This window comes from Artibeus jamaicensis, unplaced genomic scaffold, assembly GCF_021234435.1.
Source record: "Artibeus jamaicensis isolate MK-2021 breed Jamaican fruit bat unplaced genomic scaffold, CSHL_Jam_final contig_415, whole genome shotgun sequence".
Lineage (NCBI taxonomy): Eukaryota > Metazoa > Chordata > Mammalia > Chiroptera > Phyllostomidae > Artibeus > Artibeus jamaicensis.
Genome location: NW_026521823.1, coordinates 26,109,693 through 26,253,871, shown reverse-complemented (window position 1 = coordinate 26,253,871; position 144,179 = coordinate 26,109,693). Strand labels below are relative to the sequence as shown.

Genomic DNA, 144,179 nt, shown 5'->3' with positions numbered 1-144,179 from the left:
TTTCATCCTGTTAACATGCAGCCATGACAAGTGGAAGAGGAAGCTGCTTTTGGTTGGTAAGATTCCATTTATTGGTAACATTTCAAAGCAAAGGACAGACATAATTACAAAGGGAGATGCTCATCCAGTAAAACACACAGAGGCTTTAAGAGTCTTAATGATAAAAGGTTTTCACCTCTTAGCCCCTTCCCGTGAAAGCTTCAGTTAACATTGCCATGTAGAACTTTTCTATCTTGTTTCATATCTGGCTTTTTTCCTGAGTGGAACAAGTGGAGACAGGGAAAGAGAATGGAATCATCGAGACACCATGGAAGGTTAGACACTCTTTCTTTTCTTCAAAATGTGGTACCCAGACCACCTACAGTATAAACGTCATTTGCCATGCTTTTTGGAAATGTGGTCATCAGGCAGCACTCCGACTTACTAAAATAGGCCCTAAAATATGTCTGAAAATAGCCCGAGATAATTCTTAGGCACAACAAACTGCTGCTAGTGTCTGTGCTACAAGTTTATTTGGAGACAGAACTCCACATTAAGGTATAATGCAGAAAAATGGAGTATTGCAGCCTGTAAATTAGAGTACAATAGTAAGACTTACTTTGGTCAATGAAATGTGAGAAGTGGAATGTATCATTTCAATTGGACTTGTGCAAAGCCTGAAAATAATTTATCACATTTTCCTTTCTCTCTTTCTCTCTTCTTTGCCAAGGTGATATTTGAAGCAAGTGATAAAATAAAACTACTATCAGCTAGGATCTCAGAATAACTATAATGAGCTAAACTTGTGGTCTAAAGGATAAACTCATAGCGTGAGAAAGAAATAAACTTTCATCTCAAGCCATAAGATTTTTAAATATTTTAAATTTAATCTTTGCTGTATTTTTCCATTACCATTTAATCCCCTTATACCCACCTCCCCCAGCAATCACCACACCGTTGTCCATGTCTGTGAGTCCTTTTTCCTTTTTGCTCCATCCCTCTACCTCCTAACCAACCCCCCACTAGCTGTTATCTGCTCTCTACCTATGAGTCCATCTCTGTTTTGCCAAGTTATAAGACTTCAACATTGTTTATTACTACAGCATACTATGAGACAAACAATGTCCAGTTACTTATTTTTATTAATTCTGTTGCACTAGCAGTAGAATTGAGATGTTTTATCAACTGCCAAAGAACTTGCCTTTTCTTCTAACCCACGTTCATTTATCTTCAGGGGGGCTGTTCATGCCTTTCATGCCTTTGCTAACCTTCGAGTATTTTTCTGCCATTCCGTTTTTTTTCCTAGTTTTGTTAGTTGTTTTCATTTTCATCTTCCCTGGCTCCTACCTTAAATTTGTTCTCAAATTATCCCACATGTGAATGATAAATGCTTCTGTAATGTGGATGTGGTTAATAATTTTTTGCTGGTTTTTTTTTAGTCACATAGTATAGTTCAAATTGGGTTTACAATGGGGCACATGTTCAGTTTGTTATTGAGTCACAATCTGTATTGGAGACTTTTGAAAAATACATCTCTTGGATCTTAAGTAATTAATATTAATTTCTCCTTTTAAACATAAAGCTTTAGGACAGATTGATGTATAACAAAACTTTACCCTGAATTTGAATATTTACCATTACACGTCTATTTTAGCTGTTCCCTTCTGTGTATGGTTTTTTGATCCCAGTGCTTGATCTTCTCACATGGAAGCATGTAGTTTGTTTTAAATATTCTAATATTTCTAATATTCTCTTTCCTGAGAATGAGCATAATACAACCTTTAGAACATACTGAGTTTAGTTTCTTGTAATATAGATAAAATATGTATATACTCAGTTTTAAAGAACCACGGCTTTCCATTTTTGTTGCCCACCATTTATGGCATAATCAGTAATAGTCTGGAAGAAAAATCCAGTAGGAAACAGCTCTGACATAAAGATGTGGATGACATGAGTTTGGGTTCTTTAGGAAGAAGTTCAGTAGTAAAAGCATGGAGGTGGAGTCGTAGTGAAGTGGAGAACTTCCTTTACATTTGTCAGAGATCAATAGTTCATAAATATGGTGCACTGTGTGTGAATTCTGCTTATAACCACCCTCACTCTAGGGATAAAGGAAAATAGCAATCACACATAAATAGAAACTTTCCTAGAGAATATTAATGTAATTATAATGAATACTTCTCAAAAAATAATCTGAACTATAGTATGAATAGTAAGTATGTTCTGGTTTAGCACATAGAAGAGATTATTCAATAATATACTTTGTATGATATCAGTCGACATGGAAATGACTAAGCTTTGGCAAGTAGATGAAAATGTTGGAAAAAATGCATATTTATATCATGTATGGTCTTTGGTGGTCCAATTTAATTACAATAACTACAGAGCTAAGTAGAAAAAAATGAAAATAGAGATCAAACAACAATTATTAATGAAATTGGTCACTGCCATTTTATCTAGCCAAACCCATCCTAAGGAGAAAATCTCAGATTGTCATTGTATTCTGGTAGAGGGTAGGGGACCAGTTGTGGTTCGAGAACTTCCTCTTTTGCCTTCTAAGTTCATGGTATGTGACAAATAAGTCTCTTTTTTAAGAAAAGCGTTCTGTCAAAGTGCCTGGTTATGAGTACTCAATTCAGAAGATCAATAAGTTAAAAGTAGAGAGGCAAGTAAATATATTGAAAAAAATTGTTTAAATTCTTCTAGGTAAGGAAGATACCCTAAATCAGGGAAATGTAATAGGTGATTATCTATTCTTTTGTTTTTCTCCTTGCTCATTGTGGTTCCAATGTTCTACTCATGAACTTGCAGTAATCTAAGGAAGGCAGAAATTCCTTTGTGTTTCTGATCACATTCACAATTCCCTACATTTGTCTGCAATGTACACCCCTTTTAAGTGTTCATTAACGTTAATTGAGAAGTTAAAAGAGAGCTACTCAGTTAACACTATCCTTCTGCAGTCACAATCTCTCACTATATTTCTGTTGGAAGAATAAATAAGTGGTTATTTTCAACCATCTACAGAGAAAACAATTGATAAGAATTGCATGAGGGTTCACACATCCAGCTAAAAGGCACAATGAGTAAGAAGTTTTCTTGCATTTATATTCATGAAACTTAGTCTGTGTTTTTTTCTCTGTAATGTCTTTGTGTGGTTTTCTTATCAGTCCTTATAAGGAGTTACACAATATTCCCTCTACATCTATCCTCTGAAAGAAATTATAAAAAATTGGCGTGATTTCTTCCTTAAATGTTAACCCATCTCGCTGTTTTCTGTTTTGGAAGATTATTAATTATTGAAACATTTTTTTCAATAACTATAGGTCTATTTATATTTTCTAATTTTTATTGTGTAAATTTTGGCACATTATGTCTTTGACAAAATGGGTCTATTTTATTTAGGTTATATAAAATGTGTGGTCATAAAGTCGCTCCTAGTATTTTTATTATCCTTCTAATGTTCTTAGGGCCTGAAGTGATGCCCCTTTATTGCTTTCTGGTATTAGTTAGTTGTGTACTTTTAGTTAGGTTGTCACAGTAGCTTATCTAAATACTATATTGATCCTTTCACATCACCAACTTTTGATTTCATTGATTTTCTAGTAGTTTTCTATTTTCAATTTTATTGATTTCTGCTCTAGTTATTATTTTATTTTGCTTACTTTGGATTTATTTTTTAATCATAGATTATTGATTTAATTTTTTCTAAGCATTACATTCAGTGCTATAAAATTTGTTTTCCGTATTGCCTTTACTGCTTCCCACAAATTCTGGTGTTGTGTTTTTATTTTCATTTAGTTTAAATTTAAAAAAGTCTCTTGAGATTCATTCACTGGCCAATGTGATATTAAGAATCACTGTGGCTTTTGGGTGGGGAGCAGGGATCTTAATGATTAGTGATGTCCAGCACCATTTGTAGATACCTGTTGGCCATTTGCTTGTCTTCTTTGCAGAAATTACTATACAAGTCCTTAGCTCATGTTTAAAATGAGGATTTTAGCATTTGCTTTTGTTTGTTTTTGTTTTGGCTATGGATTAGTTTTTCGAGATAATTTTTTTAAATATTTTTCAAATTGACCTTTGGTCACATTGTTTGCAGATATTTCCTCTCATTCAGCAGGTTTCCCTTTCATTCTGGTGATGGTTTCATTTCCTGTGCAGAAGCTTTATTTGGTTTCCTGTAGTGCTGCCTGTTTATCTGTGTTTTTGTCGTATTTGATAGCACAGCCGTGAAATCATTGCCTAGACCAATGTCATAAAGGTTTTCCTGTTTTATTTTTCTTAGTAGTTTTATGGTTTCAGGTCTACATTTTAAGTTTTTAATGCATTTTGAACTGATTTTTGTGTGTGGTGTGAGGATCCAATTACACCATTTTGCGAGTGGACATCCAATTTTCCTAACAGCATTCGTTGAAGGGACTATCCTGTGTTCTTGGCATCTTGGTCAAAATTCAGATGACTGCATGCGCATGCCTTTATTTTGGGTACCAAACTGTCTCATTGTTCTCCATGGTCGTTCTTAGACTCCGTTATGATCACCCAGCTTACTGATGCTTTGTAATGCATTTTGCAATTATGGGACATGAATCTTCCACCATTGACTCTGTATTGCTGTGGGCAGTGTGAACATTTTTAACAATACTGGGTCTTTCATTCCATGAACATGTATATATTTCCATTTCATCTCTTTGTGTTTCTTGTTTAATTTTGTTCATCAAAATGCACAGTTCTCAGCATTCAAGGTTTTCACCTCTTCAGCTATGTTTATGCCTCATCTGTTGATTTTGCTGATTATGCCTCATCTGCAGTTAAGTTGTCCTGTGGTGAAAAGCAAAATCAGCCCAACAGTGAAAGTCACTTATACTCTTCATTTTCCTTGAGAACACTCAGAAAAAATACATTGAAATCTTTAAAATGTTTTAAAGCAGTGAGTTTTTAATTCATTGTTGAAATACATCACTTTTTTGGACTTCATTACTGCATGAAGTAGTTAATTTGCTTTTATAGACTACATTGTAAATATAACATATATCGGTACACACAGAGATTGTAATTGAATCTAAATGAAAGGTAAAAGAGAATGGCTTTTGACAAAACAAACAAACAAACAAAAAAGCCATTTCAGTCCACAGCTCACACATCACTTATTGTTAAAAAGCACCATCTCTGGCTGCAATAGCAACAAGGCTTTAATTGCAGAGTGCTCATTCTCCTTCTTTCTCCTACCCTGTTTTCTTAACATTTGTCCATCAAATTGAAGTATGATCATAATTGAATTCTACTTGGTTTCTCTGTAAGCTTTCCACTGAAATATGAGAAGTAAAGCATATTATTTGAAGGAATAATCAATGATGTATACTTCTTTTACTCCTATTGCCACTTTAGGTCTCAGTCCTTAACAATTAATGCTCATTATAATTTAAATTTTTCCCTTATAATAAAATAATGCTAAGTAACAAAAAAGAGGGCATGGCATGAGTAGAGAGGAAGGGTGTCTATAAAGTGACATCTATCAGTGTTAAGTATCACAGCTTGGTTCACTGTCCAAATTAGTAGATGAGAGGGTTTAGAATTTTCTAAAAATGTTATAAGGAGGTGTTTGAGATATGAAACTCTGATGCAAGTGTTACTAATTCAGAGTTTATGCATTAAAACAGTAATCCTCTTTACTTCCAAAATTAACCTGGAAATTACTACTCTACATGATGAGAGAATACAGATTTAAGGTGTGTTTGTTTGCTTGTTTTTAGGGGAATGTCAGCATCTTCATGTGTGGAAAGCGATTGCAATGTTCATCAGCAGTTTAGCAAAGAGTGGGTGTGTTGTAGACAGAGGGGTGATACTGCCCGTCACCTGCTGCTAATGGACTTTTTTGTTCTCATGGGTAAGGAAGCCCTTTAAGAATTATGACAAATAATAGAAGAAGAGTGAATACAGAGTAGCTGGGTTTTTTTTGGTATCATGATGATAGTGATTGTATTAACTATAATTCAACCCAAAACACATAGAACTGAAAACTTTTCAACAGTGTACAAGGATTCCAATTTTTCAACATTGTCACCCATACTTGTTATTTTTTGTGTTTTGGGTAATAGCCATTCTAACAAGTGTGAGGTGACATTCCACTCTGGTTTGGATTAGCATTTCCCTGGTGTAGAAGTTGAGTGCCTTTTCCTATACATTTTGGTCATTTGCATGTCTTTTTTTGAGAAACGTCTGTTCAAGTCCTTTACCATTTTTTAAAATTGTTTTATTCCTTTATTTTACTATTGAGTTGTAGAAATTTCTTATGTAGGAAATTAAATAACTACCAGATAGATGGTTTGCATATATTTCCTTGCATTCTGTAGATTATGTTTTCAATATAAAATTATAATTATACAGGACAAGTAAGTCCAAAAGATCCACATCACAACATTGTGTCTGCAGTTAAGATTGATTGTTGTGAACTCAATTTGTTAAGAAGGTAGATCTCGTGTTGTGTCCTTACCACCAAAAACCAAAATGAAAAATGAAACAAACCAAAAAAAAGAATGAAATGAAAACTTTTTAAGGGATGAATATGATTGTAACTTCTATTATGGTGATGGTATCATGGGTGTTTACATATGCTTAAACTCGTCAGATTAGGTACGTGAAGCATTTGCAGTTCTTTGCCTATCAGTTCAGTTACACCTCAGTAAAACCGTAAAACTTTTGGAGGCTATGGATATGACTTTTACCTGAATTGTGGTGACACTATCATGCATGTATGCTTATGTCCAAACTCATCAAATTAGATACACTAAATATTTGCAATTTTTTGTACATCAGTTCTGTTGCTATATGATCACTTACAGCTAAAGAGCTCTGTGACATCTGGGCTTTGGAATTACAACTGAAGTGTGAGAAGCGGCTTATTACCTAATGAGAAAAACACATCTTAAAATATGCACTTTGCCTTCTCTTTTTTGAGTGGGCAGGACACATTACCCAAGCTTAAATAAATATGTTTTGTTGACTGGAAGCTCATTAGCCTAATAGAGTTTCAGAAGACTGGAAACCACGTGTTCATGTAGAATGTAATTCTAATTGGAGTCCTACAGACAAAAAGGGATAAGGAGAGACTGTTTCTTTTCTATTGGGCCATGGAAAGAGAACAAGAGGGGAAGTGAAGGAAGAATCAATTTGAATAAGCTATAAATTACACAATATATTTTATCCTTAAACAAAGGCTATATTTATAAAATATGGACAAATTAAATTAAATTCCATAAAAATTAACCACATGTATTCATTCATATAGTATTCAAAAATTACAAAAATAATTGCATAAACTTAATTCTTAATAGAGTCAGATAACTGCTATCAAATATTAAAAATAAGGTTATATTCAGATCAAAAAGAGAAATATGACTTTTGTAAATTAAACATACAATATTAATATGTCATTTATAATATTTGTATAATGTTTCTACATTTATTACCATTAGATAATACATTATTTTAAACACTGATTAATACATTACATTAAAATATGACAAAGTTGGAGATTTCAAGTGTGCCCTTTCTTATATTCTTCCATTTTGTGTTTTCCTTAATGATGACAAAATATTGGGATGATACTTTTCTATATATTTAAATGGAGAGTTCTTGGACCATCCAGTTTTGTTTTCTTTTAAAAAACAAAAAAAAACTATAAAGACCAAACAGCCTTCTTATATTCAGATGCGCTGGGGAGCATGTCTTTTGGTGAGACATTGAGAATGATACAAGGGAATGATAGACACTATCACCATATTTCACATGACAAAACTGAATGAATTGAAGTTGTCTGTTAATACATATAAAAAATTAGCACATTGTGATATCTAACCCCAGATGTATTAAGACTTAACATTTTGCCTGAATGTAGGAAAGAGCTTAATATAACTTTAATGTATCTAAATAGTAATTTTTTAAAAAATAAATATTTAAATTAAGAAAATAAAGAATTAGATGAATACAATTAAAATTTCAATGAATAAAATATAATTTACATATAATGTCATAGCTTGGAGGTAAACAAAAGAGTTTAAAAATTTTTTTCTTTCATTTTGGGGGGTTCTTTTACACCTAAATGTATTTGAGTGCAGGCACTGAATTTCTCTACAAATGTGTGTAATTTTTTTCCACTAAAATTTGCAATGTTAGCATTATTATTACCTTCATAAAATGTGTATTTATAGTTGTAGTTTTTTTTAAAGAGTTGCCATTTTTTTAGTAATGGAGATAAGGGAGTAACGCTGGCCTCTGATGAAGAATCCCACTGGACTCCAGTAGGTTCTGGAAAGGGAGAACACTAAAACTTTGTCCTAGAGACCTGCTCCTATTTCCTTCCTCTCAAAGCAAAATGCTGTCAATTTTCTCCAAAAATGTTGCGTGAACATCAAATGTAAATGGGGAGTCCTTCATACACCATGAGATAGTTTAGACCATCGTCAGATTTTCATTTTCTATAGACTTAATGATAATTATATTAAAAACAGTAGGATATCACCTGAGCTCTTGCACCTGTCATGGAAATCACCTGTGAATGTCTCCAGATAGTATGCTACATCCATACCCAGAGCTATTACTCAGCAATTCTATGATGTGCAACAATGTATAATTACTTGAAATGTATTGGAAACTCCACTTATGAATATGGAATTTAATGTTAATTGTTACAGTGGGGTGAATCTGATGCTGACTGACAGATTAGCAAAAACTAATCCCTGGGAAATGTTAATAATTAGGTTACCATTTGTTCTCATGTCTTCAAACCCACCAGCACTGCTATTCTGTATACAGCTTGCAGTCTCAGCCCAAATTCTTCCACAATAACAGAAAATAGAGTGCTTATTGCCAGGTAGATAGTAATCTTTTGAACATGGTTACTATCAGTTCTCATGAATGTTTTAAAATCCCATTAATCAACCTACAAAAAGCTACATTCATTTTTCCAGAAATCCATGCCAATGTCAGCATTCCACCATTATTTCTATAATTGTCAAGAATTATAAAAAATCTGTGATTCTGCTATACCTACAAGATCTCAAGGTGTTTGCCATAGTTTTATAGATGCTGGCAGAACACAAGACAGGGCTCAGAGACACAGAACTTCATTACTCACGGCAACTCAAGCAAGCATGAGCATCAGAGTATGTCTCCAGCCCTCTCTGGCACTAAGGCCCCTGGGAGTAATGTAGATGGGTCCAAATGGATTCCTGCAAATGCAGTAATAGTTTGTATTATGTGAAAAGCATCCGTAATTTACAAAACTCAAATCTTTTATAAAGGGCATTATACATGCCTGCTTCAAAGGGAGACACTTCCTATCTTCTTAATAGGAATGTTAAAAACAAACAGGGTCTGAAACAAAGGCAACCCATTTCTCTGTTTACAAAATATCAGGAAACATAAAGGACCCATAAAGTATTGTCTCTGAATATTGGGTTATCAGCTTTACCTACTTTTTGTCTGTCTGTCTGTCTTTCTGCCTACTCTTCTCTCCTTGCCTCCCTTGCTCCCTCTCTACTTCTTCCTTCTTTTATTCATTTATTCTTCCCTTGTGTTTTTCCTTCTTTTAATTCATTATTTTTTCTCTTTTTCACCCTTGTTCCTACCCTGTCTTTTCTCTCTGAACTTGGCTTTAATAGAATTCACAAAGAAAAGACTAAAATCGTATTAAAACATATGTTCAGATGCAATGGATAAATGGTCCTGATTTCTACACTGTGTAATTACTCTTATTTTTCTTTCAGACTTTATTTTTGTCATATGAGTATTTCTTTGTGAGTATATGTGGGAGAAGTGGAGCTCTTAAAGTGTCATATGTTAGAATCTGTATCACACTTGCCTTTTACAAATTTCTATAAGTGGTCATATTCTCATGCTATTCCTGTGAGAATTATATTCAGTAGGCCTAGCAGGGTACCCAGGTCTTGTATTTTTAAAAGAGGGCCCACATAGATTATAAATAAAGCAATTTTGAGAAAAACTAGGCATAGCATATTTTTAAAATTAAAAAAGGACATATCTTCATTAAATCAATTTTTATAATTACAAAGCAACCTCAAATGGTCAAACATTTTTTCTTTGTGTACTAATTAGGTAAACACATTTTCACTTTATTCATAACTAATGTTTTTTAAGTTTATCAACAAATATAAATTAGTTGTAATTTTTACTTTGTGTACTGATTAGGTAATCACATTTTCACTTTATTCATAACTAATGTTTTTTTTAAGTTTATCAACAAATATAAATTTGTTGTAATTTTTATTGTAACATATGGATTAGTTAAAATAGAAATTTTATACTAATCAATTTGTTGCCACACAAAACCAGATCTGTAACACTTAACATGAGAAAACAAGTATAACAAAAAATATGCTAAATAAAATAAATGTAAAATTTATTTCATGACATTTTGAATTGTTTTGAGAGAAAAAAAATTAAACCCTAAACTCCTAAATGCATGACTGTTACATTATAAATGACAGCAAATGATTGATACAGTTATTTACATATTTATTTATGTAACAAATAAGTCTGAGATCCTATAACATGAAGACATTATATAAATAATCTCCTCTTCATGGAACATAAACTATACTGGTAAAACATTCTAAAATTATTTAAATGTGTGAAAAATTAAAATTGTAAAGAAGATATAAATAGTAATAAAATTGAATGAGAGATTATAGGGAGACAAGTTAGATTACACTGAAGGTTAAGGGGAACTATCAAAATATGACTGAAGTATGAATTATTCTGCACAAACCTATGAGTAGTAAACAGGTAAATTACACACACCTGTGCATGTATCTACCAAGGAAATGAGATGCTACTGTGTTATGATCATAGGAAAACACTACTTATCTTATGCCCACTGTGGATCTCCTATGATGAACCAAAACTTACCTTAGGATATTGGTTATTTTTTTCATGCCTAAAGTACTTCCAAGGTAATTTGATCTGCAAAATGTAGTCACTTATGTTACGGTGATATCAAGGCAGATGATTTCAGTTTCCATACATGTTACATAGGTCACAAGGTGGAGTAAAATGGTGTTGAAATTAATTATCCCCTTCAAGTGTAAGATATGAAATACAAAGAGTGCATTATTTTTGTGAAAATATTATTTCAGTTGCTACTAGTGAAGAAAGATAAAATGCATTGAACTGTATCAGATTTATGTGTAACTTTGTAAGCTAATCAGACTTCAGGCGAAATTCTGTTGTTAAGAATCAAATGACTCATCTCTGACATTTCTATGACACACACAGAAGATTAAACTGAGCTGATATTAACATTTGGGGGGAGCCTCATTACACCCATAAGAGAAAATTTTCTAAAAGCACATCCCCCATATTTTTCATTTTTCTCGTGTTTCCCCATCAGCTCTTTTTCCCCATTTGATATTGCTTATGTTGAACATAACACATGCTGAGGTATAAAAACTGACTACAACAGCATTATTATCAAGATTTGCTGTAATCCAGATGAAGAGACAGAGAAAAGTGTATTAGGCCAATCAATACTATAGGGAGACTAAACTTATGTTTTAAACAGAATGAAAGCAATTACTTCTTTTTATTGGAACAACCACTTATTTGGGGTAAAATTAAATGTAACTGATTTCTCTCTTCTCAAAATGTTCAAAGTAGGTAGGTAGGTGGTGATATAAGGAAGAATGTAAGATGAAATAATGTTATTATTTTTTGCCCCCAAAGGGAGGAATTACCTAACTTAATGAATACAGCAATCTCGCTCAGGTCTATATTTCACAGGTTTCATTGTAAGTAATTGATGACAACCCATGAGAAAGAATTCAGTGTTTTAATAATTCCCATTTCTTTAATTGAACAGGAGTAAATCACAGAAGTCTGCCCCTTGCACTATGTATCAAGAATGTAGTAAACACACATACACACACAAACTAGTCTTATGGACTATCTTCAGTCTGACTGATTAAAATGCCAAAGATATTTGTTTAATTTCTACTTTCTTTTCAGCAAAAGTAAGGCCATTTATACCACATCATATCTTTAGATGCAGTGAAGCTATTCCACTCTAAAAGACTTTTGTGTCTTAAATATTTCCTTTTTGACTTAAAGCTGAAAAAGATTTTATTACACAAAGCAGAATCATTCATAAATATTGGTATATTTTGATATTATGTCAAACACAAGTTGACGTTTCTTTAATTTTATTTACTATTATTTTTATAGAGAGGGGAAGGGAAGGAGATAGGGAGAGAAACATGGATGTGTAGTTGTGTCTTGCACACCCCCTAGTGGGGACATGGCCCACAACCCAGGCATGTGTCCTGACTGGGAATCGAACCAGCAACCCTTTGGTTCACAGGCCCACTCTCAATCCACTGAGCTACACCAGCCAGGGTGACAAGTTGAGTTTTTATAAGCATGAAATTGGGTAGAAGACATAACTCAGGAAACAGCATGATCCTTGATAAGGCATTTTAGATGACAAACTTCTTTCAGTAAATTGGTAGGGTGCTGAAGAAAGCTGAGCATAAAGGAATGCATAGACAAGCTTGGACACCACACAGTAGACTAGATATTGGTCACATTAGAAGACCTTTAAAGGTTATGCATGCAGAGTTACTTTGAAATCTTAATTTAAAATACTACCAATGTAATAATTGTAACGACTACTTTAAAGTCTTAATTTATAAATATTAGCAAAGCACAAACCTATATGTACATACACACAAATATATACACCTATGTACATTTGGCCTAAATGACAGAATTCTTATCATATGGAATTTACTTTGGTTTAGAAAAATGCATCAATGTGCCATAGGAGTAAAGTAACAGAGGGCATAACGACCAAAAGCACTGAAATTGTTTTCAAGTTGTGAAGGTCAAGGTGTGTGTTATTTCCACTGGGAAATGTCAGCTGCTGTGAACAGGGTAGAGGAAGCTAGTTCATGAAAGACTGAAGCACAATACAGGGAGCATGGAATGTGAAAATGGGAGCTAATGTGGACCTTTAGGTGACTTTATAGGTACACATGTAATCATAATCTATTTCTAAGCTGTTTGAAATGTTGTGATATAAACTTTTGTCACTCCAAAATTTTATTTATGTCGCACATGTGGCTTCACTCATGATTCCATTTCGTGGTGGTTTTAAAAATTAGGTCAAGTGATCCAGTCCTTTGACAGATTATGTTACAGTATAGGGGCAATGTAGAAAGAATTGCATGATATACAGTAAACTGAACTAATTCAATGAAAGGATTTGCAGTAAATATTTATCATGAAAACATGACCCTAGAAATTCACAGAAATCTGGGGAAGGCATCAAAATTCCCTAAAAATTCTAATTTTTCCCCAAAGTTTTTACCAAACTTTAAAAAATTGCATCATATTTTGGATGACAAAATTCAGTAAGAGGTTTTGTTTTATGTTATTAGATTAAGTTGGCTTTAATTTGAAGCACAAGTTGATCTTTCTACATATTTCGGTTTAAATTATTAGTTTGTCCTTTAGCACTTGATTTACTTTTTAATCTCCCTCTTTTTTAAAATCACCTTGAGCCATTAAGTGCACGTAACTGTTAAAGAATCACTATCTTATTTTATCAGTGACTGATTTTCAGTTCCAGATCTGATTACTCTCTCATATTTCTCCTACTTTAACTGTGACTTTGATTACACATATCTGGAGGGTCCAAATTGAAATATGATTATCATGATCTAGTAATATGGTTTCCAAAGCAGGTGTTGGAAGGAAAACTCACTCTTCCCTCTGCCAACTTAGGTTTAGTGATTTTGGACTCTTGAATAAATGGATAAAAGACAAATTCACAGGAAAAGAGCCAAAGCTTATTCATGTATGTGGGAGACCATAAAAGAAAATCTTCCCATACATCTAAAGTGTTTATGTATGATTGTAATAAGAAGGAGAGGTGGGACCTCAAAAAAAAGTAGATGTTAGGAAACTAATGAGAAACAAGTGGGCAGACAAGTGGGAGATAAGAAGAATTTCAATAATCTTTTGTTTATGTAAGATATCATCCAGGTGAGTGTAAGTGGTTCCTTTTTTTTCTGCCTATAAACCTTCAGGAAAGAATAATTATGGTGGCTTTAGTTTTGGAAGGCTTTGCTTGTCTGCAACAGAAGTTTGGATGATGGTGTTTTTTTTCTTTTTCTTTGTTCTCCCCTTTTAGCAGTGTCTGTTTGTTCTAATGTTTTTAGCTTATTTTTTCTTTAAATTTCACATCAGTGAATCCAAATTGGTCCCATCACAAGTGATATAGTTGCAAAGTTCTTCAGAAAATAAGATGCTCTCTACCAGAATCTGGTAAAAAACATTTAATTAATTTGATTACTTCTTATTAATGACATAATCAGATTTATATTATTAGAACATAACAATAAGAATAATTTGTTTTCTGCATCATGGAGTCTGAATATTGGCTTTATCACTCCATGTTGTATGAACTTGGGGATTCTTTCTATTTTTCTGGAATTATCAAGGAAAAAGAAATTGAAATATGCTAAGGAGCAAAATAATAAGGATTAAAATTAAAATAGACTATGGAATAAATATTTTTAATTTTTAAAGACTAATAAAAAGTTTAATTTTATATAAACCAGTTTATGCAAAATATTTGAAAAGGTACATAACATTTTTGCATGTGTATTTTTATCAGAGAAATATAATACAGCTTTCATATATTTATTATGACTTTGTCATGAAGAAAAGTTTTCACAGGGGAGTTATACTTTCTAAATAGTTTTATGGAGAGCTACAGGGACCTGCTCCTCAATGAAACAAACATAATTATTAAAAAGTATTTTGAAAATGCAACCATAGAAAAATTCTGAAAATTTATCAAAAACATACAGAAAGTTAAAGAAAAACCTATATTTTAAAAACATCTACTAAAACTCAGTAAGGAGACAGGCATTTAAACCACAGCACGCTCCAGCTCTTACCTCCCCTGAGCAAGCATGATGAAAACTCCATTCTGGGTGGGTGCAGCCAGGATCACAGGGCTCCTTCTCTGCCCGGTTTACGGTTTAAAGCAATAGTATCTTTATGGAAGTGTCAAGCTGCTAGCATTTCTCATCGCACACTGCTGTACGTGTTGCAGAAAGTAAATTATAGCGAGTGTAGCCAAGAGCGTATCGGATTCCTTCTACCCAGTCCCCACTTGAGGAGCTAAGGGTCTTCTCCAATTTTGGCAGGCTAAAAGATCAGGCTCCTGCTTGCCATCACACCAGCTTGCTCATTCATGGGGCAAAGGTTCCCATTCAGGGAAGTAAGCCAAGAAGACAAGAGACTACCGACCTTTTCCACCAACTCACTGTTATCCTAGAAACATCACTCCAAAAGAAATAGGCCTCTGTCTCCACTCCCACAGCCAGAACAGTGAGTGGCTCACACATTTTGCACAGGAGGAAAAGCAGGCCTTAGGAATAAAGAGCTCTGTAAGAGTCATTACTATTCCAATGGCACAGAGCATGGGACCCGGGAGGACAGCTTCTTGCTTCACACTGTGTGGACAACTTCTGGCCATCAGGTGTTACCCAGAGTCTCCAGCAGACTTTTGAGGTCATCGCTAAGGCTTCTACAGTAACCACAGTGAAGGGGATTTGAAGGCAGGTGTGGCACAAACCAGAGTGCCGGTTGCCTTCCACTGGGGCCAGATTCCAGACTTTCGTTGGAGGGGCCTTATTAATAGTAGGCTTACTTTCAAGTAAAAACATAAATGGGCTTCGGTAAAATTTGTCAGTGAGGTGCACACACATTGCCTTACCTTGAGGTTAGTTGCTATGTTTTAACTATTAGTTAATTTATCTAGCCATTGCTATCCTCATATCCTAATTATAACTTAACTGCTGTAAAACCAGTAAAAAAGGAAGCCTTTTACTCCCTATTATGTGTTTATTCTTCTCAACTATTACCTATATTCTAAGTGTTTTTGGAGGAAGAGTATTTACATGCACAAAATAAGGTGTAATCGCTTCTAAAACCTAAAAGTTGAAATATGCCTGGAGAAAGTCAAGCTTTGGCTTTAAAACCAGGCTAATAGTTTATGCTTTTCTGCTTTTACATATCTCCCACTCATAATAAATTCTGTATATGATGGGGTAAATTTTATTCTATACTTGAATAAGCATGCATGCTAAATATGTGTTCTTTAAATATTTTATTGATAATGTTAAAATATTTTAAATCCAATCTAAAACATATTATAAAATAGACAATTTTAAAAATATTTTATTAATTTATCTTTAGAGGAGAAGGGAAGGAGAGAGGGAAACAAGCATCAATGTAGGGTTGCCTTTCATGTGTCCCCCACAGGGAACTGGCCTGCAACCCAGGCATGCGTCCTGACTGGGAATTGAACCATGATCCTTTGGTTCACAGGCCTGCACTCAACCCACCGAGCTACACAAGCCAGGGCTAAAAATAGATATTTGAAAGTACCTTGACACATGTAATATTTGGTCAAATAGCAGAGTCTAACCTGACTTGGATAGTCTTCAAAATCCAATTCATGACTAATTTAAGTTGTAAAAACTCTATGATTCTCACATTTCCACATGTCCTACAGAGCCCTTCTATTTTTTCAATGTATGTATGTCAGAGTTTTATTATCATATAATAGTTGGGACTGAATGGCCATAAATATGAACACATTCTGATGTCTGGGCCTTTTTCTGTTTCATGGATTATAAAACATCAAATATATTATGGGATATCTCCTAATGAATCAAATTCCGGTGCCCAACACTAAAAATGAAGAGACCACTCTACCTTTTCTCAGTCATCTTCAATTTAAGCAAAAAGCAGACCCACTATAGAAGTTCCCAAAACTGAGCTGAGAGGTGGGATTTGCTCTCTTGTTAAGTAGGCCAGTCTATGATATTCCTAAATTTAATTTACACTTGAAGTTTAGGCTGTAAATACATGAAAGTATTGTCCTAACTGCTTGTAATGAGAACCTCAGAATTTAAAAATAGGAAAGAATGTTTGAATTCAAATACTTAATGGAGAAGAATATTGAATAGAATGATTTAAACCTGCATTTTGGAGGTAGATGCCAATTGAGAAAGGAGAAGATAGAGCTTTGAAATCCCATTATGGATATAAAATGATAGGGAGAGATATAAAATGGGAGCGAGTCAAGACTGGCTCGAATAGAAACAGAGGATAGACATATCATCTGTAATAGAATTGTGAAGTGTCAAACAATTTCAAAAACAATCAAATTCAATCCCTTAAAACAGTGCAATACTTATATAACCTTGTCTATTTGAAACAGTTTATGAAAATACATATATTTGTTTCTCAATACTCAGAACAAGTCTATTGTTTAGGTACTATTATAATATATGTTATAAAAAATGAAATCATTAAAGAGTACTTTAGGGATTCACAAAGCTTTTAAAAGCTGTATCATATTTACTGAAAAAATGATGTTATAGCACTTTAGGAATAAAACAAGTTTTCTTCCCTACCAACAAAATAATGTTTTTTTATTTCAAAGAAAATTCTTCATATTAAATTTTTATTGAATAAAAAAGAAAATGTTAAAATATGGAGCTTTGTAATTCAGTAAATTAATGATTAAAATAATAAATTAATCTAGGCCAAAGGATAATCTACTTTAAATTTTAATGTGCTATTTCTTATAGCTCAAAGATTTATATATAGATGTTTAATATATGTACACAACTTATATATATATATATATATGTATGTATGTGTATATATATATATATATGTAAAATTTGTGGTCCTTTATTACACTGAGATTATGGTTCGCATCAAAAGTTCTGCTTAGCCCTGGCTATTGTGGCTCAGTGGGTTGAGTACTGGCATGGGAACCAAAGGGTTGCCAGTTCAATTCCCAGTCAGGGCACATGCCTGGTTTGTGGGCCAGGTCCCCAGTAGGGGGCACATGAGAAACAATGACATGTTGATGTTTCTGTCCCTCTCTTTCTCCCTCCCTTTTATTTATTTATCTTTAAATAAGAAAGCCCTGCTTAAAATTTTACCACTTTCACTTTTTGTTCAGTAGTGTATTCAAAAACAGAGTTCCTTACTTTTAATAAACAAATTTACAAGCACTGTATTTTTATTTAAAAAATGAATCTGCTTGCAAAAGAAGTGCTCCATGAGAAATTAAATAATGTTCCAGGAGGTTACAAGATTTTATTTCCTTTATGCACAAATGATTCACATAACCTTACAGGTACGAATGTTTCCTGGAGAAGGTGTTCTATAACGTGGCTCCGGGGCATGCTAGGAGTACTAAGTGCAACTCACCTAATTGGAAGTGCAAGAGGATATTCAAGTTAGAATGTGGTTTCTCCTACTGGTGATTGTTCTTTTTAATATTGTATTAAAGCAGTCGAACATCAGTATAAATAAATAAATGGACATCTCAGGTGCATGTTCCAATAGTTTACTGGAGACATATATTATTAAAAACATTGGGAGATTAATGTTCTGAGAAGTGTAAGAATGTATGTGATGCTGGATAACTCTGATTCCATTACTTTTTTAGAAGTGGATGGTAGATATTTCACTCCCCATAATTTCATGAAATATATACTTTATTTCATGTAGGTGTTACTGCAGATTCTTCATTCTCAAAGTTAGAGAAAAAAGTTAAAAATATCTTTTGAACTATTTGAAAATATGACAATATAAGATAATTTTTACTATTTTTGTTTTCAATGTTTGATTATTTAAACCATTAAACTCTTCCCCAGTTCTTATTGATCAGTCATATATTAGTATCAATTTGAATCTTATTTTCTGTTAGCGATAATTCTGCTCCTAAGTAAACACTGGTAAATTATTTAAAACATAGTGCATTTCATTCTTACCACCAATATCTAATTATTACAAAAATTATTTGAAAATGAAAAATATATAAGAAACAATTTGTTTTTGAGCCCTACAAGAAGAAATTAAGACTTGAATGTGGGTAGTGAACGGAGGAGGAGGGGCTCGGGGAGTCCCCCTCAGGAAGGTGCATTCTTCGTTTGGCACTTTTTTCTTCATAGTGTTTCATTCAACCTTTGGGCAGGTCATAGCCACAGTGGTTATTTTGCATTCAAAACACAAATAAAAATATAAGCCTGGTTTAGATGGGTTTCACTGGTAAGTCTACCAAACTGTTCAAAAAGGCGATGCCAATTTTCTTCAATCTCTTTCAGAGAACAGAAGCAGAGGGAACACTTCCTAACCTATCCTCTGAGCCCCGTTGTGCCCTGATACCAAAACCAGACAGATATTCTCAGAAAACTGCAGACTGATATCTCTCATGTAAAAATACATGCAAAAATTATCCAAGATATACTAGTATAACAAATCCCACAATGTATAAAAATAACTGCTCACCATGAAAGTGACATTTATCCCATGTATGCAAGGCTGGATCAATATTTGAAAATAAATAAATGTGAAGCATCCCATGAAAAAATGGTATGATCATATCAACAAATGCAGAACAGAACATTTTTCAATTGTGATGAAACTCCCAGTAAACTAGCAATGGAGAGCAAATCCCTCCATTTGATAATGAATATATACAAAATCTAACATCATATTTACTGATGACTAACTTGAAGCTTTCTGACTAAGATTAGACACATTTCTAATGTTATCTTGAATAAAATTTTGGTTTTTGAATATTCTGAAATTGAACTGTAATATAGAAACATGTACATATGTACACATACATATATGTATATATATACACACACACATATATATCAGTCTAACCTCTTGAAAAAGTCTACAAAAACCTACAATAATAAGAAAACATGTTTAGAAAACAGAGGAATAAAATTAGATGTATAATGTAAAATAAATCTCACTGATATAATTCAGTTACTCATGGCCAGTAGATCTTAGTGTGATAATTTATGTTCGTCCTTTTAATCTCACTTGCCAATAATGAGTTTTATGGTAGTGAATATGGTAAGTCGCTATTCTATTTAACTAACTTTCATTATAGTCAGACCTCATCATTTATTTTTATCTATTTATAATAGAAGGAAATATTCATTTTATCAGCAGTGCTGAGCCAACATTTCCAAATACAATTTGCATGCAGCGGTGTCCTATTTCTCTTTCTTCACCTGTCTCTACAGCTGTGGGGTCTGATGTAGCAATACTGAACCTGAACGGGGAGGCTTCACCCTCCTCTGTTGTGTTCAAAAGCCCACCCTCATCAAATGAATCCTTGCAATGTAGCTTCTGTGCCACATTTTTCTTGTGTGTGGCATTGACAGGCCAATGCATATCCCAAAGGCAAAGGGTCGCCTTCTCCCCGAGCCACCCTCCTCCATCGCATCCCCGTGAGCATCTCTTAGGCTGCAGAATGGAGGGAAAGCCCAATGCCAGCAATGCGATGATGGAGTGCCGCACAGCGCTTCTGTCAAGTGACATCCTTCAGATGCCTGGTGGTTACTGGGATATGCATGCTCTTGATGGCATGGTGATGTCACAGTGTTCTGGAGCTTCCTTCTTTGCCTTCCTTTGATGCTGTTCTGTGACAGATCACAAAGAGACAGGCAATTACAATAAAAATATCACTGCTACATAATTACAGGTACTGGCATGATGGATGTGTTCTTAACACCCATATCCTGGCACTTCTTGGGTGAGCTCACGTGACTCCCACTTTTCCTGTTTACCCGGGCTTCTGAAATCTCATTCTCCATTACTATGTATCCCACTCTGGCTTGGAAACTTTTACATCTTGTTGATCACTGAAAAGCTTCATCAGGGGGTTCCTGAAAGTTAACAAGTTGTGGCCCTTTTCACTCTAGGACACCCTCTCTGGCTCAGGAGTCACTCAGGGCCAGCGTTCTCATTCCAACCTTGTGATGTTTTCATGAGAGAGCCTTCCACATTTCCTAATACAGTTCTTTGTCACAACCTGTGTTTGTCAGAGATTCTGTGTCACAATGCAGTATTGCGCTGTCTTGCTGACAACCTCCATATTACTTTTAAATTGTTAGAGGCAGCAAGCCAAATGGCTAGTTAGGACCAGCTTTTCCAGTTTGGGGGTCATCGTGGGGATGCTCACAAGTGTCCAGACGTTCGTGTTGCTCCCATGTCTGAATACTTTAATGCTGGTGATTTAGAAAGGTATGAATCTTCTACAGTTGTCAGAGGGTTGTGATTGACAAATAAATACTGGAGGGAGAGCAGGCCTTCAAAAAATCATTATTAATTCTCTAGTTATTTTCACTGAGGATTAGTTTCTCAGCCCCATGGCATGACTGCCATGTATCTTCATCAATGTAATAGTAGAGTTTCCTTGGAAAAGTAAGGTGGTGTAGATGCTGTTGTAGGTGTTGGGCTCAGGTACTCTGCAGAGCCTTTGTTTTGGACTGAGACCAATACATGACAGCATCTCGTTATTGCAGGTACAGAGCTCAAGTACATTCATGGTGGTGTTCTGTTCAGTTGTTGGAGGACCTGTCTCAGATGCCTATGTTTGCTGAGCTCTGACAACTTCCAGGTCCAGAGGTGGAACTGTGACTTCAGTCAAGGTTGGCTGCTGAGCCTGAGCAGTCTCTGGATCAGGAAGTGTCCCCTCAGGGTGCTTCAGAGGAGCTGTAGTCTGTCTGCTACAAGGCTGTAGTGTGTTCAGCCTCCAGCGCAGGCCGAGCTGGGGTCTCCTGCTGAGATGGACATGACTCTAACTTCTCAGGGAACTGCGGAGGTACACATTGCTGCGTTGGAGGTTTGACCACTTCAGTGGGTTTTGCAGGATTAGCTGAAATGTCCTTCACAGTTGCAGATGCCTTAATCTCCCTAAGGTCCTCCGGTGTTATTAAAACCCCAGGGATCCACATTCATATTAGGCAGCCCTGGATGCTGAGTTTTACCTGGACCTAGAGATGAGACTGTCACGTCATGATGTACTGAAGGGCGAGCTACAACATCCATAGAGAAATTTGGAGGCTGAGTGGGACCTTTCTGCTGGACTGGAGGAGGGTCTACACCGGCGAGAGTCTATTGCACTGAGCTGATCTCTTCTGCTGGACTGAAGATTCAACATTTTCAGGGAGGATTGGGTGCTGATCTAAAGTCCTTGGTAAACTGAAAAAGATTTGAACAACTCAGGGGACACAGTAGACTGAGCTGAGTCCTCCCCCTGGGTTGAAGATGGTTCTCTAGTTTCAAAGGGTTCTGGTTGATGAGCTGGGGACTCCTGAGGGGTTGTCGAAGGTTCTGTTTCTTCAGGGGCTTCTGTAGGTAGAGTGGGGTCTTCCTGGTGTAACGACAAAAGTTCAAAGGCTTCAGAGATTTATGAAGACTCAAGTGAAGGGTTTGCTGATCTGAAAACCAGGTCTCGGTGAGCCCCAGGGGATAGGGTAAGCAGGACAGCATCTGGGGCCAACTCCAGAGGTTGAGTTGCCTGGACCAGCAGCCACACAGCTGTCATCTGAAAGGAGCTGTGGAGCTCAGATGTACAGCCCAACGTGACAGAAGTTATCGGCACAATGAGCCACCCAGGCAAGTGGAACACTGGTCCTGTATGCTGAGTGGGAGCCAAACACTTCATAGCCAAGTCACAATTGGCAGCCATGTCATGCATGTACTCCTTAGGAACAAAGCATCCCCCTGTCTCAGGTTCCAGTCTTTATTTAAGCAAATTTTGTTAGTCTTGAGTTGAGAGTGACTACATAAGGGTGAGCCTTTCTCCCAGAATCACTAGAGAACAAGAGTTCCTTCTCCCCTACAGAGAGGACAGCTCCTTGCTGCTGGGACACCCATCCCTCCTCACAGTGAGGCAGGATTTGAGCTGCTCACCTGGGTGGCCCTGGACTCCACAGACCGGGGATGGTGGGATGGGAGGTCTTAAGGAAGGTGAGGGTTTGGGTGCTTGGAGCTTCGACCCCACACTTTTTAGGAGGACCCTGCCATGGACCCTGCAGCTGAGATACCATCCAGAATTTCAGCAGCTCCCTGTGGGACCCCAGCCAACAAACTCATGCCTTCGCACTTTCTACCAGTCTTGATGTGACTGCTTCTGTTGGTCCTTGGTTATAAGGCTTCTCTCCAGCTAGTCTTCAGTTGCTTATTCGGGGTGATTTTTCTAAAATTCCGTTGTAATTTCAGTTTGATGCTTGGAGGAGGTGAATGTAGCTTCCACCTAATTTCTTTCAGTGCTTTAAAAATATAACTATAATCTTCTGTCTTGCATAGTTTATGCTATAATCCCTGTCTTTTCTCTGCATGTGTTCCATTATTTTACTCAGAACTATCTTAGAAATGTTCTGATTATCTTTATTTTTCACTAGTGTTGACATGATGATTTGAAAATGATTTTTCCCATGTGTGTTATGTCATAAATGTGTATTTTGTTTTTGCATTTTGTTTGGTCTTATTTGGAATTCTCTAAAATTTTAAAATTTGTGGTTAATACCTTTCTGTATTATCAGAAATTAATTGACTACCCAGCATCTCCTCAAATGCATTCTATGTATTTTTCTTTACTTATAGTTTGAGACTTTAATTACATATATACTAGAGATTTGATTTTGTCCTGCAATCATTAGATGCTCTGTTTTTATTAGGCTTGCTTTTGTGGGGAGAAGTTTCATTTAGGTATTTTTTATTGATTTTTATTCACAGATTCTCTTCTTGGACATGTGGTCTTCACCTGATGAATTCACCGAAAGAATTGTATGTGTATCTATAATTAAATTTGATTATGTATGTATAAAATATACACACACAGGGTATATACGCACACAGATATTCTATGCTGAAATCCCCACCTGCTCATGCATATTGTCCCTGTTGTTTTTTAAACGTGATTACTTGGCAGCCCTTTTTCCGTTCAGTGTTTCACCCCATTCGGTCTCCTCTTGAGAGCATCGGCCCTGCGCCGAGTTTCAAGCTTCCTAATTGGCCTGACACCTCTGCTCTCTGATCACTCTTTAAAAAATTTGCTTGTAGAATGTATCTTATTTCTTCTCATTGTTCTGTTAGGACAGCATTTTCCTGCTTTCATCATCCTAGGTGAAAGCAAAATTCACTTTGGCTGTTTACAAATAGCAAATATTTTCCTGCCCTTATTAAACTATTTGTAACTGTGGTTATTGCACATAGGAAATTTGATTTTATTTTGTCATAGGATGAAATTAAGCATGATCATTGGATTGGTTTAAAAGCATGACTCTTGGTGGTTATGACATTCATTTTATCTGTCCTTGATTTGCTTCTATGATGTCTTATGAATAAGGTATATTTTAAGAAAAGCTAGAGTTAATTGTGATTATCATTCTCCCACAGAGTAGGTGTACTGTTTAACAGCTCAGACAAAAATATTTGTCTTTTGTAGAAACATTTTAGTTGTATAGTAGAAAATTTGACTCAAAAGAGACTTACTGCATAAAAATCTTCAAAAAAATTTTATAAAGATTTTATTTATTTATCTTTAGAGAGGAAGGGAAGGAGAGAAGGAGAGAAATATCAATGTGTGGTTGCCTCTCGTGAGTCCCCTGCTGCGAACTGGCCTGCAACCCAGGCATGTGCCCTGACTGGAAATCGAACCGCGATCGTGTGGTTTGCAGGCCTGCGCTCAATCCACTGAGCTACACCAGCCAGGGCAAAAAAAATCTTCAAAAATTTCTCAAAGTATACAACTGTCCCCTGTCACAAAATTATCTAACATAGCATTTAATACTCCACATTTTCCATTTCTAAAATCATGAAAACTGCTTGAAAAATTTCACTACATCTTGCTTTTCTAGTTTGTAAAATTTATAACATCAGAAACCCATTTAGATTAATGAGCAGTCACTTCCATGTGGATAAATATTTTTTAGGAGAACTTAGTGGTAAATAGTGGTTCATATTTAATCCTACTCACCCCAAATTAGCATGAAATTTACTGCAGTAGAGAATTGGTAATTAAGAAGATAATAAATCAAGAAAAACGGGATACCATGAAATAACAAAGATATAAGTCATGTCTTTGGTGGCTTAAAATTACTTATCACAGCATAATAATATTGGAGTTTTCATTCACTTGAAGTAAAAGGGTGAAAAATAAGCCAGAAATGTTAGTTACAAAACATGCCTATTAGAGACTTAGTTTTAGAATAGATTTTTAATCCCAGGAAATAATAAAGTAAAAAATATTTAAGAGTGTAATTTTTAATCCCAACTTTTCTAAACAGATATTTTATTTAATATTAATTAAAAACATAAAACAGATAAAATGATACATTTTATTGGTTGTGTTATTAAGGTCCTAATATTTATAAGTAAACACCTGTGAAACATACGATGCCGAGTAAAACCAATGATTGTCATTAAATCAGTATTATATGTTTCATAAGTAGTTGGCTAGGTTATTTAGTCATTTTTTACTGTAAATTAATCTGACTAGATGTTCTTATATTATGAAAATTAATGAACAATTTTAAAATGGACATATTTAATTTGGTTGTGAACCTACATAAAATAACGAATCATATCGCCTCCCTAAAGTGTGTTTCAGAAAGAATATTTACTGAAAAAGTACACGGTTTTCAGTTGTCTTTCACGAACTCTAAATAAAGACTGTTTTCCTGCTGAACAAAGCATTACCTTTTGTCCATTGCAAAAGGAAGCCCCTAGAGATAAAAGTAGGACAAATCTGTTAAACTGTATGGTTGTTGAATCAAACTGGAAAACTTTGGAAATGACAGACCATGGTGAAGGTAAGTCTGCTTCAAGCCATAGACTGTAAAAATGGTGAGAGAGCCACACAGACCCCTCAGTAAAAAAACAATATGCAAGTCCAGGGGCTTGAGTAGAGGACTCATGGAAGGGACAACGGGGTGTGACAACCGTGGGGGGTGGCATGATCGGGGAGAGGAATGGGGAGACGTGGGGCAACTGTAACTGAATAACAGTAATTAAAAAAAAACAGTAAGCAGGCAAACAACAAAACACAATAAAAACTTCGTAGTCTTGTGTATAACTTTCTAACTTCAAAAAAATTTTTAAAAACTATGTGACAGATTCTTTACACATTCTGTCAAGTAACTCAGAGATGAAAATATCTAGAAAATCAATCCTGACTTCCTCCTAGATTTGTAAGATCTTGGGTTGATGGGGTAGCTACTGAAATTACATTCATTTTGGAATTTGTTTCTTATAGACTCTCAACAGTCAGTTGTTTCGTGTTAATCACCTGCAAAAATGGGTCTGCATCATTCTGCTCTTGATCTACTGGTCATGCACTCATGTTTTCATGGACAGAGAACAGATACCAGCTCCTTTACACACCTGCCATGGAAAATGTAACCTGGAGTTTGGAAGGATTCATGGCAGTAAACAATACAAAGAGCAGGGCAGAGATCTAACCGAAATATTTCCAGTGAAAATGGAAAGAAACCCAGGGTTCGGCAATATTTATTTTTCCTCCTTCCCAAGTGGAAAACGAATGGAGAATTAAAATGTCCAAATCATACAAAATAAGAGAGAAAAGCGAGAACACAATGTAGAGCCTTGTTGTATCTGGTTGAGGCAGAACGGAACAGTGATTCATTCCATTGCCTTTGTAAGGCTCTGACAGGAAAGTTATATAGTGTTTCAGAGATGGTGCAATATATTTTATCCCTTTACACCAGAGATTTTCAACCAGTGTGAAGCAAGAATTTTTAAAACATGTAACATTTGACTGTTTAGTCCAAGGGTACTGACCTCTTTTCCTTTAGGTTGTCAAATTAAAAAAATGCCATCAGCCAGAACATTATCTCAGTTGTTGAGATTTTGTTTCCCAGAAGTCCTCGGTTTGGCTCAAATAAACTGATACAATTTTAAAAAATGAAAACAGCTAACAGAACCATATGTGTCTGATGTGAGGGAATCAAAATCATCCCTATTTTTTGTAATATTGGCAAAAAACATATATATTTTGGTGTGCAACAGGATTTTAGTGATTAGTTTATGCGTGAATGAAATGCAAAGGGGGGGGGAATCTCTGTTGTAGACCATTCTGATTTAAAGGCACAATGGGGCAACCCAGACTCTTGGCTACTGCTGCTGGGTTTGATCTTTATTTGATTGAACTGATCACAGAGTAACGAGTCTTTAGCTCAGTGTGTGTAAAAGAAGTAGGAAAACAAATAAACTTCTGCGGAAAATATGAAGTGTGTTGAAAGTTACAGAACTCTGTATCCTTCTCTCATGTTTGAAATAATAACTTGTGAAAAGGAAGATGTGTGTTTCATCGCAAATTAACTCTTTTATGTTAACAGCCTACAAAATCAGCTACCTTATATTATAAAGTATTAGCTGTTTTTGGTATTTTTTTTGGTTCAAAACACAATCATTATTACCCTATCTGTATATGTACTTTTTCCCCTTTTTCCTTATCCATTTGAAGGTACACGACATAATGCATTGAGTGATACACTTTTGAAATGAAGACTTTCTCTGATTTTAAAGAAAATGTTCTCCCAATATTTTAAGACATCCCTAGGATGTGCTGCATCTCAAATCCAAAACATAGATTACCGGCTACCACGTTGTGCATTCTAAATACCCCTGGTGTGTTTTTCCTATTTTTCAAGTGCCGCGCTCTCACGTAAGCCTGTGTCACGCTTTCCATTGTCATTGTCATCCCTGCCTACCATCATCAACAGGAGGAGTCTTCATGTTTGCCAGGAAGGAATCTTTTCTGGCTCTTTGCCTAATATTCTTTAAGGAAATATCAAAGCAAGTCCTCATCTCACAGTGTCTTAGAGAGCTCTAGTAAAACATATTAAAATGAAGTGAATTATGATTCAAAAGAAAAATATATCAAGATTCCCTTGAAAGGCTGATGTGATCAGTACAATTATTTTGTCCTTAAAAAATAAAATGGCACGGTTATATTCCAAATATTGTAACTAATGTTATAATCAAGGGAAATTTACGTAACCATTGTTTGACTTCATGCTTCTTAAGATTTCTGATTTACAGTCAGAATAATTTATGAGAATTGATTCATGGCACTGCTAGAATTCTGTGAATCCCTCAGTTATTTATGGCAAATGCAAAGTGTTGTTAGAGAGAAATGCTGTGGCCTCCAGCCTCTTCACTCTGTGCTCCCTCCTCCTTGGAACCCCCCCAGGGCACAGCTCACTAGTTTGAGTAACGAAAACATGGACTCAGATTCTGACTCCTTCATGTAATTACCATGGGCCCCTTCTCTCAGCTCTGATTTGCTCCCCTGTATAAGTATCCCAAAGCTATACATTATGTACCTTGCTGGGATGTTTTGAGTATTGAGTAAGATACTGTGTGAGATAGTAACAACCACATAATAATCACTGGATAAATATGAATTTTATTCTTCTGAATGCTTTACCACACACCTTGATTGCCGGGTTTCCTTGCCTCTCAAAGAACCTAAAATGTTTTCTGTTGTATGTTTCTGAATTATTGAGAACTCTGTCTTCTCACTCTGAGGGGTGTTTGATGACCTGTCCCAATCATTCTCTCTCCTCCTATAATTATCAGTACAGCCTTCAGACCATCCTTCGATCCCTTCCTATACAGCAAATACACACAAAAGATTGTAATAATGCGACATTACCATTGTGCCTCCACAAACTTTTTAATATTTTCTCATATTTGCCTCAAATATAGCTTTCTAAAGAAAGCCATATATGTTTTTTTGATTTGACATATAAGGGAGATCATATGGTATTTTGTCTTTGACCCAATTTCACTTAGCATAATGTCCTTGAGGTCCATCCACATTGTTGCAAATGGCAAGATTTTATTCTTTTTAAATCACTGAATAATTATAATTACATTTATATCACATTTTTACTAATTGATCCATCAATGGACATGACTTTTCTCCCCCATACCTTGTCCATTGTAAATAATGCCACAGTGAATACAGAGGTGCATGTATCTTTTCAAGTTAGTGTCTTTGTTTCCTCTGGATAAATAGCTACAAGTGGCATTGAGGTCATATGGAAGTCTTATTTAAAAAATTTTTGGAGGAACCTCCATGTTTTCAATAGTGGTTACACAGTTTATATTCCCCACGACAGTGCACAAAGGTTTCCTTTTGTCCACAACTTTTTGATACGACCTATACGAACCGCTGTGAGGTGCTATGTCATTGTGGTTTTGTTTTACATTTTCCTGATAATTAGTGTTATTGAGCATCTCTCCATGTAACTGCTAATCATTGGTATTTTTTTTCTTTGGAAAAATGTCTTTTCAGACCTGTTGCCATTTTGTATTGGATTCTCTTTGGGGGGTTCCTGTTGACTTTTATAAGTTTTCTTTTATATTTTGGGTTCTGACCTTTTATCGGATACATGATTTACAAGTATTTTCTCCCAATCTGAAGGTTGCCTTTCCACTTTGTTGATGGTTTTCTTTTCTGTACAGATTTTAAATATAATGCCCCATTTATTAATTTTTGCTTTTGCTCCTTTTGCTTTTAATGTGAGATTAAAAAAAATCATCACCACGTCCTATGTCAAGAAGTTTATTGCTTGTGCTTTATGGGAGTTTTATGCTTTCAGCTCTAAAGTCTTTAATACACTTAGAGTTAATTTTTTGTGTATGGTGTGAGAGAGTGGTTGAGTTTCGTATTATTTTTTACATGTGGCTGCCCAGTTTTCCCAACACCATTTATTAATGAGATGTGTCCTTTCTCCATTATTTTGTTGGTTCTTTTGCCTTAAATTAACTGAACATACATGTGTGGGTTTATTTCTGGGTTCTCTATTCTGCCACCTTCCTTTGCATCTGTTTTATGCCACTACCATACTGTTTTAGTGACTATAGCTTGGTAATATAATTCAAAATCATGGAGTATTATGTCTCTTGCTTTGCTCCTCTTTCTCAAGTTTCTTTAGCTATTTTTTATAGTTCCACATGAACTTTAGCATTATTTGTTTTATTTCTTTGAAAAATGTCATTGGGAATTTGATAGGAATTGCTTTGAACCTATTTAAAGCAATCAATAGATTGCTTTTGGTAGTGTGGACATTTTAACAATATTGATTCTTCTGATCCATAAGTATGGAATAACTTGCTATTTGGTATGTTGTCTTCAATTTCCCCCATCAATGTCTTCAGAGAACAGGACTTTCATCTTCTTGATTCAATATATTTCCAGGTATTTCATTCTTTTTGATGCATTTGTATATGGGATTGTTTTCTTAATTTCTGTTCCTGATAATTCACTATTAGCATATAGAATCATGTAAGACTTAAGTGTATCCTGAAGATTTACTGAATTGTTAGCTCTAACAGTTTTTAATGGACTCGAAATGGTTATTTCTGATTTAATTTATTTTTTATTTTTATTCTGTCTAGGATCCCTTGACATTTTTATGGAGGTAGGCTGTGAGCATCTCTGAGAGACAGACAACACTTTATGGAAGGTCTAAGTCATTGATACTGGATCAAACTATATGTGCTAGTTGTTGTTTTCTTTAGTGTAAGTTCTTGCCGAGGAAGTTTTTCAGTATATCACACACACACATTATGAAGCAAGCCCCTCGATTATACTAGACAGGTACATATAGGTAAGTGCCATATTAATGACCCAATTACCAAGAGATATAAATGTCCTATATTCATCAGCAAATATGGGGCCTCAAAACAAATATAAAATAGCTGCATGGGAAAGCATGGTGATATACTAAATTTTATAAGAAATGGGCCAAAAGATTCAAACAAACTATTGAAACATCGGCATTTACTCAGAAGTTGATTTGAATGAAGCGATGGTTGCTCAATTCTAGACTCAGTTGCTATCATTTTGTGGATACCGCATCAGTATTTGCTCTTGGGATTATCAGGGAGATGTTATATGGCAGTGTGAACACTTGTGAAGCAAAGTTTTAGAATAATCCTTAAAGAAAATTTTATGTGAAAATAAATCATCATCTCACTGAGCAGTTTATCACTACCAATAATATTTTAATGGAGAATGTTGTATTCCTACAGTGTAGAGAAAATTATCATTATTCATTATAAAGAAAATAGTCTTCTGATTAACATTAATTTATAAATGGAGTAAAAAGTATCTATAAACTTCTCCAGTGTTTTTTTCCATTTTTTGTTTTTATTTTTATCTTAAAGATAAAAACATATTTTTCTCCAGAAATGCATGTTCCTTTCATACATTATTAAGGTACACTTGTACTCTCTATTAGAATAACGTATTATGTTGTTATAAAACTTATTAAACATTTATACCCTCACATGATTTCAGGAAGAAAAGCATATATTAGTTCATTTTTCATAAATAGCCTGCCTTTTTAAATGTGATTTATGAGAATTTGCAATTCAGGAGAAATCATAAAATGAAAAATACATATTTCAGTAACATACTATGCCTGCTCTGTGAAGGAAGGCCAGTGAATCAATCCAGAAACACAGCAAAATCCCGACTTCAGTGACGCTTGCAAAGTGAAAGGTGAAGGTGATCAGTGAAGTAGGCCACAGGGAGGACTACTACCTAACTGCCTAGACGCACCAATAGCTTGCAATATCTAGTTACCGCCTTCACCTTTTTTCTATCTCTATTTCTTAACAGTATTCTATCCCTGTCCACCTTTGCCTTAAAATGATACACCGCTGTTTAGTCCTATGCCTAAAACCAGACCAGAAGCTGGGATGATAGGGGAGAATAGAAAACTTCCGTGAGAGCTACATGTTTCACTTACCTGCCTTTAAACACCTGAGTCTTTTAAACTAAACAGAACCCTTTATTTTACAACTACAAATAAGCTTTAAAAACATTATAGTTAAAGAGGTAACACTCTGAATTCCAATTATGCACATTTGTAAATAGAGCATTTCAAGTCTTTTCTACCAAGAGGAGTTTGATAGGAGGCTAGGTGACAATGGCTGAGACACACTTAATTTGCATTTCTTCCTGGAGCCATGGGAAAGACCATGAAGAACGTGGTTCAGTTATTTACTTCCCCCTTAGTGAAAATCTTAGATTTTCTGAGTTGCCAAAACAATCTTCGTCATACTAAAGCTCATTGTTAGCTTATAACATTGGTCCAATTAAGTTAAGTGCTCCACAGTGACCAGTATTTCTGTCAATGTATGGGTCTCCAGGGTGTAGTTGGGAGCATATAATAATTCAGGAATGATTGCCTCAAAGGTTTTATTGGACTCACTCAGTTAACTCAGTTAAAATACAGAGAAAAAGAAAGCCTTATTGCTCACTTGCTCACTGTGATTGTTTTCTGCTTAGACACGTGTTATACTGTTAATGGAGAGAGACATAGATAAAGCTGGCCTGATAATCTCTCTAGTTATTAAAGTTGCATAATGCCTTTTTTCAGGGAAAAACATGCCACCCTCAGAACAGTTCTGTGAAATACTTAAATTAACTGTAGCTGGTTTCTTTATGTAAGAAACAATCTGTGTATATAATTGGGGGGGTAGGAGAGCATATTTAAACTAATTATGTAGACAGAAAAATGTGGGAAGGGTGATTTTTTAAATGTATTTATATAATCTTTTACTTGCATGGTTTAGAAACTGTCTAGAAGGATTTAAGAGCATACAGTAGACTTTGTTAACTTTTTTAATGTATCTTTGTTAAACTTGGAAAATGAAAAAAGAATAAAAATACATCCTCATGAATTAAACATCCAAATTGTAACACAAAGAGTAAATCCTATGATCCATTCAGTTTCAATATGTGTTTTAATGAAGCATTTAATTCATTTGCATTAAAAGTAATTTTTGATAGATATGTATTTATTACCATTTTATTACTTATATTTTTTAGTTATTTTAGTTCTTCTTCTTCTTAAAGAAGACCCTTTAACATTTCTTATAATATTGTTTGATGGTGATGAACTTCTCTAACTTTTTGTTGTCTGGGAAGCTCTTTATCTGTCCTTTACTTTTAAATGATAGCTTTGCTAAGTGGAGTAACCTTGGTTGTAGGTCCTTGCTTTTGATTATTTTGAATATTTTTTGACAGTTTCTTCTAGACTGCAAAGTTTCTGTTGTGAAATCAGCTGACAGTCTTATGGGAGCTCCCTTGCAGGTAACTAGTTTTCTTTTACTGCTTTTAAGAGTTTCTCTCTATCTTTCACTTTTGGCATTTTAATTGTGATGTGTCATGGTGTCGGCCTCTTTGGGTTAATTTTGTTTGGCATTCTATGTGCTTTCTAGATTTCTATGTCTATATCCTTCATCAGGTTAAGAAAGTTTTTCATCATGATTTTTTCAGAAAGCTTTTTAAATTTCTTGCTCTTTCTCTTCACCTTCTGCTACCCCTATAATGTGAATTTTAGTACACTTAAAGTTGTTCTAGAGGCTCTGTGTACTATCCCCATCTGTTGGATTCTTTTTTTCTTTTTGCTTTTTCTGATGGGAATCATATATATGACACTTACATATGTTGTCTACAGGAGACACGTTTCAGATAAAAAGGCACAAACACACCAAAAGTAAAGTGATGGAAAAATATATTTCATGAAAATAGAAACAAACATAGAAGCTAGGGTAGCAATATTTATACCAGACAAAATATAATTTGAAACAAAGGCTATATAACAAAAGATACAGAAGGACACCACGATTCCACTTCTGGATATTTACCTGAAAATACCCAAAACACTAAGTTGAAAGACATACAAGGTTTGTCCAGAAGGTATCTGGCCATGTATTATAAAATATAGAGACATTTATTGAGGAAGATACAAGGTACAACAAACATTGTACAAAGGAAAATGACACCTCAGTCCCCTTCAAAGTAGGCACCTTGGGACCTCACATAGTTCTGATTGCCATCAGCTGCCCCATTGTACTTCCTTAATCTCGTCAATTGTCTCAAATCTCTTCCCTTTCAAAGGTGATTTTAGTTTTGAGAAAGCCAGAAATCATAGGGTGCCACATCTCGACTGTTAGAGGGCTGAGTCACCTGGGTGATTTGATGTTTTGCAAAAAAATCCTATGTAAGATTTGAGGCCTGAGTAGGTATGTTGTCATGATGAAGCTGCCAATCACTAGTTGGCTAAAGCCTTCTGAGTCATCTGAGTAGTTTCCATAGAGGAATGTTCAAGCTTAATACAAAATTTGATGCAGATTGGTTGCTCTACTCAGTCAGTCATTTTAATGCAACAGCTACACAGTACACATACTCGCTGAACAGCATCTAACAACCCCACTGACTAGTACAGTGAGACCATCATTGTTTTTGCACACACACTCCAGTCCGCTCTCCTTGGCTGTCAGGTTACATCGATGTTGCACAAACTATTCTCTTTACATTAAGAATAGCTGGCCTTTTTTTCTGGACTGCCTTTGTATGTCCATATGTTCATTGTAGAATTATTTACAATAGGGAAGATAAGGAAGCAACCAAAGTGTCCATCAGTTATCACTATTATATTGTAATAAATAGGTATGGTGTCTGATGGGTACTAGGTTTATTGGGATCATCACTTAGTAAGTTATATACAATGTCTAACCACTGGTTTGTATACACAAAACTAATAGAATATTATATGTCAACTATATTTGACACTTAAAAATATTTTAAAAAATAGAGAGAGGAATTGTTCAATGGAGAGGAGTTGCTGTGCCCCCAATATTCCTCTTTATTTCTCTGTTTCATATCCTCCTACGTGTTGTTTCCTGTGTCTAAACTGAAAGGTTTTCTTAGGCTCCACAGAGGAAGAAATGCCAATCAGCCACCAAGTTAGGCAGTATAGAGCTTTACTGGGGTTTGCACGCTGGGTCGAGGTTCCCTGGTCTGCAGAGTGGGGCCAGGGAAGTTGTGCCCAAGCAGGAAATGTGGCCAGGTTTTATTCTGGTTGGCTGTCTTCGTGGGAGCTGGGAATTGGTCCCCTTTGAACAAAGCGGCAATAAATCATCAGTGGTTCTCCTCCAGCTCAGGTTGCTACGTGGATAAAGCCCTCCCTTTAGGCTCCCAGGTTTGACGTCAGCCACCTTTTCCAGGTTTGACGTCAGCCACCTTTTCCAGGTTGTAGTTCAGCTGCCCTTTTACCCTACCCAGCCCATCCTAACATAAACCATCCTTTCTTAGTTCTATAATCAATAACCCAGACCAATTCTTATTATTTTTTGCCCCATCTACAGCAATAGGACCTTTCATTTATCCACCAGCCTATCCCAAGCTGGCTGCACTCCACACTGTCAACAAAACTCTTTTCTTTAAAACAGTAAACTCAGGAACAAGCATGTGAAATCTGATATCAAAATCTCTCAAGTTGGTAAAGAACACACGGAAAATAACAAACTTTACCTCTCATTTGCTTTATTAGGTACAATTCTCTAGAGAAATCAAATTGGTAGGATGCATGTATACGCACACACAGATACCTGTCTTTCTAGACATCTATATTTATGTATCCATCTATACAACTGATGCTTGAACAACATGTGTTTGAACTGAACACATCCACTTATACATGAATTTATTTAAATAAAGGTTGCTAACTATATTTTTGCTTACTTATGATTTTTTTAATAAAACATCTTCTATTTAGCCTACTTTATCATGACTATAGTAATATACTACATGCATATAACAAAAAATATGTACTAATGAGACTACTTATGTTACCAGTAAGTCTTTTGATCAATAATAAGCTATTATTATTAGGTTTTGGGGGAGTGAAAAGTTATACACAAATTTTTAACTGTGCTAAGAGATTGGAACCCCTAACCCTGTGTTGTTCAAGAATCTGCTGTATGTTGTATGTGTGTGTAGTGAATAGGAGAGACATTAAGAAAGAGAAGTAAGAGGAGTTTATCATTGTAAGGAATTGGCTCACCTCAGTATGTGATTAAGGCTGACATCCAAGGTGTATCACCAGTCTGAATCTGAATGTCTGTGAAACTGGAGACCCAATGATAAAAACTGCATTCTAAAAGCCCTCAGGCTAAACACAGGGAAATCCCATGTTTTGTTTAAAAGAACAATGTTTTTTTTTTTCTGTTCATGTTTTCAGTTGATTAGAGGAGTCCCATCCACTTTAGGAGGGCAATCTTCTGATTCAAATGTTAATCTTACTCAGAAACACCCTCCCAAACACCTAAAATACTGTTTGGCCAAATGCCTGGGTACCTTGTGGTCCAATCAAATTGACACTTGGAGTTAACCATCTCACCTTCTCTCAACCTACTGATGAGCCACATGAACATGTTCTTACTTATTGCCTTCCCAGCATCTTTTAAATCTACTGCTGTAACTGGTACCAGCTTTTCCCTTTTAATTCAATGCCTTCCTTTTTTCTCTTTGACTACTATTATCCTGAAAACCCATTTCACAGTCACAGCATAAGAACAATTCCACGAACCGACCTAAGTAAAATTAATTGGCTGTTCACCTGTCTTCTAATGAAACCCAGTTTGTTTCTTTATTTTAGCTCCACAAAATAGCCTGACTATCTGGCAAGGCTACTTCTCTGTCTTCCTCATTTAAGTGTAAGCTCAGTATTACAGCACAGTGGATCTCAAGCAAAAATATAAATCTTTTTTTCAATTAGAGGACATTTGTTAACACCTGCAGATGATTTGGTTATCATAACTGAAGAGGGGGATAGTAATGCAATCTGATGTGTAGAGCCCAGGGTGTTATTCAACAAACTATAGCACACAAGACAGCTCTCTACAACAAAGAATTATCTCGCCAAGGTCTCCTCAGCACGGTGGATATTTTGGGCAGGATGAGTATTTGATGTAAGGAACTCTTCTATACAGTGTAGGATGACTATCTGAGTCTCTTGCCAGTAACAGCTCCTCCACCAGTCATGAAAACCAAAACTTTTCCACACGTTGCAGATGTCCTCTGAGCTGCAGAATTTGTCTACAAATATTGAGAAATTAAAGAAAAAACAGAATTTGAAAAAGACATACAGAGACAGAATAAAATGGGATTACCAGGAGCTGGTGGTGTGGAAAGTGGAGAGCTGAGGGTCACAGCGCAGAGACTTGCAGGTGCAGTCCTAGGGCTCTGATGCACAGCATTGCAACTACAGATAACAGTATTGCACTGTATACTTGAAACATCTGGGACTGTTGATCTTAAATGTTTTCAGCACAAAAAAAATGGTAACTATGTGACATGATGGAGGTATTAGCTAATGCCATGGTGGTAATCATACTGCAATATATGAGATTCAAATCAACATGCTGTACACCTTACAGTTGCACAATGTGATGTGTCAATTATATCTTAATAATGTTGGAAAAATACCACACTGCACACATTAGCATCTGAGTAGGCAGAATGGTGAACAGCTTAAGAAAATGAAATCTGGACGCACAGAGTCTCCGGCTTGAGGCCTGTCTATATTTAGTGCAAGGAATACGGAGACACATTTAACCTCCCCAAATTCTGTGTTTTCATTTGTGATCTGATGGTCTCACAATAAGTACCAGATGACTCACACTGTGGTCAGACCAATTAAATTAGTCAATGTGTAGTGTCTGGTAAATGGTAAGTGCTCAAAAAGTGTAGCTGTTGTGACTGGTGAATATAATGCTACCATAAAGATAGGTGAGTTTACCTTGCAAATGCCCTAAATTATATCATTTCAAAACATTTATAAAACTTAAAGTTTGCACTGAATCTCACAGAAGTACTGCCTGCATTCTATTTAAGTGTTTCATGTGTAATTTTTGTCTCCTTGAATACAAGGATAACCTTTTTGCTTTCTTCCACAACGTAGACAATATAAATACTGGTTAGATTGAAAGTAATGAGGAAAATTGGTGCCACATATAGAATTGAATGTAGCTGCTAAGCTTCCCAATAATTCTTATTTGCCTGCTTCACCCCATTACTGTTATGAGTGATTTTCTTTTTATCAATATTAAACGAATACCGAGGAAGCACATAAAACACCAACTTATATGGCTGTGGCATCCTGTGCTACAATTCCATGATGTAATGCAGTGACAGATGAAATTTGGGACCAAGATGTCTGTAGGAGGTCCACAAGTTGTGGGAAATGATTCTGATTGTACAGAACACAATCACAGGATTATGGAAAGCAACCGTCACTTACACTATGGTTATAAGGGGAGTTAGAATGTACCAGATGTGCAGCTTCTCTGCAGCTGTCGTTATTTGAATCTTTCATACAACATCCACTTTTCTCTCCCAACTGTGTGGGATTTATAAGTGCTGAGAGTTGATCAGAATCATTTTTGTATGGAGAATGCTCGTATAATAGCTTTTGGATTTAAACCATGCACAAGAAAACATAATCCAGAAGTAATTCCGCGCATATGGTTTAAATTAGCACAGATGCCTATGTTGAATTTAGTGGGATATAACTCTAAAGTGCTGATTAGCTCAGGTTATGGGTATTACCAACCAAAGCTAGACGCATATGAATTGCTAAACGGCCACCTTTAGGGTATCATATGTTTTAGATGCAGTCTCCATCTTGAAGGTAGTTTCTACTCTGGTTCTGGTGGAAAGCCTGGGATGGAAAGATCGACCGGATGCCTTGGAAAAGTAGTTGTGGGAGCTTATGCCCTAGCGATGCATCTGGGGTCCTTAGTCATCAACCTGGGCCCCCAGGACTCAGCTGAAGCACTGCCCTCCCACTTTGTCAAGCCCCCTCCACCGCTGGCCTGGAAAGGGCTTGAGTTTACTGCAAAAGGTAGCTGGTATTGTCCTTCATGTTTTTATGTACTTAGTGTTAGACTCTCAGCTTCTTTTATTAATTATCCATTACAGGTAGATTCTGAAAAAAGGATTCTAATTGCTGGAGTGGCTCAATTTATGAGCCTGAACTGATTGTTTCTTATTTGTGTTTCAGTAGACTCAGGACTAAAGTCATATTGTGACCTCAGAGTCATAGAGCAACTTCAGTAATGCAGTCAGGTATCTGTACTGAAAAGTGGCAAATTCGTTGTACCCAGGTGTCTCTTCCTTGTTGGCTGATGTGGCACGTGAGGGTGAGGGTGTTGGTAGGTGGGTACAGAGAAGGATATCTCAGGGATGGTAATGGTTCAACAAACAATCTTTGTTTTCAGATGCATAAGAGTTAGCTTGTAATTTGAAACACCATAGACAATGTAGATTATATATATTTCAATCCAATTATTTTTCTAAGTTTCTCAAGTGAATTGACTATTAAATGTCACTATCCCACTGCACACTAATCCAACAGAAAAGCCAGTATTTTTTAAAATCCTGAGCATTGTTCCATTACAAAGTAATTATCTGAAACCCTTAAACTGTGTTTTGGTCTACAGAATGTGAAAACACAGCCTCTGTCACCTCTCCCCTCACACGGGCTTTCTGATTCATATGGTAAGCTTCACGGGTCACTCTGTAACTTTGAGGTCCCTGTCTTTCCCGTGCAAGATACCAGCAGAGTTCGTTGACCTAAGTTCCCCTTCCAAGTCCCAGAGGAGCTCATGGCTTCAGCTATGGGACTATAGTCATACTGTTATGATTCATTATATCCAGGAGAGTCGGGGTCATTCAGTATAATTACAAATGGTGTACAAATGGCAGCGCTTTCCCAGTGAAAAGAGTGCTCTGGGCACCCAGTGAAAAGAACTGCTGAGACAAGCCAGAAATACCAAGGAAATATGCACTTTTTGTTAAAGAGCATTAGTATATATCATCCCTATGTCAGAACTTTGAAATCCATTTGATTGATAAATGTAAAGATAGTTTATGGTCGAAGAGATGATACAGTATGGAGTCTGAAGCACTGTTGAGAAGCTTGGACCTTGACTGTGTTCATGGTGGTAGTAACTGATATCAGCAGTAGGTGGTAACAAGGAATAAAAACAGAAGTGGTCAATTATTTTGTGTGTAGGCTTCCAATAAGAGTCATTTCAAGAACAGTGAATCTGTGGCTCATATTTATAAATATGAACATGAGTGAAAATAGATATTTTAACAATATCCTGTTACATGTATATTCAAATAAAGTATTTCACCCTGCAAGATGATGAAATTTCTAAGTTATTCTTATTACATTCCAGGCAGATCTTTTATTTTTATATACCCAACTAATCAGGGAAATACAAAACAAAAAAGTGTAATTTGCTACAACTATTTTTTAATGACTCGAATGCTTTATTCATCAGGTTCTTTGATAATTTTAAAATAATTCCATAATTATTCTCAATACAACTTATTAATAGTCTTGTGGCTTAGTTTTCCTTTTTATTTTACTTTCTTTGAATGAAAAATTAGACATATAAATCCACCAACTACAATTTAAAAAAGCAACAGGTCCTTAAGTTCACATTTCAGTAAATGACAGGTTAGGTTTCCTTACCCAGTTTTTTTCACATTTATTTTAGAACCTCTCTTTAGGAATAACAAATTATTTGTTAATAGTGACAAATGAAGATGTGTAAGTAACATCTTGGTTAATTTAACATTTATTTTTAAAACTCTATCCTAGTCCCCTTGCACTAGAAATCTGTTTACCAAGAATCAAGCTAAGGAATCAAGTTAAAAAAAATAATTAAGAAATGTTGCCTGTTACTTTCAAACTTAGCCTATAAACGGTACTCAAAGTCTACTATAGACACATGGATTGATCTATTTGATTTTATCGGTATGCCTTATTTTATGGAAATGGTATGCTCTTGAAGAAATTGTATGTCATCATTAAAAACTGAAAGTCATTGTAAAATATTGTGATTTTGAAAAGCACCAAAGCAATTAAGTTCTAAGAATTATTGAGTGAATATGAACAATTCCTTTGAGAAGATGGATTTTAATGTACTATTGCTCAATTGTAGTGGGAGTCCTAAGTAGCTCCACTACCATTCAGTATGAAATTTCTGGTATTTTACAGGAATCACAGTGATTTCTTTTACATCATAATAGTAATAATTATCCCTGGCTGGTGTAGCTCAGTGGATTGAGTGCGGGCCTGCAAACCAGAGGATTGCGGTTCGATTCCCAGTCAGGGCACATGACTGGGTTGCAGGCCAGTTCCCAGCGGGGGATGCACGAGAGACAACCATACATTGATATTTCTTTCCTTCTTTCCTTCTCTTCCCCTCTGAAGATAAAAAAATAATAATCATCATAATGAACAATTCAGTTATTCAACAAATATTTTTGAATACCCATGGTTTGGGAACTCAGTTATGAAGACAGAGTGGCAACTAAGACATGAAAATACTTGCCTTCAAAAGACATAACAAATAAGATTTTCCATTTTTCATAGACTCGTTGAATAGGATAGTTGATAATGACTGTGAATTCCCCTTTTCAATCAAATGCAGTATTAGTTTCAAATGCTTTTACACTACTTAATCAAATGTGCATCTTTATACCATCTGTTAGTAATATAGGCAAGGAAGTGACAAATAATTTGGTTAATGTATTAAGATTCCGGAAATAAAAAATTTGAAATGTGAAACTCTGATATTAGGCTCAGGCTACAAACTTATTCAAGCCACATTTACTGCAACATTAAACATTATTACAACCCCTTAAAATTGTTTACAACCTCTTAGCACAAACTTGAATTGTGAAGAAGGTATACGCACACACATACTTGTTCAGTCCTTCTTTCAAAGAGCTGCGTGCACTGTGAATAGCAAGGAAAATATTATGATAATTTAGAACTGTAAACAAAACTGAAATATACTTTTACTTATTTATTTATTCTTAGGGAGAGGAGAAGGGAGGAAGAAAGGGAGAAAAGTGTAGATGTCTGTCTGAGAGAAACATCTATCAGTTGCCTCTCACATGGGTACAGACCGGGACCACAACCCAGGCATGTGTCCTGAATCAAACTGCTGACCTTTCCCTTTGTGAGATGCTGCCCAATCAACTGAGCTACAATGGTCAGGGCTCAATACACATAATTTAAAGCAATGTGATTATTCCCATTAAAAATGATTTTGCAAGTATCTCATAGATTTTTAAAATAAGGATTAGCTAAATTCTTTTAAAAATACATTAGTTACATAGAAATTACTTTTATTTGGTACGTGTGGAATTCCAGTAGTCCTTTAGATATAGAAAAGTCTAAATTAATTGTATTTTGGGGATTAAAAGTTAATTATTTGTCAGGTAAATGTTCTATTCTGCAAGAAAATTATATTACCTATATACATATTTTATTGAAATAAAGCTTACTTAGATTTCTTAAATATAAAATATTTTAAATAATGATAAAATATATTTGTAAATATTCTGACTTTATCTTTACAAAATGTTTGATATATTTGTTTAAATAAATGTTTTGATTAACAGAATGTTGTACATAAAATCCTAATATCCTCTTCCAAAAAACAAGTTACAGATATTTGACACAACATTTTAATTCAACATGTGAAGAAATTGACATCTATAAAGACCATGAGAATATATGGGTAGAAGCCAGATGTTTAAACTTCCTTTTGAATGCATTGTCTGTTATACATATTGATGCTTCATGAATCACTCATTTGAATTATAATAAAATGCTGTAAAGGATCAACCTGAAAAATACTCATTCTATTATAATTGATTGATTATTTTAGTGGCACCTAAACATTTATCAGTAGCTCTAAGTCATTGCTATAGATATAAATATATGTGTGTGTTTGTAATTCTATAAATAAATGATTGTCATTTCACTTTGCAATGTCAGTAGAGCAATAGTTTACTATATCAAAATAATTATAACATTTTTACCTCAAGTTTTATAGTTCACCATATTTTACAGTTCATAGTATTTGAAATAGAATGCATGTTTCTTCTTATACTTTTATCTTATTTTTTCATTGTTTTCGGACCTCCTGTAGTAGCATCATGCAATTTGTTTTAAAATGGTGAAAGGGTGACTTACCCTAATCACCCAGTTTGTCAGATTCATCTTCATATCAGTCGGTAGTCCCCACCCTCTTATGCAAATCACAGAACTAGAATAGTAAGTCTTCTGTCAATTGGGTAGTATATATTCCTGTTACATAATGCTTTCCTTATAAAGAGTAGATAACCTTATAAAGAGAAAGAAATAACCTTTCTCAAGGGATTATTATGAGGATAACACAACATTACACTTTAAAAAGTAAAATATTACTTGTACTGAGGAGGTAACATTTGATGTCTCTCTGTCATAGAACATAATGAAGAAAGTCCAGAAAAACATGAGGGAATATGTAAGCTTCTGTTGGGTCAAAAGTTGGCTAGTGATGAATTCTTCACACACATCTCATTTAAGTCACAACACATAAAGTTTTCGGTAGCAGGAGTGGATTCAAGTTCCGGTGGACATAGTCTTCAGCCCTCAAGAGCAGAGAGGTAGAATGCACATTCTCGGAGTGCTCAGAACATACTACAGCTGAACTCAGTTAAAGGGGAAGAGACAGAACACAGAGGTGCAGCAGCTGTGGCCAAACAGCCACCATTACCTCGCAGGAAAGAGAAGCACAGAAGCTCGCCTACTCCCCTCACTCTCCCGGGGCTGGCGGCAGGTCCCAGCGGAAGAGTAGCAGTGAGGGTTGGGGTACAGAACGTGGGATCTGCAGGCCTGAGGACAGGAGAAGCAGAAGCATACTCCAGGAGCAGCTGGTTCACAGGGCTGCTGATGACAGTAACCCAGGGCAGAGATACAGAGCTGTGGCTGCTGAGGTCTGGCAGTTGCCATCACAGGGATAAAAACAAAGCCACAAATGCATGAACTGGCCTCTACTAGCCCACCTGGTCCCACCCATTGCAATAGACCCCATGGAGGCACTTGGGACACCACAGAGAACACAACATTATGGGCAGCATCAGGTTGCCAGAGGCGTTGCTGGGATCTCAAGGGTCCGGGTGTAGCATCCACCAATGCGAGCAACAAATGGTCGGAAATTTTCAGGAGTTTAAGATGGAACTTTATTGGCCAAAGCTTTACCTGCGCAGGGGCGAACTCTCGGGGTGTCCGGAGACAGGGTGCCAAAATGGCTGCAAATGAGAGGCACGCCTGGCGCTTACAGCCTAGGGTTTTTATTGGGGTGAGCAAGCAAGCAAATACAGAAGCAGACGTAGCTGTTAGCAATTGGCTATCTCGAGAGAACACACGTGGCTATGTTCTCTGCTTGCAACAATGGATACTTTTCTGCAAAGACAAGGTCATGCACAAGGCTGTACTTTCTGTACTTTCTATCTTCCTTGCTGAGACAGCCTGGAGCCTGCCTCGGGTTCCTCTTGGCTACTTTTATCTAATTCCGGGTCTAACATGGGGCCGGATAGCCCAACATGTTCTGCCCGAGGGGGTGGTTTCCCGAGACCAAGCCAACCTTATCACATAGGGGACACTCACTTCCCTGGGAAATGCAGGGCATTTTCAATGGCTGGGGCAACTCCAACCCAGAGAGACATCCCCAAAGACCAACCAGTACATGCAAGAGAATATATTGTCCTACATCGCCACCTATTGGAAAACAAAAGAAAGACATCTTACCCACTTGCTAAATAGAGAAGCGCTAAAACCTCCTTTAAAAAGCAGATTTCATTCCCATAATGCCTAAATAGAGAAATAACCCACCAAATATCATGAATAAAGTAACACAGTACCTGAGATAATGAAAAATCTCTAAAAATAAATGTAAAGACATGTAAATATGTGATTTAAGTGACAGAATTGAAGATTGCAGTTCTAAAAAATAAAACTCGATGAGATTCAAAAAACATAGAAAGTTTAATAAATTCAGAAATAAAATCAATGATCAAGAAATAGTACTCAGCCAAAGAGAATGAAACTAAAAAAAAAGAACCGACAAATTCTAGAGCAAAAAAAATCTTTATAAAAGTGATGAAGAACGAACTAGTGAACTTAGAAAATGGAAGAAGGAACTAGTGATATTAAAGACAAAAATCTTGAAATTACAAAGGTGGAAAAGAAATTTGAGAGTAAACAAAAGTGAAAAAACTCAGCAAGAACTCTCTGACTCCATCAGAAATAGTAATATAGGAATAAGGGGTATACCGGAAGAAGAGAGAGATAAGGAAATGGCCTATGTAAATGAATGAATAATCAACTAGAACTCTCCAAACCTGTGGAAAGCCTTGTATCTTTGAATCTGAGAAGCAAACAGAACTGATTACCTCAGTTCAAAAAGGACTTCTCTGTGGCACATTTTATTAAAACTGTCAAAAATCAACTACAAAGTAAGAATTCTCAGGGCAACCAGTGTAAAGAAGATATTAAACTATAAAGGAAACTTTATTTGATAATCATCAGATATTTCAGCAGAAACCCTACAAGCTAGAAGACAATGGAATTGAAAAATGAAATTACTGAGAGAAATCACCAACCAACAGTAATATATCCAGCAAAGTTATTCGTTAACTTTGAAAGAGAAATAAAAACGTTTCCAGCTATTCATAAGCTGAGAGAATTCACCATAAGACCTGCATGACAGGAAATATTGAGGGATGTTATAACAGGAAGACACAGGTTATAAAACCATGGGTAAGATGATGAACATACACACCGGAACAGGAAATTACAACTCTTGTTCAGATCAGGATTCACACACTTAAACATAACAAAAGGCTGAAGGAGGTAAAGCATTACAAAAGTGAGAGCAGGAATCCGTAGCTACTGTAATTTGGAAATTAACTCACCACATAAAAAGGGATAACCCATCACAATAAAAACATAAAAGCCTGTGTGGTAAAGGCCCGACTTTGCACAGGGGAGTGGAGATAAAATGCATTCAGAAGAAAAAGGGTTACTGTACATCTGAAACTTTCATTTGCATAAATCTATGCAACCTATTTTTTGGTAACCACAAAAAAATATCCAAAACTGAGACATATAACTTTAAAAAGGGGGAAAGAGAAGGAAAAATTGTAGACTACTATTAACTACATACAGAAATGCAAGGGGAAAGAACAGAGACACAGAGCTACCAGTAAAAAATAAAAAATAAGTAAATAAATAAATAAATAAATAAATAAATGAAAGATAAAGTGGCTATTGGAAATTCTCATACATTAATAATCGCCCTGAATGTAAATGCACTGAATTCACCAATAAGAAGGCACAGAATGGTAGAATGAATCAAAAAACAAAACAAAATCATATGCTGCCTTTAGGAGACATATCTCAGCTACAAGAATAAAGAGAGTCTCGAAAGTAAAGGAGTGGTAAATGAGACTCTAAGCAAACAGCATACAGAGTAGAGTTGGGAGCCATACTTATGTAAGAAACAAATAATGATATTTTATAATGATAAAGGGGTCAATACATCATCCATAGAGGATCAGATAAAGAAGATGTGCTACATATTTATAACGGAACGCTACTCAGCCATCAGGAAAGGTGAAACGCTGCCCTTGACAACAACAAGATGGAGCTTGAGAATATCATGCTGAGATGACTCAGGCAGAAACAGTCAAGAACCACATATCTTTAGTCATATGTGGGATATAACACCGAAAACAGCAAACAAGCAAGACAAATGGACAAATAAACACTCGCAGACACAGACAACAGTATGGAGGCTTACAGAGGGAAAGGGGTTGGCGGGAGGGAGAAGAGGGAAGATGTGACTTTGGACGGTGAGCACGCAGTATATTCTACAAATGATGTGTTACAGAATTGTACACTTGGTAAGTGTAGGTAATGTTATTAACAGATGACACCACAATAAAATTAATAAAACTTAAAAATAACACAGAGATTAAAAAAATATTTTGCCCATGGTATATTTTGCATCTTGTGATCTTCAGCATCCTGTACATCATCAAAGTACTATTTCCCATGATGACCACTGTTAAAGCAGTTGCATGTCGACTTTGTAAATTTGTGTGTTGACAGGCACCCCAGTATAAAAAATACATAAAATAGTACTTAAGTTTGACAAAACATTGCTGAGTTTTTAAAAAGGAAAGTTGCTTTCTTTAAAGATAATTTTTGTACTTTAAATAGGGAGTCATTTATTACTCCTAAATTTGTATTTCTGTTTCCTTTATAAAGACTCACTAATACCTGTTATGATGCTGGATGCTTAAAGAAAACTCAAATAGCAGAATTAATTTATGAATATAATTATTTGCCATTATGTTTTTGAAAAAGAAGGAAAATCAGAGAAGAATATAAGAGCATCAATTTAAAGAGACTGCCAAAAGCCACAAAAATAAAATACTTAGTATGGAGTTTAAATATTTATATGCTGCAACATTCTTCTGAATAGTAATTATCACAACCTTGGATGCAGTGCTAATGTATGTGAAACTGTTTTTATTGCCAGAACATGCTGCAGGGAATATGTGAGAAAAAAATCAAGCATTAGGGCTAAAATCCCTAGGCAAATAATGAAGATAAATCATCCATTCTTCTTATTCCAAATGCTTCATAAAATGTTTGTTTCAGACTAAATACATGTTTGCACATGTGCACATATGTTCATTTGGGGTATGTTACATCTGCACGTTTGCTAAAGCTACTTATGTAATAAATATCTAAGGCATCTTATTACTTTATGTAAAGCCATTACACTATATTAGTGACCTGCCTACACCTCTTCACTGAGCTGAAGTGCCTGTCTCTCAGCTACTGTGGGTGTGGGCTGACAGTAGCTAGACACTGCACCCTTATTCTGAGAAACGACCTTGGCTAAATTGAATCACCTAAACTAACCAGAAATATGTCATGGTTTTGTGCTCCTCTGAGCAGTCATAGAGCCAAAGGCTCGCAGATACGTGGGCACAGTAAGCCAGCCACTTTCCTTCCAGTCTTGTCATTCATGCCCCCTGCTGGGTCAGAGATCAACAAAACTAAAACCTTTATCTGTTTTTTTTCTCCCTCCTGCATAATCTACTTTCCTCACACTCTTAAAAGTTTTACTGGCATAATTCCACTGTATCATTTGCACAGTAATGTGCTTCTTTTTGTCATTACCTTTAGGAAAACTGAACCCGGAAGCAAAATCAAGCAACCACTGAGTGCAATGAGATTATAGCTAAAATTGGGTGTTTTGAGAAGTCAATGTTGGCACAATTTTGTTTAGTTATTACATGATGGTTTGAGGAAGCCCTAAAGATGAAGTTTATAGAACACTTGGGAGAACATTCTTCAGAGGATTCTCATGTTTCTGCATGTCTTGAATCACTTTTGTTCTGGAGGATCTTGTATTAAAACTTTACTTTTTTAAAACAGTTTTAGTTTCATAACAGAATGGAGAGAAGATACAGAGATTTCCCATATGCCCCCACATCTCCATGGATGCATGGCTTCTCCCATTATCAACATCTTTCCTTAGAATCGTAAAATATGGACTCTTTACAGCTTGACTTTTCTTTACTTTCTAATATGCATTTACGATCTCTCCATGCCTTTCCATGGCTTGATTGCCCTTTTCTTTTTAGTGAGGACTAATTCCCCATTATTTGAATTGGGCTACAGTTTATTTATCCATTCTCCTTCTGCAAAACATCTTGGTTGTTTCCAAGCTTTGACAATTATGAATAAAGCTACCATAAATATTTGCGTGCAGAATTTGTGTGGACAAACATGTTCAAATATTTGGGATAGACACCAAGGAGCAAGATGGCTGGATCATAGAGTAAGACTGTGTTTCTTTTCGTAAGAAACAAGCAAACTTTTTTCGAGAGTGGCTGTGCTATTTTGCATTTACACCATGAATGAATGAGAGCCCCTGTCACTCCCTATTCTCATCTGTGTTTGGTGTTGTCAGTGTTCTGGATTTCAGCCACTCTGGTAAGTATAGAGTGGCGTTTTGTTGTTCTCATTTGCATTTTTCTGATGACATATGACATGGAGGATCTTTCCATTTGTTTACTTTCCTTCTGTATATCCTTCTGATGAGTTGTCTGTAAAAGTTCTTGGTCTATTATTTAATTAAGTTGTTTGTTCCCTTACTAAGCAGTTCTAAGAATTATTTTGTTTGTATTTTGGAAAACAGTCTTTATCCAATGTGTTTTTTCAAATATCATTTTTTAAAGATTTTATTTACTTATTTTTGGAGAAAGGGGAAGGGAGAGAGAAAGAGAGGAAGAGAAACATCTATGTGTGGTTGCCTCTTGTGTACCTCCCACACTGGGACCTGGTCTGCAACCCAGGCATGTGCCCAGCCTGGGAATAGAACCTGCAACCCTTTGGTTCACAGGCCCGCACTCAGTCCACTGAGCCACACCAGCCAGAGCCAAGTATTATTTCTTATTCTGTGGCTCACCTTCTCATTCTCTTGACATTGTCTTTCATAAAGGAGAAGTTTTTAATTTTAATTATGTTCATCTCATCATTTCTCTCATAAATCATGACTGGTGTTATATATGTAAAACAACATTGCCATACTTAAGGTGATCTAGTTTTTATGTTATCTTTTAATAACTATAGTTTTGCATGTTACATTTAGGTCTGTGATCCATTTTGATAATTATTTTGAACATTGTAATTTCAGTCCCTAGGTATATGGTTTTTCCTCGTGGATTTCTAGTTGTTTACCATTTGGGAGTGACTATCTTTGTGTCACTGTATGGCTTTTGTTCCTTTGTCAAAGATCAGTTGACTCTATTTATAGAGGTCTGTCTTGGGGCTCTCTACTCTGTACAGTTGACCTATTCATCTGTTCTTTTGCCAATACCATATTTTCTTGATTACTGTCATCTATACTAAGTCTTGAAGTTGGGTAATATCAGTCATGTAACTTCATTATCCTACAGAATGAGTTGGCTATTCTGGCTATTTTTGCTTCCCCATCTAAACTTTAGAAACAGTTTGTTGTTCTCCACGAACAACTTGCTTGGTTATTAATTAGTAATCCATTGACTCTATATGTAGAGCAAGTTAGGGAAAATGGACATCTTAGAAATGTTGAGTATTCCAATCCATGACACAGAACATGTCTCATTTATTCATTTTTTTAAAAAGTTTCATTAGTCATATTTTTTAGATTTCCTCCTATTGATGTTGTACATATTTTGTTTGATTTCTACTTAAGTATTTAATTTTTGGATGCTAATATATATGGGATTGAGTTTTAATTTCAAATCCCCTTGTTCATTACTGGTTTATAGAAAGGTGATTTACTGGTATTTATTAACCTTTTTATCCTTCAATTTTGTTATAGTCATTTAATAATTCCAAAAGTTTCTTTGTTGCTACTTTCATATTTCAACACCAATTATCATGTTATTTGTGAACAGTTTTATATGTTTGTCCCTATTTGTATCCTTTTTTATTTCCTTTTCTTGTCTTATTTCATTAGCCATAACTCTGAGTATGATGTTGGAAAGGAGTAATGGCAGGGGATTTTCTTGCCTGGTGTCTGCTATTAGTGGAAAAGCTTTGAACTTTCCACAGTTCATTATGATGTTAGCTACAGGCTTTATGTAGGTATTTATTACCAAGGTGACAAAGTTCCCCTATATTTCTAGTTTATTGAGAGTTTTTATCATGAGTAGGTGTTAGATTCTATCAAATGCATTTTGTACATCTATTGGTATTATCATGTGTTTTTAAGCCCTTTGATTTCATCAATAATCAAATATTAATCCAGCTTTTTATAAATACCACTTGGTTTTGGTGCATAATTTTTTGTATGCATTATTGGACTCTATTTGTGAATATTTTCTGAAGATTTATGTGTCTATGTTCATGAAAAATATTGGTCAGTATTCTTTCTGCTTCTATCCTTTGATTGTAAAGAATTGGAATAATACCATTTTCAGTGGTATAATTCACCAGTAAATTAATCTGGGCCTGGTGCTTTATGTTTAAAAGGTTTTTAGTACTGGACTATCTTTTCAAAGTTTGTGTGGTAAACAATTGCACAACAGTGTCAGTGGCTCCCCCCAGAGCAGAGTACTGATTTTTAAATTTATTTTAAAGATTTTATTTTTGGGGGGAGGGGAATGGGGAAAGAAAGAGGAGAGAAATGTGAGAGAAACATCAATTGGTTGCCTCTATTACACCCCCAACTGGGGACCTGGCCCATAATCCAGGTATATTCCCTTACCCAGAATCGTATCAACATCCTTTTGGCTTGCAGACCAGTGCTCAATCCACTGAGCCACACCAGCCAGGGCCAGAGTACTGACTTAATTATTATCCAGGATAATAAATATAATGCCTCCATCTTGGACAAAGTTTGGGCAGGTTTGCTAGAAGCTTCCTTGTATAATTGTGGTTCCCTAAATATAACATTTTCTTACCTATGCTGTCAACTCTCTTCATGTGCAACATTCTCCAGGGCTTCCCTGCATCATTCAATGGTACTTGAGCAAAACCAATGCTACCGTGCAGCTTCTGGCTGCTGTGCTGTAGGCAATAAAATTATATACCTCTAACCAAGGAGTGTCTTGTATTCTTCCAGCATCTATAAACTAAGATACTATGGGGAGTGTTCTTCCATGTTTCCTATAATAAAGCCTTTTTCAGAACCTCTTTATGGGGTAATAATTAAAAAATTAAATAAGGCAAGCATAACAGATCCTTCACAATTCTTTATAAGAAACCTCTCCTATATATATAATATATACTAACTATATGTACTAGAATAGCTTTATATATTATTGCATATTATATCAATACAGCTTTTAACAATTGATGCATTGATATAATTATTAATTAATTATATTAATATAAATGATGATATAATAAAGTTATATATCTGTAATGTCTTATAAATATATATTTATAATGCATTGCATAATACATTATGCTATATACTGTTTACTATATACTGTGAGCAACATGATTAAACAGAGATCCTAGAGACTATACCAACACCACAGCCACACAAACAGATTTAATAAATGGTAATATACTTGTAGAATGAAGATAACAACTTAAGATATCATTAGAAGTTTGATGATGAGTCAGATTTTGTCATTTATTGAAATCTTTCAATATGAATGTGATTCATCACAGACTTTATTAACAAATGACATATTTATTATGCAATTTCACCCTGACCAGGCCACTCAGTTGTTAAGAGTCTCGATCCAATATGCCAAGGTTGCAGGTCGATCCCCAGTCAGGCCACATACAAGAACCAACCAAGGAATGCGTAAGTAAGTGGAATAACAAATAAACAGTTTTCTTTCTCTCTTCCTCCTTCTGTCTCTCTGAGGTCAATACATAAATAAAGAAATTTATAAACTAATGTCACATTTATTAATAATGTTTATGCAGACATACTTAGCTTGAAGGGAAAGGTTCTTGTGTGACATGTTGAACTCTAGAGATGCATCCTTTTTCCTGACAGAGTGTGAGATAACCAGTACGCCTTCAGCCGCATGCGTCTAGACATGGCTTTTTGTGCATTTTGTTTACTCTTTGGCCATGACGCCGTGCATAATCTGGTGCCATTAAATTCTACCTGCATTTCTCTTCCCCATTTCAATTTGAGGCCTTTTTATTTTTACCGTTTTGGCCAGTTAGGACAATCACGGAAGAAGAGGAAGAACAATATATACAAACAAGTCTTACATCAGAACAGGTTGGTTTTTTCAAACATTTATTACTTTTCATTAACATCAGAAAATCATAGATAAGAGCTGAATATTTTAACTTTGTCTGTTGTTGATTTTAAGGTTAAACTGAGGTTTCTCACAGATGATTCTGAATTAAGGTTTAATCAGTCTGTTTTCCTAGCATTTTGGTAACAGCAGGGATCTTAGAGGAAAATCAAATCAAGACATTTAAACTCCTTGAAGAGTTCGGATCTGTGGTTCAGTTCCAAAGCAACCCTAGGTGGCATGTTTACACTCACGCTGTATAATATAAGGAAACTATGTTAGAATGAATTTAAGGGCATGTCCTGCTGTAGCCTTCTGCAGTAAACCCAAGGCCTCAATTACCAACCGTATCATTGTTCGAATGAAGAATCATGATGCCTTTACAGCTGTTTTTGTAACAAACGCGAGGAAATGCTGCAAATGTTACACGGAAAATTAAATTTAATATAGTTGGTGATATTTATGTTTGAGCTGGGCATGATAGAAAACTTAGAAATTGATAAAGAGACTAGACTTGAGTGAAGATCAAGCATGAGCCTTGAGGACAAACAAGAAGAAAGCATCCAAGACTTTGTTCATGTAGGCACACAGTTATGAAAGCCAGGCACGTCAGGGACATGCAAATAGTTTCAAGTTATTCTAACATAAAGTTTGATTTAGGGAAGAACCAAGAAGAATTTTATCATATGAGCAGAAGTCATGCCAGAACATTTAATGGAAGAGTTTAATTTTTATTCTGTCAGCAGTATTCAGCCACTGAAGATTTTTGAGGAGGTTAGAGATAATTATGTTTCTCACTTCCCATCCTTGCAAGCAAGATAATGTAAGAAGTAAAGGGAGAGAAGAAAGGAGGAACAGTCCTCTAATGTCAAAAATCATTCCAGCTGAGTGTAACTTGAAAATGAGCACAAGTTTCAATTGTACCTGTAAGTCAGCCTCTCAGTCTCTTGCTGCCACAAGAACTTGGATACCACCTCGTAGCCTGTGGTCAGTCCAGGGTGCTATTTTGTACCAACTCTTCATACTTTGTATAGACAACATACTTATTGTCTAGTTTTCCTCTATTTCTTAAACTTTATCCAAATCCCATTTTCTGATCTAAAGTGGAAGAGCCCATATAAGTGGTTTTTGGGATTCTGTAGAGTCAAAAATTTAACTAAGAATATCTTAGCCAGCATTAAAACTTCCCTCTATGTACACTTTATTAGTAATGTTGACACAGACTTTAATCATTTGACTAAATACACTGATAGCGAACATCCATGACTGAGCTGTCATATTATACCAAAATGTTATTAATGACACCTCTCTGAATGCTGTATTAATATTTTTTAAAAATATAACTCTTGATGGTGCAGTGCTCTATGTAAACAAACATCCTTGAATGTTCTGTTTTAGTTCTCATAACCCAGATGCAGGTCATGTTGCAAATTGAATTTCAGCTACTTTAGCAGGAAGAATCAGTAAAGCATCAATTGCTAATCTTGTATCCTATCTCTATTTGCATGTTAATTTGAAAACTTGAAGGGCGTGTTAGATTACATTATTGAAGCCTCTGTTTTCCAAACATATTTAGTTTTGAGGCACTGGTGGGAAGTATAGAAACCCAGGTTCCAACTCAGATTCTGAATCAGTAACTCATGTGGCAGCGTCTCAAATGCTAAATTGTAAACATAAGCTCACGATACTTAAGAGCAGAGATTTTTGGAAATCAGTGGTAGTATTTCATTTATTATTTGTGAACAGTATAGTGGGGTGCTTTAAAAAAATTATCTTATGGTCTTTACTTATGGTTTAAATTCTCCCTAAAAGAAATTAAGTGATGGAAAAAGAGAATGGCTATAAAAAGTAAGAGAGAGAAATGGGTGTGGTTTCAACGAGGTATGGAATGGTGGCTAAACATACAATGGTGAAGGTCAGTTTGGACAATTACCTGTTCCCAGATTTTCAACAAAGTAACCAGGACATTTTTTGAAAGTATTGATCTAGGCTACAGATAGCAGTAATAAATATCACTGTGTCAAGTAGCAGTTGCTAAAGGCATCTTTTATTCTTTCTACTCAGATGACACAATCCACTAAAAGCCAACAAACAGTTGTTTAGCCTCCTCAATATTTCTTCCGTCAAGGTCATATTTTTCTGGGTGTTTAATCTTATAGTTTTCAAGACAGAATCAGGAGCCTTTCTGAAGTTAAGATAAATTCTGTCTGCCTACTGCACTTCTTTGATCTCTCCTAGCTGTCGCTCTATTTTAGGGGAAAAAGAGATTATTTTGACAGCACATCTATTCTTAAAGTCTGACTGAAGGTGGCCACTAACATGTTTCATTCAACTTGTGGTAAATAACTGACTGTTTACCTGCAAATAGTGAGATGCTGATACACTTATAGTTCCATGCTCTATAGATGGTCTTTTTTTATGCTGTTTCTACTTCTTCATATTATAAATGGTGACTTGAAATAATTATTGGCAATATTGTTGGCTTTTTTGTAAATAAATCATTTACCTCTTGAAGCCCATATGTTATTTCGTTCCTATTTCACATGATAAAAAAGATATTTGTTTGTTCATTTGGTTATTCACTTTTGAAATTGGAGTTTACATTCAATATTATTTTGTATTAGTTTCAGATATACAGCATATCTGAGTTGTCACAGAATAATGGTTAAACAGTCACATACAAAGTATTCATCTGATATTTCCATATGGTGCTACACAGAGTTATTATAATATGATTGACTATATTCCCTAAGCTGTATTTGACATTCCCACGACTATTTTGTAATTAGCAATTTTAATTTTTAGTCACTTTACTTTTTTCTTTTTTCATAAAAAGAGATTTTTATTTATTTACTTTTAGACAGAGGAGAAGAGAGGGAGAGACACATCAATGTGTGGCTGCCTCTCACATGCCCCCTACTGGGGACCTGGCCCACAACCCAGGCATGTGCCCTGACTGGGAATCGAACCAGTAACCCTTTGGTTGGCAGGCCCACACTCAATCCACTGAGCTACACCAGCTAGGACTAATCACCTTTTTCACCTAGGTTCTGAACCGCCCTCCTCTCTGAAAGCTATCAATGCCCATCAATAGACAAGTGGATGAAAAAAGCTGTAGTATATTTATATAATGAACTATTACTCAACTATTTAAAAAAGAGAATGAAATCTTGCCATCTGAGATAGCATGGACGGCCCTAGAGGGTATTACGCTCAGTGAAATGTCAGCCAGAGAAAGACAAATATATGATATCATGTATATGTGGAATCCGCAGAACAATATGTACACACAATATAAAACAGACTGGATACAGAGAAGAGGTTTTTATTTCATTTGGCTTAAGGTTGTTTAAGCATTGCCACAGCAAACACTATAAAAACACAAACTAATGAGGTATCTCTCATTTGAATTGCATTTTGGCATGACAAAGGGAGAAGAACAGGACTTGGATTGGGGAGAGAATGATGTAATAACAGCTTTCAAGAGGGAAAGATTCTTCATTTTTTGAGAGAATTAGAAAATTTAAATTATTTAATCATTGATAGAAGTGTGGTAGTAGGGTGTTTTTCTTCTATTATCTCTCCAGCAGATAAATGACAAACCCAAACAGATGGAGAGCCAGGATCTGTGAAAATTGCCTGGAGGAGTTTGTAGGTGATAATTAATAAAAGTAATATTTGGAGAAAAGAAGTCACAACTTTAAATTGATAGTAATATTCATTATAAGCTATAAATTTTCTTTGAAATTTTTTTCTGTAGGCTATGAATGTTAGTTTCTAATAAAGAGCAAGTAAAATTGCTCTTTTATGTTTTAATTTAAACAGTTAATTCATTTTAAAGAATCACCTTCATCACTGACCCGGAGGCAGCCTCCAGTGGTCCAGCAAAGCCTCTGAGAGTTTAAAGCCTTCCCCGAGCTATCTCTGAAATGCAGGCATTACAAGAGATGGAAATATTATGCCTTTCTGCTTGTCCTCAAGGTTATTTGTATTTCTGAGTTAATGTGTTGTCCATTGATGTCATAACTATCTTTTGGCTTAATACAAATACTACTTTGTTTTCAGCTAAATTCTATAATTTCCCTTCTTTTCTTCAAAATCAGGGAAAATGTTCAGTTTGATCAGGTCCCTGGCTATTAAGAAGAATTAAGTTTAGATTAATTTTCTTTTTCTTCTTCTTGTTCTGATTGGTTGTTTTTTGCTTACTTATGTTTCAAGTCATTAATTTGATTCTCAACTTTATCCACTCTATTATTGTTGATTCCTTGTACACTATTCTTTATTTTGATAAGGGTATCTTTCATTTCTGATTGGATCGTTTTTATGCTTTTGAGGCACTTACTAAGTCCCTTGAGCATCCTCTGAAGTGCTTTGAATGCTACATCTGATATATTGCTTATCTCCCTTTTGTTTGATTCCTTTTCTGGAGTTTGGTTCTGTTCTTTTATTTGGGCCATGTGTTTTCATCTCTTAATTTTGGCAGACTCCCTGGGTTTGTTTCTGTGTATTAGGCAGAGCTGCTATGACTCCTCATCTTAGGTAGTGTGGTCTAATGTAGTAGGTTTCCTGTAGAGCTCAGTGGCACAACCTCCCCTATTACCTAATCAGCTGGGTATTTGAAGTGCGCTCTCTTTGTAGGCTGAACACAGCCTCCTCTTGTAGTTGAGCCTTGATTGCTATTGGCAGGACAGTGGGATATATTTACCCAGGCCAGTCAGCTGTAAGAACTGACTGTGACCTCCATCATGCATGCAGATCCCCTGTGCAGATGCAGGGTGGCGGTGCTCTGACATGCTCTGTGGCTGTCCACTGGGTATGCAGGCTCTGGGATTCCCTGGGTAATGCAGACCAAGGTCAACCACCATATACATTCTGCCCAGTGCCACCCAAAATGAGCTACAACGCTATCTGTATATGGCCGTTACTCGTGCTGGGGTTTGCTATTCCCAAATGAAGCTAAGCTGTGAGCCAAAGCTGGCTGCTGCTAGTGCTGGTCCTGGGGACACTTAGTAAGAGATATGGAGGGAGCTCAATCGAGATTAGCTATTGTTTATTTGAGAGAATGTAGGTAGATCTGAAGCACAAGCCATTCCTATGGAAAAGCCACTGTTAACAGCTTGGGTGAACCTGTAAATTGGGTGGGGTGGAGCCTCAGGGAATAACCAGAGCAGGGCAAGTGTTGTGAGCCAGGTTGATGGAGTCTCAAGTGTGGCACCTGACTGCCAGCTCTGTGGCTCTGTGCTGGGAGAGCTCAGAACAAGACCAGTGACCTCAGTCTGCCATTCTATCTGGGAGAAAACCATCCCCAAGCTCTTGTCCCAATGCCAAACACTTCAGATCCTCCCTATACATCATTGGTGCCTTTCAAGCTGCTACCCACTCATTTCCTGCTGGAGCTAGAGCTCAGAGAGAGTGCGTCTGAGTAAGTCTTTGTTCAGGCCCTTTAAAAGGAACTGCTTGGGAATCCAGCAGTTTCTTCTACCAACTCAATCCCTGCTGATTTTGACAGCCAGAATTTATGGGGACTTATCTCCCTGGCACTGGAACCACAGGCTGGGGGCCCTGGTATGGGGCAAGGACCCCTTGCTCCTGAAATATCTATTCTGATTTGTTTCCTGGACATGTGGTTGTGGGACCAGCCATCTTTTGTCTCTCTGTCCCCTTGTCTCTGCCCCTCCTACCAGTCTGGATGGATGTCTCTTTAATTCCATAGTTACCACATTTCCATTCAACTGGATTTCTGACAGTTCTGATGGATGGTTGTTCTACGGTTTAGTTGTAATTTTGATGTGGTTGTATGAAGAAGCAAACCATGTTTATCTTTGTTTCCATCTTGGCCAGAAGTCCAGGAGCTTCTGGGACAACTTCAAGTACACCACATTCACACCACAGGGTTGCCAGAGGAGAAGAGAAAAAGCAAGAAATTGGAAATCTATTTGAAAAAATAGTGAAAGAAAACTTCCCTAATTTGGCAAAGGAAATAGACGTGCAAGTCCATGAAGCACAAAAAGTCCCAAACAAGATGGATGCAAAGAGACCCACTCCAAAATACACTGTAATTAAAATGCCAAAGATTAAAGATAAAGAGAGAATCTTAAATCAGCAAGAGAAAAGCAGGTAATCTGTAGGGGAGTTCCCATAAGACTGTCAGCTGATTTCTCAAAAACAAACAAACAAACAAAAAAAAAACACTGCAGGCTGGAAGGGATTGGCAAGAAATACTTGAACTCGTGAAAAGCAGAGATGTACAGTCAAGACTACTCTATGCAGGAAAGCTGGCATTTAGAATTAAAGGGCAGATAAAGTGCTTACAAGACAAGGTAAAGCTAAAGTGATACGGGAAGCTTTGAAGAACCTTTGTTTAATCTTTATTTGCCCAGGCCCCAGGCGCCCTGGGGAGAATGATGGGGCTGTCTGGGATAAGTAACAATGGTGCATTAGCTAGGACTGAGATGAACACCCCTGCGGTTAAAAAACTGACCTTTGAATTTAGCCTTTGTACTTTACTTTCCCCTCATAGCTGGGACTGACTAACTTACCTGAAATGTTAAAGGAATTTGTTTAAGGCAAAGAAGATCAAAACTATGAACTATAAAATGGCAATAAATACAGATCTATCAACAATTGAATCTAAACAACAAACTGAACAAACAAGAAGAACAGAGTCGGAATCATTGATATGGAGAATGTTTTAATGGTTGCCAGATGGGATGAGTGGTAAAAAGATGATGGGATTAAGAAGTACGAATTGGTAGGTACAGAATAGCCATGGGGATGTAAAAGACAGTATAGGAAATGGAGTAGCCAAAGAACTTAAATGAATGACCCATGGGCATGAAAATGGCATGAGGATTACTTGAGGGAGTGTGTGTAGGAAGTGGTTACTGGGTGGAAGGTAGCAAATGGGAAAAATTGGGATAACTGTAATTGCATAATCAATAACATATTATTTTTTAAAGAGTGCATTTAACAAAATCTCAGAAATAGTTCCAAAACTAAGCATCCTGAATTAGTCCTTAATTCATCTCAGACATTCAATATTATGAGAAGAGTAACAGACAATTTTAAAGTTTTTATTTTACTTTTATTTTATTTTTTTGGTTGGAGGTTTATTTATTTATGTAAAGTAACACTATGGAAGAAATGGCTAACTTCACCAGGGAATATGCAGGCAACTGGCCTGTGTGAAAAAGAGATCAGGTTCTTGCCCTTATTTCAGATTTTGAGAAAGGAAGTGTGTAATTTGATTTACTATCTTCTACCACCAGCCATTGCCCTCTTCTTTGATGATTTCCTCTCCCTCCATCCCTGTAGGATTGTGTGTCCAACTATGGGTTTATAGATTTTATTGCACAATTTATTGTTAATTTGCTACATATTTAATTGGAAGAGTAGGTAAAGAATGTGTGTATCACACAAGTCATTGTCAACAAGTAAGGGTAGGATTACAATTGACTAGTGAGCTTCCTTGGCTAATTGATGCAGGTTAACTGAACTTGCACTTCACCTGGCTGAAAAAGACCCCGAGAAAATGCTGCCTCATTTTCAGACATAGATGTTACTGTAACTTTCAGGAATCTTGGTCCTGCCTAGCTTCTTAGTAGGGCAGCTGCTTTTGCACAGGATCATTTCTTATCTGAGAGCTGAGAAGGTTCACTGTATTTCTTATCTTGATGATTGACACAATCTTGAGGAAGCATAATGGCTAGTTTTTTCTTTATTATGATAAAATTCTGCAGTTCTTCAGTTGTTCACATCTTTCACCCTTTTCACTCTGAATAGTTCCGATTCTCTGCCCCCAGCAGGGTCACTGCCCTTGATATTCAGTTTCTGGTCCATGTTTTCCTACCTGATTCTGTCACTAGATTGAGTCTCCTCTGTAGGGTCCTTACTCCTTGAAAGTTTTAGAAAGCCAAAAATAAATAAATAAACAAATAAATAAATAACAGATAAAAAACAATACAGATCAACCACTATCTCATCATAACAGCTAGTTTTCTTTTTTAGGCAAATTATTTCTAAATTCATAATTATAAGCAAATACATGCTATTATATTTTTCTTCAAAATACTATATATTATAAATTCAAAATTTTCAGTCTTCATAGTACTTAATTTTAATAATTGGGTATATTATTCCTTCATTGTTGTCTGTTTCCACACTTCAATATTGTACATACCCTGCAATAAAAATTTTCATGCATATAGCTTTTTAAAATTATCCTGAATAATGTCCTGCAGATAAATTCTCAATTCTGTATCAAAGTTTGTGATATTTTTTAATAATTTTGATAAGCATTACAATACTTTCTTTGTATATAGTAATGTATAAACACTGTAAAAATAATATAATACATAGTTTACTACCAAAAAAACAACATTTTTGTCTCCAGTTTCATATCCAAAAAATAATGTTCATTATACATTTTCTTTTAAGATATGATAGCTTCTTTTATTAAACTAAATAATGCATTTATATTGCTAGTTTTTCAATTGCTATTTACTATTTTATATACTTAATGAATTGCTTGCTATCAATGTAGACATTTTATTGATATAATTCTCACCTATCCACCTAATATTGTGATTCTTCTAATTTTGTTAGGTTAAATTTGAAATAATAATTCCATGAATATCTATTTCTTATTTCATCTATTTTAAACTATGTTTCATGGGCTTCCCACTAAATAGACTAAATATTTCTTTAAAGATTTTATTTATTTATTTATTTTTTAGAGAGAGGGAGGGAGAAAAAAGGGAGGGAGAGGAATGTCCATGTGTTCTTCCTACTCACAAGCTCCCTACTAGGGACCTGGTCTGCAGCCTAAGTGTGTGCCCTAGACCAGGAATCGAACCAGCAACTCCCTGATTTGCAGGCTGGTGCTCAACCACTGAGTCACACCAGCCAGAGCTAAATAGAATAAATATTTAAACACCCTATCCACTTTTCCATCTTTTTTTATTACTATGTTTTATCTCTCAATTTCTGTCAAATTTAACTATAATTTTATATTACCAAGCTGTTAACATTTTAAGTTTAATTTAGTAATATTAATTATAATATTGACTATTTTCAAGCTTTGTCTATTATTCCAATCACTAAAAAATAATTAGCAAATATTTACTAAAATGCATATGTGTGTATTGTCACTGTAAATCATAACATATGCTATTGTTTTCTCTGTGGATCAATGTGGCTTGATCCCTTTGCCACTTTAAAAAAGATTGGTTTTATTTTTTACATGCAATCTCTTGTTGAAAAGCATGATATATTTATATATGACATATGCATACATTTGTATATAAATATAATATGTTTATATAATCATATAGATATTAATCTTTGTAGGTTGTCTGATTATTGTGTTCTGAAATTTATCTGCGCATACGTTTTTGTTGTTGTTGAGAAAAATCACATTTCTCTTGCCCCAAATCCTTCCACTTTTATTTTATTTTATGTTTTTGAAAATTTTATTTACTTATTTTTACAGAGAGGAAAAGGGAGGGAGAAAAAGAAAGGACGAGAAGCATCAGTGTGTGGTTGCCACTCATGCGCCCCCTACTGGGGACCTGGCCAGGGTAACACAGGCATGTGCTCTTAACTGGGAATCAACTGCCAACCCTTTGGTTTTCAGGCTGGCGCTGAATCCATTGAACCACACCAACCAAACCCACTTTTATTTTTTCTATCTAATGATTACCTACTTCTCACTTAAAAAATGTTTATTATTTCTTTTCTGGAGATTCTGTAAAGAGATCATCTAAAATTTAAGGCTAAGCACAAAGTAAATATATTATTTTCAGCCCTGTCCTGTGTGGCTCAATTGGTTGAAGCATCACCTCTTAAACCCAAAGGTCACAGGTTCAATTCTTGGTCAGGGCACATGCCTTCATTGTGGGTTGTGTCCCCAGCTAGGTGTGGCACGCGCAGAAGGCAACGTTGATGTTTCTCTCACATCGATGTCTCTCTCTACCCCCTTCCGCCACTCTCTCTGAAATAAACAAAGGAAGAAAAAACATTATTTGTGTGAGCATAGAGAGAGTTTCTAATCCATCTTTGCTGGAGGAGAGTAAAAGATAAGGAATAGGGTCAGGATTTAATTATAAAAGTAACAGGGCGACTTAGATATTGCTCTGTGCCTGCATTCACCTTCTCTTTTTCTCACCAGACTCATAACTAGGATTAGTCACAAAATGTCTTAGCAGAAAAAGTGTTATGCTTCCTAAGAAGCACAGAGAATTATACCTAGCCTATGCCAGAAGAGAATTATGGGACTTGGTCTTGAGTTACCGTATCAAGAGAGGTACAACATAAAGTTTTATGACAGATTTTATCTATACATGAGCCTATTTCCAGAATGCAAGAAACTGAGAAAATGGTGTTAACTGTTGCCAGGATGCCTCTTGGAACATTGGATAGCGTGATGGGTTATACTGAGGAAGTAGAAATTTTAAGGTAATTATAGAAAGTTGTAGAAAGAGGAACCTAAAAGCTCTAGAAATTGGATATGCTGGATTGTGCAAAGAATAGTTGTCCATTGTGTTTTTTGGGAGGACTTGAGTGATACTGTTACCAATGCCATAAATAATGTGATAAGGGTGACGCTAATGCTATCGAGGGTGGCACTTGGTGGCACCTATTTTGTAGAGCAGAGCTGATGGTAGGAGCTGTTTTTATAAATGTAAGGGCCTTTACATCAAAGTGGATAATAGGATTTTGGAATAATGGAGGAGAGGAGGCAGTGCTTAACTGTCAGGTTTAAGGCACACAATTACAAAATAAGTAGCAAAAGTCAGAGCAGCAGCCAACTTGACTTAAACACCAGAAGTTATGGAAATAGGTCATTGAACATGACCTCCCTGGGGTCAAGGTAGATTGGCAACTATCAAGGATGTTCTACCTATAGAATCAAAAGCTATCAAGGCTGAGTACAATGTTCCCTTACCAATTTCTGGACATGTGTCCATATTCTCACTGGGAACTTATTGATAATAGGAAAAAATCAAGACTTCAGAAAGAACAACCCTGAAACACCACATCAAACTAAAAAAAAAAAAAAAAAACCTAGTTATTTACTTGGTAACTATATCCTGGGTAAGGATAAATATCCCAATATTTTCAAGACCCTTAGACTCGAAATACAATCAAGACTACTGCAGGAGTGGGAACACAATGGAACTGAGTAATAAATAAGTTTCATTTGCCAACTTCTGAATATATAATTAGAATAAATATTCCTGTTAGTTGAGAAAATTCTCTACCACTGCCACCTGCACAACACACATAATTTCTATAGATAATAGGTTAATAGTGGGAACAACTGAATAAAAAAAAACCTCTGAATTCACCCCCTTTGTAACCATTATAGGAGAACAGAACAAGGAAAATCAAAATGATCACATTCCAGAGATGTCAGATTTTAGTACCTATGACAATAACTTAAAATATGAAGGGTTAGTGGTCTATTTCTTTATGTAATTCACCACTCTAGCCCCTACAAAATTTATATGTATGGTAGATGATCATAGTAGACTACCATAAATTTAACCATGTAGAATCCTCAAGTGCAAATGTGCAGCTGGGTATACTTGATAAAGTAGATTACCAGGGTCTCTGGTACCATGTAGGTAGCCCTGCTCTGTCAAGTGGTTTATTTTCTATTCACATCAGAGGTGAGGATCAGAGAATTTAAAATTCAAGTTGAAGAGACAAGAGTCTACATTTGCAGTCCTACCCTGGGGCTATGTTAAATCTCCTACTCTATCATAGTTATAGCTGGAAGGGATATAGGTAATCCTATGCACATTCTATAAACATCACCTTGTTCTAGATGATATATTGGTAACTGCATTAGATGAGCAAGAAGTAGCAAATGCATTGGGGAGTTAGTAAAGATATGTGTATTTCAGAACCTGGGAGATAAAAGCAAATCAATGAAGATTCACTGACTCACCTCATGTACAAAGAGTTTATCTCCATTTTCTGATGTTCGATTGCTGATAGCTTTTAAGCCTCATTCATTCCTCTTCCCCTTTTGCTGAGTATATGTGGACAAGCTGTTAAGAATATCCATTGTCTTTCTCCTTCGGTGCCAGGGAGAATTTCAAATCACATTAAGGGTTTTCACTGGGTAGACACTCTCTAACGATCACCCTTATGTCCCTAAGCTAATCTCCCCTCTTTGATCTCTCAATCATTTTCAACCCTGCTTTGGAACCTTCCCGATTTTTCACGAAGTGTCATTATGTAAACATGATGATAGGATATGTTTTTCACATCCTCCTGGGGAGGGTGTGAAGTTTAGACATCTGAACTCAATTCTGTGTGGGTGTCCCTTCTGTCTTCACAGGATGGGGACACACCCCCCACATCCCTACAATCTCAGGGCTCCCGGTTCTGCAGCATGCTGAGATACTCCTTTTATTATTTCATCTTGCAGTGCCCACCTCTAAGAATGAAATACACATCTCAGCTTTTATACTGTAAAAATAAATAAATTACCCAATGTGTTCACTGTGTGTCACTAGTGGTAGAGGTAATATATAGCATGCAAATATGGAATTCGAAGACATATGTAAGGAGTGTGTAGGAGGCATTATAAGTAGGTGACAGCATTAATACACTATTCTGCTTGAAATAAACAAAGAGAATGTCACTATTCTGCATGGATACAAAACTGTGTTTAGATTAATAATGTAGCTCATGGGAATGATGGCATTTACTAGTGTTTACGGAGAGTTAACCTTATCAAATAATTAATCTAATCACTAAGAGCAACATGTTGTATATACTCATTTTAGAGAAAAGCATATACACACTATCTTGAAAACTACAAAGGCTACTATCAAATCCATAGATATTATAGAATGACATTTTCCCTAACATTCAACTCTATTTTGACAGGTCCAGAATACATATTGTTCTATCATTTTCCTTTGTTAAAAGTATGTTTTTAAAACCATATAAATCATCTAAAAGCCAGTGAATTACTCAGATGTTACTGCTACTAGTTTTTAAAGTTTTCTTAAATTAAAATTCTTACAACCAAAAGTATCATTCAGCTGTGCTACATCATGTCTTAATCATTCACAAATGTACATGCCAAAGAACAATAACTTAAGTAAATCGAGCTTTACCAGTTCTTCAAATATTTATAATTTATTAGCATTAGTTGTATACTTGCCACCATTTTAACCAACCTTTTTAAAATTACTGTAACAAGATAATTAAAAGTATAAGAAGACAGTTTTGAAGACTTTACTAGAGGAGATCTCCAGACACATACTTTGAACAGTCAATGTTGGCTTGATTTAGACTCATCGATTATCCAGATGCTTACCTTATTCAGCCATTTGCACCTGAATTAGTTGAAAAGAAAAACTGTTTAGTTTACTAAAACTCAGATGAGACCAAGTATATGTACTAAATTCAAATTTTCAATTGAAGGGGAAATACGTACTTCATTTAACGTCTGAAAGCTGTCATGACATCTACATGATTGATAAATAAAATGCATCCTGAGTATAGTTTATTAATATGGGATCGTATTAAAGATAGGTAGATATGAATAAGCATATGTAATTACATCAAATGATCTCATCCCAAGAAACTGCTGGATTTTCAGAGTTATATTTTTAGTTGAAAATCTCAGAACCTCTACCTGGAAAGTAAATCTCCATTTTGTATGACTTTATGCCGTACTCATTGTCTAGAAATAGAGATGTGCTTCACCAGTATTAATGCTTATTGTTGTTATGACTGAGTGAAGAGAGTACGCTTTGAAATCAAACACAACTGCCCTTCTATTAGAAAACTGTTTTACTCTGTCTTAAAAATATATGTATTGAGTAGTATAAATTAGAATCAATTGTTTTAGCTTTATTATTCTATTTAGCTGTGGAGCTTAAGAAATAATTATAAAAATAATAGTTGATTCTGTAGTATAATTATATTACTTCCTGTCTAAGATAAACACTGGGTACAAGGTATAGGAATGCACTTAAGTCACTTGTGATACAAAAATAAAAATTTCACAGGAAAATCTTCACACCTCTCTGATTGGTATACAATCTTATGTGTGAATGCCAGCTCTTGCTGAGACAGGCCTCACCTGTAGAAAGTTATAACAAGAAATTCTTAAAGTGGATTTCAGTGCTTATTTAATAAAAAATGATTTTCTTTAAATCAGAAAAAGTATTTCCTATGAAATATTGGATGGGGTTGTCTTTCTGTTTAAAACCTTACACTGGCTTCCCTTTGCATACAAAACAAAATTCAAACTCCCTCCACTGACCCGTAAGGCACTATGTTTATAACTCATGCCTGTGTCTCACCTAATACAAGGCTCAATCCTGCCAGATAACGTCAAGGCATACCGGTCTTCTGTGTGTGTTTATAGCCTTCCATGCCCATTTTCTCCTGTTATTTATCTGTGCTCTAAGGCCATTCTGCTACAACTGGCCCTTTGCACTCAGCTGGAATATCAGCATCTGTGATGTCTTCTTTGGCACACCAATTTCATACAGTTCCAGTCACCTTCTGTCACGCTATTGTGCCTGATATCTTTTCATGTCACTCTAAACAACATGAAAGTATCTTGTTTATAAAATTATCTCTGCAGGTAAGTGTGTGTTCTCTCTCTACTCCATAATAGAATAATATAACATGCATACAGCATCTGTATTCTCTGACTTTAGAATATGATCTGATACATAGGACTCACTCGCCAATATGTGTTTCCCAACAAAATAAATGATTACATAAAGGCACAGTAACCACATTAAGTTTGTCTTATTTTCTTTCTTTGCTTTCTGCCCTCTTCTTTCTTTCTTTTTTTCTTCTTTTTCTTTCTTTAATTTAAAATTTCTGCCGTAATGTGCCACTTACCGCAATGATAATGGTAACACTTTAAATATAACTATTGTTGAAGTTGAGGAAACATGTCTCAATGGTGTCATTTTATGTCAGTTATATTTTCTTATTTTCTATAATTTGATGCTGTGTGAGGATGCTGAGCAGGAAGAAAAGGTGAACTATACCTAGGTATATTAGGTAGTCTTAATGCAAAATATAAACCAAAAGTATATCGAGCTCTTCGTGGGTTGGTTTCTACTTCCATATGATTAAGGGGTTCCTTGTTGACTCCCTTGACTCTGCTCCTTGTGTGCACACAGCTGGTAAAATGAAGAAAATAGAATGTAAACTAATATACCCAACTCTTCCCAACCTTTGTCTGCTCCCATGCTTTCAGTGAGAAAGAGCCAAAAACATATAGAAATGCATATGTTTCTGAACACAATGCATTTTCATTCGGGGGGATCATATCTTTTTACTCTGTGTTTGCTGGGACAGATACTTTTTAAAAAATAACATGTCACCTGATATGCAACTACTGATCTAAACCTGTGAGCAATGACCAGCAAAGGAAGTTGAAGTTTAACTGGCAGGGCCAGGTATTCACCTCACTCTCCTTTATCTCAGGGCTGTGTTTCCTTGTTGGCCCCCACTCCTGGTATACTGTATCAGAACCTGATGTGCCCTCAGTCTCATAGGACGTGACCAGTGCTAGTCCATGCAATTTACTGCAGCTGGTTGAGCAAGAATTAGAAGCTATTTTATTCATTCATGAGACACATATGTGCTGGAAGGTGGCAAATAAATGTCATAGAAATTCAGGAGCCCTGCCTCATAAACCTTCTGTGTATGCAGTGGCCAGGGACTTGTTGAAACATTGTATGAAAGGGGCCACACTGCTGCCTCCAGCACTCCCTACCTCTAAAAAAGAGGCAAATTTCCTAGGGAGCTTTTTTGCGTTTGTGGAGTTCACACTTACCTCCCTGAAAGTGTTCCTGTTTCTGGTGGAGTGCAGGGAAAAGAGAAGGATCTGAATCAGGCTGGTGATACTATGCGAGCTACTTTGCTACTTGGATCACAGGACACAGGAGATAAACTGGTCCTAGGAATGTATCAGTCAGATAAGGTTGATCTACGGAGCCTTTGGCAGACCACCATGAGTGAATCCAGTGTAGAACTTCGGAGTCTGGAGTAAATATATGTCTTCCACAGCAAATAAAAAGTTGCCCCTGAAGAAACACCTTCAGGCTTGCCACGGAGCCAGGACAGAAACACAATGTGGGACCACAGGCAACATCATGAACTTGAACTTCTCTTACCTTCTACGCCAGCAATTTTCAAACTTTTTCACCACATGGCACCCATAACCCAATACTAAAATTCTGTGGTATACCAAAAATATGTAATAATTTTTGCAGATCTGAAAAAAATAGTTATAATTTTGATTCATTCATAGCAACAGCTATTATTGTGTTGGCTCTGGTTATTTTTTAATTTAGCCATCTAAGGGAAAAGAGGTCAGTGAACCTGAGTAAATAGTCAGGTATGTATGTTTGCTTTTTTCCCCATGAACACGGGTTTTATTTGGGACCTGGTGGGATAAGAGAGGGAAGAGCGAAGACTGGTGGATACATTGGGGGAGGGGCTTCTCAGCTTGCTTTCTAATTTAGGGTGTGTCTTGTGGAGGTGAGGATGAGCGAGAACCGCTAGAGAAGTGAGAGAGAAGAAAAGGGAAGGTCACGGAATGGACACTTTCCTTAGGGAAGGAAGCCAGGACCAGGGTATGGGGACTGGGGGCGGGGAGGGATGACACCCCTGAGGCTCAACCCAGGTGTCTTCATGCCGGTTTTCTCAGAGCCCCTGCCCTACTTTATCTTCTGGCCCACATGACTGCCGTGCTGGCTCCCTCAGCTTCCTGTGGAAGGGGGGCATCCTCTGCCTCTGGGTCCCTTGTCTAGGAGAATTCTTCACTCAGCCTGCCCCAAAGTCCCAGCCAGAGTCAGGAGGTCAGCAAGCCAAGGTGCAGGCAGAAAAACCGTTGTGCCCTTCACCAGCCCTCCTGACACCCTGCCCCTCCTTGGCTCCTCACATGAGGTCACGGCTCTTGACTCAGTCAAGGGTACCCTGCCTTCTTTTGGGTTGCCCTAGTTGGGCTGTTCCTGGTGTGAGTCAGTGTGGAGCAGCTGCCTGTGGCCATGGCCAAAGGAGGCCACAGGGCCGCGTGGAAGATGTCCCTGACACTGAACCAAGAGACCGAAGACAGTAGCACTCGGCATAGGACTCGGCCTCACCTGCCTGGCCAGCACTGGCCCCGCTCATGTGTAACAGGGATGGGCCACTGTGTGGACAGCTGCCTCAGTGTGTCCAGGTTGGTCAGCATGTCCAGCTTACAGCCAGCCAGCACAACCTTGGCATTGGTGCTAAAATCCCGAGTGTCTCTTAGACTCTTTTTGCAGACACTGTCCAGTGTTTCTGGTCCACTGATGTCCAAGCAGATGAGAACAGTGTCTGAATCGGGATAGGCCAGGCTTTGCAGGTTACCATAGTAAGAGGAACCTGATGTGTCCCATAGTCTTAGTTCAGTGGTTGTCTATTTCAAACCTTGGGGTGTAGTTCTCAAACATGGTGGGGACATAACTCCAGGAGTAGGCAGCCTTGGCAAACACCTTTGGCATCACACCGTACACCACCCCAACAGGACCTTGAAGCAGCCTCTCTGCCCCTCCATCATTCCTACTACATCCCCCCCAACAGTGCAGCACCCCTCCCAGCCTCCACCTTGCTGCAAACACCAGCATCCTTGGGGCCCTGCAGGGCACAGCTTTCATGCCCCCCTGCCCCACCCCAGTTTTCTAAAAATTCTTGTAGTATTCAAGTTGCAAAATTGCTGCTCTGCACCATAAGGTTGGATGTACAAAGCAGTGTTCCATTATCAGTGGGCACTGGTACATATTAAATTGGCCTTAAGCACACCCTGAGGGAACAATTAATTTGCTTGAACAAGAGGTTAACAATACATATTTCCTGCTTAATTTCTATCTCATTCCATACCGGTACCCCCTAGAGATTCTTATGATCAGAGCGAGAAAGTAGTTCAGGATTGTTTTAAATACACGTAGAGCTCTATGTATTTGACTGCCGTACCGTGGGCAGCTCTTGCATGCACGGTGGTCCTGAGAACAGGAGGGGGGAAATCTTCTCTGGGGCTGAATATCTGGCTGTTTATTTTACCTGGAAGATGAGAAGACAGGCAGGTAGATACATGTGCTATGTATTTACACTATTGATAGACAAAAACTAATGGTTTTGCTGTATGGTCCGGACCTCAGAATAATTTAATTAAAAAAGGGACAAAAAGGACCGAAGAAGATGTCTGTGGATTGACATCTCTGAATGGCCTCTAAAAATTAATTTGCTTAAGTCATTTAGTTATTATTTGTTACATTGTTTTAAGTAATTAAGGTATTTGTTTGCCCTGTAAAGACTTAAGAAAGAAAAGCTTCAGAAGAGAAGGATTTTAATAACCAGCTGGACACCCCTGTTGTTTCTCTTACAGATTTTGCAAGTAGTGAAAATGTGTCTGTGGGGCAGGGATGTGGCGAAGGGAGTCAGGCATGGCGTTAGCAACATGGACCTTGAAACACCCAGGCTTATCTGATTAGAGTAACTACCGATTCCCCAGCCTGCTCGTAACAGAGACACACATTGAGCTGTTGTTACAAGGCCACACCTCAGCACTCTGCTCCCTCTCTGGAGTCAGAGTGAATCTACTTGAAAGCTCTTCGTAAAAAAGAAACAATGTTTTATTCTAACTGGAAAGGATGCTTAGTCTGCATATGCGTTTTCATTTCCTGCCTGCAATACTTCCTCCGATATCACCATCTGTAGACATAAAAGCGTGCCCCCCCGTCACTGTATTTCACAAGCACATTTGACCAGGGAGATGGCTTCTAGGTAACGAAGCATGACATTCTGCTCATCCTCATGGAATTCACCGTCGAACACTGCACCCCACCACTCTGAAGTGTAGGGAGGCTGAGAACAGAATGTTCTTTTGAACAGTAAATTCCTTTGCCAGCTTGGTGGCACATTGCAGTTGGAATATTGATCTTCAAGGAAAAAAAAAGGTCTGAATTAGGGACTGGTATAAGATGCTTTCTCCAAGTGCCAGAATAAATTACCTAGGAATCAAGAGGTGAAGCTGGGAGCTCTCCTGCCATCCTTGTCTCTAACGAACCACTATCGAAACATTTCCTTCTCTTCCCAACGGCTCCGGGTCCTGCTGTTCTAGAGATCTTCATGCAGAGGCGAGAAACACTGTTATCAGGTGCCTTGAAAATAGAGCCGGCAGACTAAAAGCTGAGCTGGTCTCCTGGCCACACTAATCCCACACAATCCAAACAACATGCAAAAAAAGCGAGTTACTCTACCAATGGGCGTGATTGATGCTACGTATCAGGTGGAAATTTGGTTACTACTAATTGGGTCAAGGAAGCTTATGTCTGAGATTCGGGTGCTCCTTGATAGTCCCATATACTTCACTAAAACTTAATGAAAAGCTATAAAACCTTAAAATATGCATGGCTTTTAATAGCACAGAAACTTCAGGAGTAAAATGGAACATCACCCATTAACAAAGAGCTGCACTAATTGGGATACATGCTAAAGCCAAAATAAATATGGAATGGGAAGTGGAAGAAAACAATTATGCATACAGCTATGACCATGTGAACAGCTATAGAAATAGTATTTATTATGATTTCTTCCTTCCTTTAATGTAAATATACAGATTTTATGAATTTGTATGTCAGACCCTCCTTTTCTTCTTTTCCTCACATTTTTCTATCGCAATCATAAGATGTATTGATAGTGATTAAATGTGCATCTCAGTATTAAAGTTATATGATTCCCAAGGGTGAGTGTGACTAATGGCAGGAAAGCAATGCCCATCACACAGTAAAGCGTATCAAGAGATATTGTATACCTGATCCTGGGGAGAGAAGTAGTGTGGTTTTGATTATACGAGGGACTGTTGCATCATTTTAGATGCAATTCTTGAACAATTCTGTCATCATCTTTTCATGTAAAGGAAGAATGTCTAAAAGAGTGTGTATGGATACTGAGACAATATTTGGACTGTGCTGCATTATACTATATGAACTTTGTTTAACTGCAGACTACCTTTCAAAGAAACCAGTGAAATGGTCCAGGTTAGCATCACCACAAAGACTCCAGCATTTTTTATCTATAAAGATCACCACCATTAAATATGGTTAAAGGCAAATGCCTCGTTGATCAATGGTTTCAAGCTTGTCTTTGCTCTTCTCCACACTTCAATACACTGCTAATTTTTTTAAGCTGTCCTGCCCACGGACGTAAGCTGGGCTGTATAGCTGAAAGGATGGTGACCACAGAGAAGTCGCAATTCTCCTAGGCTTGTCCACTCATCCCCATCCCACAGTCTGCTGGGACAGATGGGTGTGCTTGGATTCTTGGGTTCCTTGCAGGCTGACACTTGTTCAGTTTGACTAAAGTTTAGACAGGCTTCAATCAGTCTTTAAGTCCATGACCGTTATTTCTTTTAGAGTACTTATGTAGAACATATGTAATTGTAAATTCTTTCTCTGCCTCTTGGAAATACATTTTTAAGTTCTTGCCAGTTTTATAAAGTAAAAATGCCTTTGTGAAAGACCTCGGAACCATCTTTTTGAAATATAAACATCAGAGAAGATAATTCTCCTATCCCCCAGTCTTTGTGGAAAGTTGGGAGCTTAACATTCCTGAACACCAATTCGTGAATACAGATGGTGTAATTTACAGAGGAAATATCGGCAAACTCGGGAATGACTTAACATGCCTGACACAGTCTGTTGATTGCCCTCCTTGTAACGTCTTCAGCATCTTATCCAGCACTAAAAAAAAATTCCCTGCCCTTCATTTCAGTGGAGTTGGACCCAGACTGAGTTCTTTTCTCTTCTTCCCTGTTGCAATAGCCTTGAACAAATCTTTTTCCCTGATTAAACTTGTCCAGTGCAATTTTTTTCTTGACTCCTCACATAAAGTCGAGGTAACAAACCTAATTATAAGGCAGATATGGACACCTGATGCAGGAATATTCCTCATGCTTTGTTCAGACGCAAAGCAGAGTTCATGAATTTGACCACCCGTAGACAACCTAGCACTAGAATAATCAAAAAACAGCAGCTGACATTCTGAGTTGAGTAAATCGAACACTTTAATGTGAAGACACCTTTTTACCAGAATTCAAACTCAGTATCACAGGATGGCAGCTCTCCTTGTAAAGTTGCAAAAGATTAAAGACTAGAAGACAATTTATGTGAAAGAAATATTGAAAGGCTTGAATATTACCAAAAAATGCAAAGCTTGCTCAACGATAAGGTCATAATTATTCTTGGATTTCCTCCGACAGTCTCTATAGACATTGGATATGAATGTTAGCCAGCAAATTTGAAGTGCACAGGGGAAGCCGGCATCCAGCTGACTGGAAATTCCAGCAAGAGCTGATGTTACAGTTTTGAGTCCTCAGGCAGCCTGGAGGCAGACTTCCTTTTTGGAGACCCTGAGGCGTTTCTCAAGGCCATCACCTGATTAGAGGAGGCCCACCTACACTAGGGGTGGTAACTGCTTTCTTCAATGTCTACGGATTGAAATATTAATCACCTCTCAAATAATGCCTTCACAGCAACATCGAGATTGGTGCAAACAACTGCACATGGTAGCCTAGCTAAGCTGATATGTAGAATTAACCATTACATTAAGTAAAGATCAGAGATGGGCTGCTTCGGAAGTTGTACTTTTTCCATGTGTGAATCACAGTATGTAAATATTATCATCTGTAATATTTAGAATATTAGGTAGTATTTTTCAGTGCAAGCATTTTATATAGGTAGTGTTTTATCTTCATACATTCACAAAAGAATAGTTTCTATGTTTATGTTCAATATCAAGAAAATACATTTGAGCCCTGACAGTGTGGCTAGGTTGGTTGGGCAACCCAAGGCGAAGGGTCTCGAGTTTGATTCCCAGTCAGGGTCCATGACTAGGTTGTGGTCGTGAGCTGGGTCCCTGCAAGAGGCAACCAATAGATAATTCTCTCCCTCTCATTCTCCCTTCCTTCTCTCTCTAAAAATAAATAAATAAAATCTTTAAAAAAAGAGTCATAGAGAATTTGGACAACTTGCTCAAGTTAATTTACCTGACAAGTGTGGGGATGGACTGTAAGTCTTTACTGTTCAATGCAATAATTATTACCCATGTATGGATATGGAGAACACAGAATGTGGCTAGTCAAAATAGTAAAAGGAAACATGATATTCATTTTAATAATATATTCTATTTACCATAATGTGTCCAAAATAGTTTTTCAGCATATCATCAATGGAAAATAATTGAGATATTTTACCGTTGTTAATATCATATCTTTCTGTTTCTTTCTCTTTTTTTTAAATGTGGTTACTAGAAAGTTTAAAATTATTCATGTGTCTGTTGTTATACTTCTCCTGGACATTAATCAGAGCACTTACCTTTCCTAAAGAGGGTGTCCCACTTACAATATGGTCTTCTTATGTATAAGGTGTGGCTCGTTATTGCTTGATAACAATTAGCAGGCAAGACTTAATTAGATTAGTTTATAATCACTTACTATCTGCCAAGACTTTTATTTTGCACCACAGAATAAAGATGTCTAGATATCAACAGAAATCTGGGTACACATTTATTTTGGTTTTATCTGTTAAAGCCTTTACCTGGTGTAAAGGCTTCATTTGACCTGCTCGCTCGGTATTAGGGAAATTAATTTTGTCTCTGGGCTTTCATCCTCTATGTTTTATGGGTTGTGGTGTATTTTCAAGTTCATTATTAGACAATGCCTAACTGCAACAGTAAATATTGATTAATCATGTACATAGATCATTGACTGCTTTGAAACTAAGTAATTTTAAATAAACCACAGATCCAGAAACTTTTATTTTAGTAAAAAGCAATGGATAAACATTAGGTATTTCAAATTCTGAACTTGTAAAGAACTATGAACACCATAGAGTACTGAATAGCTTAACCTATTGGACTCAGCTACCAAAATTCCAGATCAGAATTTTGGCACTGTTAGAAAAACAGTACCAGTTTTAATTTTGTATTAACTTTCTGACAATACCATTTGATGTGGGAAGTTTTGAAGCTTCCTGGGCTTTTAAAAAGCAACTAATAATAACACTGCCAAGAAAAAGAATATTACTAGGTAAAACTCAAAATAATGCCTGTAATGGCAACAACAGATATGACTAGAAGAACTAAAAGGGGAAGTTAAGAGTTTTTATCATAAAAAATGTTCTACAAGACTTTTCTGAGGAATTAAAAGAGAGCTTTATTCTGATATAATACAATTTGCAAATCAGACAATGTAGCCTTTGGAATTAACCAGAGATTTGCGTTGAGGTGAGAAGAAACAAGGCAAGAGTTTTAGATGCGAGAGCTGTAGGAGCTGAGGATCCCAGGGATGGGTTGCTGCTAAGAGAACAAGACCATAAACTTGCATAGTTCATTGTCTCATTGGTGGGAGCAACTTCAGTCTCACAGGCTGGCTGACTCCGTGGTCAGCAAGTGGTGTTTTGAGGAGAACAGTGGGTAATTTTGGTTGGCCCGTGGTCAGCAGGTAGAGTCATGGGGTGTGGCTAACAGTCACCAGGCAGCGTCAGCACAGTGGCGGGGGGGGGGGCATGAAGTGTGGGACCACACCTCAGTCTTCCTTGGAGTCTACAAAATAAACTAGTAAGATAAGTTTTGTGGTGGAAAGGACAGTGCAGGAAATTGCAGAAGACTTTAGACCTTGGATCACAGGATTATGCCATCAGAATCCTCACTAGGCACTAAATCACAGTCTCTTTTAAGGTTTTGTTAAACTACTTTTTTTATTCATGTTTTCAAAAGAAAACTGACCACAAATTAATAAAAAGTGGTCTAACCAAAATGCAAGCCTATTTTCTTCTGCACTTAAATGCATTTGATTTTTGAGTAAATTCAAACACATCTGTGAACACAGTTTGAATTATTCACTTATGTCATTTTTGCAACCTTAATTGTCTTTTACATATTTAATTTATTCTTCAAGTAACTTCCCCCTGAGTAGGGTCAGCAAAGCATTGCAGTAAAACCACATCAGACCTGCTTTTGAAAAGTAACAATTCATCAGATGACTGGCACACCCTTTTTTCTTTTCATTGTTTTTTTTTTCCTTTGGAACAAAAAGTCTGTGACTGCTTCAGTGCGACAACAGCGGAGTCACGTAATTCTGATGAATACTATCTTGCCTGTAAAGCTTAAAACATATCTAACATGACGATTATCAAAAAAAGCCTGATGAGCTCCTACTAAGAGATTTTGCTTGTCTACCTAAGGCTACCATTTATTTCTCTTTTATTTCCGCCATTGCTACTTATACACTTCTCTAACAAAGAACACATTACACTGTTTCTAAAGTCTGGTATGTATTTGTGTATTTTAGTATGAAACTTGATACACAATACCAGTTTGTAAGATTAGCAATTATTTAATTAATAGCCTTGATTTATTAGATATGAAAATCATTGCAAAGGTATACATGTAATAATATATGGACACATTCTATTCCTTGTTAAAGGAGTTTATTGCTCACTTTTTAGTTGTATCCATTAATTCTATAAACAGAGATATTGAACAAATGTTATTTTAAACAGAAAACATGAAAAACCTAGGTCTGTGGAATAATCTATTCAATTGGTTTGGCTGTATCGGTCAGTTATATTGCCTTAGCAGTCAATTGCTAAGTCTTTTCCCCACAAAACTGAACAGTTCATTGAATAGATTACATTAACTGCTTTTCTATCATTGCATTGACCTTCAGTATATGTTGTCTATTCTGACTGATTCCTGAAGAGCTTTAGAAAATACTAATGAAACTATTCTGAACTAATGAATTAATCTTGTTATTGTTTATTTTCTAAATACAACACACTGGGTACCATGTTCAGTTTTCACACATGTGGCCATGCTATACCTGTATATCAGTATGACTTGGACTTGAACTTGGGAGAGGTTGCACACATCGGGATTTATGAAGCCGTTCTTTACATCAAAACTGTCTTGACTTCCATCTTCTGCAGCTAAACCTTACTACTCACATTGTTCCTGAATCACAGCTATTCTGTAGTATCTGGCAAGACTACCAGGAAATTTTAACCAACAGAGCTATTAAGATAATTGACTAAATGGGTTGAATCAATCAATCAATGCAGTTATTTAAAGGTTGCTTTTTTGGCTCTTCTGCTCTCCCCTTCTCTGGCTTCCTGCCTTTGTCCATTTCATTGCTCTTTAGCACTTTCATTAGAGAGTTGGCATGAAAAGCGAAAAGATGAAAACTGAATGAGGCTATTTAATTTTTTAATAGGCATAGCAATATTTAAATATCCCTTCAAGGGAATAGTATGCAGTTTGGGTTCTCTCACCTTTTCATCCAAAAGGTCATTTAACTATATTTAGCAGTATCCTTTTTGCCCATCAGAAAGGAGGCATGAGTCAATCCATAAGAACTGAACTGGAAGAAAAAATCCTACCGTTTTCAAATGTGTATTTGCAAGTTTACATAATATACTAGGTTCGTTGACTCTTTGATTACATTTAATTATTCTATTGTATTTCATTGTGTTTTTATTTTACTTCTCAATATGTGGTTTTATTGAGAATTATTTCACATATCATAAAATACACTCATTCCCTGTGACTCATTTCAAGTGCTTTTTAGTTAACTGTCTTGAGCGGTTCAACTCTTAACATAAACCAATTTAAAAACAATCTTAATCCTCCACTAAGATGCCCATTTTCTGTAAGTCTCTGTTACAGAGCGGGGGCCCACTGGCTGCCTGGTGACCACTGGAGCCCAAACCATGACAACTGCTTTTGAGAGAGGAGACAGGGGGCACCACTAAGGTCAGTGTTCCTGGTCTGGGGTCTGGACAAGTTGTAAGGGTCAGAGAGGACAGGCTGGCATGTGGTAGGGGTGGCAGGAGAAGTTTCACCTGGAGGGGTTTTGGAACTTGGCCAGTTATGGTACAGAGTCCAAGGCCAAGAGAATGCACAGAGGAATTCCAGCTGGGAGGAGTTTCATGGGCCAGTTCTGTATTCGTACACATTCGGTCTAGGCACTAGATTCCTTATTGAAGGTCCTTTCACTTCATAAGGGCTCCGGTGGCCACATTTCCTTTACCTGGGTTCTGTAGACTGAACACTCCTATTTCTGGAGTCCTCTGGAGGAGGGGTGTCCTCTGTAAAATAACTCAGACCCTGTGCTCATCACCAATCTGCTCTAAGGAGAACCAGTGAGATGTTTCATGTCCAGTCTCACACCCAGACTCAGGCACCCACTGAATCCACTTGTTGTCTATAAAAATTTGCCTTTTAAAAAAAAACTTGTGTGTTGTAAATGGAATCACAAAATACATTGTCTCTTGTGTCTGGCTTCTTTTACTTAACATAATGCTACCATTCTCCCAGGATGCAGCACATCTCAGTAGTGATTTCCTTTAAATGCTTAATAGTATTTTAGTTTATTAATATACCATGTTTTGCACATCTGTGTACCAGTTGATAGATATTTGGAGTTTCTCATTTTTTTGCATATTATTAATAATGCTGCTGTGAACAATCACATGCATTATTTTGTGTGGAGACACATTTTCATTTCTCTCGGACACATACAAGGGGAATTGCTGGATCATTTGTTGATTTCATATTTATCTTTTTGATAAACTCCTGAACAGTTTTCTAAAGAGGCTTGTAACTTACATTTACACACTATTATTGCTAATATATTTAAAATCATGGTGTTAATATTATCTTTAGGGGCAAATTTTTGCAGTAGACCTGACAAAATTAAATATATTGCTAATTATTTGAGAAAACATCAAATCTGATGTTGTAGAACTAAGACATGAATTTAACAATATTATGCAATGTGTATATATAGAGAGAACTTGATCTGAGAATGTCACTCTACTTGACAAGATTGTAATAATTAACCCTGTTTGAAAGGATGTAAAGAAAAAGGTGAGGTCCCCAATTTATGTTCTTCTAGGTATTTAAGGAAGGTGCCAGAGTTTTGCCTGAACCTTCAGGGTCTCAATGGCTTTTGCCTCAAAATATTCCCCAGAATGATCTATCTTGGGAAGCCCTGTTCCAAACCCCTTCACAACTGTTATGGACCTTAAAGGAAATTTTATTGCTCAGAAGAATCAATTGAGGTACATCATCCATCCCACCATACCTGTGTGGGATTTGTGAACTCTATGACACTTGGAACAGGACAAAGTGTCATTAAGTGACAGCTATTATTATGGGACCTGACACTTGGCAGATATTGGGAACATCCAGTCATCACCAGTCCCACCAAGGAATACACAGACAGAGGGTGGAGGACATGTGTATGAACAAGTATAACATAATGTGCTTTATGACTCCATCAAAGATTGAGTTAGTGAGTTGCCTGTAACAAGAAGCTCACCTTTGATTTCTCATATATTTATTGCTATGCATGTAAAAAAATAAAATTAAATTAAAAAACTGCATAATTCACTCATATAATTAACTTTTTTTTTTACATTTCTACCCAGTCCTTTTATAAAAGGAATTAAAATGTCTTTGAAACATCATTTTAGACCAATTCTGTTTTTCTTTTCTCCTGTGACAACCACATGACAATGAAAATGCTGAGGAACATTTTAAATCATTTATATATAGAAACAGACTATTTCATTTCTCTTTTACTCTAAAAATGTACTTATTTTATAAGGTTGATACTAGCACAATTTGTCTTTTTAAAATTTGAATAATTGTATAGATATCATCTTGCTCTATTTATATTTGTATCTAGTACAATCTATCTGTCATGTTTTTTTTCTATACACCAAAGATTAGTAACACTATGGGGTCATCAGAAGGTATTCATACCATACTTTCTTTAATTAGTTTCTTATTAATGAACGGCACAATGTTTTCTGTTTTTTCACATTACAGACACAAACTGTGCTGTGTTGAACATGCTCATACCTGCTTCTCTATGTACATATGTTATTGATTTTTGGGATATCTGAAATTTTAACTCCACTAGGTAATCACCAACTTTGTTTCTAATAACTGTAACACTTAACTAACTTACCAACCAGCAGTATACGAAAATTTCTAATTCTTCCCTCCTACTCCAAGAATAAATACAGATTTTAATATTTTTATACTTATTTGGTTAACAATAGAAAGTTTTTTACATCTTTCCATTGGCCTCTTGGTTTTCCTCAGCAGAGTCCCCATTTTTAATTAACAATTTATTTTTTATTTTATATTTTATGAAGAGCTTTTAAAAAACACATGCTTTTAGTACAAGAGCTCCAAACTCAAACCGGGGAGCTGCTTAAGTTTTCGTGATATCCTGAAAAAGCCACCTGGCAGAGCACCCGATGTGGCCAAGCTGTTTATAACTCATTACAGGGGCGGACCGATGGTGGTGAGTCCGTGTGAGAGAGACTGCGCCAACTCTAGTCTGAGAATGGTTCCAAGGGTTGCTGGACGAAGGAGGCACATGTCCTACGAGTGACTCTAAACTAGTCAGTGTGTAAAAGGTCAAGAAGCAGACACGGGACAAGACGCTGCTCCCAACAGGAGATAAGGAGGGAGCTACGGTCCATTCCCAAAACACACACATTCCTCTGGCCAGTGGCCATCTGACCAGCCCTCAGTCATGGGAGAGGGAAGGGCCATGTCCATTGGCCCCACAATTTTGAATACTAATTTTTGTCTGAATTGCAAATATTTCTCTCTCAGATTATTGCTTCCAAATTAGCTTAGAAAGTTCAATAGAAGACTTAATATGTACATAATAGTACAAGTACTATTATCTAAATGATAGTCACTATGGTACCTTAAAAATACAAATTCTCTGAAGTAAATATAAGCATATTGTCACAGTAGATATGAGATACCTTTAACAAACCTGGGGCAGCTGAACTACTGTATCTGATTTTAGATAGTCGTGGCAATGGACTTTGGTACTCGCCCACCCACTGAAACATAAAGGGCAAGTTCTAGCTTTGGGGTTAACAGTAAAGTTGTTAACTATCTTTCATATTTACATTACATTTTGATTTTATATGTAAAAAATTAATCCACAGGCTGCTGTAATTGTTCTGAACCAAAGTCAACTTTGAAAGATGACCAGGAAAGAGGAGTACTCTTACAAGGTGAGGCAACCTTACTATACACTTCACAACTGGCCCATTCACCTGGTACCTTGGTGAGTGACCCTGCAATTAATGCTGGTAGAAACAGGTCTTTATTTACAATGTTCCAAGCTTGGGAGAGCTTAGAGCCTTCCTTTCCCACCAGACCCAGCACTTCCCATGCCCCCAACCAGGCTACAAGCCAAAAACACCCCTCAAAGTTCCCCATGCCCTTATCTGTACGGGATCTAGAATACATTGCATCAGCCTCTGTATAGTAGTCCAGAAAAGAATGGGCCATGTTAGTTTGGATCATGGTGAAACTCAGGAAAGGCACAGGTCTTAAAAGTCCAGGTAAAATCCAGGTACAGTGGGTCAGGACCATGCAAGGAAGTCCTTTGCAGCTCCAGAGTCAGCTAAAACAGGCATGATCAGAGCAGCAGCACCTCCTTTCTTATCAGTCCAGGCCACATGCCCTCCTTCCTCACTATAAACTGCATAGGTGCTTGTTCACTTCTCCCTTCCCACTGCTGTCTCTCAGACCACATGGCCAACTCCCCAGTGGCTGCCCAGATGCTCTGGTTAAATTCTGCCTCCTCTCACAGTGAGGTACGTCACAATCAAAGTCATATCTATCTCCCTTGCCCCAGGTGCAAGAACAGCTTCTTAGCATAACTACGAAGCTAGCCAGGTTGTCATAGTATTGCAAAGTAACTCTTAATGGCCATCCTCTGCTTTCTCTATCCCTCAGCCCAGGCGTGTATGGAATATCCTCTGAACCTGTACAACTGGACCAAATACAGATGGGCAAAACAAAGCACCTGAACTTCTCCAAGGCTCTTTAAAACATTGACTCAACTTAAGATTTTAAAATAGGCTCAAATTAATGCTACTATGGCCTCATCTCTTGCCTGAAGCATGAGGCATCTCATCTGATGTTTTATGCACATCAATTTAACCCCAAATTCAATTAGGATCTTCAATTTCATTATCAGACACTTTCGTTCATTCATTCATGCAACTTTTCTGAGTGTGTGTGATTGTTACAGAACATACCCAGGGTTGAGGGGTGGATGATATATTATTACCAAAAGGGCCTCCCTTTTTCTCTGGAGGTTCCCCCATACCTACTAGGTTCACCTTGCCCACCACGAGGGAAAAGACGTCTCCCAATGCCAGAGATTGGTGAAAAGAACAGGAATTATTTATTTAAAAGTTATACAGACTTAGAGTAATCACATAATGTCTTCATTAAAATACTAAACTCTTTTAGGATACCCACAGATGCACACAGTCCTTCCTTCTTCCTCTGCCCAGTCTGGGGTACTGTAGCTCAGGATAAGAAGTAGAAGTCCATGATTCAGGTTCCCGGCACTATCAGCTGTGTCACCAACATAATCTCCAGTTTATCCAAAACCATATGGCACCTTCTCATGGCCCCCCAGCAAGAGTTCTTTCACTCCCTTTTTTCCAGGCAAAGTCTCTATTGCTTCCTAAGCCACATGTTTCTGACCTCTGCCAAAGCTGTGTGGTGATTCCCAACTCCTCCAAAGCTGAATAGTCCTGCCTCTCCTGCATGACAGTCATGCCTGGGTTTAAATCTCAGCATCAATCTTTCTCTGTAGCCCCATTTCTGACTCCTTCCACAATCAGTTATACCTGCCAGCATTCCTGTATTCTTCTAGCTTTACTGGGATGCCATAGTAAGTCTGGGCAGGTGTGGCCCCATGGCATGAAGCCAATCTTCTCCAAGCTCTCACACAAGTGCTGTAACCAGGGGAAGTTGCTTCCTAGTTGCATCTTAGGTTGAAGTCACTCCTATCCACCTGGCTCAAAGCAGGACCACAGCTATTTAACATATCTATGAAGCCAGTTAAAGGCTATAGATATGTTAAAAGACCATGCCAGAGGTTAGCTGCAAAGCTGTTGCTATGCAACACAGCTCCCAGTGGCCCTGCTCCATGTGTATATATATTATATAAATATTTATTTATAATATTTCCTGGGTACCTTGAGCTCTGGAACCCATTACAAATCCTTATTTGGGGCACCCCTCTTGGTTGCACCCTGTTACATGATTATCATAAGAAGCAAGTAGGCCCTGCTCTTCAGGGAACCAGGCAGTGTGTGACCAGTTCAAACTTTGCAGCCTCTACATACTGGGTAAATTCTAACAGACTTTTGTTATATTTTCATTTCCTAATCACCAAAAAAAAAATAAATAAAATGTGGTATAGTTCTGCTGGTAATTCTTAAATATGTGTGTGGTTGTGTGTGCTATACAATGTTTTGACATTTTCCCTAAAATTATTATATTAAACAACTTATTTCCCATGACATAACACTGCTAAATGTTCTTACAAACCCTGGAATAGATTTTCCTTCTGAATGTGCACTCTGATCAAAATTAATTGCTAAACTCTAATGGTGAGCAGTAATTAAGAAAGCAAACTCGACTAAATGTACAAATTTTAGCAAAAGAGCATTTAAATTATATTTAATAGGTTTTATTTCTTTCAGTTAATCATCTACTGGGTGTTAACATGCCAAAAACTTCTGTAATTGCTTTTTCATATTGGCAAAACAACCAGATGCAGAATGTTTTAGGACTTAAACTTTCTTATAATTCTAATTGCCACCATCACTTTCTTCTTAAATCTAAGGAAAGAAAGGAAGGAAAAGCAAATTCTACCTTACTTCAAATCACAATCTTTAAAATATGCAAAATATATATATTAGCATAAAGCTTAAATAATTTATGGCTTAATCACATCATGGTAAATAATTTTTATTCCATACCTATACTAATTTTTATGACTATTGTATCATCTACTTGGAATAGATTCTCATTTAACTGAGCAAAATGTTGCAGTTTCTTTCATTAATAAAAATTTAGTGACATAAAAAATATTTTAATTTCTAAAATGTAGCAAGTGAATATTTACATATATTTCAGCCACATGTATTATTTTTGGGTATATGACTATTTTTAGGGAGGAGAGGTGTAATTATACTGATTAAAAAAAACTTCCACAGTGATTATGACTACATTATAAAAGGAAACTTTTTTATTGTTATAATATTGAATTAATTATGGAATGTTTCACCTTTTATCCAATAAAAGGTAATTGAGTATCCAATAACATGGTGATTGTATACTATTATGGTATTATTAAATTTACTTTTCCTCCTCTATTTCCAAATTGATTTTAGCTTCTCAAAAATACTATAAGAAACATTGACCTATTAGTGAGCACACAGGAAACCATTAAGGGAGCCATTAAGAGAGTTGGTATAGCTCAGTGGATTGAGCATGAGCCTGTGAACCCAGGAGTGTTTGCTTCACAGGCAACCACACAGTGATGTTTCTCTCCCTCTCTTTCTCCCTCCCTTTCCCTTGCTAAAAATAAATAAATATTTTTAAATGAGAACTAAAGGCTTCTTTATAAAAAAAGAAGCACGTAATTCTCACCCAGCTTCTGTGTCTTATGAGCAGAGAAACCCAGGACACTTAACTCAGCCTCTGGTCCTTACAAAGAGAAAAATTTAGATTATAATCCATCCTTTTTTTTTGCCTGGGACTCTAATACAATTTCTTGAATACATTCAGAGACTTAATTTTAATTAAGAATAAAAATCTGCTCTTACACTGCGTCAGTGGACAATTGTCTACAGCATTAGCTCAGGAGCTCAACTCTCAAATGGATCCCCAATCAATCATTCAGAAATGAAGACAAAGTCTTCCAAGGTGTGCTTTCAGGGTTCTGGATGAAAAGTCCAGGGGTCCAATGATGAATCTGGTTGTATCTGAGTCATGGAACAATGCTTAAAGGACAAAGTATCTGACACTCGTCAAAAAGGTGAGGAAGACTTTATTCAGGACTGTAAGGAAAGGTGTTCAGGCATACTGCAAAAGGGGGGAGAAGCCAGGCTCAACTGTGACTAGGACAAGAACAAGTGGAGGTTTATAACCAAGGAGCACGTGGGTGGGAGGGGTGAGGATGGGGGTCTTTGAGTAGAAAATTACTGGGAGGAGACATGCAGACATCAAGGGAAGGAAACATCCTTGCTAGACTGACTAAACAGAATTCTTGCTGACCACAGGCCAGAGTGATCCATAGGAAGAGTGGAGAATGAAGAATTTGATTAGATATGGAAAGTAATCATATATCAGTCAACAGTGGAAGGCTTCTCTCTGAACTGATAGAACAAGATTCGTACTAAATAATCTCCTTGGATTCTTCAAGGACAGACACTAAAGCCCAAGAACGAGACCTAGTTGAGAATAGTGCTCAGAGAAACATGACTAAAATTTGGTCAAGCCAATTTTTTATTCTCCTAGTAGTCATCGACTAGAAAGATGAAAAGTCTTAAAGACAAAATTTGATTAAAACCGACACCTATTTTTATCAGATATTGAAGAGAGTTTATTAACCCTATTAACATTATGAAAATGTAACAGGAAGTGAAATGATAAAACTTGGTATGTCTTCTGTTTGAAGCTAAAATTGTATGAAGACCTTTAATACTTTCTAGTGTGTATTCCATTGACATACTAACCAGTTAAATAAGTGGAGGTGGAACAAATAAAAGAAAGAAGACTTGAAATAGAAATAAGCAACCTTTGTAATTATCAAAGGAAATAATTGCCTGAATAGAAAACTTTTAAAAAAAATATGAAAATTACCTAGTAAAATAATTTAGCAAGTTCTTAAATACTGGATCAATAATGCATCACAAGGATAAAAGGAATGTAAGTAATTCACCTTTTTAATATTATTGTTTAAGATAACCCAGGTGAGTTGCATATCAACTGATACAGTTTAAAAATAATTATTTTCTGATATATATAAAGATTAAATTAAAAATGATGAAATAGAAAAATTCCATTGCACTCACTCTATCTTTTCTAAAATAATTTAAAATAATTATGTACATGAGAACTATTTTTAATGTTTGGGAATAATTTTGTTTTATAAAGTATCTATTAGTGAATTATAAATAATCAGGAAAACTGTTCCCATGTAAATTGAAGTGAATATGAGTGTTGATTAAAATGAAATTCTGTACCAATACACTGTTGTTACCGCCTTTAATGTAACAATTAAAAATTATTAGAACCACCATTCCATTAATGTACATTCAATGCATAAGTCCCGAGATTTAAATAAATTGAGCTCAGTTTGCCCTAAATCTGATACAAGTCATTAACAGGTTGAGATCAAACATCAAATTATGTGTTTGACAGCAAATCTCTACTGCCGAGAACAAACTTTCAAAGCTTAAACATGTGTGGAATTAAAAAAATAAATTTTTCCCTACAGACACATCTTTCAGGATGAATAAAAATATTTGAATTATCTGCTAGAAATATATTGCTACAGCTATAAGCAAGTAATTTCAAGCTGCCTGCATTCTGATAGACCAAAAAGATGCCCGGTAAAATAATTTTTTAAAAATAATAAATGTAGAAAACATGCATTCTTTCTACTTGTGTGTATATATGAATATCCATTCACTAACATATGCATATGTACTTTTCACACAACATTGTGTGTTTCTGTATGTGTATAAATCGAATCTATTTCAAAGCATTAATGTAAATATACATTGGCTACTTATATATTTCCTTCATTATTTCCAAAGCTTAGAGTGTTTCATAGAAGATAGTAATAGATATATCTTTAAAGATTCAACTGTCTATTACTCATTATAGTAAGAATCATCCTGACTCTGTTCTGTGCTTAAAATAGCTGAACTTGGAATCTGAATGACCCCATGGTAAGACATACCTATTTTGTTTTGGCAAGACAATGCAATCAATAGTAAACATTTTTAAAAAGAAAAAAAAAACAGTTCACTGCCAGCTTAAGGGGAGAGAAATGTATCACTTGGGATGACTGGCAGATCAAAGACAAAAAGTTAACTCAGAATAGCCTCAGGCCATGCCCTGATTATTTAATTGTCCCTGCTTGAGTGTGTAACTTCCCTGTGGGCAGGAAACCAAATTCCCATGAGACATCAATTTCTAAGAATTGAGCGCCTCAGTAGATTGAACTTAGTTTTAGAAGATGCAAGAGATTTTGAGTGTTGATCCAAATCAATCTACACTAAAAGGATACTAAACAGCCATGCATTTCAAGATAAATGTGTGAACTTAACAAAGATCAGACATTGGACTAGGCAGTAGATATACAAGAGTAAAAAATTCAATATGAGCTCCAGAATCTCATGAAGCTTGTATAAAAAAATGCCATTATGAAAAGATAAAGGCCCTGAATGTATTTTAGGACCAGAGAGAAAATCAGTATAACTAGACCCTGATCAACTAACATTTCAAATTATTATTGTGATTTCAGCATGAAAATGTTTAAATTTCACCCCAAAACCTTTTCTCTTTTATAGTGATGAAACTGGATTGCTATGGAAAGGGTGAATATTAGATAAAGATCATAAGGAAAATATTGTATTGGCCTAAAATTTTGTTTTTTTTTTTTTTCTGTAAGATGGCTTCAGTAGTGCTTATTTGTCTGTAATTTCACTGGAAACAATTTTACTAGATTATATTTTGACAGCAGTCATATCAGCATACATTAAAAAAACCATCAAAATTGGTGAATTTTTGATTTGCAACTTTCATATTTAATATGGACAAAAATATGCAACATTTTCAGCATATTATACTTTATTATTTCACAAAGGTAAAAACACAAGTGAAACACACAAAAAATGATCTGTGCAGTGTATGCATGAGGTGCCGGGACTGATCAAACATATCAAAAGCAGTTTGTGAAGTTTCATGCTGGAGATTTCTCACTGGACATTGTTCCACAGTTGAGAAGACCAAATGAATTTGATAGCAGTCAAATCCTGGCATTGAGAACAATCAATGTTATACCACATGGGAGATAGCTGACATACTCAAAATATCAAAATCAGTAAAGTTATTAGCAAAAATGAAAAGTGCGTCTTTTATTTTACAAAAAAAACATATGGGCTTTTTGGCCAATCCAATAGAAACTGTGAAAAGAACAAAATTTTTTAGGGCAGAGGTGTCAAACTCATTTTCACTGTGGGGCCACATCAGCCTTGCGGTTGCCTTCAAAAGGCTGAATGTAATTTTAGGACTATATAAATGTATGTAACTGCTCCTTAACAGTTAAGCAAGAGCTTGGCACTGCTGCTGGGTAGAAACAAGGTGCTGGGCTGGATAAAACAAGGTGGAGGGCTAGATTTGGCCCAAGGACCTTGTGTTTGCCACCTGTGTTCTAGGTAAACAATAATTTGAAATTAACAATAATCTTCATACATCTATGTGTTTCCACTCATAACTACACACACCAATATAGACTGAATGTTTGTGTCCTCCTCAAATTCATGTTCTGAGACTCTAATCCCCAAGGTGGTGTTGAGAAGTAAGGCCTTTAGAAGGTAACTGGATTTGGGTGAGAGCAGCTGAGTGGATCTTCCATGATGGGATGGTGCCCATATAAGTGGTTAAAGAGAACAGAGTTCTCTCTGGGCTTTGTGAGAATTACAGTGAGAAAGTCCTTGTCTAAGAGCCAGAAAACAGGCCCTCACCAGAACTGAAACAGGAAGGCACTCAGATGTCAGACTTCCAAGCTAGTCTATGGGACTTTGTTACAGCAGCCCAAGATGGACTAAGACATGTACCAAAAATGCTATTGGAAATATTTGCTGCTAGTTTTGTGCTACAGGTAAAGGAGAATAAGGTAGAAAAGATACCAGAGATTTCATGTAGAATTTTAGTTATCTAGATTTCTACTGTTAATTGTAGTCTAAGTGTTAAAGGAATAGTTTAAAAGACTAGTAAAAGAATTTGTTTATTAGAAACTATTATTTTGCAAAACTTGTTGCTGCCAAGTTTACCGGAAAGGTCATGATCATTGAATTAATTCATCTGGCATTCTAGTTAAATGTCCAAGAGTATCTATTCAGCATGGATTTCAAATATCAATTCATATGGATATATCAATTTAATATACCAGAATATTACCCGCCACTCAGTTACTCTACTGTCTATAGTAAAATTCAACTTTGTCTTCAGAGCCAGAACACCATGCTCTCATCTTTTCTCACTCAGATTCCCACAATCTCATCTGCTTCCCTGCTATGCTTTCTAAACCCATTCTTCTCTAAGCTGCTTTCCAGTGTGGTGAACGATCATTTTTAAACACTCATCTGATCAAAATGCTTCCCTGCACAAAACTCTCTAATGGCTGTTAACTACAGGTAAAATGAATTCTACTTTGAGCAGTCTATAAAGTCAGTGACAACAGGTTCCCTGTCTGTCTTCATCCCTTCTGTTTAACTCCTGGAAACCTAAATAATATACATATACATATGCATATGTACACATACATATGTATATATACACATATATACATATTTATGTATGTGCATATATATGCACATATCATCCCTATATTGCAGCCACATTAAATAATTCAAAGGCCCCATATCATCTTATGAATTTTTATAACTTTGTCCTTTTCACTGGTGTATCTAGATTTTCTTTTTAATTTTCTTAATCATTCTAATTTGACTGATACTTTGTTTAAATATCACTCCCAGATAAAGTTTATTTCTCTTGCTCCTTGGACATCTATTCAAGGTCACTTAGTAAGGTGCTACTATAATTAGCAACTTCATTATAACTCCAGCATACTATGAAATTCTGAAAGAAAACATTTTTAGTCATATTTGAAATATAATTTTTAATATGAGCTTAATAACTATAGATACATTTCTGGGTTTGGACACTGATTAAAAATACAAATGTAAAGACCTAAACCAAGTAAAATATTTCACTTTATTATTTAAGTAATATAAAAATAAAATGTCTTAAATAAGTTATTTTTCAACATAAATTTTTAGTTAGAGGTTACTTTAATTGTAATCATTGATACCATAGATTTGCTAAAGATTGAATGAAGAAACATTCAAGTTTAATAGATGTCAACTTGACCATAAATTAGATGCTTTTCAAATTTCTTCCAAAATTAATCACCTTTCATTCCAAGTGGCTTGACTGCTAATCTATTTTTCTTTTTATATTAATATATATTACATATTTTATAAAATAATGAAATGTTGCAAGTTTTAATTTATTAAATTAAAACTAAATAGCTATCACGTCTTTATTGATTGTGCAATGAAAGTGATATCATCATACATTTCTAATAAAAGCTGAATGATTTCTAGTAAATTGGATTTTATTACAAAATTTGCATGCATGGAAGTTGGTTGTCTGACAGAATAGAGTATTATTATGCTTTGAGAGGTTTGTGTACATTTCAGGCCTCTCCCTGGTTGTTTAGTAATATTTTAAAATACAAAGAATAAGCTTGTATTAATCGATTTGAAGAAGGTCAGATTATAAGAAATCCATATCCATAATATTTAGACAGAAATAGAAAAAAATGTGCTATGACACATTTTTTTATTTAAATGGTGAACTGTAAATATACTAAATTGCTGTAACTTAATAGTTGACTTGAGGTAGACTTCAGGATTGGATATGAGTTGAATTAATAACACATTGACAGGTGATTAATAATGTCATTAACAAGAATAATTGTAATTAAGTCAGTGACCTGAGTGACCTTTAGTTTTCTGACTTGTAATAACTGGTGAGGAATTAACAGTTATTTTAGAGTAAAAATTATCAATTTACTTCAAAAGTTCTGCTGAGATTGAAAAACATGACTTGGGTGGCGTTCAGATACAAATATGATTAGTTGAATGGCTTTTAGGTCACTCATATACTACAGGGAAGCAGCACAGTATTTAAGCAATTGATTTTTTTTTTACCCTCAACTACTCATCAGAGAGTTGACATTTGAAGGTGAGAGAAAGAAAGCAACCGACAAAGTAGGGCTTTTGGGAAATGGGGCAGAGAGTCAGGCAACACTGATTAGAAACATTCTTTTTATCTCTAAATCTATGAAGGCCTATGAAATAGTTATTCTATTCCACAGCTACAGATACAACATCTTGGTCCTTGTAAGTAAAGGGCATTTGATTTTTCTCCTTCAAAGAAAATCAGTCAGAGGCTTTTAGCCTAAGAAGTTCTGATTTGCACAGATTTTTTTCTTTTTTCCTTTTTTGATCTTTTTTTTTTAAATATGAACACGTCCAACAATTAGAATGTAAGTAGAATACCTGGGTTAGAAAGAACAGAAGATGACTTACACTGTGCTGTAAGTATTAGACTTTAATAACTTCCACTAGTGAAGACAACTTGTTCCACCCAGCATATAAACTCTGTTATTCCAAAGAATAATTGAATTGACTTTAAGTAAATACACACTAAAGCCAAACAAGAAAGCAGAAACTATTGTATAACCAAAGTAGAAAAGGAAGACATCAATCAGTAACCAGGCGGAGGCATAACAAAGTCCTGATGATTTGTGAATTAAGCGTCAGAAAAGGGAAAAGGATTAATTTATAAGATAAATAAGTCATGAGATGCAATGTACCACACAGGGAACAGAGTCAGTGGCATTGTAATATCTATGTATGGTCATAAACTGTTCCTAGACATTGTGGTGATCATTGTGATGTCTATAAAAGTTGAATTTTATGTTGTGCACCTAAAAGTAATATAGCGTACACGAACTGTAAGAGTAAATCTTACAAAGCTTATTAACACAAATCTTAGGAGAGAATAGGAGTCAATTATAGGTCTGCATTCTAGTCATAAAAACCTTAGTTTTATTTTGCTATAAGTATGCATATTTACATCATAAAATTATTGTTTGAAAATAGAGAGGAGAGAGAGGAGGGATTACGGTTTATAATACCACCTCTGTCCCTCTAAGGTCACAACTGATTAAAAAAATAATCAAGCACTGGTAAAGAGAGATATGGGAACCAAGTGGATCAGACATTTTTAATCCTGATCCTTTTCTTCAGAAGGAATACTTTAGACATGCACGACACTTCATTGAATAGTTCAAGAACAGTCATTATCTGTATTTTCTTTTGTCTTCCTCTGTGCAAAGAAGTGCACCATCTTTTCTATAAAATCTGAAGGCTAATTGGAACCAACCCCAATGCCCATACAGTTATGTGGGCGACATAAAACAGGCAACTAAAAAGTAGCCTAGAACTTAATCACTGGATAAGGGATTCCAAATATTTTATGAGTCAATCTGCTATAGGAAAGGCAAACACAAGTATTTTACAGGATAAAAAAGCATTCGAATTAAGCCTGTGGTTTCAAGTATTGGAAATGAGTAGGGAGTAAATACTAATCAGAATGGAACACAGAATTACAGATATTTCTATAAAAGGAGCTTAGAGTCAGGAGAGACTTTATATTTCATACCCATAGGTGGCCTTTATTTAGTAAGTGAAGGAAGTCAGTGACAATGCAGTGAAACTGATTTATATGATCTCAAGTAGAGAAATTTGAACAATGACCTGCAGAACCCATGACTAGTGGATAAAAATGCAGAATCATTCAAGTGAGACCTGGTTCACAGTTGAAACAGGACAGTAGAAGATAAAATGAAGAAGAGAAAGATGGAAAAAATAAAGTGTAGAATTTCTAGTATTTGGACACCTATTTACTGTGGGCAAAAGAAGAGAACTTGAATAGAGAGGAACCGAGATGACTGAATTTTGAATTCACTTGCTTGGGTACTAAGCTAATGAAATGAGTGTTTGGGATATAGGCAATAGATTTTATAGTCAGAAAATGTTGGTTTTTATTTGTGGCTGTATGCTCAGCATATTCTAGAATATACCTAGAAATAAATGTAACATGAATTAATATCTGATGGTAATATAATATAGCATTGAAGATATTAGCAGTATTATGATTATTTTCATTTAGTCTTTTTATTATTTGGCTTTAAATAACAAACTCTCTTACACATAACAAATAATATATAGCACTTCAGATTGACATATTACCATCTTCACCCCTATCCCTGAATACCATTCCTAATAGTAAAATGAAAAGCAAAGCTGGACGCTTTGATTGTAATATTTAAGCAGATTAGTATCTGGCATATGGAAAACACACACACACACACACACACACTCACACAAATATTTAGCTCTTAACTGGCCTACAAAATAAGATGTGGTTTTGCTGATAATCAAATCTATCTTAATTTCCCTAACATTGGGTTTTTGTTATGTTTCAATCACATTTCTAGTCAATACCTGTAAATGCTATGTAAGTATTTAAAATATTTCATTTTACTGATGCAGCATGACTTCAATTAATAAACACCAGTAGTAGAATATAGTAAATATTATTTATCGTTAACTAATAACTGTACCGTTATTTCAGAACAACAATTTTGCCCACTTAGATGTTTTCTTAATTTGTTGACTTAGGTTGTTTTTTTAATATTCTTAATTACATAACTACCAGAGTTAATGCTCTCATTCCACAATTATGCATAAGGAAAAGGAAATGTATTTCCCAATGGTATTATGTTTGTTTTAGGTACTCTCATTTGAAACAATAAAATCTGTGGATCTTCTAGACAAAGAGACTAGGAAATGATCTAAACCCTCTACTTCAAAGACTCAAGTGCAAGATAATAATAGTTTAGTTGGTCACTTAGAATTAAATTATTAAAAGAATAAAAGCGATGTGATTATTCCACAGAAACATATTAGTGAACAAATATGAAAGATATTGATAAATCTTTGTGATGTTTATTATACATGATATATGAGGTACAAAGTAGAAAAACATATGAAGCCAAACAAAATATTTATATGTTGTGTAATTAATGTATTAAACAATATTAAGCATAAAATGAAACAAGTTACAATATAAAAATTAGTGGAAGATGTAAATACCTCATTCTCAAAGACAATGAGAAACTGTATTCTACCATGTAAATGATAATTTGTGTAGGAGTAGAATTTGTCTGTAAATTAGTGTCTATTATTTGACACGGTACAATATATTATAAAGTTATAAACATTAAATATTACTTTAAATGAGCCTTTATTTAAAAAAGCATTTGGAATAAGTTAAGGTTTGAGGTAGTTTGAAAGCTAAGTATAATTATGTAAGAATAGTGTTGTAAATGGGGGACTGAGGAGAAGGTTCAGAAAGGTTTTAGGAACTGATCTCATTTAGAACTGCTGTTTTCAAAACTGAGATTATTAAAATAACTTTGAATGATTTTTAGAATCACATATTCCCTGGCACTAATCCAGATCTACTGAATAACAATTCCCAGTGTCTGGTAGACAGGGATTGATAGTGGAGGAATTACAGTGCCTGCAATATATATATATAATGTCATGAGTAAACTGAAAGATGATAGGTCAAGTGATAATATGAAATTTTTATTTTATAAATATCACTCTGATTAAAGTGTGTACAATTTATGGAGAGGTGAATGAGGTACATTTGACCAATTATGAAGCTATGACAATTACACAGTTGAATGATAGTGAATAACTGATCTCGCATAATATACTCACTACAGTCATAAAAGAAATAAAGAAATTGTGAAAGTTTTTATGTTCAAACAGCAAAGTACTACTGCCCATTTAGGCAGTAGAGAAAAAAAATAAATATGACTCTTAGGTAATATGTTAATTCTATTATGTTGGGAAAAACAAGCCGACATGTACAGTTTTTGGCCTATGCTTAATAACCACGTAAGAATGAGGCAAGACTGGATCAACTGAGGTCTGTTCAGAAAAAGTCCAGTCATTGTAAGCATTATGAGAATGGTTTGCACAACCATTGCACAACCATCAATGTAATCTGACAGCCAAGGAGAGGTGATTGGAATGCACTTGTGCAAACAATGACCGCTTCACTGTACCAGAGGTACTCTCTACTTCATGGTACTAAACTTCATGGTACTCTGTTTGACACATTCTGTGACAGGGACAAAGGAAGGAAATTGTGTTTGAAGTTTGCAGTAATGTAATATGTAATGATCTGAATGTGCTATTCCAGAATCTCTGCCCAAATGCATGTGGAAATTTTATATGGTCTTTGAAGAGAGTTCTCAAAAGCTCAGGGAGAGGGCAGGGCTAAGGACAGAGTTTGGGGCATCTTAGATAAAAGATCCAAAAGGTGAGGGTGTATGTGAAATAGAAGTGATAGTCCAATAAATAAAAGTAAATGATGTGAAAATTATCTCATTTCTAGTTCATAAATCTGTCTCATAGGAAATGATTCCATTAAATGTATGTTGTAAGGATGGAAATAGGCAATAAACCATTTAAAATGAATTATTTCAATAAACATAATAGTAAATGCTATGTGGGAAGTAAACAGAATGAATAAATAATTTTAGTTGAAGTTTTCAGTGGAAGATTTTTAAAAAGCATATATTTAGTCTGAAATATGTGGATTGTGAAATTCTTAAGAAACAGTTTTTCAGTAAAAAAAAAATTAAAAAGGAACAGGTGCTAATGTTGAAGAGGAAAATGCTGGCTGGCTGTATCTGAAGAAGGTAATATATCTCTCTTGTAATGAAGGAAAGAGCTTAATGAACAGTGGGAGGATTATGACTTCATTCACAGTAAAATAAATAAAATTACCAGCTGCAGAAAAAAACTTCACCAAGAACCTGACTGTGAAAAAAGACCTTAAAAGTAATGGCTCTCTAGGAATTTGACATATAACAAGATTCCATTATTATCTTCAGATTATATAATTTTCAGTCCTTAAAATATAAAATAATACTCATTGTCTAAAGCCTGTAACAGTACATGTCCTCTAGAGTCAAGAAGATTGATTCATATGTCAGGGAAAGTGTGTGTGTGTGTGTATACAGATGCCTGTTCAAGTTCAAGGTTTACCTGTTACCTTGTTATTACTCAAAAACAAAGTATGAATAAAGGAGGTTAGTAGGACAGAGCTTAAAGTTACTCCATAATTATAAAAGTTGGTAAGAAAAAAGACAAACATGGGGCAAATTAAGAGCCAATTGAGAAATAAATTAAACCAAGAGGGTATGTCATCACAAGGGAGACAGACAAAAGTATTTTCAGAAAGAAACTCTCAAATAGCTCACCAAAAGTCCATTCTCATTAAGAATTTTACCCTCTTCCTCCCTCCCTTCACCTCTCTCTAGAAACTAATAAATACAATCTTTTAAAAAATTAAGAATTTTGAAAAAATATGTTTAAGTTGAAGATAACAGAAGATTGGAAAGATAGTCATGAGGTGAGTTACTGGAAGAGAAAACTGTAGGAAAGCATTTTGGAAGGATTTTCTGAGAGAGGAAGAAAAAAGATTAGGTGGTAATTGAAGTAAGGGGATGCTGCAAAGGACAGGTGTTTTTAGAGATGAGAGATGAGAGGGATTTTGTATGTAGATATCCATATGTAGTCGTTTAGATGAGTTGTTTAAAATAAAATATAGAAGTGATGCTTACAGAATGAATCTGTAGAAAAATGAAATGAGACTAGATTAGCAGAGCACAAAATGAGTAGATTGTTCTTCCATAAGGTGAAGACATTCATCCATTTAGAGACTGGAGGGAAAATGAAAATACATGCAGGGATTTGTAAAATACAAATAAATTGGAAATTGGAAATTGGAAATTGGAAATTGGAGTGTGAAAACAGTTTTTACTGATGTCTGCTATATTTTTCAGCCATGCTAAATATTTCCGAGTTGAAGGATGGTGTCCTATGGATGATTTTAAGAGAAATATGGAACTATACAAGAGTAAATTCTGGAATAAGACCATGATTTGCAAAGGCAATGGTGTGGAATTGCTGGGAAATGTTAAATGCACGTTTGAGATTTGAGGTTGTAATTTTATAGTAAAGTGAATTAATCTTGGGGATTTTTCTCCAACAATATTGAGCTATTTAGGTGAAAGCATGAATTAACTTGTTTTTAATATGTTTGATTGTAATCATCTTGTTTGGTGAACTATGAAAGAAAGGTGTGCATTTTTTTCAGTGATTATAGTGTAGCATTATTGCCAGACTATGCAATCTAATTTGGAGACAAGAGAGGCATGTTGCAGAGTAGGGTAACAGAATAAGGGTAATGACATTAGTAAACTGGGAATCATCATATGGTTAAAATTTGTTTTAGAAGCAATGGGCAAAAGAGATATGAAGTAGTAGAAAAAAGTTGTGACTAGGGTAAAGAATTTGACAGACACATCTGTTGAATGGGTCATCTGAAATGATGGTAATAGACATCATGATAAAGGACATTTTTAAGGAAACATGATAAAAGACATTAATCCAGTGAGTGAACAATGCTGTAAATTAAGGGATATGATTGAAAAGTCAGTAACAAAGAGGAAGAATGGTGGTGCCTTTTGATGGAACACAAGCTACTGAAGGAAGGAGGAGGTCTAGTGCTCTGCAGGGAGCAAAAGAGAGCAAAGTGGCCCCGCTTGTTACAACGAAGCTGTAGGGAGTGGAAAAGAAAATAGAATCTGCTTGAGGCAATGCTATGTGATAAAGTGTTTTCATGGAAATACATTGACAGTTGAGTGGCTATTAGGGAAATTGTTTAAGACATGAGAAATCCAGTTAACAATAAGTGTTATTACACAGAGCTAAGAGAGATGGGGTATGTTGTTAGATCAGGAATTACACAGAAATATTATCATGAAATCTTGGTCATAAGAGTTGGTGGCAGGAGAATTGAGGTTTTGTTTGTTTTTGTTTTTATGTATACAATGCATTGCTGTTAACTGTAGATACAATATTATGAAAGAGCTTTATAGAAGTTGTGCATAACTAAATCCTTATATCCTTTGAATAACAACTCCTCATTTCCCTCTTTGGCCTCCAGACCAGGCAACCACAATTCTACTCTCTGCTTCTATAAGTTTAACAATCTTAGATACTTCATATAAATGGAATTATGAAGTATGTGTCCTTTTGTAATAGGATTACTTCATTAAGATGTCTTTAATGTCCCTCCATGCTGTTGCCAATGGCAGGATTTTCTTTTTTCAGGAGGCTGAATGATATTATGTACATTTCACAATTTCTTTTCTGCATTCATCTGTCTGTATTGTTTGTTTTCACATTTTACCTATTATAAACAATGCTGCTATGAACACAAGAGTGCAACTACCTCCTTTGGAAGCTAACTTCAGTTTTGTTTTGTTTTGTGTTACATACGCAGGTGTCTGAATGCTGTATCATATGGAATCTACTTTTTATTTATTTCTCCTTTTTCTAACTTTAAATAGTTTTTTAAATTTTTGGTTACAGTTGACATACAATATTTATTAGCTTTTATTGTACAACCCAGTAATTATACATTATATAATTTACTAAGTGATAACCCCAATTAACCTAGTACCCCTCTGATGCCATACATAGTTATTACAATATTATTCACTATATTCCTTATGCTCTTCATTTACATCCCCATGGTTATTCTGAAAATACCAATTTGTACTTCTTAGTACCTTCACCTTTTTCACCCATTCTCCCAACCCTTCTTGCATCTGTAAACCTTCAAAATGTTCTTTGTATTTATGAGTCTGTTTCTATTCTGCTCATTTATTTATTTTATTTTTTAGATTCCAAATATAAGTGCAATTGTATGTCATTTGTCTTTTTCTGTCTAATTTATTTCACTCAGCACCATATGCCCTAGAATCATCCATGTTGTTGCAGATGGCCAAATTTCATTCTTTTTTATGGCTGAGTCATAGTATATTGTATATATGCACCACTTCTTTATCCATTCACCTATTGATGGACACTTAGGTTGCTTCCATATCTTGGCTATTATAAATGATGCTGGAATGAGCATATGGATGTATGTCTTTTTGATTTAGTGGTTTGGGTTTCTTTAGTAAATACCCAGAAGTAGAATTGCTGAGTCCTTCTTTGTTTCTGATTCCATAGCCTTTCTTTTAAAGTATTGCTACCACAGCTTTTTAGATTGTTTCTTTTTATTTTAATAACATATCTTTTTCAATTCCTGTACTTTCAGTCTTTATGTATGTTTTGCTCTGAAGTAAGCATCTTATAGACAGTACATGTAAGGGTTTTGTTTTGTTATGCAGTCAGCCACCAAAATGTTTTGATTGGAGCATTTACTCTATTTTCATTTAAAAACTGTTGAACTATGTGTAATTATTGCTATCTTACTATTCGTATTTTTTATCTTTTCTTCTTCTTTAAGAAGACCCTTTAACATTTCATGTAATACTGGTTCAGTAGTAATGCTCTCCTTTATCTTTTTCTTGTTTGGGAAACTATCAGTCTTTCAATTCTAACTGATAGCTTTGCTGGATAGGGTTATTTTGATAGATTGCTTTTCAATTATTTTTGCTAATCCCATCTGGGCTGCAAAGTTTCTGTTGAGAAATCAGCTGACAGTCTTATGGTAGCATCTTTGTAGGTAACAAGCTGTTTTTCTCTTGCTGTTTTTAAGATTATTTTTGTTTTTTAACATTTGGTATTTTAATTATAATGTGTCTTGATGTGAGCCTCTTGGAGTCTGTCTTGTTTCAGACTCTCTGTGCTTCCTAGGCTTGTATGTTTATTTCCTACCCCAGACTGGGGAGGTTTTATATCATTGTTTTTCACGTAAGTTTTCAATTCCTTGTTATTTCTCTTCTTCTCTGACACTCCTATGATGCAAATGTTGGTATGCTTGAAGTTGTACCAGAGGCTCCTTACACCCTCCTAATTTTTCCCTTTTTGCTGTTTTGTTTGGGTATTTTCTTCTTCCTTATCTTCCAATTCTCTGATTTGATCATCTGTTTCATCTATTTCATTGTTGATTCCCTATAATGTATTCTTCACTTCAGTTAATTTATTCTTCATTTATGACTTTTTTGTTTCCTGTATCTTTGGTGAAGTTCTCATTAAGTTCATCTACTCTTCCCCTAAATGCACTGAGTATCATTAGCACCAGTGTTCTGAACTCTGTATCTTGTAGACTGCTTATCTCTCTATTGTTTAGTGCTTCTGGAGTTTTGTTCTGTTATTTCATTTGGGACTCGTTTCTCCTCATTTTGGCTACCTCCACCTCTTTCTATGCATTAGGTAGAGCTGCTATATCCCTTAGAGTAGGTAGAGTGAGTTTGTGTAGTATGTGTCCAGTAGGGGCTGGTAGCATATCTTCCTGAGTTACCTGAGCAGTTAGTCTAGGTGTACCCCTGTGTTGGCTGTGTACATCATCTTGTTGTAGTTGACCTTTGATTGTTCTTCACACCTCAGTGGGAGAAATTTAACCATGAACAGACTGGCTGCAAGGACTGGCTGAAACCACCAAACACTGTGGAAGATCAGCTGTGCAGGGGCTGACCTTATAGAGCAGGATGTACTCCAGTGGGGCCTTGTTTTTTGTTTCACCTCTTTTACATTGGCAAAACACTTCCTCTGAGGACCTTTTCTATCTGAGCAAACAAGAAAAAGATGCTTGTCGTGGGATTGGGTGAACACAGAGGGTGGGGCACAAGGTAATGCCGTTTTTGGTCAAAGACTGCTGAACACTCAGTGTGGTGTGAGCAGGTGCACTGGTAAATCACCCATCATGAAATGTGCTAACATGTTGAAAGAGTTTTTTAAAAATTCACTGAAGCTGAATACAGCCTCTTACAACAATGCCAGCTGGTACACTGATACAAGTTGGGTTCCTAGAATACTCATCCTGCAGGAGGAGGCTATACTACAAGGGGCCTTGTAGTATAGGGGCCCTCCAGAAGATAATTCTGTTTTTGGGGGGTCCCCCTCATATATGTTTGGATTTTATCTTCTTGTTATATACCTTTTTGAATATATTTTCTCATTGGATAGATTGCTTTTTCACGCATTAATTGTTTTATTTGCTACACAGAAGCTTTGATGTAGTTCTACTTATCTGTTAGTTCTTTTATTTTCTGTGCATTTGCTATCATAATGAGAGGATTGGATTTTTAAGTTGGCGGAAGTAAACGTGTTCTATATCATAAAAGTAATGGATTTATCCTCTAAGAAGAAGCACTGTAATCAGTTGAAATTATGAAATTGGGATCATGGCCAGGGGTGGAGGGATGTTGGAAATATTTGTGAGAGAGTGGTGTAAACAGCATGTGTGTGTGTTTGTCTATGTGATGTACGTGTAATATTCTGAATATTCAGACAAATTATTAACCTTTTGGTCTCTAACAAATAATGTGATAAAATGAGAAATATATGAAGATCAAAGTTCTACCAATTTAATTTTCTAATTAATTTTAAAAGAGAATACTAATAAGCAGACCATTTCTTTTCTTATATTAACTGAGCAAGAAAAGATTACAAAAATATCCCACCTGAAAAGACGGAAAATTAATCATTAAGAGCTGTAATTGCAAAAAGGCTTAAATGTTAATGAACTTGATAAAATATTTATGAATCCGATCCAAAAAGCATACAGATTAAGATTAGAGGTCACATAAGTCAATTAAATAATTAAGAAATATCACCAGAGAATAAATTATATAGTGTGTCAAATGTTTTTTATATCAAAATGACTCTAACAAGAAGTATGCAATCTTGGTTATAAATATTAACTATTGCCTTCATATAACTTATATGATAAAAATAAGAAGTAGGAGGAAAGTTCATTTACTTTTTTTAGTATAAAAAGTCTTCAATTTGAATGAAATTCAAAGATTAAAAAATAAATTGGGACATAATGAAAGGATAAATGGACATCTTAAGTCAAATATGTCTAGAAACATAACTCTAAAATGAAGTTTATTGAAAAAAAACCATGTCTTCCTTTTCTATTACTTTGCCTTTATTTCTTTTTAGAATATAAATTTGGAGACTTGATATATATATTCAGATTCATATTCTGAGATTTTACTCTGTGCCCACAACACATTCAAGAATTGCCATACCCTCCCAATTTTAATCTAAAAATGTACATGTAAAATTGTATTTTTGTTTCCATCATGTTATTTTTTATGCCCCACACCCCAAAGGAGGGTGAATTAGACATTGAAGATACAATATATATTTTAAATAGATAAATAAAATAACATATTGTGAATCTGATTTAGAAAATATGATTTTTCCATATCTACAACTATTAGTTCAACATGCCTTTTTCTTCAATAACTCACATTATTTTGCCAATTAAAGTCACTCCAAAAAAAAGAGGTTGAATTATTGTTTCTCCAAATCTACTTTATAGGTTTGAATATTTTTTCAAGAAATTAACTTATGAATTATTATCCAATAGTCTATAATGTTTTATAAATCATTTATACTAAAGACGTTTTAAAGATATTATTTCACTTTTCTGTTTCTACATTTTTGTACATTTGTCTGTATGCTGATTCAGTTACACACTGCTCATTTATAGCCATTTCCTTTTTTTATTTTCCAGCATTAGCTATACAGGCCTGGATACAGATCAGTTGCTTTTTAGATCATGATAATTATGTCAATTATTCAGCTGCAGATAGTTAACAGCACATCAGTAGACTCAAGTCTGCAGCCACACAGTTCTATAATTTAGAGTTGTAAAAAATAAAAGTTAATTAAAACCGACTAAAAAGTAGCTTAACCAATAAAATGGTCATTATCTCAAATAACAAGTTGTATGGGAATAGGGTCAGTTCAAGGAGAGTAATTTAGAGGTACATCGACATCTCTGCAACTGAGTTTTCAATTTTCTGTGCAATCCTCAGTACATTCATAGATTCAGTTTTTACTATTGTAGCATGTGTATTTGCAGCATAAAAATGTGAAAATATGAAAATATCCAAAACAAGAAGAGTGATATTCCTGGCGTGTTATACTTTTTATTAGCAAGGAACTATGTTATCACTCACAACCTTCCCAGAGATTATTTTTTCAGCTCTCATCAAACTGAATTGGGTCACTTCTGTTGGAACAGACAAACAAACAAAAATAGCAGAGGGATAAGATAATCACTGATCTCTTGAACAAATTATTTTGTACCCTTGAAGCTAGAGAGGGTGTCATTCCCTGAACGCAGGACTGCTGGTGATGAAATTTTACATGAACTTGGAGTGATGTCAGCAAGGAGAGAGGGGATGGATAGAAAAGGAAAGCAACCACATTGAGTCATTAAAAATAAATACTGTTTTTATTTTCTTTTTTTTTAAAGGGCACTAATTTGGTGCATGTGATCTAACTCAGTTGGCAGTTATCCCAGTTAACTTGCATTTTAAAGTCCAGGACATACTTTCCAATCACAGTAATGGAGGTGCAGTGTAACACTTGGGGCCAGTTCTTTACATCTTTATGTAGATTGAGTTCTCGATTAGAGTAAATCGTATAGCTTCCTATGTCCATACCAAACTTAGGGTTGGAATTCCAATCACACTCATTTCTAGCCATGCATATCTGAGAAGTTTAGAAGATAAAATGTTTTTCACAAAGAAAAAAACTTTGTTGAAATCACCCCACAATAGGACAGCAGAAAAATGAATAGTAAAACATTTTATTTCCATAATTATCAACAAGTACCATTAGTAATCAAGCAGGTAAGAGAACTTAGTGGTATTGAGACAAACAGCATTGAATAAGAACTATTTTTTACCTTAAACAGCAACAACAACAACAAAAAAACCAAACACAGAAATTGGACAAGCTGATATCATATTCTCATTAGTTTCATGAGTCAGATCAGTCACTTCTCTTTTGTGAAAAACTTTTGAAGAAGCAAATGGTGAGTGATATGAAAAAACAAAACAAAGCAAAGCAAAGCAAAACATTACTAAGGCGTTTCTCCTTCCAGGGTAGTGAAGTAGAAGCTCTTTATGTAAACCCAAAACAAAGTAGTATGATTCATCATTATCAATGCTCTTAGCTTTCAATAGATCTTGTCAACCAGCTACCTGAAATTAATTTCATCTTACTTCTAATGGATCTTCCATCTTGCCATATGTTTTTCTACTTTTCTTTTTGACTCGTAATTACTTTTTATAAAGTTCTTTTGAATTTTGATTTAAATGTACAATTTTATATTTTTGACATATGTATAAAACTGTTAAATTATCACCAGAGTCAAGTTAATGTACAACCATTAGTCCCCAAAGCTAGGGTTTATGTTTGATATTTCCTGTATTCATGTCAACAATGTCATTTATTCTCCATCCTAAATATAACACCTCAACACATTAATGTTCACTGTTTATTCAAGTTGCACTGAGTTTTACGATGCTTCTGCAAGGGATACCAACTCGGTATGCAGCCCTCATTCATTCACTAAGCGTGCATTAAACAGACAGTTGATTCTTGCTATGTTTACTTGTCATATTCTATGAAACCACCATGAACACTAATTTGGCAAATGTTGAGCAGTTGCTCCTGGAAAGTAGGTACATATATGGATATATGCATATCTCACACAAGGCGTTTCTAAACAAATTATAATCTAAATTATCATCTAAAATCCTAAAAGCAACTCATGGTAGAGTCTATTTTATTTTTAGAGAAACAAGGTTCAGAAGTAAGTGACTTGCTTGATATCACCCCACTAATAGCTGCCAGTTGATTTTTGAATCCTGTGCATCTGCCATAAAGCAGAAGTGTCTTGTCCTAAACTGCACCACTGCATGCCACCTCCAGTTTTGGGTCATTTCTTTGTGACAGCTGAAACAAGAAAGCACAGCTTGGCCTTGTTTAGCCTCAGGTGGGCATTTGTGCATGAAGTGATTCAAAAATTTTTGCATTCTGTGCATGGCTGAAAATGAACACCAAAGCACAGTGAATAATGCCTTTTGGGTTACAAATAAATAATCTAGTGAGTAGGCAAATAAACAAATATAAAATTCACCAAGTGATGAGAACAGACTTCATTTATTTCAGGGTCTATGACATGGTAACTAATAACAAAACCTGTTCAAAAGGAAATGGCGACAATTGATGGCACTAGCACTTTTTAGATATCTCTGCTTTTTTATTCTTTTTTCTTCAGGATGATTACATAAAATCTCATAGTGCATTATAGCTATCAACATTGAACATGAATTTCTCACACATTTTACATATTGTGATTGACAGTATTGAGGCCAGACCAAGTGCTATGCATAGTTTCCAGCTTAGTTCCTGAATCTTCTCATTATCATAACTATAGATTAAATCCACCAGTTATGTAAGATGAAGATCAAGATCATGATGATGATGGTGATGATGATGATAATTTTAAAGCACAGCCAATTAAATATTTATTCTATTCCAGAATAAAGATGAATGATCCTTAGGTCATTTTTTAAAATTAAGAGATGTTTTGAAATTAAACTTATTATATGTGGGCACATGCAAATCAACACAGATACTTTTCAAGTCAATAACCTTTATATATGTTCACCGGCAAAAAAGAACAGAATTGATGAGTCTACATCACAAAAGTGATAGAAATATTGCAGTAGGTTTCAGATCTAGCTACAGCTATTTGAGAAAACAGTTTATCACTTACATAAAATTATGTTTTTATATAAATGGATCCAGTCCCTGTTAGAAAATCATTTTTATATAAATCATCATAAGGTTTTTTAACTTCATTAAAGAGAAAAGTAATGAACAGGTTGGATTTATCCCAAGAATTCAAGGATAGATAAAGCTCCATCAATCAATAACCGCAATATACCACATTACTATAATGATGGGAAAAATAAAAATATATGATTTCAGTTGAGATAAAGTAAGATAACTTAATTTTCTCTGAAATAAAAAAAAAATTGATAAAATAGTGGATTTATAATTCTACATGAAAATAACTTCAGCATTATATTCTTTACCATGAGAGATATTCTTTAAAATGAGAAAAATAAAGATATTGCCAAATAAATAAGATGTATGAGAATTTGTCTCTAGTAGGCTTGTTTGTAAAGTGGTTAAGGTGACTTTTCAGGCAGAAGAGTCACACAACATGAGAACGTGAGGAGTCCAAGAGAAAGAAGAGAACACTGAAAAGAAAACATTGTGTAAAATAGCAACATAATAAAATTGAAATAGAGGTCAATGTAACATAAATCAGGAGGGATAAATAAAATTAATATATTTGAATTTCTTTCATTGTCTGGAACCTGTAGAAGTATCAAGTGATATTAAACTCTGACAAGTCAGAAAGTATGCTGTTATCTGGAAAATAACAACAAAAATTAGTAAAAGATAGAAGCATACTTATTAACAGTGTGTGGTCCATGAGGAGAGAAAGAAAATGAGAGAGACAGAGAGACAGAGAATCCTATTCATGGAATAGAGACTCTCCTAATTTAACCCAAACATTGAGTTTTTCTGTTTATTTATTCATTTCAGATCTACGGCAGCTTCAGGTCACTCCAACTATAGTCAACTGTAATAGTTGCAAGTTCAGCATGCACCTATTAGGGCTTATTTTTCTGGTAACAAGTTTTAAAATATCATAATTTTGCTAAAAAAAGACTTATGTCCTCCTACATTATCAGTACTCAATTAATATAATGTTACAGAAAATGTTTTAAAGTTAGATATGAAAAACTCATATTAAGTATATAATACATGCCCAAATCACATTTTTGTATTAGGATTGATACAATGCTAGACATTTATATGTGGAGAAATGCACATGTTCCTTTTTCTTTCTTAGTCACAATGGGTTAAAAATAAGTAGAACATCCCATATAGAGTGTTGTAATGAGATATGCAAATTCTTCCCCTTATTAACACATGTATCTTGTAAAATTACTCATAGAGCACAGTTCCTATAATGTCTGAGCTATGATGATAACAAGCAATTTAAATAACTCCTTTAAGTTTTCATAAAACGAAGATAAAAATAATGCCTAGTTTATACAACTTTAATGATTTACTAGATAAGGCATGTGCAGTGACTACTTAGGTACCCAGCAATGGGCCTATCACAGAGTAAACCCTTGATATTTACTAAACTATTATTTTACATCTTATAAAGCCAGCTTCTCTTGTCAGGCAGGCATTAGTTACAAATTTATTTCCTCGACTTTTTTTAGGTATTGTGATTCCTACTAAGAATTTTATTAACCTTAGCAGTGATGAGAAAATTGTTTACTGCTGTTTGCCTCTATCCCATTTACCAGTAAATTGAGGGATTATACCAAGAGGTAAGAAAATTATAATAGGATTAAAAACTAAATTTCCTTGACCAGTCACTGAAGAATTTTAGCTGATTAATTTTCCTGGAAACATTTCTCTCATTAAAGTAAACATAGATACCAGAATTTATAGTTTTATTTTAAGGTGGCTGATAGTCACATTATCTTACCCAAGATCTTTGGTCTACTTGAATGATAAAATTAGATATGGTTCTACCAAAGCCTCAAACAAATTTCTCCTAGACAGGAAATTGCAAAAGCATAATTCTAGCTGTAAAATCTTTGGTTCTAATTTATACTCTGGTGTACTTCCTGCTTGACAGTGTACCTTTGCTATTAGGTAGTACTTAATCAACAACTATTTTCCTAATATTATTGTACTTAAGACACTATATGGTCTCTATGGATGATTTCAGGTTTTGTTTTCTTGGTTGGCGGTTTTTCTTTATTTTGCTTCTTTTTGGTACATTTCTGTATTCAGGACTACTCTTTTTTCCTGGTATTGTATTTAATAGCAGTTTTACTTTACTTTGAAAACATACAGAATATCCAGAGACACATGAAGAGATGCTCAATATTGTTAGCTATCAGAAAGATGCAAATTAAAACCACGATGTGATACCACTTTACACTTGTCAGGATGGCTATCATAAACAAAGCAACAAACAACAAATGTTGGAGAGGTTGTGGGGAAAAGGGGTCCTTAGGTCACTGTTGGTGGGATTGCAGACTGGTACAACCATTATGGAAAACAGTATGGAATTTTCTCAGAAAACTAAGAATGAATCTGCCTTTTGACCCAGCAATTCCACTGCTAGGATTATATCCTACGAATCCTAAAACATCAATTTCAAAGAACCTATGCACCACAATGTTCATAGCAGCACAATTTACAATAGCCAAGAGCTGGAAGCAACCTAGGTGCCCATCAGTAAATGAATGAATCAAAAAATTGTGGTACATATACACAATGGAATTCTATGCAGCAGAGAGAAAGAAGGAGCTACTACCCTTTGCAACAACATGGATGGAACTGGAAAGCATTATGCTGAGTGAAATAGGCCAAGTGTTGAAAGACAAATACCATATGATCTCACCTTTAACAGGAAGCTAAACAACAAAACAAACAAGCAAGCAGAATAAAAACAAAGACACTGAAATAGAGAACAAGGGGACAGTGACCAGAGGGGAGAGGGAATGGAATTTAAGGGGGAAAAGGGGAGAGAATTGGAGGAACAAATATGAAGGACACAAGGACAAGAACTGAAGGAGGTGGAAATGAGAGGGAGGTGGGGAGCACGGGGTGGGGGGGCTGGGATGGGAGAAATAGACAAAAAAACTATACTTGAAAAATAACTAAATAAAATTATTAAAATAATAAATAAATAAACAAAAATGTACACTAAGGAAAAAAAGAAAATATAAAGAGTTGTACACTAATAGCAGAAAGGTTTTCTATGTTCATTCTGAACATCATGTCTTTAAGGTTCTTTGCTTTGGACTCAAACCTTTATCACTTTTTAACTTAACATATCATAAAGAATATAAATAAGCTATTAAAGTTGTATTAAAATAGCATATATGTGACTATACAGAGATTTCACACTTCGCCAAGATGCTTGTTTTTCATTGAATAAATAGATTTTTCCAGATTGCTGAGGTTTCTATGGATACCGAATAAGAAATATTATTTATAATAGTCTGATAATATAACTATTAAAAACCTTCAATCTCAGTCACTTGAAATAACTATACTGCTTAAATTTAAAAACATTTTAAATATTCAAAACTTTATATTCCAGAAATAAATATAAACAGTGTTAATTGGGACAATAAATAAAATTTAAAAAGGAATATCAATAGCACTCAGTCATATGTTTAATGTTGGCATGATTTGAATTTGTACATTTAGTGCCTGGTTGATCACTTAATTTCTATACAAAGATTACTATAATAGAAAAAATAAGGATCCTTTGCAGGCCTGTTGGAAGACCTATAACTAGAAATAGTTAATTAATTAAGACAGTACATTTAGAGAAAATTCAATTTCAGTTGCTGAGATTAGGAGGTATATCATCAAGTCTTTATGAATATTTTTGTTAAAATATTTTAAAAGGAAACCAATAATGTTCTATATAGTGATGAAAGCATTGTAATGAATATTAATACAAATTTTAGTTTACCATGTGCTCTTTACAAATCAAAGCACTATGCCAGTAAATCTTTGAAACAAAGTCTTTTTTTTACTTTTAACAAACTACTTATTCAACATTTATTTTATCTTTTGTTTACTCATGTCTGCATTTACAATGATATTCAAAATATTAAGTACTGGTACACGCACACATGGAACCATTATAAAGCCACCGAGGCCTTTATGACAACAACTCTAACAAAACTGTTCTTAGCTAAAGCTTTCACATCCCTAAATCAAACAGGTAGTTAAAAATTTACTTAAAATCACATGGCTGCAACATTGTTTTCCCCACCCTAGTGAATCTCTAAGACCCTCATCCCTCCCAACTTGTTGGGCCAAATGAAGCCATTTCCAGTGGCTTTTCTATACAAATGACCTATCTTGGCTCATGCTTTCAACTTTCCTAAAATCTCTCAAACAAGTAAGTAGCAGCTGGCCTCTGCATACCTGTACCCTAAGTGGTCCAGGCCTGGCACAAGCAGCATCCAGCTTTGGTTCTTGGCTTCTCCTGGGCATCTCCAAGTCCACTACAACTGGCAGGTCAGTCTGTAATTCATGAGAAGTGGTCCTGGGTGGGGCACAGGTAGTGGTTGACCTTAGCCTGTGCCTCCCAATTAGGCCAAAAGCCAGTGTACCTGGGGGATAGCTTCAGACCACAGTGGATTACAACCTCATCACCTCAGTGAGTGACTCACTCAGGGAGTGGACGTGGCATGCACCAGAGGCTCAGTGAAACCATTCTTGCTCTGTGACATTGGCTCTTGCATAACAGCTCTTCCACTGTAGTCCTGTCTGCTATTCACAGCCAGCCTGGGGGGCAAACCCTCCCAGTGATGTTCCAATAGTAATCAAAACTGAACTTCAGTAGGAGGGTACATACAGCCCACACTGGGTGGGGTGCACACCTGGAGCATCCCGCTCAGAGACGGGAGGATGCGTGCCTCTGGGCCCTACAGGGCAACTACTGCATCAGGCTGCTCTACTAGGACCAAAAGATGTAGCAGCTCTACCTAATACATAGAAGCAATCACAGGGAAGCAGCCAAAATGATGGTAAAGAAACTGATCCCAAATGAAAGAACAGGAGAAATCTCTAGAAAAGAACTGAATAAAATAGAGGCAAGCAAACAGAGTTCAAAACAATGGTTATAAGGATGCTCAAGGAACTTAGAATTTCAACAGCATAAAAAGGACATGGAAACTATGAAGGGATCCATCAGAAATGAAGGATGCACTAACTAAAATGAAGAATGCATTACAGGGAACCAACAGTAGAGTAGAAAAAGCAAATGATCAAATAAGCTATTTGGAAACCAGAATGACAGAAAGAAAAAAAAAGAATTAAAAAAAAATGAGGATAGTCTAAGTAGTTTCTGGGATAACAATATTCACATCATGGGGAAGCTGAAAGGAGAAGAAGGAGCAGAAAATTGAAGAGTATTTAAAAAATAATGATGGAAAAATTCCCTAACCTGGTGAAGAAAATACAATAAAATTCAAGGAAGCACAGAGAGTACCAAACAAAAGAAACCAAGGAGGCCCACATGAAGACATATTATAATTAAAATGTCAAAAAATAAAGACAGAATTTTAAAAGCAGCAAGAGGAAAACTGTTAGCTGACTACAAGGGAGGTACCATAAGACTGTCAGCTGATTCCCAACAGAAATTTTACAGGCCAGAAGAGATCGGCAAGAAATATTCAGTGATCAAACAAGGACCTACAAGCAAGGTTACTCTACAAAGCAAAGTTATGCAGAATCGGAAGACACATAAAAAACTCTGAAGACAATAAAAAGTGAAAGGAGTTCATTAGCACCAAAGAAATATTAAAATAAATGTTAAGTTGCCTTCTTCGGAAGAAGGAGGAGGAGGAGGAGGAAGGGGAGGAGGAAGGGGAAAAAGAGAAAAAGGGACATGGTACATATATACAATGGAATATGACTCAACCATAAAAAAGGACAAAATCTTGTCACCTATTTTACAATAACAGGGAAGGACCTAGAGGATATTGTGCTCAGCGAAATAAGTCAGACAGAGAAAGACACAGGCCATATGATTTCACTTATATGTGGAATCTAAAAATAAAAAATAAAAAATAAAAATAATTGAACAAATAGAACATAAATAGACTTATAAATACAAAACACATTTTCATGGTTTCCAGATGGGAGGGGTTGGGGTAGTGGGTAAAACAGGTGAATGGATTAAGAAATATAAATTTGTAGTTACAGAATCATCACAAGGATGTAAAGTAGAGCAAAGGGAATGGTATTATAATAACTATGTCTGGTGTTCCATGGGTGTTGGATTTATCACACTGATCGCTTAGTAAGTTATACAATGTCTAATCACTAGATTGTACACCTGAAACTAAATATAATATCATATGTCAACTGTAATTGAAAGATAAAAAATAAAGAAATCACGTAGCTACCAAGAAGCTCAGGGTCCCAGAACATCTGCAATATTGCCAAACCTCTATATAACTACAAAAAAGAAGATTTCCTCTAACAAAAAAAATACGTGTCATGGAAGTGTAAGTAGATATCATTCCTAGTGTAATGAGGAACAAATCAACATTAAAAAGTTATTACAGTGCATGACAAGGGTCAGGTATACTTGTAAAGACTATTCAATTATTCAAACTAGAGGTGATGTGGAATTTTGTTATGAGTAGTATATGAAATACATGAAATACGTACATTATTTTGAAATTTTTCTGATTCAAAATGATTAGTGAAACAGAAGCCTTTGACACTGATGAAGCATGTGTCTAAATATGAAACACCAAGTCTCTGGTGTTATAGAGCTTCTAAGTAGATTTTGAGAAGGCAGGGTTACAGAAAGTCAAAGACAGAGTAGACTATGAGGAGGGTTTAATGTTATTTACTCAGAGACAGAATGGCAGCATTGTTTATTGTACCAGTTGGGGACTTTTAGAATGCTGAGAAATGCTAAAATAACTAAATTGCATTAAGCTAAAATAGTTTTATTACACTGATGGACATATGAATCACCCTTTTTGCATAAATATAATTCTTTCAAAACTATATACATATTAGAAAAGAACAATATCTAAAACAAACCTTTTTATATTGAGTACCTAAACATTAACAGGTAGGAAAAATGATTATTCTTGGAACATATGTATACACTTAATCAATTTTGTAGCCATATTTGTCTCAACTAATGTGTTGTACCTTATTGAAGTACATTTTATGTAATTTATTCTTTTACATACTTTTTTTTTCATAAAAAATGCCAGCCAGCTTCTTTCAAGTTGCATTTTGTGGCTAAGGAACATAAAATTGTTGACACTGAACTAACTTTTCTTACTAGACCATAATATTTCCATCTTGTTTTTGAACTAGAAATTTTGTAAGATAAAATTTAAATGCTTTGATTATATAGTTCACTAAGTTTGACAAAATATACTATATATAACCAACATCACACTTCAGATATAGTATATATTCACAACCTCAGAAAATTCCCTGGACTACCTTGACGTGTAAATTCACTAACCCTAAACATCCCAGCAACTATTAATGATATGTGTCTATGTAGATTAGGTTTGTCTCCTCCAGAAATTTATATGAGTGGAAAAATACAGTATATACTCTTTTGTGTCTCGCTTCATCCAGTGATCAAATATTTGTCATATTTACCTGTATTGTGGCAGGTAAAAAGACTTCATTCTTTTTATTGTTGAATACTATTCTTCTATAAGTATTATATCAGTTGTTTATTCAAATGTGTATGGGCTATTGTTCTTTTTCCACTTTCTAGCTATTATGAATAAAGCCCCTATTGACATTTATATATAGTGGCTGAATCAAACAATAAATAACTAAAGATGCTGTCATTAGATTGTACTAGTGATCTCTGTTGGCTAATACAGTAATTCATGTGATGAAGTGATATAAATTACATGGTACTGATGTAGAATATCTCAGATCCTTATTTTATCTTTTTCATATCCTTAACTCTACATATTCAGACACAGTAGGCTACAACCATTCATAAATAAAACAGTCAACAGGCAGCATGGCCATAAATTAAAAATGGAACGAAACTTCAAGTTAGGTTGTTATTTGGATGCAGTCCAAAAAGATAAGTTAGCCACACCATTTCAAAAGTTCCAAGAAACAACGAGAAAAAATGTCACTATTTAAGTGTTTAATTACATTTATAAGACACTATTTTTTTTTTACTTTGTATGCAGTCTCATCCTCTTTCACCTTCATATCCACCCTGAAAGGTAAATGCTATCAATCCATTTTATAGTAGGAGACACAGAGCCTCGGATACATTGAGTCTGCCAAATGAATGCAGCGCTTCAGTGATGTAAACCTGGATCAAACTGAGATATTTCAAACACACTTTCTCATTAAACAAAAAAGTGCTGGGATCTAACCAAACCTGGACTGACCACCCCTGAGGCTGTCATGTGGTCACTGTTCTGTTTGCATTGCGATGTCTAACACAAGGTCTGGCAACTAGATCCCTCTCACTAAATACGTGTTGACTAGATGGATGTCCCAGGCATTTATTAAATTTCTTTTCTTCCCCACATCACCAAACTCATCATGTTTTATAACATTGCAGTCTATATTCTAAAGAGTGATGTTAATCCAATAACATAATTCAATACAGATGTTACAATCAACTGTTTTTCTCTATACTGCAAAACTTCAAACTTAAATTTTCATTGGAATTTGGGTATCCGTTGGGGACTGAGACTTTAAAATATTTCTTGGGTGATTAATTTAAGGACTTCGCAAGGTCTGTATTTCACTGTACAGCATGCACACTTTGAAATATAGTATGTTTTATTAGACTTTAATGAACCACCACCTGTTTACAGTGAATCCATATTAAACAGAGATAATGAACAAAATGGGTATATAATTATATTGTTACACTTGTGAATTTAGATGGAATACACTTTTCATTAGAGTCACCCTTTCTTCACCTCAACATAATTGTAACTTTTTAAAATTTGGCCTTCTAATTATATAGGGGTTGTGCTGCTGTTCTTCTGGGCTTCCTGAGGAAGTTACAAGGTGATATAAAACTCAGTTCTAGCCATCACTGGGATTTGGGGGATAAATTGTCTTTCTTTTATGACCGACTTGGAAGTCACCTGAGATGCACAAACATGAACTGAGCAGCAGCTGCGAGGTGCAACCCTTTGGAAGCAAAGAGAGTGGAAACCGCCTCCAAATCATTTCCGATCCTCAGTGCCAGTGTGTTTTGTGAGGAAGGAACGTCCCTTATGCAACACTCAGTAGGTTAGAAATATTTTGTCTGCCTATTATTAAATAATCCATTTTCCCTAATGGGAAGCCCTGTTCCTGCTTCAAACCTTTAAAACCCTGTCCTCATTTTACTCCTTTAATGAAATTCTCCTTAGATCTCTCTTTAAATCATTATGCTTGCTGAACTCTGTATTCTCTTTGGCCTTTCCTGGACAGTTTCTTTCATTTTTTCAAGCAGAATCTGTCTTCCTATTCTTCCTCTTCTCCCCACTTTCCCCTTTTCACAGCTCCCTGTTTAAAAAAAAACTAGTCATTTAGCATCAATCTGTGCTGGCCATTTCAGTGAGCTCTCAATTAGATACATACTGAGAAATAATTCAGTTACCCATATTAAAAAGTTCTACAACCCAGGGATTGATATACCTCTGAAAGGTATTTTTTTCTTAGAAATGAGTAATTAAAACATTTATTTGTATTATAAAAATTTATTGTAAGGCTCAGTTGTTTGAGTTATAAGGTATGGCAAACACTTCTGTGAGCCCTTCACTACCTAGTGCAGAAAATTAATATTTTTCCCTTATTATCTTCTCTCTTTCTATTCCAATAAATGCTTTCCTTGATTTGGCTCTGTTAAAACACGTACAGATTCAAAATTCTTTTCCAGGTTTGTTCAACCTTTTGGCATCTCTGCACCACACTGGGAAAAGAAAAGCTGTCTTGGATCACACATTAAGTACATTGCAACATGTAATCACACACAAAAATAAATCTCATGATATTTTAAGTAAATTTACGGTTTCGTATTGGGCCACATTTCACAGCCATCCTGGGCCATGTGTGGTCCGTGGGCAGCAGGTTGGACACACCTATTAGACTTTCTTCACTACTTACTCTGATGATCAATACTGGGAAACTTAAAATTTCTGCTGCCTGCTGAAGAAAGCTTGTTAGTAAGTATCTCCTCAATTCAGAGCTAGGGTCTCTTTTTACCTTCCTAAGACATACATGCTTAATGCACAAATGCTGTCTGGTACTGACTCAGTCACGTAACTTGATTTTTTAGGCAGTTTATGACCACATATAAATCTATGGAGAAATGCCTTATTTCAACCTGGTACCATCATTTATATTCTCTTTCCTGGCATGTATACTTTTGGATTTATTCATGTGCTTATTGTTTCATGAATTTACTTCTACGTCACGCTTTGGTCTTTGCAAAACAGGTTTCAGAAGAAAGTCTGATGTTTGAAATTCGTAACTAAACTTGCCAATGCACCTCAAGTGTTAACAGTATAAGACATGTGGGGGATTGACTCACTCAGTTGGAAACTGGTGGATGGTAAGGTCGTCTGTCTTTCTCTGAGACATCCCCGAACTTCATGCAAGACCAGCTTGGTCTTTTCTTTGTTACATTTTCTCCTTTGAGACTTTGCTTACAAAACAGGAGCAGTGGTCTGGCACTTGGCACAGCTTCTCCGCTTCAGTCTTATGTCTCTACATCCTCATTTATATACATCACTTCCATGTTTGAAGGGATATTTAATTTTTCACTGTGGGTGAAGGGATGCATCTAGACAATTGGCCTTAATACTTTTTTAAATCTCTTATCTCTTTGACCAATGGTGAAATATTTTACCCTATCTGCCCTGGCTGGTGTGGCTCAGTGAATTGAGTGCCAGCCTGTGAACCAAAAGGTCACGGGTTCAGTTCCTAGTCGGGGCACGTGCCTGGTTTGCAGGCCAGGTCCCCCATGTGGGGGCAGTTGAGAAGCAACCACACATTGATGTTTCTCTCCATCTCTTTCTCCCTCTCTTCCATTCTCTAAAAATAAATAAATAAAATATTTAAAAAAATTAAAAAATACATATATTACTCTATTTCACATTAGGAATTACAGACTGTCTTAAATGAGACTTAAAACATGGTATTCCTGCCAACTGGTCCCCCAGAAAATTAGAGGCACCATGATCTGATAGATAGAGGGGGGTAGTCTAAGAGAATGGTGGTGAGGAGTATGCAAAAACAGCCTGATTCCTCTAGTAATTAATCTATCATAAACTAATATCCCAAATACATCTTTCTATACCTGCTTGTTAATTTAGACTTCATAATCAGTACTTCTCTAACTTTTAAAGTGCCATTGATTCTTTACCCTCACCCAGCAAGGTTCTGTTCTGAACATCTGCTTATTCATTCTAAAATCTTCAACATATTCATGCTTTGCTAACTATTTTGGATGGTTTCATCTCTGTTCCCAACCGCCTCCCCTCCCCCATTTTCCAATCCTCAGGTAGGCCTTTCTCCTCCTCAACACAAACTTTGTTTTCTGTATTTGTGACCCATGTTTAGGATAAGATTTGAAGGCAAACATCCTTTCTCTCACGACATGAATATTTTAACATTGGCAGCTCAAATTACAGTAAAAGCATAGTATTTTTAAATTTTTTGCAGTCCCAATTCATAGCTCTTGTTTATATAACACACATATTTCAGAGAATCTTGTACATTGCCAGGGATCAGAATTTTTTAAACACTATTCTGCTGTGTCATATTTTTAAAATTTATTTTCTTCATTTCTATTTTCATTTTGCTCTTTTATTTTCCTTATCCTCCATTTTTGTATTCATTTTCTTTCTATTTTTCTTTAACATATAGTTTATTTTGAAATATGATTCTTAATTTCAAAACACAAGGGGGATTTCATATTTATTTATGTTTGCAATTCCAGACTTAATTGCATTACATTCAAAGGCCATGCCCTTCACAATCTCAGTTCTTTTTTCGTTGATGAGGTTTGCTTTATGGCCAAGTATGTTTTAATTTTTTGCTATATGCTAGTAAAGAAAGCACCCCATTCAGTGGTTAGGAGCAGAGTTCTACACACGTCTGTTAGCTCATACTTACTAGTATGCTGTCCAAAATTCACTAACTTTTGGTGTGTTTTTTCTTTCAATTTCTGAAAGAGTGCTTTAAAATCTCTCAGTATAAGTGCGAATTTAATTATTTCATTTCAATTTTCTTCATGGATTTTGAAGTGCTATTAATAGGTTAAAATACTAATTTACTTTTAAAGTTAGGTAAAGTTATATTTATAAAAATTAATTCTATTATTATATACTGTATTTTATCCTTTATATTTTATATATCAATTTGTACTTCATAAACCTTTATTTTTTCTTACTTAGATAAATTTATTCTCTGAAAAAAAAAAAAAAAAAACGAAGATGCTATTAAACATGTAAATCTCTCACTAAGTCCCAGCCTTGCAAGGATTTCTCCTTTATCATCTATTACTCGACAGAGATGGACAGACTTGTTTTACAATCCAAACTCATAATTTCTAGACCATTCTAGTTTTTTTAATAACGTCAATAATGTATCTGATATTTTATGTGATGATGAATGTGTGTGTATTTGTGTTCATGTTTAATCTCTATCTCTCATATCTATATAAACACATTGACATCAAAAGAATTTAAATGATTACTATAGGCATTTAAAGAGTGGACAATAAGTCAGGCTTGGCTTTGAAATTAGTTGCTTTTTTAAGTATATGTACTAATAATACAAAATGGGAAAATACAATCATAACCTTAATATTTATCTACATGAAGAATGAGGTATTTAACCAATTTCATGTAGAAATTGATTTAATCAATTTCATGTAGAAATTAATTAAAATCATGCATTAAACAATGATCCCTTAAGGATCATTGTTGCTTCATATTAAATGTCATTTAATATTAATGCCATTTTTAACATTCTGTCTGTCATTTTTGCTTCATATTAAATGAAATTTAAAAATATTAGTTGATTTCAAATGCAAGCTAGATATTATATTATACTACTATTGAATATACTATAAAAGTCTGTTTGCTATGATGTTTTTATAACCTGATTTTTAGTTCTAAAGCAAATGTGTAGTTTTTCAGATTATTCCATATAAGACATGCCAAGAGGTCACCATGGAGACAATGGTCACTCAGGCAAAGGAAAAATGACAGAGTTCAGAATAACAAGGAACACTAAGACATACTCCTTTATTCCTCAGCAATTTGCCCAGATTATTTATTTAGTTACTGGTTTAACTTGAAGTGGTTTTACTGAATGTGTAAGTACAAAACCGTCCTTTTACTTAAGACCATGACGAATAAACCATCTTCATTCTGATCCTTGAAGACATTGCAGGACTGAAATCCTTGAAAGATTTCTCACAGTTCGGGAGTCTTTGTGGCCATGGAGTGTAAGCAACCATATTTCTGCCTCAAGCATTCCAAAGACTAGGTTTTGACTGAGCGGGCTTCCAATAAGTAGTCTCGTGAAGAGCTTAGCGACCGTATGCTGTTTCACATGGGCCAAGGGGTTACCTTGGGAGGTATTCGGTCCCTGGCGAAGACAAGGGGAGCCCATAGAGTTCCCTTGGGGGGGTGTGACTTCCATGCAAGGGATCTGGTTAGAACATTTTAAAAACTGTACAGAAGCCACATTTTATGGTACAGAACTAATATAGTATCTTTTGGAATACATTTGGAAGCAAACAGAATTGAGACATGACTATGACTTATCATCATTTGTATATTCTGATAGCTAAAGGGGTAAAAATTAAAGGTACAATAAATATTAGTGACATATTTTGTGCACCATGGCACTCTGGTATTATTTACTGAGAAATGGATTTGCCACCAAATAGTATTGTAAGGAAAAAATTAATGTTTTAAAGTGTTAAATTTGAGAATACCATAGTGACTTCTTTTCATAAACTAAAAGTACACCTGTCCGCTATAGTTTGTATGTAGCATTCTCCCCATCTACATCTATATTTTTGTTTGATTGTTTGGAAATACCAGTTTTTGTTCATTTTGCCTAAGTAGAACGTGTCACTCCAGTGGTACAAAGAAGGATTAATTATTTTCCCTTCCTTATAGCAAATAGAACCCCAATGTTTTGCTGATGCTTTGAATTCAATAATTACACATAAGGTTCACATCAAGTGCTCCTAGGTGAGCAAAAATGACTGATAACTGAGTAATTAAACAATTAACATGAGTAGAAGACCAGCATACATGATAATCAGAAAATCGCATAAGATCAGAACTTGAAAAATTTGGGGGGAAGAAAAAATAACTCAGGGACAATTTAAAGCCATTGTCATCTAATACATATTTTACACAATCATCCTTGATACAACCTAAAGACCAGATAATTTATTCAATACCATTTAGAAAAAGAAATAAAAGTTATTTGGTTTCTATTAATTTCTAGATGAATTAAATTTTTCCCATTGTTTGTCTCTGATTTTAATATTGACTTATTTTGGGGGAGTAATAGCCAACTATATTCAACATATATTATCTTTTCTAGAAAACAACATAAATCATGTCAATCACACTTTTCTTTTGTGGTAATGTTTACATCTATCAACTTTAATTAGAATTTTGCAAACTCACCAGCCATATGTAAGATACCGATATATATTTTAGAGAAATTAAGGCAAACTTAACGAAACTCCCTTTCAGTGATTCAGATCATGACCATTACGTACAGTGCAGCTCTTTTCACACATCATCACGTTGCGTAAACAAACTAGATAAATACCACACAATACAGACATTTCACTCAATACATGCCTACACTGGAGATTTATTTGCAGGACAATAAAGTAGGAACTAAATTGCATATTATATAAAACAACTTCGAAGAACAGTCTCAGAACATCTCCATTTACACCTTGATTAGGTTCCTAATATCTCTGCCCTCTCTAGCATCTACTTATTTACATTCCCCCAAAACAAAGATTTAGCTGTGGGCATATACATCAAATTTCTTTTGTTACACGATTGGACACATTTCTGTTTCCACAATTTTTAACTATGCCTGTTAAAGTAATTTAGCAAGAAACCATCTTCATTTGAAGGCTGGGGCTGAAGGAATTATAAATATTTTTAATTTCAAGGTTTCTCTTCCATGTCAGATTTACAGATCTATGGAACTCAGGAAAATCATTAATTTAATTGAGCTATTCATGTTTAAAAATTATTAGTTTTGTTTATGTTACCCATGTGGAAAATGATGGTTCAACACATACCACAAGTTTGCAGAATGTACTGAGTACACAAAAGATAATGATTGACAAGGCAGACATTCTCCCATAATTATTCAAATTCCGATGAGGGTTGAGAATTATTCACATCAAAATTGAAGATTGCTTTGACCGTGGAAGAATGGTGTATATGGGAGTAAGTAGTAGTGAGAAACATTATACTCTAAAAAATTTAAAACCAAACAAAACAAGTGATATTTAAATTAAAACGCATAAGATGAATTTGCGATGATGAGAAAGGCTGATACAGCGATGTCTGATTGGAAGCATTAGGAAACTGGAAATGTAGTCGCAAGACCCGCAGTGGGTACCTGAAATTGCAGGTAGTACCGAACTTCACATGTGTTATGTCTTCTCCATACATACACACTTTGCACGGCGCCTCTTTGGCACGCCCCAATTGCCAGCATCACTGCTGTTGTGCTTACCTAATTTATTAGGTAAAATAAAAGTTACCTGAACACAAGCCCTGCAATACCATGACAGTCCATCTGATGACAGAGACGCTAAGTCACTAGGGGGCAGGTAACCCATACCGCGAGCATAAGCTAGACAAGGAAATGATTGAAGTTCCGGGCGGGATGGAGCAGGACCGTGGGAGATTTCGTCACCCCACGCAGAATGGCAGTCAATTTAAAACTCAGGGATTTTTTAGTTCTGGAACTTTCCATTTAATATTTTTGACCCAAAGTTGACAGTGGGTAACTGAAACTATGGAAAGCAAAACTGCGGATAAGATTGGACTACTGGATTAAACAGTGTCTGTGGATTTGATTTTCTATTGTTTCTTCAAGGAGTCCTGTAAATCCAACAATAAAGATTGAATATTCCCCAAGTGGCTCAGAAGCAATGTCTAGATATATTATGTTTTTAGTCGGGATTTGGTTCAATATTTTGTAAGTTAATTTGTTACAGTGCCTGAATATAGTATTAGAATTCATTTTTAAAATGAAGGGTTAATGTCTGATTTAGTATTAATTTATTCCCTGGCTATACCTTAACGGGTATATAGTTGCAATCTAGTTCATTCCTGATTACTGGCTTAAATAAAGTGTCCCAATTAAATGGATATACCACAGATGGTGGTGAATCTTATGGTGGTCTTACTATTTAAAGAAGAAAAGTCGTCTATCATCATATTATTGAGACTTTTAAGTCACAGTTTTAATAAAGTTTTTTGAAAGACTTTTGCCACTTCCTAACAGACATTATACCAAGTTCAAAAATATGAGTATATGTTAGAGTATAAATTACTTATATATACCTAAATTTTGCTCTTTAACTACATTGTAATAACCAAGGTTTATACAATTTTTTACCTTATAAATAATATAATTTTTTCTTAATTAGGTCAATAAAGCATCACAGTGATTTGTGACCAAGAGAGTGTCATTTAGTAATATCCATGGCAGCGATAGGCCCTTTGTAAAATGTAACTTATTAAAGTGCATTCCTGAAGACAAGGTACTTTTGACATAATATATTACCAAATGGAAGGAATCCTTAGAACTGAAAAGTTATATTGAGATACTCTTCTGATCTGAGAGTATATAAAATATATTAAATTCACATTGACATTTTAAAGAAGAATGAAAAGGAACAGCTTCCTATTATCTGTACTGAAGATCTTTTATGGCATAATACTCTTATTTCTAAAATTATGATTAAAATTGCACTTCAAAAGTCAAATCTTTTCAAAGAATCTAAATTACTGAGTAAAGTATTTGAAAATCTTATCTGATGTTCTTGTGAAAAATTCTCTTGACCTTTGGTTTGACATGAAGTGTTTTCTCATTTTCTATGATCTTCCTTCTCTCTATTCTTTTTATGAAATAAGAAAAAAATTGAACAAAATATCTGCTCAATGTGCTATAAGCATAAAACTTTCTTACATTTGTGTTTGTGTATAACTTAATATATATGCACCTGTATTTATATATATGATTAAGAATACACTTATAAAATTAGAATCCAAATATTTAAATTAAAAATATTGTTCTAACTTTCTTTGCTGTCCACAGTACATCACAAGGACATTTTCTAGGCCAGAGTTTTCTTTAAATAAGTAAGTTAGAGATGCTCACAGCTGTGAGTACAAGAATTAGTCCTATTACTTCTAGATACTAAAAAGATGATATTATAGAATACAAAGTGTGAGCTCCATAAATATATTAATGGAAAGGATTTTAAAAATCGAATATTTTATCTATAAAAGAGGTTCAATGTTACTGGCTGTCTCTGAGAATCTCAAAGTTTCTGGTGATGAAACATTAAGGCTCGGAAGGTGGTATTTTTTTGTATGCACTATGGATTATCCATGTTAATTTGTCTTGCTCTGTTTCCACCCCCGCTGAAATAAAAGTAAATAATCTTCTACCAATTCACAAACATTATTATCTCCATGTTATAATTTTAAATGTTTTGATATTTTTATTATTTTATAGTTATTTACATGTGTTAGCCTTTATACTCTTATTTATTGTTTAATTTTATTGATGAATGAAATACTTAGAGATAAATATATAGTTCAAAATATCATAAATTAAATGCTCCAAAAATAAACAATATGAATAATGAGGAACTCAAAATTACTAGAACTCTAAAATCTTCCCTTATTTCTTTCAAGTTAAGGCAACATCATTTTCCTGACTTTTGATATCATAGATTCCACCTTTTTAAAAAGTGGAAATCTATAATACAATCAATTTTTTTTGGTACTTTTTGCTCCATACTGTGTTTATGAAGTCAATCTATGTTATTACTTATAGCAGTCCTTTGTTCAATCCCAGTGCTATCTGTTACCCCGCAATTGATCCATTCTCAAACTGAAGGTCATTAACTTTGCTTCCTTTTCATGTCAATTGCAAATAGTGAGGCTCTTCATAGTCCTGTACATGCCTTCATGCGAATGTATGAACTAATTTTGTGGCTATACACCTAAGAGTGGCCTTTTTAGGTAATAGCATATTTCATCCCCTGTCAAAACCACCAAATATGTTGTCCTAATACATTGTGCCGATTACATACTGACAAGAGGGTATAAAAAATACCGGTTGGTTGATAGATGTAACAACACTGCTAGTACTTAATCCCGTACCAGGCTTTGTAGACATACAGGTAAAGCATAAGAAGGATGGTTTAGAAAAGGGAATGATGTAAACTTCTGTGGTATGACCAGAGGGGAGAAGGAAGGGAAGTTAAGGGGAAAAAGGGGGAGGGATTTGGAGGAACAAATAGGAAGGACACAGGGACGAGAACTAAGGGGGGGTGGAAATGGGAGGGAGGTGGGGAGCAAGGGGCGGGGGAGGCTGGGATGGGAAAAATAGACAAAAAACTGTACTTGAAAAATAACTAAATAAAATTAATTATTAAAAAAAATAAAAGGGAATGAATAGTATTTTCATTGCTGTCCAGGACTGGATGACAAGTTCTTAAGACAACATGGATAATTTGTAAATCATCCCAAAATTGGTATATGAAATCAGTGCAATCTCAAAGTCTGAAATATTTGGACAGAACTTGACCAGTTGTTGATAAAAACAGATTTGGATACATAAAGTAAAATGTGAATAGGGTCTGAAAAATAGGTGTCAACGATATAGCAATGTTACTTTATGATTTAAGTATTTAGGTTATCCAGAAGAATGACCCTTCTACTTAAGTATTAAGGAATGTTAGGGTCTATTGTGATAACTTACTCTTAAATGCTTCATAGGCAACACATATTTTGTGTTGAACTTGTAATTATCTTATATACAAAGTTTGTTACAAATGTTTTTACACAGATATGAAAGAATATGAGCTTAAGATTTTGTTTTGCAAATAAATGCTAAAACCATTTTTCTACTAGAAATATTTATATACCCGTTTAATAAAAGATTTTAATAAGTAATTTGAGTAATCCAAAATTAAAAGCAAAATAAGCTCTCACTACACACACATAGAGATGCTGGTAGTTTTACTGAAAACAAAAACATCAACAGTCATTTTTGTTGTTTTCCAAGGTGACAGCAGCAAGGCCCCAGTTGGTGTGATTCAGCTGGTCAAGTGTCATGCCACAGAGCAAAAGTTCACTGGTTCAATTCCGGGTCAGGGCACATGCTTGGGTTGCAGGTCCTGGTTGGTTCTCAGTTGGAGGCTATCAATTTGTGGTTTTTTTCACACCAGTGTTTCATTCCCCCTCTTTAACCCTCTATTCCCCTATTTTTAAGAAAATAAATAAAATCTTTAAAAAGAAACAAAAATAGTGACTACAAAATTTGCTGTTCCACATGCCTGTCTTACCACATGATGTGATATTTCAGTCATTAAGAAATAATGTGTGTGTGTGTGTGTGTGTGTGTGTGTTTCCTTTCCTTGAATTAGGGTAGGACTAAGACTGTTATGAAGCGTATGCTATGCGGTTTCCGAGGTCAGTTCCTAAAAGGTGATACATGTTCTGTTTTCTACTCTGGAGGTACTGACTTTTAGGACCCAAACACCACGTTGCAAGAAAGTTCAAGGAACATTTAGAGGTCATTGGTAGGTGTTATGCCTGACAGTCTCAGGTGTGAGCCCAGCAGAAATTCAGCATCAACTACCAAATATTTGAGTGAGTCTATAGACTGAATGTTTGTGCCTCTACCCCCTAAACTCATGTGTTGAAGCCTAATCCCCAATGGGATGGCATTTGAAGTTGGAGCTTCTGGGAGGTGACTAGGTCATGAGGGTATGGCCCTTATGAATAAGACTATGGCTATTCTAAGAGAGAACCAAAGAAATCTCACACCCCTGCTGACATGAGAACACAGAGTGAAGTTAATTACCACCTGTGAAGCTAGAAGTGGACCCTTAGCAGACAATCTGCCAGCACCTTGATCATGGACTTTCCAGCCCCCAGGACTCTCAGAAAGAATTATATGTTGATGATAAATCACCCAATCTGCAGCCCCCTAAATAGACTAAGGGGGGAAGCCTTCAAAACGACTCCAGTCACAGCCTGACTGCTTCTTTTTAGGATAACATACCTTAGAAATAACCAGCTAAGACCTGCCAACTTCAGGAACTATCTTACATAATAAAATACTTATTTTTATTTTTTAAATTTCATTTATTTATCTTTAGAAGGGAAGGAAAGGAGAGCAGGAGAGAAATATCAATGTATGGTTGCTTCTGGTGCATCCCCTGCTGGGAACTGGCCTGCAACCCAGGCATGTGCCCTGACATAGAATCGAACCACAATCTTTTGGTTTGCAGGCTCATGCTCAATCCACTGAGCAAAATACTTATTTTTAAATACTATGTTTTAGAGTGATTTGTTGTATAGTGAGAGAACCAAGTGTTTAGAAAATCTTGAACAGCAAAACTTTCCTAGATTACTAGTAAACATTTAAATTGTCCTCACCACTTTAGAAAGTACTTTAGCATCATGTAAATGTTTTGAAGATGTACATAAATACCTATGAGTCAGTATTCCATTTCCAGTTATATACACTAAGGAAATTGTATTTATATCCATTATAATATATTATATATACAAGAGTGTTCAAACAAGCATTATACATTATTTTAAAATAGGGGTGATCTAAATTTACATCAAGGTACAACAGAATGGGTATACTATTTGTAGAATAGTAAAAGAAAGCCTATGATGCTAAATGGATTAACTGACAACAATAGATGAACAACTTTCAAGCATAATATTATTGGAAGAGAAGAAGAAACAAATCATTCAGTACAGTTTCATTCTTTTGAAGTTGAAAAGTAGCAGATCTAATTGATACAATTTAGGGCAGGGGCGTCAAACTCATTTTCAGTACAGGCCACATCAGCCTGGTGGTTGCTTTCAAAAGGCTGAATGTAACTTTAGCACTGTATAAAAGTAACTATTCCTTAACTACCCCTTAAGGGGCAAGGAGCTCAGTGCTGCAGCTGGGTAGAAACAAGGTACCGCATTGGATAAAACAAGGTGGAGGGCTGGGTTTGGCCCATGGGCCTTGTGTTTGCCACCTGTGATTTAGAGGCAAATACATAAATGATCTTAGTAGTTAGGGCAACATTTTTAATGTACAACAAAGAAGAAAAAAAAACCTGAATGCATTATTAAGTGAAAAGAACAAAGTAAGAAATGTATGTTTATATGGAAAATATTTTTGTATTTTAGTTACAAAAGTTATGTGCTTTTTTTTACTGTCATAGAGTATAATAGTGGTAATATTAACATATTCTTTAAATGACCCTGTGCCCTAAATTCACTATATCTTTGGCAACGATTGCTTGATATTCACCAAATATCCATGTCCTGTTTTTCCTGTTGAATGACAAATTACTTTCAAATTTAAAAAAATTAAAGCAACAGATAATTATTTTCTCAAAGTTTGTGTAGATCAGTGATGTGGGTATGGCATATCGGAGTCTTCTGGTTCTGAGTCTCTCACAAAGCTTCATTGCTCATTTTTGGCTTATTTATTAAATTATACTAACCTGAACTGTCAACATAGCTTGCCTCCCCTGCGTGGTGAGGACGGTGGTGGCGGTGTCTGAGTCTATCTGTATGTTATGGACTTGAAAAACATTTATTAGCCAGCAATTATCTTTATTCTGTGAGGCTTTAGTGGTACAAATGAAAACACTAAAGATAGTCCCATTGTCTACCTTCTAAAAGACAATTAAAAGGGGTACAGGGTATATGAAACATCTGGAATTTGTATTATTCTAAATTTCATACATTTACTGAAAGAACTTAGGGATAATCATAAAGGTTCCTCAAGGTCTTGAGAAGTGTAGAAAGCGGAGAGGATAAACCCACTTGGAGAAATGACGATTCCCCCATGTTACCACCCAGATGTACCAGCCAGATCTTACTGCATCTACAGTTGTGAAACTCAGTGTATCACATCACGGAAAAGCATTGCTTCTGAGTTGAAACCATGTAGAAATCCAGGACCAGGAGACAAAGTATTTAAATGTAGATTTATTTATTTAAAACATGTTGATTCCTACATATGAACCTTGCATTCGGCTATTTGCTGTATATTTAATGATGAATAAGTTTTATCTCTATTCTCACACATAAATAGTGCACTAATAGTTGCCAATATGTATTACAATTCCTGAATCAAACACAATAGAAAAGATTAGTTTTCCAATATTTATTCAAATATTTCACCTTATGTGGGGCAATGTAGGAAATTAAACCAAAACCACATTAGAAAAATGAAAACATTTATGTGCATTTTGCCAAAAAATTTAAATATATGATTAATTTTGAAGCAAAGAATTTTAAGAGTTCAATACACAAACCCTAAAACTAATAAATTTGTTTGCTTTTTTTCTAAGTGGTTGTGGTCATTTTATTTTGATTGTTATTTTTTGGGGGGGCCTAAAATGGCTGTTTGTCCTGTTTCTATGACAAAAATAGTATGAAGAAACTAACTGTCCTGTCATTTTGTTAGAACATAATTTCTGGGGCCAAATTTTTATACTGTCCCCTCTGTAAAATAAAGCAAGAATGAACAATGCCCACTTATTGATTTCAAACAAAGCCACTGCCCCTGGGCCAAATGTCTGGGAGCTAACTAAAATTTCTATCGTATCAAAATTACCGGTTGCTCATCAAGGCTCATGGGTCTCTTTCTGCCCACCAGTATAAAGCTATTATTTAATAAACTCACTGAGCCTAAATCGGATAAATATTTTCCTTCAATTTCCACATTTTGAAATACTGTAAGCATATGTTAAGGTTTATTTTCCCTTTACTGTAGAACTGATAAACTTAGCTTGGCTTTATCAGTGCATTTTCTTGGTGACCTTCAGATGGGCTGACAGTCTCGGATTTTTCATAAACCATTAACCTTGGGATCAGAAATCAAATGCTGCAATAATAGATTAATTAAGCCAGATATATTGTGAAGTGCACACAAATGGCTTTTATTAAACATGATTTTTTACTTTAATTTGCTCAGATGAAGGAAAACATACTGAGTATTTATAATCATAGCTATTACTACAGTTAACTTATATTTCATACTTAGTGATTATTTCCTACAGGACAAAACTATACATTATAAAACTCTGTGTCATGTGCCACTGAGTCAGCTCTCACTCCTGGTGTCCCTATAAATAAATGATTTCACCAGGTCCTGCCCTCAGCAGCCCTGCTCAGCTTCTGCCACTCATCCCTGAGGCTTTCTGCAGGGAATCAGCCATCTCATACCTGGTCTTCCTTTCTTCCAGCTGTCTTCTGTCTTTCCAAAGAACTCTGCTTCCTCTTACAGATGCACCAAATACTAAAGAATAAGTTAGGGAGATTAAGATCCAGTTTAACAAAAGGAGATTGGGAACAAGCTTTTGTGGCATGTATGCTGTAATAACATCAGGAAAAATGCACTAGTTTACTCCGTCTATTTTGACGTTGGCAGCTCCGGCTACTCTGGATATTCCCTTTGTGTTGAATGAAGGGCTTGAGGAGATTCCTCACTGTATATAGTTAAGCTAGAGAGATGGGAAAAATGTTATCTGTTGATTAGCCACTGTAACAATAGATAGTAACATGGACATACATACATTTATTTTTAACCTCGCTGAATATTTTTCATCTTTCCCCCACTCTCTTCCACAAAAATGCTTGAGAAAAAAAAGAGAAAAACAAACTTTCCCCCAAATAGCTGGCCTTAGGAAATGTAAATAGTTTCCTACTAGTTTCAAGGGAAAGGTACATAGTGGCAGCATGATGCAGAAACAAACAAACAAGCAAATAAGCAAACAGACAAAAAACTAATAAGCAGAAGACATAGACATTTGCTATAATTAAAGATACGAAGGGATTGTAAGAGCAGCAGATGTAAGAGGAGTGAGCCTGCATTTCCACTGGCAGTGGTTCTGTTTATACCTGGTACCAAGGAAGGTTCTAAAAGGAGAAGGGGAGACAAGTAATAATATCCTGGGGGTTTATTAATGTTTTATTCCTTTTTGAATATCATAATAACTTTCATTTATAATTCATAATGTAACTAAGGGTCTGCTTCTGTTTCATAATGTTTCAGTGGCACTAATTATTTCTGAAATTAAACAGCAAGAATCATAAATAACACTTCTCTGTGGTGCTCATTAAACCTGTACTTGAACAGATTTTTTAATGTCTTCACTGGATCAAGATGCATGGCATCCTGGTTAGAGAACCACAGTGCACAGTGGGTGAGACTCGTGACCTGACTTCCTAGTTCTCATATCCTGATATTTTCACTGTGCAAAAACTAAAATAAAACAAACTTATAATAAAATAAATAAAATAATAAGCTCTCATAAAAACAAACTTAAAAGATCTTTTAATATACTAGTAATCAAACCTTTTAAATACATAGTGTGCTCTTCTGAACCTCATAGGGGATATTGATATTGAAAGGCTTCTGTGGATGCTGTTCAAAGATCTAAAATTGTGTTACAAATGTGAAGCATTGTAACTTGTTTGAAGAGTTGATTATTAGTAAATAATATCACTAGACATTAACCTATACTTGAACTGTAGTTAAGGGAATTATTTTTTATCACTAGCTTTCATATAATGTTGAATATGTTTACGAATAGTTTCAATTTTGTCTCTATTATTGAGCATTTCAACAAATGTATTTTATGATATAATGGTCCTAACCCCATTCAGTGACTAAGCACTGACTTTAAGCATAGTTAACATTATTAAAACTATGTGATTTGGGGAATTTCTGTATTGTTTTATACAGTTCTTCATTGAGTAGATACTATTATTATATTCAAGAGATATGTTTCACCTTTGTTATTTTAAATGCACAAGGAAATTTAAAGAATATTCTAAACAACAAAATTGTCATTTCACTGATATATCACTTTTGTATGAGTGAATTGAAAACTTTAATAGCTTTGGTGTAATTAGTGATTTCCATATAATACTCTCGTTTATAAATCTCATTTCTTGTACCTTTCAAAAATGTCAAGAATATCAACAAAATAAAAAGACAACCCACAGAAAGGGAGAAAATATTTGACAATATATCCAATGAGGAGTTAATATCCAAAATTTATAAAGAACTTATAAAACTCAACACCAAAATAAAACAATCGAATTAAAGAATGTGTAAAGGATCTGAATAGACATTTTTCCAAAGAAGATATACAGATGGCCAATAGACATATGAAAAGATGCTCAAAGTCACTAATCATCAGAGAAATACAAATTAAAACCACAGTGAGATATCATTTCACACCCATCAGAATGGCTGTCATCAATAAATTAACAAACGACAGGAACTGGTGAGGATGTTGAGAAAGGGGAATCATTTGGCACTTCTGATGGAGATGCAGACTGGTGCAGCCATGTGGAAAGCAGTATGGATCAAAATATTAAAAATGGACCTGCCTTTTGACCCCCAGATCTCACTTGTAGGAATATAGCTGAAGGAACCCAAAACACTAACTTGAAAGAACAAATAGGATCTCATCAAAATAAAAAGCTTCCGCATGGCTAAAGAAAACAGTATTAAAATAAAAATAGAACCAACTGTATGGGAAAACATATTTGCCAATGATACCTCAGACAAGGGTTTAATCTCCAAAATATACAAACAACTTACATGACTCCACACTAAGAAGACAAGCAACCCAATTAAAAAGTGGGCAAAGGGCTTGAACAGACATTTCTCCAGGGAGGACATACGGAAGATCCAGAGACACATAAAAAGATGCTCAATATTGCTAGCTATTAGAGAGATGCAAATTAAAACCACAATGAAATTCCACTTTACACGGGTCAGAATGGCCATCATAAACAAAGCAACAAACAATAAGTGTTGGAGAGGTTGTGGAGAAAAGGGGTCCCTAGTTCATTGTTGGTGGGATTACAGACTGGTACAACCACTATGGAAAACAGTATGGAGTTTTCTAAGAAAACTAAGAATTAATCTGCCTTTTGACCCAGCAATTCCAGTGCTAGGATTATATCCTAAAAACCCTGAAACACCAATCCAAAAGAACCTATGCACCCCAATGTTCATAGAAGCACAATTTAGAATAGCCAAGTGCTGAAAGTAACCTAGGTGCCCATCAGTAAATGAATGGATCCAAAAACTATGATACATTTACACAATGGAATTCTATGCAGCAAAAAGAAGGAGCTCCTGCCCTTTGCAACATCATGGATGGAACTGGAAAGCCTCATGCTGAGTGAAATAAGCCAGGAGGTGAAAGACAAATACCATATAATCTCACCTTTAACAGGAAGCTAAACAAAAAAACCAAACAAGCAAGCAAAATATCACCAAAGACACTGAAATACAGAACAGGCTGATAGTGACCAGAGGGGAGAGGGGAGGGAATTTCAGGGGCAAAGGGGAAGGGTTTACAGGAACTAGTATAAAAAACACATGGACAAAAACTAAGAAGGATGGAAATGGGAGGGAGGTGGGGAGCTCTGGGGAGGTGGGCTGGGATGGGAGTAAAAGGTAGATAGCTGTACTTGAACAATAATTAAATAAATTTTAAAAAAGAAAATATTTGATGTGCAAATAAATCCTATGCTTTCTAAATTTATATTATCATATTACATGTATAACAGATTATTATAAGGGTCTTTTAAGTAGACTCTCTTCAAAATTTTTTGGAAAACACAATCAGATTTTTAAAATAACTTTCTGCTTGTCACATGCATCAATGACAATAAATAAGCCATTCCTAGTTCACATATGCTATATTAAATAATATCATTACCAATCAGGCAATAATAGCTAACATTTATTGATGTTTACTGTGTTAGGCACTGTTCCAAAGTGAGTTAGCAATATTAATTCATGTATTTTTCACAAAAAGTCTGTGAAGTAGGTACTATTTTTACCACTCAAGTTTACAGGCAAGGGAACAATAAAAAGCTGTGAAACCACATAGTTCGTCTGAAAACACTGTTCTCAACCTGAAATATATCCTCCCTGTCATTCAAGTTAACTTCAAAAACGAAGTACTGCTTTAAATGTAAGGACTCTGGGCAAACTGCATCAAAATCACCCCAGTAACATTGCTATACAAATGAGGGCCCCATACACAAGTCCTAACCAATCAGCTTCTCTTAGGTTGGTATCTGGTTATCTGTATTTTAGACTAATCTCCCTGGAAGTCTTCAGATACAATTTTTAACGCATTACTTTGTTCTAATATTTGAGAATAGTTTCATTATGATACCTAAATCTTCCTTCCACGAATTCACATCCATGAGCTCTTGATGACAATACAACTGTTTAAAATTTGACATGGTTGACTCTGTAAATTGTGTTGCTATGAAAAAGTTATCATTTTGTCTTTAGAATAACATTTTAATTTTATTCACACCATAATGTGTATCATACAATCTGAAAAAAATAAAAATAGATGACAATTTCTGGCTACAAGAATATATACCTAGCTCCGGCTGGTGTAGCTCAGCGGATTGAGTGCAAGCCTGCAAACCAAAGGGTCACTTGGTTTGATTCCCAGTCAGAGCACATGCCTGGGGTGTGGGCCAGGTTCCCAGTAGGGGGCACTTGAGGGGCATTCACACATTGGTGTTTCTCTCCCTGTCTTTCTTCTTCACTTCCTCTCTCTCTAAAAGTAAATAAATAAAATCTTAAAAAAAACAGAAAATATATCTAAAAATTAAGTATATTCAGGGTCCAGCACAGATAATACCCCATTTTTATTACAAAATATTTATTACAAAGTCATAAGCATGTAATTCTGTAATATAACAATATCACACACAAGCACAACATATGAAACTTTAGGTGAAATGCTGAAATTAAAGCTATAAAGTATTATATCTGTGTTATTATCCTACCAGCCACATTCAAGCAGACATTATTTTTGCAAGACCTAATATATAGGTTTGAAGATGGTCCTGTGATTTTTTTCTGGTCTTTTGTTAGACGTGATTCTGTGAGTTTTTCTTTTTTACAAAATAAGACACATACAAGGTTATTTCCCAATTAAAAAATTTAAAAACTCAGTTAAATTTGAATATCAGATAAAATAACTTTTATTCTAAGTAGGTCTCAAGTGCAATTTTTATGCTACATGTGATTTTGTTGTGTATCTGAAATTCAAGTTTAAGTGGGCTTTTGTATCTTTATTAACCAAACATGGCAACTCGAAGCACATTTGAAAAATAGCTTGGTTTCAGTTCAGCTGGGATGGTGACTTCACCGCAGCTGCACTGTTTGCAGCAGGAGATATCTAGGTCGAATGTTAGCTATTAATCAATGGTTTTAAATTTACCACTGAAAAGTCAATTGACATATGCATTTTCTATCTGGAAGTCAGTGACTTGGAAGCATGCATGTTATTTTTTTTTCAAATTTGGATCTTTCTGTTTTAAGATGACAGAGTTTGGGTAATTTTTATTCTGGCATATGGAGCTCATTGCACAATTGAGCTCAGGTGCAATTATGGTCAGTCCACTATTGCTATGGCAAGAAGCTCCTCTAAGCCAGAATATGCAAATCACAACCCTGGCAGAGTACCTGATATTCCAGTTGCTGCGTATGTTCTTTATTTTTCAAATATGCGGAAGGAATCACAAGGGAATGAACAACACTCTGTTCCCTATATGAAGGAAGTAAAAAGAAAATGAAACTGAAGTAAGACATAGTGTAGGAAACATCTTATCAGGACTAGTAAATACTAGATTTCCTAAAGATAGAGACTAAAGATAATTAGATGTGAGGAAGAAAATAATCCCTCTGCTATCTTCCATTTTTGGTGTGTCCTGGGAGAGGATCTAAGGAAGCTTTAAGGAGCACAGAGAAGGTTTAGAAAAGAAGTCATAGAAGATCAAGAGCTGCTAGTTTGGAAAAAAAATGATTTTCAACTAATAAGTAAAGTGCAAATGAATTGTAATTCCATTCTATAAATTTGTCAAGTTGCATTCCGTGAGTAGTAGAGGCAAAGATAAGATTAATTGAATTAATTTGGTACTTGGAAATAAACTTCACTAAGTGCCAGGATGAATATTGCTGCCGTGGAAAACATCCACTTACTGAGTATGGATAGAAATAAACTATGGAGACACATGTAAAGCCTACAGAAAGTTGAAAGATAAATATAAAGTAAAACAATAATTATATCTGAGGGATCTTAATGAGGTTGAATAACAAGCCTGATGAAGATACATTGATGAAAATGAAGTGTTGAAGTTTATATACAAAGAAAGATTGAAATGCTGGAACAGAAAATAGTCTGTGTGAGTGCAATGTTAGAGTATGATGGTAGGACCAGGTGCCTTTCGTGGTGGTATGGTACCACACAGGAATTAGACACATTTTGTCATTTAAAAAATTACTTCATGCCAACCCTTTCCCCAGAAGGATATGAGGAATGAAAAGTTTATCATCATCTAGGCTTTTAGTGCTCCACTTTTTATAGTATTCTGATTTCAATTTTTATAGGAAAACTTTTACTATAATATATACATTCTGAACTTTGCTTGCTATTTCAACTGTTTTGCATGCAGACAGCACCACTGACTATTCCAGACATACTTCCTGCTAAATGACAAGTAGATGTTTTCTTATTGGTCTTAAATTTTGTACAAATGCATCGAATCCAATATTTTTTACAGCATGGTTTGCATAAGTGCCTTTAATTGCCACTCTTTGCCCTCTAATTAAAAGGATTAAGGATAATTCTGCTGGGATCATGTCTACTTACTTTAGTTGTCAATATATCTTTCGTGGGGGTGATTTTGGGTCACTTTTCGATGATTCATTAAATCAAGTCTCATTGTTACAAATGGAATATTTCAGACAGTAGTTTTCATCAGGGTCATAGTATACCCTTTCTCTTTTTGGTATAGAAAATAAGAGATTTTTTTGTTTTTGTTTTACAAAGAATATTTTATGTGTTTTGCTCATACAAATAGTATGAACAGTTTGATAAACTGTTTTGTAAAGTGTCCCAAGCCATCAAAAGTTGTCTTATGACAAACGATTTTCTAGTATGATCCACATGGCTAGGGTTACCTCAAAAGCAACGTGATCATAGTCTTTCCAGCTCTAGAGTAACACTGATTAAGCTAACTCTACCTAATCCACTAATGTAGTGACAATGTCTAGAATTATTACTGGAGCAAAGTAATAAAAGTAATGGATTAATAAACATTTATGTAATAAGTTAATAATTTTAGTGGCATAAATTTATGAGCATCTATAATTCTTCATATATTGTGATGTTATTGTTTTATATTTCACTTTTAATATATTTTTCCTGGTGTGTTTATTTTACCTAGAAAATGTATATGATTAGAAAAGGTCAAAGTATTTAATGAAGCAACAGTTTAAAGCATTGCTATAGAAACAATATAATTAAGAGCATTCATTTATAAAAGTTTGTGCAAAGTAAACCAATTATCTTAATAGGCTATAACATGTTTGTTTATTGTGAATAAATCATATCATCTGTTTAAAAAGTTGAAGCCAAATATCAAAGGCTTCTGTAGACCATTTAAAATACCAGCTTGGGAATGAATAGAAAAGCAAGACTCAACTATGTGCAACCAACAAGAGACTCACTTGGGCTTTAAGGACACATATAGGCTGAAAGGGAAGGGATAGAAAAGGTATAGGTATCCTATGCAAATAGAAAGCAATAGAGAGCCAAAGTATCAATAGTTGTATTAGACAAACTAGAGTTAAAGTAAAAAACTGTAACAAAAGCCAAGGAACATCAGTTGATTCATCAAGAGGATAAATTGCCAACAATGGAGCACCTAGATATATTAAGCTAATTATCATTGGATTTGAAGGGAGAATCAGACAGGGACTCTATAATAGTGGGGGAGTTCTATACTCCAGTTTCAACCATGGATAGGTAATCAAGGCATAAAATCAACAAGAAAATGTTTGAATTGAATCATATTCAGATTAAAGTAAAATTGTCTCTGCTGAGGACATGATCTCAGATATAGGAAATCCTAAAGACTCCACCAAAAATCTTTATAATGTACAGATTCAGTAAAATTACAGAATACAAAATCAATGTACAAAAGCAGTTGCTTTTCTGTACACTAACAACAAATTATCTGAAAAAGAAATTGGGAAAACAACCTAATTTACAATAGTATAAAATTTCTGAATACTTAGAAATAAATTTAGGCAAGGTGTTAAAGGACCCATACACTGAAACTAAGACACTGATGACAGGGATTTAGGAAGACATAAATGAAAAGATTACCTGTGCTCATGGATGGAAGAATCTGTATTGTTAACATGTGTATACTACTCAATGTAATCTACAGACTCAACACAATCCCCATCACACTTCTAATGGCATTTTTCAGAGAAATAGAGAAATAATCCTACAATCTGATGTAACTGTGAAAGATTCAAAATAGCTAAGGCAATTTCTCCTTGCTCAGTCATTTTGAATGGGACAGCCACACAGTATACAAGTTCACTCAACAGCATCTACCACCCCCACTGACTAGTACAGTGAAGTCACCATGGTTCACACATGCACATTCCAGTCCACTCTCCTTGGCTGCCAGGTCACATCCATGTTGTGCAAACCATTCTCATTATGTGAACAATGGCTTGATTTTTCCCAGACAGACTTGTACTGCTATCTACACATCCGAAGGAAAGGAAATCAGAATTCTAACAACATGTGTGTTGTTCTATGTTTGTTGTACCAGTATTCATAATATTCATAATAACCAAGCTATGGAAGCACTCTAGTGTCCAGCAGCAGTGACTGGATAAAGACCATGTGTTATATATAAATCCTTCCATTTGCAACAGAATGGATCAAACTGGGGGACATTATGCTGAGTGAAATAAGCCAGAGAGAACAATAATTTATTATCTTACTTATATGTGGGATCTAATAATAATGATGATAATTTAATTCAGATACATGTAGAAAGAGTAAAATGGTTGTTTTCAGGGTCTGGGGAGTAGGGGAAAGTGGGCAGAAGATGGCCAAAGGGTACTTTTATTTATAAAATAACCAGTTCTGGTTATCTATGTACAGCATGACACAGAAACCAGTCATCTATGTACAGCAAGATGACTGTGGTTAATTACAGTGTCTTTCAGATCTCCAATTTGCTTAGGGAGTAGATCTTGAACCTTTTCAACACACACAATAAAATTAACATGATGGATGTGTAATTAACTTGATGATGGCAATTGTTTATAGGCAATTTATTGATCATGTTCTGTACCTTATATAGTACAATTTTATTGGTCAATTACACCTCAATAAATTGAGAAAAATAAAATCTCAACTCCAGTAAATTTCGAAAGTAACAGAAAGAATATAATTGGTCTCCTTGCCAGATATAGCCTCCTTATCAGTTTTCAATGTAATTCTGTCATCTGTTTTATATGCATTAACCAATTTCCTCAGACTTTGTGCTTTATATTTTCCTCTGATGTGCAAGACTCGACTTTTTGCTTTTTAATACTAAAAATATAGGTGTTTTTATCTTTCCATGTTTTTTTCTGTGTCCAATAAGGATAATATAGTATGATGTTTCTCCTTTTATTTGTTGGATAAATACTCAGTACCAGATGTTTCAAAAAACTTTAAATTCTCTTTATCTCTAATATAATTATCTTAAATCATGAAATAGATGCTCAGGCCCAACATTCACAATAAAAATTCACAATTAAGGTTTTTGTCTAGGAGAGATTCACTTTACATTTTATCTATGAGATAACTAATCAAAATTATACTTTTCCCTTTTAATTTATTCCTAGGAGAGGGAATATGGTGGAAGGGATGGAATTTGTTCCAAAGTGATTTTTGACGGGCTAAGATTCTCTTTCTGGCTCAGTGTGTATGTGTGTGTGTTTGTTGAAATCTGTGTATTAATCTCAGCTCTTTTCTAAAATAAATAATATATTGGTTCTTTTAAATGTTTTGGCATTTCCTCCAAAGGATAGAGAATCCACCAAAGTACTTGAGGCATTCCTGTCATCCTACAAATGTGTGCCGCACCTGGGTAATCTATCACCTTTGAGTATTTCATTTTCTGCTACCTTCTCTTGCTTATCTTTTCTTTTTCCAACAGCAAATTCACTACTCACAAAAGGTGACATTTCTGTCAAAGTGGAGCTCAGAGAAGCTGAATCAATTCTTGTGGGTTAAACATTTATCTTCAGTGTATTTTTCTGCCCAAATCTCCATTGTTCAGAAAACTACACTTCACGTAAACTATATTTACATGTATTCAGAAGATAACATAGAAAACTGCAAGGTAAAAAAATGCTATTTATTTTATAGGCTTCAAGAGAATGAGACCTGTACATACCTAAAACTTGTCCAATTAATACTGAAATATTTCCTCCATTAAGAGAAACAGGTTATTATGTTTTGTTGGATTAAATATATATAGTATGACCTTGCTAGATTTTGAGAACAAATGCTTCATTTTATAAAATTTTCTTCAAGTTTTTATGGTAAAGGTAAAGGATTTATGATTTTATGTCATTGGAAAAGGATTTTTAAAGCTTCATACTTGTGAGTATATGGTAATGTAATCAATAATTCCAAATTTATGTGACATGTGGGTTTACTGCAAACTCATGCTGATATAGGAAAGTTCTGTGGTATGTTTCAATAAGTAGATGAGAGACTGTGGTGACTGTTTTTTGTTAAATGAGTTTAATCTAATTTTCTAAGTTAATATAAAGACAAAAATGTTCCCATATTTATACATTTTTCAATATTTAAAACTATTTGTTACTTTATAAAATAATTATATAAAATCCTTTGAGAAACTGAAAGGAATTACATATTTTACCTTTATATTTACAAATATTAAATAAAGAATACCATTTATTTTTAAAAGTTAAAAGTGAGAAAAAAGGAAAAGTGATGTCTGTATAAGTCTATATATGTTTGTAAGTGATATAGTTACACACAAATAAACATTCACAAATACAAATACAGATTTATGTAAATATTTAAATATCTACCCAAAGCTAAAAGTCATAATTAGAATAATATGTATGAATGGTTAAAACTGTGTAGATGCAAAAGTTTCAGTATGACATTGATTATAGAGACATACATTCAAACTTTGTAGCAAATACTCTGAACTTCTAAATATATATTTTTCAACCATCTTTTTAATGCCTAGTCATTTAAGTAACATAAGCATGTCTATCCAGTGGAGCCTAGATAAAACACTGTATAAAATCATCATATTGCATCTTTCCTTTTGAAACTGTTTCTTAAATCTACTAACAGAAAATATTTTTATCATAGTTTTCAATGGTTTGACTACCTAATTAAATAAATAACCTCTGTGATCATTTTAATTGATAGCAAGGTCCTTTGTCAATTATTTTCTAATAGCAGTCTATTTTGTACAAGGAGAGTCTCATAGAGGTACTGATATATATACATATATAAACAATTTTAAGGGCCAAAGTGTACACAATTCTGTACAAAAAGAGTTTATTTAGGAACCTAGGTAATATGATGATAGAAAGTATGAAACAAAAGGATATGATCTAACTGATTTGATTTAAAAAATTACTACTTTGAAATAAATACATTTAGAGAATATATGCAATATTGAGGCCTCTTACATGTACGTTCATACTAGAAAATTATAATATATGAAATTATTAGGATCATAAAGGATCTGTTAAGGTCAATCTTATTTTTAATGTTGTTTTATTCATTAATATAGAAATAATTTTTGTTTTGATTCATAGATTTAAAACTCATAAAACAATTTATTCTTTAGTATAAACAATTCTTAATGGTATAAATTACTACACATATACACATAAATACACAGATATGAAAACAAGTAATAGTATACATAAGAAATAATTGTATAACTTTCATTGTTCCTGAAATTGAAATAAACACTTTCTGGTACTTGTGAACTTATTCTTTGAAAAAGTGAGGAAAAATACTTAAGGAAGTTATTAGAAAAAATAAAGAACAGAGGACCTTGATAAACTTATTTATGTATTTACCAATATTCCTTAATAAAGTTGGTCACCATTGTATTATTAACAAATATTATTAGATGAAATTAAGTTAAAAAACAGTTTTTACTGAGGATATGGATTAACAATTAAAAGTGAAAAAGTGGCTAAATATACACAAAACAATAGAATACCTAAACAATACTAATTTACGTATAATTTGGTCAGTGATTTGGTCAAAAAGTTGTTATATGCACAGTGAAAAAATGTTTAGAATGTGAAGTTCATGAAAGATAATTTTTACTAAACAAGTAGAATATATACTTATAATGACAGTTCTAAATAAAGTGCAAGGATTTATGTCTCCTGGGCCAGTATGCAATGAGCTTAGAAGTCAGCACTCTGTCTGAACAATTAGAAAGCTGAACAACTTGAAAAATCAACTCTTTTTAGATTCCTCAGAGAGCTGAGGTCACAGAGCAAAGCACTGCTCCAGAAATCGGAAAGTCAGGGAGATGCAGGACAACCAGAGCAATGACTGATGAATGGCTGGAGATTCAGCTCTAACAATTCCAGAGGAACCAGTTACCGGGAGGCCCCCACATTTTCTGTGAGTTTTACCTCCTGAAGATTTGTGAGTTTACCTACAGGTCCTCAGAAAAATACTGTTCCCTTGTACCATCATCAAGCAGAAAGCAAAGGAACCATTTTGAAAGATGCCAAGAGCAGTCCTCAGGCTAAACTATTTTAGCAGGATCAAAAATGCTGAAGTTTTATCAGGTCTTATCTTACCTGGGGAAAGGGATCCATATAGATTCCCATGTAGTAGAATAAAAATAGAACTGGCATGTGATCCAGAAATTCCACTTAGGAATATTTATTCAAAGGAATGAAGTTACTAACTAAAAAAGATATATGAGGCCTGCCTGGAAAAAATTCAAACATTGTTAAATATAACGAGAACAGTTAGTGTAACAGCAGTGTAACCTGGCAGCCAAGGAGACTGGACTGGACTGCTCATGCATGAACAATGATGACTTCACAGTACTAGTGGTGGGGACGGTAGATGCCATAGAGTGAGCATGTGTTCACTGTGTGGCCAGCACATTCAAAGTGACTGAACAGGGAAAGCAACCAGTCAGCACCAAATTTTACATTAAGCTTAAACATTCATCCATGGAAACTATTTGGGTGATTCGGAAGGCCACAGCTACTAGTAACCGGTGATCGGCAGCTTCATCACGACAACGTGCCTGCTCGTGCATCATATCTCGTGCAGAGTTTTTGGGCAAAATGTCAAATCACCCAGGTGCCTTGGCCCCCCTACAGCCCAGATTTGGTGCCCGGAGGCTTCTGGCTTTCCCCAAAACTAAAATCATCTTTGAAAGGGAAGAAATTTCAGACCATCGATGAGATTCAGGGACATATGACAGGTCAGCTGATAGCAATTGGGACAACTGTGTGAGGTCCCAAGGTGCCTACTTTGAAGGGGACTGAGGTATCTTTATTTCTTGTGCCTTGTGTTTTCTTCAATAAACGCCTTTATTTCCCATAGTGAATGGCTGGATACTTTCCAGACAGACCTCGTGTGGACCTCCACGTTTATCTCATAACTATTTATAATGGTCAAAATAAGAGAGCAGCCTAGGTGTCCTTCGATGGATGCATGGATAAAGGAAATGTGGTGTTATGTGTGTGTATAAAGGAGTATTTTTAGCCATAAAAATAATGAAACCTACAATTTACAACAATGCTAATGGTCATTGAGGGCATCGTGCCAAGTGGTATGTCGAACAAAGAAAGACAAATATCATATGACCTTTCATGTGGAATTTAAAAAAAGTAAAATCAAAGAAAAACAAAAAACAAGACAAGCTCTTAGACTCATAGAACCAATTGATGGTAGTCAAAAACAGGAGCAGGAAGTTGGGGAAAATGTGATAACTTTGTTTGTGTATTTGTTTGTTTACTTTCATCATTTTAGTTTAAATAAATTGAATTGGCAAAAATACATTTGAAAGCAACAATGTTTAAACAGAATTGTACACTACGATCAATGAGAATTTATCATAGGTAGTCAAAGCAGGTTCAACATTATTATCTTTTTTTCTTCCTTATCGTAACAGAAAATCTTCCAGTTTTTCACTTTTAAGTATATTAGTTGTAGGTCTCTGGAAGATGTTCTTTGTCAAGTTGAGATAGTTATTACCTAGTCCTATATCTATTCCTGCTGAGAAATTTTTTGAGAAAATTAGAATTGAGTTTTTATCGAAAGCTTTTCCTGCACCTATTGATAGGATCATGCAATTTTTCTTTTTCAGGCTGTCATGAGAAGTAAGTCCTATGGCAATTCTGTTGCATGAAAACCACAGAGTGCACTAACACAAACCCAGATGGTGTAGTTTACCACACATCTAGGCTGTGTTGTATACCGTACGGCTCTAGGCTACAAACCTGCACAGTATCTTCCTGTGCTGAATACTGTAGGCAACTTAACACAGTGATAAGTGTTTGTGTATCCAAACACTCCCAAACATAGAACAGGTGCAGTAAAAATACTGTGAAAGTACTAAAGGTATACCTGAATAGAACACTTGCCACAACAGGAACTTGCATGATTGGGTGTTGCTCTGGATTGGTTAGCAATGGTGCAATGTGACATAAGACATTACGATACACTACTGTAGACTTTATAAACACTGACCACTTAGGTTATGCTAAATTTATTTAAAATTGTTTTCTTCAATAGTAAATCACGTTGAACTTAGTAACTTTTTACTTTTTAAACTTTTAATTTCTTTAACTCTTTGAGTATTTTGTAATAACACTTAGTTTTAAATGCAAACACATCATACAGCGATACAAATACTTTTTTCTTTATGTCTTTATTCTATAAGCTTTTGTCTTCTTAAAAATTTTATTTATTTTTACTTGTTAAACTTTATTGTTAGAAACTGAGACACAAACACACACATTAGCCTAGGCCTACACAGAGTCGGGATCATTCACATAGATGATGTCTTTCACCCCCACGACTTGTCCCACTAGAAGGTCTTCAGGGACGCTTACACGCATGGAGCTGTCACCTCCTACGACAACAATGACTTCTTCTGGAACACCTCCTGATGGACCTG

General features: G+C 35.3%; 1 pseudogene; it reads right to left on the bottom strand.

Annotated features, from left to right (window-relative positions):
• Positions 1 to 69,429: 69,429 nt before the first annotated feature.
• Positions 69,430 to 69,960, bottom strand: LOC119049236 (rho-related GTP-binding protein RhoN-like; annotated as a pseudogene).
• Positions 69,961 to 144,179: the final 74,219 nt, after the last annotated feature.